Source organism: Lissotriton vulgaris, chromosome 1_1 (assembly GCF_964263255.1).
Source record: "Lissotriton vulgaris chromosome 1_1, aLisVul1.2, whole genome shotgun sequence".
Classification (NCBI taxonomy): Eukaryota; Metazoa; Chordata; class Amphibia; order Caudata; family Salamandridae; genus Lissotriton; species Lissotriton vulgaris.
Window position 1 is genome coordinate 969,368,764 of NC_141685.1, and position 144,179 is coordinate 969,512,942.

The 144,179-nt window shown below is 44.3% G+C and overlaps 1 protein-coding gene, 1 long non-coding RNA gene and 1 pseudogene across 2 annotated transcripts; 1 reads left to right on the forward strand and 2 right to left on the reverse strand.

The window, feature by feature from the left end:
• Nucleotides 1–32,147: 32,147 nt before the first annotated feature.
• LOC147748308 (coagulation factor XI-like) lies at nucleotides 32,148–94,219 on the reverse strand. The gene is made up of 11 exons (XM_086960095.1): nucleotides 94,122–94,219; nucleotides 83,524–83,586; nucleotides 72,652–72,799; nucleotides 65,174–65,283; nucleotides 57,782–57,944; nucleotides 55,692–55,801; nucleotides 53,221–53,389; nucleotides 50,763–50,866; nucleotides 47,048–47,207; nucleotides 36,152–36,264; nucleotides 32,148–32,337 (listed from the first exon to the last, which is right to left on the reverse strand). Exons 2-10 carry the CDS (start codon nucleotides 83,576–83,578, stop codon nucleotides 36,168–36,170), a joined length of 1,116 nt encoding a protein of 371 aa, XP_086816221.1. The 5' UTR covers nucleotides 83,579–83,586; nucleotides 94,122–94,219; the 3' UTR covers nucleotides 32,148–32,337; nucleotides 36,152–36,167.
• Nucleotides 51,720–52,658, reverse strand: LOC147748309 (large ribosomal subunit protein eL19 pseudogene; annotated as a pseudogene).
• A 48,751-nt stretch (nucleotides 94,220–142,970) lies between the features above and the next one.
• LOC147748310 (uncharacterized) lies at nucleotides 142,971–144,012 on the forward strand. Its single transcript, XR_015299715.1, has 3 exons — nucleotides 142,971–143,065; nucleotides 143,159–143,252; nucleotides 143,946–144,012. It is a non-coding gene; the product is annotated as an uncharacterized LOC147748310 (long non-coding RNA).
• The last annotated feature ends 167 nt before the right edge of the window (nucleotides 144,013–144,179 follow it).

The following is a 144,179-nucleotide window of genomic DNA, read 5'->3' on the forward strand; positions in this document are numbered from 1 at the left end:
AAATGGCTGCCGTGCACGACAAAATTGTGGCATTCGAAAAAAGGCAAGATGGCGCAGCCGCTGGAAGAGATGTATCAACATATATCAGCCTCCTCAGCCACCCTCAGGAAACATAGGGGATTAGGATACGTCTCCCGCACCCCCTTATACCTAGTACTTTAATTAACGAAGCACAAAATGGCGAATTCCCGTTTCGCTACCAGTTTGCGGCCCAGTTCGCGGCCCGTGAAGCGCTTCTACCGTGAAAAATCATTTTTTTTTTATTTTCCCCACGGGACCCTTTAATAACCCCAACAACATTCCTAGGGGGTCAAGAGGGGGATACCTTGCCCCCTTTCATTAAATTCCCCCTTAGTTTTTCACCTTTTCTTCTCTCTCGATCCTACCGAGAGACAAGATGGCGGCCGCTCCAGACTGTCACGCAGCAAAAAAAAAAAAAAGCTCACGCACAGCCGCTGGAAGAGATGTATCAACATATATCAGCCTCCTCAGCCACCCTCAGGAAACATAGGGGATTAGGATACGTCTCCCGCACTCACTTATAACTAGTAATTTAATTAACGAAGCACAAAATGGCGAATTCCCGTTTCGCTACCAGGTCGCGGCCGCGCTTCTACCGTGAAAAATCATATTTTTTTTATTTTCCCCACGGGACCCTTTAATAACCCCAACAACATTCCTAGGGGGTCAAGAGGGGGATACCTTGCCCCCTTTCATTAAATTCCCCTTTCGTTTTCCACCTCTTCTTCTCTCTCGATCCTACCGAGAGACAAGATGGCGTCCGCTCCGGACTGTTTAGAATGTTGACAGACACCGGAGAGCCAATCAGCTTTCTGCGCGCAAAGTTCCGATAAGCGAAAAGTAAGCGGACCGGATCGCTGCCCAGAGCGCTGTTACAGATATATATCTTGGTTTGAACGTTAATTTCTCAAAAACTACTGGAGCACATATATTGAGACCTAGCAAAGGCACATCGGGCTAACAGTCCCTACAATTTTGCCAAGTTTCGTGCAAATCCATTCAGCCGTTCGAGCTAAAAGTGAGTCCAACCGCCCTATGGAAAAATGAATGGAAAAAACGCATTTTGGGACCCCCCTTTTTTCTCAGCCCCCCCTTGACGAAACCCCCCTAAATTTTCAGGGGCTGCTCAGAATCAAAATGTGCCATTTTCCTGAAAATTTCAGCCGATTCCGTCCACAAACGCCAAAGTTATTAGACATAGAATTTTCAAAAGTCCCATAGAGAAAAAATTCTAACTATATATACCTACTGGCTATCGCCAGTAGGTAATATATATATATATATATATTACCTACTGGCGGTCACCAGTAGGTAGTTATAGTTAGGACCTATTTTCCATAGGAAATCTGCAACATTCTGTTTGGAATAACTTTAGCACCGGTTGAATCTTCGCGAAATTTTAAAAACCAATGGCCAACTCCAGTCCGCTCCTATCCTGAAAGTCTCAGGATGATTCGTGCAGTGGGGGCCGAGAAAAAAGGGTGTCCCAAAACGTGTTTTCCCCATGCAATTTTCCATAGGGAAATTTAGCAGCCCGAACTGCTGAACGGAATTATACCAAATTTAGCAAAGAGGCAGTCCTTAGTTCAGACTTGTGCCTTTTGCTTAAATGGTGTAAATCCGTTCAGTAGTTCCTGAGAAAATGACATTTAAAAGTACATACATATCTATTGCCGCGGTGGATCTGTGCACCCTAAGCACACCCTGCCGTGCATGAGCTGTATTCTAATTGGTTATCAACACTCCAAATTAGGCCTGTTGGCAGCCATTTTGTGTCTCGGTAGAACCAAGGCACAAGAAACCTATAAAAAAAACGTGCACAACGCGAAAAGGGGGCAGGGTAGAAACACCCTGACCCCCTAGGCCTGCTCAGGGGATCCCACAAGGATCCCCAGGGCCCCCAAATGTTTATTTATTTAAATAAATTGGCAACTAGCCCACCAGGTACCTCCAGTAAGCACCACGGAGCTGCATTGCAGAGTGGTGTAGAAAGGGGCGTGGCCTCAGAACACCTCCCTGCAACGCAGCTCCCTTGCGCATACTGGAGGTCCCTGCTGGGTTAGTTGGCCCCAGGGGACCTCAGGATTGAACAGGAATTAATTAACCATTTTAAAACGTGCCACATGGCGTGTTTGCACACATGTCACCTCAGGCCCCGCCCCTTCCTTTACCATTGTGCAAACGTGCCATGTGGTGCGTTTTAAGTTGAGGAATGAATTCCTCTTCAATTTTGGGCATTCCTGGGGGCCAACTAGCCCACCAGGTACCTCCTGTATGCGGCTGGGAGCTGCGTTGCAGAGAGGTGTTCTGAGGACACGCCCCTTTTTACACCTCTCTGCAACGCAGCTCTGTGGCACTTACTGGAGGTAGCTGGTGGGCTAGTTGCATCCCAGGGACCCTAAGTATTCAAGGGGATTTAATCCCCCTACTTAAAACGTGCCATGGGGCACGTTTGCACAGTGGTGAAGGGAGGGGGTGAGGCCTGAGTTCACATGTGTGCAAACACGCCCTGTGGCGCGTTTTAAGTTGGGGAAAAAATTCCACTTCAAACCTGCGGGACCATGGGGGCCAAGTAACCCACCAGGTGCTTTCAGGAAGAGCCACTGCGCTGCCTTGTAGAGAGGTGGTGCAGACTGTGCCCCTTTTTACATCTCTCTGCTACGCAGCTCTGTGGCGCTTACTGGCTGTACTCCGAATTCCGATTTAGTCACCTGTTATCAGGAGAGACCTCAGTGCTGCATCTTTAAGCCCAGTACTAATCCTGAAAAGTAATTCTCGTACTTACCAGTAACTTGAATTTCCTTCCATAGGCTAACATTGACTGGTTTCACTTGGAAATTCTTCTAAGTGTGGATTTTTGGATTCTTTAAAATATTCACCTAAAATCATCCGAACAACGAATTCCGATTTACTCACCTGTTATCAGGAGAGAACCTAGCGCTGCATCTTTTAGCCCAGCACTGACCCTGAAAAGTAATTCTAACCATACTTACCAGTAACTTGTATTTCCTTCCATAGGAATCCATTGTCTGGTTTTCACCAGAAAAGTTTCTAAGTGTCTATTTTCACAAACTAACTATATTCCTAAAAAATTGCCTGTATGACTTAAACGCATTCTTTCAACTGTTTACAGGAGATGCACCAGTGCTGGATCCAGGATTCACCACTGAGTAAGAAAAAGTAAGGATAACACTACTTACCTGCTAAGTAAATTACCTTCCATGGGGTAACATTGACTGGTTTCACTTGGAAATTCTTTTAAGTGTGGAGTTTTGGAACTTTAAAATATTCCTATAAAATCAGCAGAATTACGAATTCCGATTTACTTACCTGTTATCAGGATAGACCTCAGTGCTGCATCTTTGAGCCCAGTAGTAATCCTGAAAATTAATTCTAACTATACTTACTATTAACTTGAATTTCCTTCCATAGGCTAACATTGATTTGTTTCACTTGGAAATTCTTTTAAGTGTGGAGTTTTGAAACTTTAAAATATTCACCTAAAATCATCCGAACAATGAATTCCGATTTACCCACCTGTAATCAGGAGAGAACCCATTGCTACATCCTTTAGCCCAGCACTGATCCTGTAAAGTAATTCTAATCGTACTTACCAGTAACTTGTATTTCCTTCCATAGGAATCCATTGTCTGGTTTTCAGCAAAAAAGTTTCTATTTTCACAAACTAAAAATATTCCTAAAAAATCGCCTGTTTGACTTAAACACATTCTTTCAACTGTTTACAGGAGATGCACCAGTGCTGGATCCAGGATCCACCATTGACTAAGAAAAAATAATGATAACACCACTTACCTGCTAAGTGAATTTCCTCCTATAGGATAACATTGGTGATTCTTTGTGAAAAAAATTGTCAACTTTTAATATACAATAATATTCCTTAAAAATCACTACTGTAACCAAAACGCTTTTACTCAACTGTTTACAGGAGATGTCCCAGGACTGAATCTAGGATCCAGCCCTGTGGTTAGAAAAGTAATCCATAAAGTAACTAATTGCATTTAACTAGAAATTCACATTGATTTCAATGTTGCATTGTGTTTGAAATTGTGTTACCCATTGCAACAACTGTAACTGCTGTACCTAAAAGTCTATTGCCTATTTGCAAAGTATTTAAACTAAAGTAATTCATTCTGAGAAAGTATATTTTGTAATTTAATGTGTAATGTAATTATAATGTAATTTAAAAAATAAAATATCTAAAAATAAATAGTTTAAAAAAAGTAATAAATCAGTTTCAAAAACAATAAATACAACAATTAATACATTTAAAAATTGTCTTTGAAAAAACCTTTGAAATTCACTAAAAAAACCATAGGTTTCAGACATGTTATAGTTTGGAATTAGCATTTAAAAAAACCTTAGAAATTAATTGAAAAAACCTTAGGTTTCAGGGGTGTTATAGTTAGCTAGACATTTCACTCATACAAAACCATTGAAATTCCTCTGTTATAGTTAGTTGAGCTAACTATAACTCACGCGCCCGTAATCCACTGCTGATGATGTCACATATTACATCATTCATGACATGGTCAGTGACATCACTGAAGACATCACTGATGACATTTCAAATGACATCACTGATAACATCACTGATGATTTCATTCATGTGACAATCTGATACACCTCATCATACACTAGCATAATCTTTCAACACTCATTATGTTATAAAATATGGAGTACCATATCTGAATGCATTGATACACAAATTTAAGTTTCTAAAAACCCACTCAGTGATTCCTACATCTACACACACATCTAAACACTTACCTATAGATTCACTCATACATGATAACAAAGATCAATAGAAAACTATTATACTTACACACCTACATTAACATTACACACCAGCACACATCTTATTCACTTATGCAGTCATCCTACTCACTTATGCAAACAATTTATCATACTTACATTCACTGAGCTACACACTTGTACAAACACCACTTTATTTATTCATAAGTCGTACTCAGTGTGTCATAAAATCACTATTACAAGTATACAGTTTTTGATAATGTCACTCATATAATCACTGAGTTTTATGTATACTTATTTATACACAACAACTGTCACATACACTGCCTTTTCTATTTCTACTTTGTTGGACATGTATCATTGAGAAATATATTTACTCATCACCACACCCATAAAGAGATTCACTCACTCAAACAACTGTTTCCACATATAGTCTTAACCTCATATACCTACTAAATCAAGTATTTACACATCTTTGGACAGTCATACACCTCCCACCCAACCACATACACATTCACTATCCCATACAAATACTTAACTAATTAATTACTAATGTAGATTTTCACATAGCTAGTAACCAACTTATGTAGTAGTTTACACAACAAGAGATAAAGTGAAACAGATATTCACACAGTTTAATCACTATCCCATATATTTAGTGAGACACTTTAAAAAAGTCAATTAGACAGTCAATCATAGTGCTACTAAATCCTCCATCCAGACACTTATACATACACTCAGTCTTTAATGCAGATTGCTATATATATAATACTTACTTAAATATCGAACCAAACCACATTCACTGGATGATGTCATCAGTGATGTCATTTGAGATGTCATCTGTGATGTCATCAGTGATGTCACTGACCATGTCATGAATGATGTAATATGTGACATCATCAGCAGTGGATTGCGGGCACGTGAGTTATAGTTAGTACAACTAACTATAACAGAGGAATTTTAATGGTTTTGTATGAGTCAAATGTCTAGCTAACTATAACACCCCTGAAACCTAAGGTTTTTTCAGTGAATATATATATATACACACACACACATGCACAAACATGTATAACCATTCCTTTGTGGACTATGTGTGAATACCTGCCTTGTGGAGACTAACCTTTCCCAGTGCGCTTAAAATATAACGATAAAACTAAATCGTTTAAAAAAAATCTCAGATGCAGGATCCTGCTTTAAATTTGCAAATACAGTTTTAATTAACCACGCACACAGAACCATCCTTATGGGGACATGAGCGCATGTTACTAACCTTGTGAGGACTTACTCCACAATTGTCGTTAATGATTGAACAGGATCATGAACAAATAGCTAAATGTTCTATTTTAGTGCTGTACCTAAATTACATGATAGTTAAGTCATATATTAATAGCTCCTTGTGTCCTATTGGCACACAGAAAATTGATTTTGATGATAATTAATTCTTTACCAGGAAACCATAGGAGATCAAGTCCATGGAAAGGGAGTCACAGGTTTTTAGCCTATTGCTAAGTGAACACAAATGTTAAGGGATAAGGAAACAATGCATAGTTAAATCATCTGCAGGCAAAAGATCCTGAAATGTGGTGAGATAGAAAAGACAGGTTAAGATTACCAGGTTCTTTTTTATTATCTTCACCGGTAGGCATCACCTTTTTCTAAATGACTGTGTACATGTGATTATAGTGATGTTCAAGACCTGACACTAAGAGTGTGCGATGATAGTCACGGTCAAGGCCCTGGAGAGATAGTGTATGATTATGATGTGCAGGTTCCCACAGAGAAAGCATTTAACTATAGTTATTCTTAAGTTCCCATAAAGATAGTGTGTGAATAGGTTCATGATCACATCCCCACAGGGATAGTCCTTAATGATAGTTATCTTGAATTCACATGAGATTGTGATGCCCAGATTACCACACAGATAGTGAGTTATTATAGTCGTATTAAAAATCTCCTAAAACATATTATCTGATCATAGTCATGCCTGGCTCTCCACTCGTATACTGCTATAGTGTTTGCCTATAGTCAGGTTCAAGTCCCCATAGAGATAGTGGATGAGTTTGTGGTTATAGGCAAGTTCAAATCTCCACTTAGAGAGTATTATGGTAGTCAAGTCCAAGTTCCTGGAGAGATAATGTATTATGATTGTCATGCTCAGATATTTATGTGATTAGTGGTACCCGGGTGCCTGCAGATAGTGTGTGATTATACTCATGCTCAAGTCCCCAAAGAAATATTGTGTGATTATTGTGATACACATGTTCCCACTAACACAGTGATTATAGACAATGAGAAATATTGAAAGTCAAGTTCAAGACCCTGTAGGGATCATCCTTTTGGATACACATGCTGAAGGCCCTATTAGGATAGTGTGTGCTGATATTTGTTTTCAAACCCCCGGAAAGATAATGTGGGATTATATTGATGCCCAAACTTCCCTTTTCATAACGATCCGGTGGCACACTGGTCTTACCCATATCTACAAAGCCATGTAAAGCCACCCTGCGTGACTATTAATGGCCTTGTAGACATGGTGTGAGGCAACGCAGCGTAAGTCACTGCATTGCCTCACACTGCCATGGGGGGCCTGCCATGTGTGGTATGGTGGGTGTCCCAACATAAAACCCGCGGCATTTGACACATTCCCAGATTTACAACATGCTGTAAACCTGGGAATGCGCAAAAGTCTACCCCTCCCCATGAGTGGCTGAAGGGTTGTTTTTGTGATGGATTGTGACCCTTTATCCACAAAACAACTTGATTTGAAATCAGACACCCTTGCACCTGCATTGGCGCATGGCAGCCAGTTGTGCCCCAACACTGTGAAAGAGGAAAGGCATGCGCCGTAGCTCAGAGATTCAGCGCATTACTGCCCTTTTCTTTCGACGTAGGGCAGAGAAGCAGGAAGGCTTGCGGCACTGCCATACACCTAAATATTGTAACAGAGGACCTTAGTGTGTGATTTATGGGATGTTCATGCCCCCACAGAGACAGTATGTGATTATAGTGTTACCAAGTTACCCACAAAGAAAGTGTGCAATTTTAATCATATTCAAACCCCCTCAGTAATAGTGTGTGATTACCGCTATCTTGAGGTCTCCAAAAAGGAAATGTGTGATTATATTTGTGCTCAAATCTCCATAGAGGTAGTGTGTGATTACAGTCATGTTCAAGTCTGCCTATAGATTTTGTGTACTTGCAGAAAAAGAAAAACATGAGAAACGCCATCCCCACACTTTGAAATTCCAAAATGGCTCTCCCATCTTCTCTCTTACAGCGTACACCAATAACCACTAAAATGTAAAAATATTAAGGAAAAACAACAGTTTGATATGTAATCGTGTACAAGATGAACATTTAAGATGAATGAATAAGAAGAGCATATGTTTTCAACACAAATTCAATCCAGCCGCAAAAGTTTCTTCAGCAAGTTTATTCTTTATGTTTTAGTTGGTTTCAAACTTTTATTGTTTACAAAAGCATGTTCCCTCAAGTCGGGTCTTTCGTTCATAGCCAGCATGAAACCAGGAAGGGTAAATAAACTACAACTGAATTTCTACACAAATGCGGCCCTAAAAACTGGAAAACCAACATTGCCTCACAATTGTTACTTAATGCCCGCGGGATGTTCACAATCCGATCTAACCTGCTTAATTGTGTGTGTTTGTAATGCTTTTTCCCTGCAGCAGCCCTTGGTCAACACACTCATCCGCTTCCTCGAAAAGTTCACACAAAGCATTGCACGGCATGTGACGTAACTTCCGGTGCCAAAGAATGTGCTTAGTAACTTTGCAAAAGTGTTAGGAGGCATTCATTTGCAGCGAAGATTGGTTTTCTTTGATGCATGCATATGCAAACGAGTGAATGTAAGCAAGGACAATCGGGTGCAACAGAAAGAAACAATTAACTTTTACAGAGTGTTTTTCTACAACAGAAAGAAACAACTTTTACAGTGTTTTTCTAAGTCTATCGATCCCAAGTGCTAGCATACATATAGTAGTGTAAGTTGATCACAAATGCAAAGAAACATTGAAACATGTAAATGTTGGCAATAGGACGGGGAGGGGGTGCATTTGGATAAAAAAATAGTGATTAGAGATAAAAGTGACCCTAACAAAATTCTGCAGAATGCTCCTGCGGTCCAGGCACTCAGCCCAGGGCATCTCTCCTGGGGCAGGAGGCTTCTGAGGCCCATGAACCAGCAGCCATTTGGTGTTTGGAAAGCACAGACGTATTAAGGTATGGGCAAAGTGGGCCCTGGCCCAGGGCCACAGCATTTCAAGGGGTCCCCTGATAGAGCCAGCTCTGATCTCTGCAGAGTCTCTTGCCCTGATGACCTTAACTAAGTCTTAAACAGATTGTTTTAAATATCGTTTTCCTTTAATTTATTTTTACTGTGGGTGATGTATGGAAGTCTTTTACAGACATTTGGCAGAGAAATGTTTGCTTCTCAAAACCATGCAACATCCATAAAAAGGTTCATTTCAGATCAATATTATTAGGGAGCTGCTGATGAATTTATAAGATTTAAAACACACATCATTGTCCCTGAATATTAGATGTAAACACATTAAGAATCTGGACCTGTGTGCCAGTGCACTCACTGACCTGGCCAAAGAGGGGATGAGAGAGATGAAATTAGATCATACATTAAAAGCTGTTTAGAACAGGGGCCCACAAAATAATATAATGTAATTTAAAAAATAAAATATCTAAAAATAAATAGTTTAAAAAAAGTAATAAATCAGTTTCAAAAAAATAAATACAACAATTAATACATTTAAAAATTGTCTTTGAAAAAACCTTTGAAATTCACTGAAAAAACCATAGGTTTCAGACATGTTATAGTTAGGAATTAGCATTTAAAAAAACCTTAGAAATTAATTGAAAAAACCTTAGGTTTCAGGGGTGTTATAGTTAGCTAGACATTTCACTCATACAAAACCATTGAAATACCTCTGTTATAGTTAGTTGTGCTAACTATAACTCACGCGCCCGTAATCCACTGCTGATGATGTCACATATTACATCATTCATGACATGGTCAGTGACATCACTGAAGACATCACTGATGACATTTCAAATGACATCACTGATGACATCACTGATGATTTCATTCATTTGACAATCTGATACACCTCATCATACACTAGCATAATCTTTCAACACTCATTATATTATAAAATATGGAGTATCATATCTGAATGCATTGATACACAAATTTAAGTTTCTAAAAACCCACTCAGTGATTCCTACATCTACACACACATCTAAACACTTACCTATAGATTCACTCATACATGATAACAAAGATCAATAGAAAACTATTATACTTACACACCTACATTAACATTACACACCAGCACACATCTTATTCACTTATGCAGTCATCCTACTCACTTATGCAAACAATTTATCATACTTACATTCACTGAGCTACACACTTATACAAACACCACTTTATTTATTCATATAGATAGTAAGTCGTACTCAGTGTGTCATAAAATCACTATTACAAGTATACAGTTTTTGATACTGTCACTCATATAATCACTGAGTTTTATGTATACTTATTTATATACAACAACTGTCACATACACTGCCTTTTCTATTTCTATTTTGTTGGACATGTATCATTGAGAAATATATTTACTCATCACCACACCCATAAAGAGATTCACTCACTCAAACAACTGTTTCCACATATAGTCTTAACCTCATATACCTACTAAATCAAGTATTTACACATCTTTGGACAGTCATACACCTCCCACCCAACCACATACACATTCACTATCCCATACAAATACTTAACTAATTAATTACTAATGTAGATTTTCACATAGCTAGTAACCAACTTATGTAGTAGTTTACACAACAAGAGATAAAGTGAAACAGATATTCACACAGTTTAATCACTATCCCATATATTTAGTGAGACACTTTAAAAAAGTCAATTAGACAGTCAATCATAGTGCTACTAAATCCTCCATCCAGACACTTATACATACACTCAGTCTTTAATGCAGATTGCTATATATATAATACTTACTTAAATATCGAACCAAACCACATTCACTGGATGATGTCATCAGTGATGTCATTTGAGATGTCATCTGTGATGTCATCAGTGATGTCACTGACCATGTCATGAATGATGTAATATGTGACATCATCAGCAGTGGATTGCGGGCACGTGAGTTATAGTTAGTACAACTAACTATAACAGAGGAATTTTAATGGTTTTGTATGAGTCAAATGTCTAGCTAACTATAACACCCCTGAAACCTAAGGTTTTTTCAGTGAATATATATATATACACACACACACATGCACAAACATGTATAACCATTCCTTTGTGGACTATGTGTGAATACCTGCCTTGTGGAGACTAACCTTTCCCAGTGCGCTTAAAATATAACGATAAAACTAAATCGTTTAAAAAAAATCTCAGATGCAGGATCCTGCTTTAAATTTGCAAATACAGTTTTAATTAACCACGCACACAGAACCATCCTTATGGGGACATGAGCGCATGTTACTAACCTTGTGAGGACTTACTCCACAATTGTCGTTAATGATTGAATAGGATCATGAACAAATAGCTAAATGTTCTATTTTAGTGCTGTACCTAAATTACATGATAGTTAAGTCATATATTAATAGCTCCTTGTGTCCTATTGGCACACAGAAAATTGATTTTGATGATAATTAATTCTTTACCAGGAAACCATAGGAGATCAAGTCCATGGAAAGGGAGTCACAGGTTTTTAGCCTATTGCTAAGTGAACACAAATGTTAAGGGATAAGGAAACAATGCATAGTTAAATCATCTGCAGGCAAAAGATCCTGAAATGTGGTGAGATAGAAAAGACAGGTTAAGATTACCAGGTTCTTTTTTATTATCTTCACCGGTAGGCATCACCTTTTTCTAAATGACTGTGTACATGTGATTATAGTGATGTTCAAGACCTGACACTAAGAGTGTGCGATGATAGTCACGGTCAAGGCCCTGGAGAGATAGTGTATGATTATGATGCGCAGGTTACCACAGAGAAAGCATTTAACTATAGTTATTCTTAAGTTCCCATAAAGATAGTGTGTGAATAGGTTCATGATCACGTCCCCACAGGGATAGTCCTTAATGATAGTTATCTTGAATTCACATGAGATTGTGATGCCCAGATTACCACACAGATAGTGAGTTATTATAGTCGTATTAAAAATCTCCTAAAACATATTATCTGATCATAGTCATTCCTGGCTCTCCACTCGTATACTGGTATAGTGTTTGCCTATAGTCAGGTTCAAGTCCCCATAGAGATAGTGGATGAGTTTGTGGTTATAGGCAAGTTCAAATCTCCACTTAGAGAGTAGTATGGTAGTCAAGTCCAAGTTCCTGGAGAGATAATGTATTATGATTGTCATGCTCAGATATTTATGTGATTAGTGGTACCCGGGTGCCTGCAGATAGTGTGTGATTATACTCATGCTCAAGTCCCCAAAGAAATATTGTGTGATTATTGTGATACACATGTTCCCACTAACACAGTGATTATAGACAATGAGAAATATTGAAAGTCAAGTTCAAGACCCTGTAGGGATCATCCTTTTGTATACACATGCTGAAGGCCCTATTAGGATAGTGTGTGCTGATATTTGTTTTCAAACCCCCGCAAAGATAATGTGGGATTATATTGATGCCCAAACTTCCCTTTTCATAACGATCCGGTGGCACACTGGTCTTACCCATATCTACAAAGCCATGTAAAGCCACCCTGCGTGACTATTAATGGCCTTGTAGACATGGTGTGAGGCAACGCAGCGTAAGTCACTGCATTGCCTCACACTACCATGGGGGGCCTGCCATGTGTGGTATGGTGGGTGTCCCAACATAAAACCCGCGGCATTTGACACATTCCCAGATTTACAACATGCTGTAAACCTGGGAATGCGCAAAAGTCTACCCCTCCCCATGAGTGGCTTAAGGGTTGTTTTTGTGATGGATTGTGACCCTTTATCCACAAAACAACTTGATTTGAAATCAGACACCCTTGCACCTGCATTGGCGCATGGCAGCCAGTTGTGCCCCAACACTGTGAAAGAGGACAGGCATGCGCCGTAGCTCAGAGATTCAGCGCATTACTGCCCTTTTCTTTCGACGTAGGGCAGAGAAGCAGGAAGGCTTGCGGCACTGCCATACACCTAAATATTGTAACAGAGGACCTTAGTGTGTGATTTATGGGATGTTCATGCCCCCACAGAGACAGTATGTGATTATAGTGTTACCAAGTTATCCACAAAGAAAGTGTGCAATTTTAATCATATTCAAACCCCCTCAGTAATAGTGTGTGATTACCGCTATCTTGAGGTCTCCAAAAAGAAAATGTGTGATTATATTTGTGCTCAAATCTCCATAGAGGTAGTGTGTGATTACAGTCATGTTCAAGTCTGCCTATAGATTTTGTGTGCTTGCAGAAAAAGAAAAACATGAGAAATGTCATACCCAAACTTTGAAAGTCCAAAATGGCTCTCCCATCTTCTCTCTTACAGCGTACACCAATAACCACTAAAATGTAAAAATATTAAGGAAAAACAACAGTTTGATATGTAATCGTGTACAAGATGAACATTTAAGATGAATGAATAAGAAGAGCATATGTTTTCAACACAAATTCAATCCAGCCGCAAAAGTTTCTTCAGCAAGTTTATTCTTTATGTTTTAGTTGGTTTCAAACTTTTATTGTTTACAAAAGCATGTTCCCTCAAGTCGGGTCTTTCGTTCATAGCCAGCATGAAACCAGGAAGGGTAAATAAACTACAACTGAATTTCTACACAAATGCGGCCCTAAAAACAGGAAAACCAACATTGCCTCACAATTGTTACTTAATGCCCGCGGGGTGTTCACAATCCGATCTGACCTGCTTAATTGTGTGTGTTTGTAATGCTTTTTCCCTGCAGCAGCCCTTGGTCAACACACTCATCCGCTTCCTCGAAAAGTTCACACAAAGCATTGCACGGCATGTGACGTAACTTCCGGTGCCAAAGAATGTGCTTAGTAACTTTGCAAAAGTGTTAGGAGGCATTCATTTGCAGCGAAGATTGGTTTTCTTTGATGCATGCATATGCAAACGAGTGAATGTAAGCAAGGACAATCAGGTGCAACAGAAAGAAACAATTAACTTTTACAGAGTGTTTTTCTACAACAGAAAGAAACAACTTTTACAGTGTTTTTCTAAGTCTATCGATCCCAAGTGCTAGCATACATATAGTAGTGTAAGTTGATCACAAATGCAAAGAAACATTGAAACATGTAAATGTTGGCAATAGGACGGGGAGGGGGTGCATTTGGATAAAAAAATAGTGATTAGAGATAAAAGTGACCCTAACAAAATTCTGCAGAATGCTCCTGCGGTCCAGGCACTCAGCCCAGGGCATCTCTCCTGGGGCAGGAGGCTTCTGAGGCCCATGAACCAGCAGCCATTCGGTGTTTGGAAAGCACAGACGTATTAAGGTATGGGCAAAGTGGGCCCTGGCCCAGGGCCACAGCATTTCAAGGGGTCCCCTGATAGAGCCAGCTCTGATCTCTGCAGAGTCTCTTGCCCTGATGACCTTAACTAAGTCTTAAACAGATTGTTTTAAATATCGTTTTCCTTTAATTTATTTTTACTGTGGGTGATGTATGGAAGTCTTTTACAGACATTTGGCAGAGAAATGTTTGCTTCTCAAAACCATGCAACATCCATAAAAAGGTTCATTTCAGATCAATATTATTAGGGAGCTGCTGATAAATTTATAAGATTTAAAACACACATCATTGTCCCTGAATATTAGATGTAAACACATTAAGAATCTGGACCTGTGTGCCAGTGCACTCACTGACCTGGCCAAAGAGGGGATGAGAGAGATGAAATTAGATCATACATTAAAAGCTGTTTAGAACAGGGGCCCACAAAATACGTTTGAGCCAGGGCCCCCAAAAAGAAGCCACAGACAGCTTCACTTTATATAAATAAAGCATAGTCTTCCTGTTCTTAACATAACAAATATTGCCAACGCCTGTAGGTCTCACTTTTGGGACCAATGGCTTTGGCAATACCTATTGGTGTTACGGTACAGCATTGTCAAAAAGCACTTTTTGCTGCTGCTATGCAGCATTACCAAAAGAAAAAAGGCCAGATGATGTGCCCACCAATGACCACCTAAATTTGTAGACACCTACATGCATGCCATGCCTACAAAATGATGCATAATCTCCCATAATTTTGCTGTAATTATGCTACAGCAAATTATGCAAGATATGTTCACCCCTCTTCTACCCCCTTCCCCAAGGTTTACTTTTTATTTGTGAATTGTTTTTCTCTGGGATCAACAGTTGCATATTGTTAATGGACTTCTACCTAATCGTCAGGAATGCTTTAATCTTTTTTAAGGTTTGTGAAGCAATCAGATGCTCATTTTTACATCATCATTAATGATCTCATTGCAAAGTAATCAGATGCTCATTTGCAAGTCATCTTCAAATCACCAGGAACAATCAGGCCTTAAGAGGTCATCAAATACTCATTTTCATGTCATCCTCAAAAGAAAAAATTCAGGTTTCTAAACTCTGCTGATGACTTCAGGCGATTATGACATCTGATGATGGGAAAATGACTTCTAAAGTAGGTGGATGAACATCTGATGACTCTGAAATTGCTTCAAAAGTAGCCCTTTTTGACATGGGCAGGGGACAGGAAATCGGCACTCCAGGGAGCCCACTGCTTCACAGGTGGGGCAAGGGTATCACTCCGGGAAGCCTGCTACTTCAAGGCTGTGTTTGTGGGTCTCAAAGGGGAGAAGCCTTATGACATTGAGGAGGAGCGGTGCATCACCAAAGGAGGAGGGAGCAGACTCTATGTAGCAGAAACATCATGCACTGCATGACTGTCTTCCCCGGCTCTCACCTTGCTTTCAATCCCCCTCTCTCTTCTAATGCTGTCCTCTCAATTCTTTCGGATGTATGACATCACAACGCATGCTTTTACCACGCATGCTTTTACATCGCAAATTTTACAACGCATGCCTTTACAACGCATAGTGTTGAGGGGTGCTGGATAGTGAATAGTTTAATTTACTATTCCAACTCCAGTCCCCGTGGATAGTAGGGAAGGTGTTGGATAGTAAATTAAATCTATTCCCTATCCTAGAGCGCCCCCCAGCGCAATGCGTTGTAATGGTTTGCGTTGCAAAAGTTGCGATGTAAAAGCACTGCAAGGTAAAAGTTGCGTTGTAAAGGATGTTTCCCATTTCTTTCTGTTCATTTTACCATTATTGTTCTCATCTTCTCTTTTGTTTGCTTTCTTTGCTCTCCCTCTGTCCCCTCTTTCCTACCTCTCCATTTCTTCATTAATGCTCTTCCTTTCACTCTCTTTTTCTTCTTTCAATCTCTCGATCATTCTTTCTGTTTCCTGCTCCTTCTTTTGTTTCCTCGCTGTTGCTTTTTTTCACTAATCATTAATTTTTTTATATCATGCTCCTCTTTCTTTCCAGCCTCACTACATGTTTCCCTTTAGTTGTTCCCTATCCTGCCCCTGGTTTGCCCTTCTCTTGCTCTTTCTACATCTCCATATGCCTGCTCTTTTCGCCTGAACCTCAACCTCCAGTCTAGTCTCAGCAGGCAGCACAAGATGCCTGGCTTCTTAAATGCATCAGACAGCTCTATAGGTTTTGAATCTGCTGAAGATTTGATGGAGATTCTCACAGCTCTTAAAAGTTTTGATGTCAATGAGTGATTTCAAGTTTGGTGACAGACTGAGTTTGTAGTGTAGTTCCTATATTCCCAATAGGCTCTGCACATTGGAATAATATATCCTGTAGCTTAGACGTAGGACTGAGGTCTACTAGGTCTCTACCAGTTATATTAGACTTAATTTTGAGTGCCAGCTAGCTCAGAGGTCACTAGAAACTTTCTCGAATAAATAAGAAGGGATTAGTTTCTGACAACCGCATAAAACATGACAACTTTGTTTCCCAAGAATAAGAAATCAAATCTCTAGAGTCGCGGAAACAATAGATAACTAGTTCACTCAGTCAATCGTGCATGCTTAGTTTCACCAGAGGTGCAAGAGAAATAGAGAGACGGGCGTTTTTAATAAAAAAAGGTATTTATTCTTTCTCAAGCATTGAAAATGAACTGCTACAATAATAGAGCTTACTAAGTACAATGCATATAATACGAACAATATTATAAAGTAGTACTGTAAAAGCATGATATGGTTTCTAAGCCATAAAGTACATAAAATGTATAAAATACATAAGAAACATACAGTGATAAAAGGATGACTAAAATACTCAACTGTTGCTTCTAGAATACACCAACCCTGGTGTACCTAACCTTAGTCTGGTAAGAGGGAGGGAGTATAAGAGGAAGAGTTTAAGTCTAGTAGTTCTCTGCCAGCAATCTGATTCCGATAACTCTCTAAGAGGTCTAATCAGCTCCGTACCTTTGTTCTAGAACGAAGGAGGTCTTGTATCTCGTTCTCGGGACTCGATTTCCCAGATACCCGCAAGGGTAGCCTGGAAATACTGGAGCTGGATTTCTCGGCAGGAGAAGAGAGTCTCGCAGTGCGTCTGCTGGAGGGTCGGCTTCCTTCGGCACTTGTTGCTGCACGGCGCCGGGCAAGTACATAGTCGATCTGCTCCAAACCACTGTGTGTTTGTTTAGGCAAGTCAAGGCATATTTATACTTTGAAGGTGCTGAGTTTGACGCATGTTTGGACTTAATAACGTCATTCAAAGGCTCATTTCTTGGAAAACGCCGGGAGTTCCAGGAAGAACTTAATATTCAAGCAGGGGCAAGTCTCGAGCTGCTGAAGGTGTTTTTTTCCAAGAAAACGTTGTTAATTCTTGGAGCTTAGTGGAAGTATCCATGCCGTATTTGGGCTGTATGGTTTAGGCCATATATGGTTATGATTTCTATGCCTATATAAGGAAATGATAAAGTATACCTATATAAGGGCATGAATCGGGTATATGAAGTATATGAACAGCACATTGATAAATTGCCTTAGGCGCCGCATGGTAGATGTGTCGAATTCTTCCGACCTTGTAATGAAAAAAGCGGCACCAGTGCAGCTTTATTTCATGTTTTCTTGCTAGCATCTGGGGCAATTCATCTGTACTTTGCTCATATATTAAATATAAAGGAGCACATTCTTACCTTGTTTTCAAATTAAGCATCAGCACCTCACAGACTCCCCCCCGCCCCCTCCTAAATACCTGGAGACTGTATTCTGCATGGGAAAAAATTACTTGCTATATTGCATAAGGAACCAAGTGAGCAGTGCCAAAAGGGCTTTTTTGCTCAAAGATTTCAACCCTCATGCAACCTTCCTTGGTACCACCTCTCTCTCTGGAGTTTCTGGTGGGTTTTTAGGTCTCCCTTGGCGTTGCAGCGCGAAAGCGCTGTCGCCACCGAGACTTGTTGTGATTGTTTTGCCTCCCAAGTGGTACAGACCGGGGCCCGTGCCGATTCGGGTCTGTTGACACTTCAGAGACAGGCTTGCGCAGACCCGCTTACATATACACGCACACACAGCCCCTGCTATCGCTAGGCTCGCATGCAGTAACGGCACACACACACACAGCCAGCCCCCCCTGCACAGACACACACGCACACAGACATGCGCACGCGTGCACTCACAGCCCCTGCTATCGCTTGGCTCGCATGCAGTAACGGCGCACGCACACACAGCCAGCCCCCCCTGCACACACACACGTCGCGGCCCCCCCCAACTAAGCCCCACTTACCGCATCGGCACCACTCCTGACTTCTGCAGCCACCGCGGGGCTCTCCCTCAGGCATGGGAGCCCCGCGTCACCACTGCTCCTCTGGACAGCCACTCCGTGGGCGCAGGCTTCCCACAAAAGACGGAAGTCCCTCTCCACGACAGGCGTGACGCAACCAAACTTCCGGTTTCAGGATGTGTTGCGAAAGTATCTAGGACCCTAATTAAATATTCCTGATTCAAGCCCTTATGCGGTTATGATAAATCATGTCCTAATGAAGGCATACGAATCTTACCCATATTCAGCCATAGCCCACGCAGCCGAAATACGGCAAGGCTACTTCCTTAGATTCCTAGAGAGCACAACGAGTTCTTTCGACACACCAAACCTTCAGCAACCTGGGAATTCCCCATGTTTTTGTTTTGATTTGTCATTGAACTCCTGCGAGCACTAAAGGAACAATCAGTTCTTAGTGACATCTTTTATTGACGTCTCATGTCCAACCTTACGTCAAACACGGCACCTTCCAGGTATAAATATACCAACACTTGCCTTAAGCAAACACACGGTGGTGTGGAGCAGAGCGGCTATCTACTTATCCGAAGCCCAGCTGATGCGAGAGCCGAAGGAAGCCGCCCCTCCCCTTTGACACACTGGAGAAGCTGCCTTTTCTCACGCCGAGAAATCCAGCTCCGGTATTTTCCAGTCACCCTTGCGGGTTACTGGGAGATCGAGTCCTGAGAAACGAGATACAAGACCTCCTTCATTCTATAACCAAGGTACGGAGCTGATTCAAACCGTAGAGAGAATTCTTGATTCAGATTCTTGTCAAAAAACCCAACTTAACTTAAAACTGCAACTTACTTACTTCTTCCCACGTATTAGGCTTAGGTCAGGTACACCGGGGTAGGCGTATCGTAGAAGCACAAGTTGAGTTCGTTAGTCAATGTTTTTATGTTTGTAAATATTTTATCCGTTTTAAAGTATCATATGGCTAAGAAACCATATCAATGCTTTTACAGTATTATTTTATAATACTCCTTTTACTATACTTACTTTACTTCATGATAAGTATTGCAATTGTGGCAATTCATTTCTCTTGCATGAGAAAGAAGACTGCTCAATAAAATAACCCCTTTTATTGAAAACGCCCTTTTTTTCTATTTCTCTGCACGCTGGTGGAACTAAGCATGCACGAGTGAAATAGCTGTCTATTGTTTTCACACGAGTCTGGGGGAGCAAAGTTGTCATGCTATATGGTTGTCAGAAGGTAATCCCTTCTTGTCTAAATCAGGGAAGTTAACCCCTCCCTATTCATTCGAGAAAGTTTCTAGTGACCTCTGAGCTAGCTTGCAAAAACTAATTAAGTCTAACATAGTCAGTAGAGACCTAGATGACCTCAGTCCTACGTCTACACTGCTGTTTATGTTATTACAATGCGCAGAGCCTATTGGGAATATAGGAACTACACTACATGGCGCCCAACGTTTGGTAAGGCGATAATCTAACGCAAGATACTAGAGTAACTCAGTCGTGCTTTTCACACAGACCCCTTTCTCTCGTAAAAACTCCAATAGACTTCTGGAGTGGGTGAAAGGTCAATATCCGCCGAAACTTAGTAGAATGAGAATCCTATGTATTAGTTTACGGTATAGTCAACGTTGAAGGATACAGTGTTCCAAAATATTGTGCACCTAATCTTTGTTTCCTCAAAACTTGCTCTGCAAGAAACTCTCATTAAACAATGTCAAATCACGGTGACAACAACGAAACCGATGAAACCGCAGTAAATGCGAATCAACCTGGTGTAGACCTTACAGGGTTTAATGAAGACGAACCAGATGCAATACTCATCCCGGTCAATATAAGAAAAACCATAAATATAAAACTTATAGAAAATGGGGTATCACCGAGAGGTGGTACAGTTGTATTTGTGGTAGGGGCACATGAGTATCGGCAGACAGAGGTATTCTATTCCTGGATAACTTTTCCAGCAGCACATACTGCGACACGTGAGTTCCACTACTATAAAGTAGCGGAATCTCCAGGAGGAATACTCTCCTTTCGAGGAAATTAAAATTCCACTAACCTACCAAGAGCACCTGCTCTTATTTAATGGCGCCCTAAAACATCAAAATCACATTACCAGGCTCGGTCCACTAGGTAGACCAGGAGCCAAGTGGCCAGCTACACACCCAGACATTGAAGGAATGTCAGACGAAGAACTTTTAGTTCAACTAAAACAATTAATCAAAATTCATAGACAATTGGTCCAATATGTCATGCGGACTTCAATAGTCCAACCTGCAATTAAAATTCCTCAAAACACCCCCCATCAGGGTAATACAAATAAAATTACACCACAGAACATTCAATCATGTCTTGGAAAAACACCCGCAAAACGGGAACAAATCCCCTTTTGGTTAGCTAAAAAAATCACTCAGATAGAGGCAGTGTTTCCTGATACTACCCCTCATGAAAAACACAGAATTCTGACTATCTGTCTCCCAATGGTGATCGCACCACATGTGGAAGACTGTGACACTTATGGCACGGTTTTTGCTTCTATCTACACAAAAACACATGGTGTTCCGTCAATGGTGGTTATACCAGATGTACGAAGACAGATTCAAAACGCATACGGTCAAGAACCTGCTTTAACTCTGGGTATGAAATTACTAAAAGACTTCAAGCAGGTCTCGCTATATTATTAGCCAACATAAAAGGAGACGCAGCATGTGTGGCAATCCGCCAAAAATTGAAGGAAACAGATGTAACAATCCACCTTTTGAGCTTGCTAAAATAATTGAAAAATGCTATGAAGAATTAGAAAGAGATAGTTTGGGTGGTAAACCAGTAACACCCCAACTAATTGAAAATCCTCAAAAAAGCTTTATTAAAAACAATCTCAATTCTCAAAAGAAGAAATGGGAGGGTAATAAACAAACTACTTCCAGAGAAAAACAATTTCAGTCCAGACGAAGGGCTCCCCAACAGGGAAATAAGTCTCCTGGCGGAGGGGACAGGCCTCCCCAAAGGGAGCCCTCTGAAAAAAGATATAACCTTAGAGATAGGGATAAATTAAGAAAACCTGACAGATATCAAGATATTGATACACGTCCCTCTCGATCTTTTCAGACTTCCACACAGAAATCGGAAAGAAGAGGACGGTCAGAACACAAGGAAGAGCACGTCAAGTCCAAAGACAAAGAACCTGCTCATCAAAGTAAAAAATCACAATTTCCCAGAACGAAGGAAGCAAGTATTAAAATTAAACATGCCGAGAATCCTGAGGACACAACTGAAAAACGGAGAGTGGGCCTAGACAATGCTAGACAGCGCAGCAGAAGTGACCATAGCTCGCAAGATCCTGATGAATCTTCTGGAGACAGTGGACACGAATGAATACATTCAGGTGGAAACTGCAGACACGCAAGTTAGCGTGCCCCATAAACTATATGAAATAACATTACGTATAGAGGGAGATAAAACTAGGAAAATAAAAAGGTCTCTTTTGGGAAAATCTTTCTAAAGGCTATGATATCCTGTTAGCTGAAAAAGACTGGCCACCAGAGTTTGTCAGGGAGTGCCCTCATGGCGAAGAAATAATTATGCCTGCCTTCTCAAATCATATCCCAATTCATAAAAATACACATTTGCAAGAAAATTGGCAATGGCCCAAGCCCCTGCTTTATATAAAAATCAAGTAGGATGGGATGAGGATTCTCCTCACCACAAAATCCAATTAAAAAATCAACCTACTGCACAAAGGCAGTACCCAGTTAAACAAGAAGCTAAAAAGCAAGTCAGGGAGATCTTAGGTCAACTTTAATATCAAGGGGTGATTGAAACATGCACCTCACAAATGAACAATCCTTTGTTTCCTGTCTCCAAACCAGATGACTCATATCGTCTAGTTTTGGACTACAAACATTTAAACTCCTGCTGTAAAACTTTTGCAGTCCAAAACTCTCACAGTGCAGCACTAATGAATAACATCGTGCGCAAAAAATATAAAACGACATTAGATATCTCTAATGGATTCTTCTGTCAAAACATTGCACCTGAAAGCAGGTTTTTGACCGCTTTCTCAATAATGGGGTCGCAAAAACAATGTTGCCGACTCCCACAGGGATTCAAGAATAGCCCAGGATTATTCTCAGCAAGGGTAACAGAATTACTACAAATGTATGATGATGAGGCATTATCCTATGTCGATGACATCTATCTTACAGACGATGACCTGGAGACTCACTTGAAAAGAGTGAACACCATAATACTTGGGTTCGCTTCGGAAGGTTACAAATTCAACTTAAAAAGTCAAGAATAGCCCATCTAACTGTCCTATTTTTAGGATATGAATCATCAAGTGAAGGCAAAAGCCTGGCAGACAATTTCTTAGAGAAATGTGCAGTACTCCAAGCACCTAAAACGCTGAAGAATTTACAATCAATACTAGGTTTCCTGAATTTCGGAAGAACATACATTCTAAATTATGCAGAGAGGGTTAAACCTCTCTACGAATTATTAAAACCTGATTTCAAACCAAATAATTGGACTCAAAAACACACAGAAATTTTGAGATCATTACAGACAGACATGTTAACTAAAACAAAACTGCAAACACGCGCAAACGAACGCAATCTTGCAATACGAGTCATCCCAGGAAGATGCGGATTCACATACCTGACCTCTAATGAGGGAGAAACGGTACCAATAGCTTAAAAAATCACATTTGTACACACAAGCTGAAATGAAATTCAGTTCTACAGAACAAAATCTGACAGCGGTTCAAACTGCTGTAGCAAGAGAAAGAGCCCTAGCCCAAGGCAAGAGAATAGCTGTTTTTACTGCAGAATCAGCCATTGAGGCATTGAGAAGTCCACGCAATCTAAAAACTGTGGTATTAGATCCGAAATGGATACAATGGGAAAATTCTCTTGCTGCAGAAGACGTGAAACACTACTTTGATCCGAAAATGGAAAAACTAGGAAATATTGAATACGAATATGAATGTCCTCTGCCGACCGAAATCCTGCCTCTAGAACAATACACCTGTGTAATCTACACAGACAGATTTGCACAACATTTTGTTGTGGAAAAGCAAATTTACAACAACGCGTGCGTGATTGTTAAAGGTCGTTGGCGCTTAGGTAAATTCATACCACTGGTCACTAAAACAGAATCATTCAGAAACTGTATAGCTCAGCGAGCTGAAATAAGATCCCTAAAGATGGCGCTTGAAAATGCCGATCGCGAATTCCCCACACTAATAGTGTGCGATTCTCATTACTGCGTCCAATCTTACAATAAGAACCTGCAGACTTGGATTCAAAACGGTTACAAAGATGACACAGCTGCCACAATAAAGCATAAAAACTTTGGGAACAAGTAGTTCTTTTGCAGAAAGAACTGCAAAAGACTCACGTGATACATACACTGAGTCATCAACGTGATGGCGTTCACGTTGCAGGGAATTCATTGGCTGAAAGAGCCACAGCGGCGGCTGGTCAACCGGCTTCCGTAGCCACTAATAAGCGTTCAGAAAAACAAATAGATGGAGAAACCATGCTAGCATTAAAAACCTCATTAAAAGGCTACTATGCGGCATTACCTCTCAACTATCCACTCAATAATACATACATAATTGATGCGAACTCCGTTCCGTTTGCTCGAATCCCTGGAGTGGGGGATAGAGTAATTCCAAACACGAACCGGAGAATCTTCTTGATACAAGAAGCACACATGGGACTGGGTCTGAGGCACAAAGAGATCCTGAAATCTCTGATAGAATTACAATCACAATACTGGTGGCTGGGAATGAGCGTAGAAATTTACAATTTTGCAATAAATTGTGAGGACTACAACAGAGATCGCAGTTGTGAACCGGACCAGGCACCAGCCCAGACACCACTATTAGACAGCATCAGGCTATCTATGCGCAGACGTCCGACCGGACAATTGCGGTCCCATAATTATTAAGACTAGATTCACTAAAGATGTGACCCCAGCGCTCGGCTGACGCCAGAACTGTTATAAAAGATTTGCGAATTGCGAGTCTTTATCGGCACATACGCAATTGGCATGCTACATTCTGATCAGGGTCCTGCGTTTAGCTCTCGAGCTTACAAAGAGGCCATGAGCAGCATGGGCATTGCATTGCGATACTCTTCTCCCTTCCATCCTGAGGGAAATGCGGTTGTGGAAAGAAAAAACCGTGACATAAAGCAATCTATAACGGCGAGGGTATTAGGTTCGGGTGATGGGTGGGTCAAACATCTAACAAGTGTCCAACGTAGTCCTAACAATCTGCCAAGAAATTCTCTAAAGGGTTTCACTCCATATAAACTATTGTTCGGCACTAGAATGAGAACCCAGAATTTAGATTGTCACACTTCAGTGGTAGAAGAAAAAACCTTTGATATCAAAGATGGTTTGGCTGTTTTACAGGACCTGAATGAATCTTAGCCCATGTTGTCTCATAATGGGCTTGTTTTGCCCTCCAAATTTCATTCTTATAACCCTGTTTTAGTTCTTTCGTTTTAAGAGATATAATACAAAACAATAGCTTATTTTTATTCCTGTACAGTGATCTGATTGCTTTATTAAGCCTTCTTTTTGAATATAGTAATTGTGAGGAATACCACCCTGGTTTTTTAGGGTTCAAAGATAAACCCCTGCTCGAATTATCCCTAGCAAATTTAGCCAGCAGTTCGTCACATAAATGTGACCATAAGTCAACCATGGTTTTCCCTTCACCATAAGCAGACTCCACTTCTTGTATTAAACAGGCAAGAGCTTCCAAAATGCTTATCTCCGTTCGTTCATTCCATATTAACCTTTTAAGGTTAAAAGCTGAGGCAGCTGTTTTCAAGATTCTAGTTTCTGGCAGGTAGTCAAGAGCTAAATCAAAGTAAACCACTTGAGGATTGTGGTCACTTTCAATCCTCGGTACTATCTGATAGCTTCTTACTAAATTATATAATTTTTCAGACATTATTGTATAATCTATTACAGAAAGACTACCTGCTTTATTAAAGGGCGGTATATTTTCCGAATCATGCATCATTTTTAGAGTGTATTTTTTAAACTCGCAGTCTGTCCATTGAGCTAAACTTTTTGAATCAGTTATCCTTTTTTTTGAAGCAACAAAATGCATATCAAAATCACCTGAAATAATAAATACTGAGTCTAAATGATCGAAATATAATGTTTTTACCATTCCCCATAACTGAGTAATTTTGTGGATCTAACCTTCTTTTTACAACTTAAATAAACGTTTAAAAAAATGATAGAATGACCAGCTATTAATGTAATACACTGCAGCCATTTTACTTGGAGATCAATTTCAAAATGTTCTACCTTAAGGTTCAAAGAAACATAAATAGATAGACCCCCACAAGGGCGACCCTAATAGGCTTCACGTTTTGCAACATTACAATATTCAAAATAACCAATTAAAGGTTCACTACACATGCTCCAGGTTTCTTGAAATATTAATATATTAAAAACCTTCAAAAAATCTATTACATTTGGGTCCTCAATTAGTGATTTTAGACCATTGGTATCCAAGAACAAAGTCGCAGAGATTTTGAGACTTCATCAGACAAAGGTCGGCATCAGCCCTTTTTCCCGGGATTTGCATTTGTTAATATTCCTGGGAGCCAACTCCAATCGTCTAAAAATTCTAGGGCTTTCTTTAGCGCCTCACATGTTCGAGAACTGGACTGACTACTACTAATCTTAATACCATAAGATAAATTTAATTCCGTAGATGGACCTGACGCCCCTTTTAATACTCTAACCTGTACTGGCGTAACTATTTTTTATCATCCTTTTTTTGAATCAGTGTGTCGGGTGACTTATTTGGGATCAGCAACATTGGATATCGCGGTCCTTGAGGTCTCCAAACTTTAATACCCCACTTCTCAAATGTTATGCCGTTTGCTATTATTTTATCAACAATTTAATTATTTAGCCAAGTTGTAATTGTTTACTCCCTATCAAGGTTATCCCCTTCTTTCCTAAATTCCATAGCTTCTAGATCCTCGGTTACCACATCTTTAAGGTCTGTAATGGCATGTAACAATTTTAAGATGTTACCGCGATTTAAAATATCATGGGAACTTCTTGTTATATATTGAGGACAGAAAGCTACTCTCCTCTTATCCAACCACAAGTTAGGGGTCTCTATATCCTCTTTATCTATAACACTTGTAGGGCATCTATCCTCAATACAGGACACCAGAACAATATCTGTCAAGGAATTAGCTTCTTTAACTTTCTTTATTATTTGCTCTTGCGTTCCCGAATGGACCGCCTGTTGTGCCCTACTACAACCTTGCTGATGAGCGGAGATCTGGTCTCCTTGTTCAACCGCTACATCATTAACAGATTTCAAGCTTAATTCATACCCCTGAACATTTTTACTACTACCTGAGTGATTAGTACAATCTACCAATTTCTGGACGAAACTTAATTGATCGTCATGAGTACTCTCCCTTTCATTTATATGATGTTCCAACTCGTTTTTCCTTAATATATTTGAAAATTCCACTATAGGTCCTGTTCTCACTTTAGATTCATTCTGCCCCTCCTTATTGATGACACAATCCTGTATTTGTATTCCCTTTACATCTAATCCCGAATTTTTATTAGGACCAAAAATCTGAAAATATGGTTTTGTTTTTATTTCAGATTCTTCAGAATTTTTAAGGTCTTCACAGACATGCTTACTAGGTGATTGGGAGTCATGTATTTTCTTATTATGTCTCTTCCTTAACCTTTTTTTTGCCCTTTTTGAAAGAATCATTGGTTTCAGAGGAACACTTATATTCTGCGTTTGATAAGGGCATGACTTTTTCCGAATACTTGACTTTTGCATTAACTTCTTCAGGCTGCTGGACTTTTTAATTGTCACTGGATGTGCACTAATTACGTCTCCTGTTACCAAGCAATCTTTATGTATATCTTAATCTATGTTAATTAAAGTTTCCTCATTAGATTGCATTTTACTTTCATCATTTTCAGGATGTGTCTGATCACCATTAACTGAACTGCATATACTGTTTCTCCTGTATACATCTTCATGTTGAAAAATTGACTTCTCTTGCATCAATACCCCTGACCTAGTAGTGCTGCCAAGGATGTTCTTATTTCCAGATTGATCAATAGCTTCTTCATTACCTTGCCCTTTTCTGCCCGACAAATGTTTTACTTCATGCACCATTGAGCTTATTATTGATGGTAAGTCAGAAATGTTATTAATCAGTTGAGCACATGTACATGTTATAAACGGGCTCTCTTTATCTGTTTGCACCTTCATTATCAGGCTAGATAATTGCAGGAGTTTTGTGTCAATACCCATTATATAAGATGCTAGTGTGTTTAAAATATCTACCTGAACATCTAATTTGTCAGAATGAAAATTGAGCGCATTCGTGATTGAATCCATGGTATATAAAAGACAATGCCATAGGCCCCGCTCAGGACTAGCCACACTTGTTTCTAAATCGCCTGGGCTAGCCTGGGCCTTCCCCTCAAGTTTAGGTAATGAAGATATATCGGCTGGGTTAAACTGGCCATTTAAGTCTAAGCTGCATTGCTCATTTGTATTATTAATCTTCTCAGTGCAGCCAACACCTGGAACTAACAATGATCTATTAGTAGTTCTGCTATTCTCAATAGTTATACTTGGCTGATCCAGGTTAAATAGACTTACATTATCAAGATTAATAAAACGGTTATTTGGGCTGGAAAGCAAGTCCTCTACAAACAATATTGGTCCAATAAAACCATCTTTGTGAGCCGGATTTCCAACTCCAACTCCAACATCTATCATAATCACATCCTTATCTTCATTCAGTGTCCTACAAGAAGACAAATCACACACTACATCCGCCCCTTTACTACACCCATCTGAATATTTATAACATGTCTCCTGACTAGTAATCTGAAGATCATTGACCAACTGTAGCTCTACCTTACCGGCAGTATAGGCGCCAGAATGAATTTGTGCTTCTGCCTGTTGCCGCTCTACAACAAATGATGGCTGGGACGTAGATACCAGCACCTTCTCCACTAAATCACCTTCATCAGTATCCCACCCATCCTGACTGGCCTGGCTGTCTGCAACAGCATTCAATCTCTCAGACAGATTTGAACTAATTGATTCATCAGAATAATTACTCTTTTCTCCGTTTTTACACAATGATGATGGTACTGGTGAGGATAATGCACTGTCATTAACATTCCCACTAAGATCTTTCCTTTCAGTGATATTGCTTATATTATTGACAGACTGTTTTTGATGGTTCTTAAAGAAGTAGCTCTTTATAAATGGTTGCGCCACATATGGAGACTTCATACCGTTTTTGTTAAAGGATGCAGATGAAGCCATCTCTTCTATTGGCTGACACAAATTCCCCTCTATATTCACACTGCCGCTGCTATTTTCCATATTCTCTCCATTTCCCATGTTTTCTCCAGATGAGGCGGTGCGATTGCAGATTCTTCAGTCATTTGACTTTGCTTAGGCTTTGGTAGGCCCCCGCGCTGTCTACCAGACCTCATCCTTATTCCTATTCACACTAATAATTGACCTTATCTAATCAGGCAGCCTTTTCTTCTGATATTTTTCGTTTTGCTCTCTCCGTACAACAGTTGCCACAGCACAACACAGACACAGGTACAGGTACAGGCACAGTCAAATCTGCCTCCCACCTTCCTTACCTAAAACTCTACAAAATGGCAAGCGTTGGCAGGATATCAGAAGTTGCACATTCAAGGACCAATGCAACCAATGTAACTCAGAACACCCTCCTTTTGCTTCTTTTGCTTCTTATTACTTATTATGCTCTTAATATTTTAATATTATATTTATCTCTCTCCTTCACCACACTGCTCCGTTTTGACTCACTTCCATTAAAGGCAATGATAACGGCAATGATAATGGCGACGGTGATGGTAATGGCGGTGGCTTGTCAACTCAGCTCAAGCAGGGGGCCAATAATCACTATGGAGGCAGCAATAACAATGGCTCACTTAGCTACATTCCATCCACAAAACATAAACCCAATCGGAGGTGCAAGCTGGATCAACTGCAGCTGCTTAGAGAGCACAGACGCACGGTGGCTCGGGGAAAGACAGGCTGCAGTGCCTGTATCCACCCCCGACTCCTTCGCTCACCTGCCTCTTGCCAGGGCCGGCTCTAGGCTCATGGTGGCCCTGGGCAAGGAGCGTAGGTAGGGGGCCCGGAAGAGGTAGTCCGGGCGGGGCGGAGCGCGCAGGCCAGTAAAGAGGGGAGGGAGTCAGGGTGTTTAGTAGTGGAACAGAGCCGGAGGCCGCCAAATCCCTGCCAGGGGCCACCACGCAAATTTGTATCCATCCTCAGTTGATTAATATATTAAGGATATATATTGGACTGGTGGCCCCTGGAGTTTGGTGGCCCTGTGAAGGTGCACAGCTTGCACATGCCTAGAGCCGGCCCTGCACTTGCCCTCTACCTAACTCTCTGCTCCTTGCATCCACGGGTCTCTGCCTCTCGAAGCTCCCCGCTCTGCTCAAAAACAGGAATGTCCCTGGCAACAGTTATGGCCCAGGTCCGAACTCGACCTTAAACTCACTGCGGCTCTTTGCTCTCGTATGCTCCCGCAGACTTACAAAAGCGCAAAGCCCTGATTGAAGCTACAGTCACGCCCACCATTACGGCCCGGCACCAGCCAGCCTGCCAGCTCGCCTGTAGCTCGTAGCGCTCTTGTTGCACTCGTTGCTCGCAGCTTCTCTCACCCGGCACCAGACGCGAGACGCGTCTCTTGCGGCTCTTACGGCTCGCCGGCTCAGTGGCTCCACGCCTTCAGCGGCTTCAGCGATTTCAGCGGTTTCAGCGACTCAACCGCGGCTCAACAGTTCACAGGTGCTCACAAGTGCTCAGGTGTGAGTAAATATAAGTGTGTGTACCGCTTCAGCGTCCAACACAGGGATAGTAAGCGTTATGCAAATGCTCTCTTACAAATCATCTTCGACGGAAGATGTCAGAGTGCACACCCAGCGCTCACCGGAACTGCACAAACAGGCAGGGCGCATTCCACAGCCCTTCTGATTTATGGTCCATCTGCTGCGAAAACTGTTGAAAACTCTCAGCCCACACGTGATTCTGACCTGTGACCTTCAGCATTACATATCACCAAGTACTTAGCAGAGGTCAGGCCAGCAGCACCGGCGAGATGAGGGCTGCAGGGGGGCTCCGCCATTACTCACGTTGCAGCTCTCCGCCTTTTATCAGAGTGAGATGCGGCGCACAGCCGGGGTTGAAGGCACTAGGTCTGACAAGGCAGAGAGAGAGAGAGGCGATGTCTCCATCACGGCTCGCTGCTTATCATTTGTGCAGAGCCATGGCTGCTGCTCTGCTGTGTGTGGCACCAAGAGCAACGCAGCATCGGAGGCCGGCCTTGGGTATGGGCGAGCTAGGCCCAGCCCAGGGCGCCAATATTCCGGGGGGTGCAGCAGGAAGCTGCTTGACTCGAAGTCATGCAAACAGCAGCTCGCCCATCCAACGTGGTCTCAATCAGGTCCTTAAAGACTTTGTAATCGACCCTTAATGTTCCTCACCAAACTCCCTTACCTTCCTCCCATTTTCCTCACACCTCCTGCCATCACACCTCAACGACCCCTGCTCCCACAACATACACCACAGTGTCTTTCTGCCCATGGAGACCAAGCTCGGTTCAATTTAAAGTCTATATGCAAACTTCCAAGCGTGAAAAGCAATATTTGAATGTTATGCTGCTGGCAGCCACCGTAATGTCAGTTCTAGTGGAAATGTCCTTTACACTCTGCTCCTCAGTGGCTGGTAACTACTTCCTCCTCATCAGGAATTCTGATTTGATTAACGAACCAAGCCAAAAAAGAACCCTCCCCAGATTTATCCAGGCGTTCCAGCGGAGAGTGAGGGGAGTTCTGTCATCTGATCTAATCCGGATGTGCCTCGGTGGCCTGCAGTGCAAACCCTTCTATTCTGGCTACGGAAGTGTCTGAGAATAGTCACAGGTTGAATGGTACAAGAACAAGCATTTGCAATACAATAGGTCTCGCATTTGCAAGAGTTTAACCTATTGGCATTGTAATTGACAATGCCTTTTATTTACGTTTTAATAAACAACACATAAATAAAAGCCATTGCCATTTACAATGCCAATGGCTCAAACTCTAACAACTGCGAGACCTATTGCATTGCAAATGCGTGTCCTTCTTGCCTGCGTTTGCTACTGTGTCCATACGTCTTCAGTACACCTCGATCTCTACGCTGCAAAAAAAAAATCCGAGAGTTTACACACACACACACATAGGGGGCTGTTGCCTGAGGGGGTGGGGGCGGGGGTGTGTCAGGTTCCAACTCTAGATGGCGGAATATGCCCAGTATGTGAATCTAAACAACGTCCATGCTGCAAAACATTTGTATCTAGTGCACTCTACTGATACAATAGTACCTAGAAGCAATCAGGTTCTGCAACTCATGCTTTACAGACAAACTAAACATACACAAGAAGCAACGAAAAAAATAAAAGTCCAGGCAATTCAAAGCTTTGCATTTTACTGGGTTTATATTTTTTTATGTAAAAAGTATTGATTTCTACAGAAAAAAGGATTCAACTATCGACATCCAGGAGACCTCAAAATATCAGATGTGGAGTGCGATCACGTTATTGGCTGGAACAATCAGCAGCCTTTTCTCCTGACCCCAGCAGGAGCTCTCAGGGACGGGGTTCATCAACCTGTCAAATGAAGATTAGAACAAGTCAGCTTTGTAAATTGAAGAAGAAGACGTGTGTGATTCTCGAAAGAACGTCGGCTCAGAAACCTTGTCCCCATTTTACTAAGTCAGATAAGATGGGTTATTCACCTAAAAAATGTGGATTTTAAAGCTCTGTGCCCGCCAAATATGCACAACGTCTTAAAACATAGTTTCCTTACGAAGGCCAGATCCAAGTCCAGTTTTCAGAAGATCTGCATAGCATGCATCTACATATACGAAATATTAACTTATCTAAGTTCAGATACACAACCAGTGGAAACTCTGAAAACCTGGCACTAGTTAGGTCTATGGTGTCTAGTATTATCCAGGACTCGGTAGAAAGACCTGGCCAGGCTGATGCAGACAACTACTAGACTAGGCTGGTGCTAAGACTGCTGGTCCAACAAACTCAATACTGGCTTCGAGCGAAAATCACACACTGGACAATTGGCAACCATTATTTACCAATCGGCACTGATCGGCTGCTTGGAGATGAATGGGGAGCAGATAAAGAGGGAAAGCTTGCACTGTCCTTTCACTTTAAATATGGAAATGAATTACGTTTGACTCAGTATGCAGGAGGACCCTCTTGGAAATCTAGATCATTGAAGAAGTTGTGCGGGGAGGTCTGTGGTTAAAAATGATTTTATTTTATATGTTATAATTGTAATGTTTCAAATTTAAGAAGACTATTGATCTTGATGTAAGGCCCTATGCACTCCAAAGTAATTATCTGGTCCCAGATAACATTTTGCATGAAAACAATTTTGATTGATTTGATTGACCGGGGAGTTAGTTGCCTACAACAATTCCTTTAGAGAAATATTGTTTTTAAATTATATTAAATTGCATGCATGTGGTGGACATAATATAGAAAAAATGTATTGTTCACATATGTAAACAATTCGACATTTGTTCAAAAAACACTTTCACACTTTTCATTCATAAAGACAAATTATAGCTCACATTTTATATAAAAACTCAATTTTCAAACCAGAAGCTACAGCCATAAATCATAATAAAAATAATTGTAAGTGTTAAGTGAAACTAAATATGAGTGAAATGAGACCTTTGTCAGGCATGTCCAGTGACCCTTGGTTAGGCATCATCGACACCACCACACACAGGGGGGTGGAAGTGGTGTCACTCATCCCCCCCCCCCATGTACCACAAAGACAAACACTGAGAAATGTGTTGAATTTTAAACTGATAGATTTTACAATCCTGGTTTAAGATGCTCGACTCCTTATTTCTTATTATATTGTTAAGTACTGTGTCAGTCTTCACATTTCAAAGTGGCAGAAAAGAGTCAGAGAAGGTAAAGGCCAGGTGGAAACAGAGCTCTTCTTCGAAACGGGCAGTGGAATCAACTGTGATTTTCAAAACTAACACTTAAATTGGGGCAAACCTCTCTGCAATATGTCCCGCCCATACCGCAAAAGAAACAGCTGAGTCAATGATATTGTTAATGTCTATTGCCACAACCCTAGACATCCTGCTAGGTCTTATTGTGATAATCTGTGGCCCACATGTTCTGAACTCACATCCTTACCTACAAGACACCTAGAAACAGATACACATCCTGGTATGGGTAATCTCCTCCTGTCACTCAATGGTGACATGTTCCCTTTTCAACCCACTCTTCCACATTTTGAGGAATAGATCTTTGGGCCCCTGAGGCTTGCCTTCCTGCTGGAAGTGTGCCAGGCCTCCTCGGACTCCTTACTTCATACACCTGCTATTTAGCCTCAAGAAGTCTCACTTGGACCACTGTGGGGCCTTGAGGAGAGGGACAAGTGGCTCTCGGATGTGTTTGTTGTCAGTCCATGGATGTTACCCCCAAGTCATCTGTTCTGAGCGTACATCCATCTATGTAAAACACCCAGCAGCTGGTACACATCTCTTAATGGGTTATCTTATCTGGTCACTCAAGGTTGAACTTTCCCCATCACAATCTGCTCTTTCAAAAGTTGTGGGAATTGCTGGTTGGACTGCTATGGGTGGTATACATGCTAGCAGTCTAATAGGCCTCCTGGAGTGTCTGTCTTCAGAGGCTGAATCTTTAGCCTCGTGCAGTCTCACTTTGATTGTTGAGAGTCGCGGTGACTTGGGGAGGGGACAAGTGGCTCACTGTTAGGTTTCCATGGCTGGTAGACTGCTTCAATATTGCACTCACTGGCAAGTATAAGGTTAGATAATTGATGCCCACTATCCAACACAACTACACCAGAAAACATTTGGGACATATTTTCTCAGGAGTCATATTTCTCTTCTCCTCATGCTCTTGTATTACTCAGCTCCTCCTTGGTCTACCTACGGGGAAGGGGCTTTTATGGAGGCCTCGAGATCTCCATTCTTCAGCCTGCAGCTTCCGACTGTGATGTTTGTATTTTGTCTTCTCGTTGTGTTTTGAAACCTTTTTTTATTCTAGCCACAGAGTTTAATGTTCTGCTCACACCCAATGACTACTTTATGTTAAAGTACCTGGAAAGGGAGATGCAGTTCATTCTCTAGAGTTAGTATTTAATTTTTTTCAACTAACCCTGAAGAGGAAAGGCCTTTGGTAAAACGTGCAATAGCAGCTTCCAAAGTGCCAGTTGTTCCCCCAGAGGAGAGTTTGGTGGAAGGACCTTGGATGCAAATGATTTGACTTAAATTAAAGAGAACACTTTGCAGTATCATGTTAGCCTGAGAGAATTCAGTAATGTGGCGTCTTAATGATTAATGTATATTCCTGACCCATCTCTTGGTGCTTTTGGGTGTATTCCTAGAAGTTTTTATTCAAAGAGAATTACTAAGCGTCCAATAGAGGAGGTCTCCAATTGCACTTGAATGACCCTTAATGAACCATGTCATATCCTTCTTATTGGTTCAAAGTGTTTTCAAATACGTTAAATATATCTGTCTTCTACTGAGTGAAATCTTATTCAAATGTTACATAAAGTGAATTCTGCCTCCATTGGTACTATGGTCCGTTTACAAAGTGGGTTTATTTTAGGCTTTTCTTTCATTAGTAGACTAAATTAAAAGTATTCCTCTCGAACTGTTGACTGAAATTTACAGTTTATATGCACTTATTTATCTCAATTTGATTACAAAATAGCCTCTAGACCTCAATTCCTCCCTCTGCGTTGCCCTCTTTTGATGTTCAGTTTTTTCCTTCTTCGTCTCTCATTTAAACTAGGTTTTATTTGCTCACAGCCAAGGTCCACATCTGGTTGCCTGGGTCACAGGTCCGCTCTCAGGGAAAGAGAATCCATCATCCAGCTGTGCCTTGGGTCTCCACACATTTCATTAAGATCTTCATTTAAGGAAAACAACGCAAACCCACCTTACCACCAGTTACCCAATTGTCTAACTGTTTGGCTCCCACTGTCCTCACCTGTTGTCGTCCACCCTGTCTCCACTCTCTCATTAATTATTATTTCCTCTTGCCCCTCACTGCCGCCTGTTGCTTTTCCTAATCTGTCTCTCCCTTCCTACTGTACTCAAAATTAATTCCACATGATATACTGACATTTGTTCTATCAACTATTTAATTCACTTTCTTCCCTACAATGTGTTAACTTTTGAGATATTTGTAAATAGATTGCAGTCTCTGTAGGTATTTATTGTGTCGCCCTCTAGTACCCAATCTACAAGTAGATTGGTATTATTAACAATAAAAAAATAAAGAAATCGCATAAATCTCATGACAGCTAACCCTGCTACCCTTTGGGCCAGAACCATAGCAAGTGAGTTTACATCCTGATGGCACAGGTGTGTCTTGTCATACCATGTCATGTCTGGTTTACCTGTAATGGAATCCTCCTATGGTATTCTCGAAAATCCAGACACCACGTCTTTTGTGATTGTTATCTGAGAAGGCTGCGGGAGCGCGATCACACTCTTCGTGTAACAGTCCTTCCTGCGGTGAAAAAAAACACGTTGGTTAGATTTACAATTTACTCAATAATGTCCATTTTGGAGCAGGGGTATAACAGGCTCTAAACTTCTTTGATATAATTATGTATTACACTGGATTGTCACTAGGTTTTAGCAGATAATTTGCCATATTTGTACATACATACAGGATACTCTGGTAGTAACAGAGCGCGTTATAAAACAGCTAAAATAAAAATAAATAAAAATTATTTGACTACTACGTTGCTCTATGTGCACACAACGCAAAATAATTACAACTGCTAAAACAAGACCAAACATTTTTCGTACTCAATTTATTGAGTGAAATGAGGCCTTGGTGGCGTTATTTACGGGTGTTATTGCTAAAACTGGCGCAGAGTATTTGCGTTCATTTTAGGACTTGCACCGATTTAGGAAAAAGACTTTTGAGCTTCAAATTAAAGTCATAAAAGACACAACTAATAAGCAAAACCCACAAATGCCCAAAAATAAATGTTGAGAAACTGATATTGAAAAATGTACTGCTGCAAACTATCTTTTTGTGAACTGATAAAAAATAAGCATAATTCTCACATTTTTGATCAGACCTCCAGGAAATTATTTTAAAGAGAAATGCCAGTTGAATATAGCTACTTTGATCAGATTTTTCTCCGTGAAGCTTTGTTTTTCTCTTATCCAGCAGGAAGTGCAATTTCTTTCTTTCTTTTTAATGTGTTGCTGGTATAATGGATTACAAGGGGAAGACAATTAGAAATTCTGACAAATTTTCAAGGTGAAATGTTATTGAAAGGGGATAATTATGTGGTATTTTCCCTTTGAAAGGCTGCTTGGGTTCAATTTGCATGCTATGTTTCATGACAGGAACTGATTTTTGCCTGATTCTTTTTTGCCTGGTCCTATTTTTAGGTCTGGCATTAGCCAAGACCTTTTGATGTTTCTTAAATATGTGTACAATACCTACATATTGGGGCTTTTAGCCACCAATCTTCATTCCATTGGTCAGTTGCTTTTGCTTCTGCCCAATACAGAATTTAGCATAGAGCAGTGGGTCAGTCTACTTAAACCACATTTTCTCTTTACTTGTAGTGACTGCATTTTATTCTTACAACGAGCACACCTGCACACAAGCTAGTCCCCTTCAGGGCCAGTGATTTTGTTTTTACCTTATAATTTCTTTAATTTTGCCTTTGTATTTAGAACGTGATGTGATCGCAGGATGCTTCTGGTACACTTTCCAGTTTTATCAGATCCCATCTCCTGCCAATGATGTTGTAAATTTCTTTTGGAGTGGTTTGTGTTTTTGACTGCTGCTGTTTCACAGCATACCAGAATGTGTCCATTTGACACTGTTATTGTATATTGGAACCTCTTTTTTTGTTTATTTCCTTCCTTTCCTTCTTTTTCTTCCTTCTCTTGACTTATTGCCTTCTTTCCTTTTCTTTCCCCCTCTAGACATGTAATTCTTACTTTCTTTATTTATTCTTTACTGCTTTCTTTCCTTCTCATTCTTGACTTCTTTCATACCTTCTTTCCCTCTCTCCTCTTTCCTTTGCTCTTTCCTACTTTTCCCCTTCTCTTTCCCACGTACCTTGTTTTGCCTTTCATTCTTGCCTTCTTTTGCTCTCACCTTCTTTCCCTTCTCTTTTCTTTGCTGTCTTTCCTTCACTCTTTACTTTTCTCTTGCTTTTCCTTTTACCCCTTTCTTTTTTCCTTCTCTCCCATTCCTCCTCTCTTTTCCTCTTGCCATCCTTCTTTCCCTTTATTCTTACCTATTATTTTTTGCCTTCTTTCTTGCCCTTTCCTTCTTTTACTTTCCTAAATACCCTTTCCTTCTTTTTTCTCTATATCTTTACTTCCTTCTCTTTCCTCCTGTCTTTCCTTCATGCTTAACTTCTTTATTGCCCTGTTTTTCTTCTCTTGCCTTGCCTTCTCTCTTACTTGCCTTCTCTCATCTTTACTCCTTTCCATCTTTTTTCTATTATCTCCTGTTCTTACCTTCCATTTCCTTTTCTCTATCATTTCATATTTTCTTGTTTTTTTCCTTCTTTCTTTCTTGCCTTCCTTCTTGCACATTTGTTGCCTTCCCTCTTGCCATCTTTCTTTCCTGCCCTCTTACTCCTTCTTGCCACCCGTGCTGCTTTCTTTTTAGCCATCATACTTTCTCCTTACCCTTTCTCTTCCCCTCTCACCCTCTTTCCCTCTTTTTCCTTCTTCCTTTCTTGCCATCTTGTCCTCATTCTCTTAACTTCTTGCCCTCCCTCTTGCCTTTTTCCCTCTTTCGTTACCTGGGTCTTTCTTGATATCTTTCTTCAGCCAATACCAGACTAATTAACTCATTAAGTAGTTCCCTTCAGCGACAGATAGTACTATGATAATTTGTGTTTTTGAGACCCAAAACTTTTTTTGCCTGTCACAATTTTTTTATTTTTTACATTGACAAGAGCTGTGCATATTCCAAAACAAAGTGTTGCTAAACCCATAACAAAACAAGAATTGCCAGAAGGGTGATGTCCAATGTCTGACCTATTGGCTTTGCCAATGCTTGTTAGACAATGGTCATTCATCTGAAGTAAATACTAATTGCTTTTGTATAGTTTAGTGGAAGTGCTATTTTTCCCTGCTCTGTAGGCGGTAATAGACACAATATTGTCCACCATCATATTTAGGGAGTCCACTTTTATGCTGTTTCTGGTTTTTACATATAACTAAAGACAGACAAATATTGTATCTTCCTTTGTGAGTCTCTCCATTCTTTCTGTATGGAGGGGCAGGCCACCTCCATTTCCAGAAGCAATAAAAACCTGGCATTTCTCTTCAATATAAACACAAGGTAATAACTATGATGAATTCAAACTAATAAGTATGCCCAGCTGTGACTCCTCTAACACTCTCGAAACATTTCACGCATATGCGGCGTAACGTAACCAACCTCTCCCACTCTCTACATCCAAAATCGCACTAACCACACACCTCTAAAATGGGTGCCCAGAAACCTTCCAGTATGCTGTGTACATGCGCAACGCAGAGGATTAAAAAAAATATGGATTCCAAAAGAAGTTCAGTTAGCTGTGCGCATGTGCTATTAGAACAATTCTCGTATTTTCAGATGAGTGTATTTTTTGTTGTACATGGCATTAATACCCTACACAACTTGTGAACAGTCATTTATCTGTCAAGTTCATGTGGAAATTTACTAGATGCAACTTCGTTCTTATACCAAACACAAAACAAACATGAAAAATACCTCGATTATGAGGACAATTCAATATAGATAAATATTGCTGGAGTCGTCAACCCAAAATATATATATATATATATATTTATATATATATATTTTACCTACTGGCGGTCACCAGTAGGTAGTTATAGTTAGGATTTTTTTCAATGTTAAATCTCAAAATTCTATTTGGAATAACTTTGGCTTCGGTTGACGAATCTGCCTGAAAATTTTCTCAAAATGGCCCCGCGGCGCCCCGGTCCTTCCCTCAAGGTTTGGGGGGGATTCATCAAGCGGGGGCCGAGATAAAAGGGGGGTCCCAAAACACGTTTTCTCCATGTTAATTTCCATAGGGCGGTCGATTTCACTTTTAGCCCGAACGGCTGAATGGATTTACACCAAACTTGGCAAAATTGTAGGGACTGGTAGCCTGATGTGCCTTTGCTATGTCTCAAGATATGTGCTCCAGTGGATTTTGAGTAATTTAGGTTCCAAAAAATATATATATCTATAGGCGCGCTCCAGTGCGCGCACCGGGGAGCGCACCAGGCGCGACACGCGACTTGCGCGCAGAAAGCTGATTGGCTCTCGGGTGTCTGTAAACATTCTAAACAGTCTGGAGCAGCCGCCATCTTGTGTCTCGGTAAAATCGAGACGCAAGAGATGGAAAAAACAAAGGGGGGAATTGACCAAAAGGGGGCAGGGTAGACCCCCTCCTAACCCCCTAGGTTTAATGTGGGGGCTAAAATAGGGTCCTGCGGGGCATTTTAAAAAAATATTTTTTTTCGATTTGTGCAGGGGGAGCGCCCGGTACGCGCACCCGGAAGCGCACCGGGGAGCGTAGCACGGGGAAAATCCAGGACCATATTTATGAAGGCCTTGCGCTGCCAGTTTTGCGCCGCCTGTGCGTCACTTTTTGTGACGCACCAGCGGTGTAAAAAAATGCGCCTCGTTGCGCTATATTTAAAAAGTGACGCATCTAGGTAGATGCGTCACTTTTTAAATATAGTGCAACGAGGCACATTTTTTTACACCGCTGGTGCGATGCGTCACTTTTCTATGCGCACTCATTACGACATTCCAGATGTGTCATATTTAATGTATGACGAATCATGTCGCAAGGAGTTACAGATACGTCAGTATTTCTGACATATCTGTAAACAGAAAAGTGACGCATTGCTGGAGTGCGTCACGAACGAAAGTAGCTATCTGGGTGCGCTTTCAGGTGAGCTCACCGGTTAACTTACCGGAAAGCTTACCGGAGAGCTTACCGGAGCGCGCACCCAGAGCGCAAAAGAAAAAAATTATATAAAAAAAAAAAAAATGAATACTTACACAAAACAGCAAATTGTAAAAAAAAAAGTTAGAAACTCGATATAGAAAGGAATTAGCATTTAAAAAACATTTGAAATTCACTCAAAAAACCATAGGTTTCACACCAGTTATAGTTACCTGGAAATTTTACTGACATAAAACCATTGAAATTCCCACGTTATAGTTAGTTGGACTCACTATAACTTGCGCGTGTAATGCACTGCTGATGACATCACATATTACATCACTCATGACATGGTGAGTGACATCACTCATGACATCACTGATGACACCATCCTTGTGACAGAGAGACTGACCTACTTTCACTGTAAAGTAACCCTTAAAACACATTTTGAAAAATAAAAAATAACATTTAAAAAAAAGTGGACATACCTATACCAGATACAACAACCAATTCAGTAATTCCACCATTTATATACACATCCACTCACTCACCAACACTTCTATATAGTCACTCATACATATACTAACTCATCATATGTAGTGAGACATCTATACATCCGTTAACACACCGACAGTCTTCCAAAAGTTGCTCACACACATACTCACACATGCAAATAAACTATTGAACATCCATTTATTTGCATATACAGCTATACATACACTACCCGCTTACTTCTAAGGAAACTTACACATACTTACTCTCTTAAACAATCACTTATAGAAACACATACTTATTAAAACAAGAACTCTTTCAATCTCTCACTCACATTTACTCAATTATATACATTAAAACATATGTAGTTACTGATAAAGACACTAGTGAGACAGTCATTCACTTACTAACACATACATATACACACTCATTCACCCTTACAATCCTACACATATGCTGTCTTCAAAACACATACAAACAGTGAGTCAGTCATTGATGCATCTTTGTGCTAAGTAACACCCCCACCAAATCAAACAGACAATTATAAAGATACTAAAAAAAACATCTAATAACCCATATACACACACATGTAGCTACTCACCAACCCATGCAGCCACTTATACACAAAGTGAAACACTGATACATATATTTAAATATTTAAACATTACTCGCTAATATATGTATTCACTAAGATACACTTAATAAGGCAGTTATCCAATCATTTTTTTTTTAAAAAACATCCATTAAGACAATAATTTAAACAAATATTCTTCCATCGACCTAAACATATACATATATAAAACATATTTATTTATCTGAAAGACACACATTCACTGGATGGTGTCATCAGTGATGTCATGAGTGATGTCACTGACCATGTCATGAGTGATGTAATATGTGATGTCATCAGCAGTGCATTACACGTGCAAGTTATAGTGAGTCCAATTAACTATAACGTGGGAATTTCAATGGTTTTATGTCAGTAAAATTTCCAGGTAACTATAACTGGTGTGAAACCTATGGTTTGGATCATAAGAAAACAGTTATTCAGGGCAAACATCTGGAGCAATCATAACCAGTTATGCTTTTTTAAATTATTACTGGTTTGTTTACGTGCTTTATTTTTTCTGAATTTGTTTATTTTGTATTGTTCAATACAAATTATTTATACATGTACTTGATATCCAGCATTCGATTTTTAATATAAATACATAAAGTTATTTTTTTTAAATGTATTATGATCTACTTCCTTATCACACAATTTAACTGGTCATAAAAAATATAGTTCAAATTCCATTCGTTTACGTTTTTGATTCAGGATTTGCTTCGGTTTTAGCTGGGGAGGTGTGTTTCCTGCTTTCCAACCAGCTGTAAACCACCCCTTAGTCATGGAAAACTCCAAATAAACTTCAGGCTAACTTGAATGGGCAAAGGCGGTGCTGGAGGCACAGCAAGCTCATGCACACACAGCACCCTGCTTTCCTCCTCTCACTCCTATCATCCTCAGTGCATTGAACAGGTTGAAGGAGCAGCTTGCACCAAACTTAGCTTTGAGAACTGTTTGCAGAAGGAAACGTCACTTTACTACTGTGATACTTCACACTGGTAACACATTTATCCTATTATTACACAGCACTCATTTCAGTGATTGGCAACGTGCTGGGCTGCTTCAACACTGTAGTGCATGAAATGGCAGAATAGAAACAGTGAAAGAAATTCACTCTAGGCAGGAGTTCCAGTGACATAATCCGTTGCAGCAGGCCCCCGCAGTGATAGATCTACACTGTACACAGGTGCACTGACAGACATATGCCGTGGGCTGTCTGTACCAGTGACAGCGATACTCTGTAGGCTGGAGAGTTAAAGTGATACACTGTGCACTGGTGTATCCGCAGTGACAGACATGCACTGAGGAATGCAGCTCGAAAGTGGTTGATAGATTGGAAATAGGTGCAGTGACAGGCATATGCCGTGGGCTGTCAGAACCAGTGACAGCGATACTCTGTAGGCTGGTGCGCTGAAAGTGATGCAGTGTGCACTGGTGCATCAGTAGTGACAAAAGTGCACTGCGAAGTGAAGCACGAAAGTGAGAGATACATTGGAAACAGGTGCAGTGACCGAGATACACTGTAGGCTGGAGCACATCAACGACAGGTGCACTGTAGACAGGAGCTCAGCAGAGCCAGGGATTCACTGTAGGCACAGGTCAGAGTAGAAACAGAGATACTCTGCAGACTGTAACCTCAGCAATGACAGAGATTGGGTGTAATCAGGAGCACAGACATAACAGAGATTCACTGTAAACAGGTGCAGTGGCAGAGATGCACTGCAGGGAGGAGCTCACTACTAAGATACATTATAAGCAGGCGCAACCGCAGTGAGATCTTGTAGACTGGAGCTCAGCAGTGACAGACACACTGTAGACGCCTCAGTCCCAGCAGTGGAAGAGGTGCACCGTAGACCGGTGCTCAGTAGTAAAACAGATACATTGCATCTATGTGCAGTGACAGAGATACACTGCAAAAATAACAGTTGATGGACAGAATGCAGAACAATGTCATACATTCACCCCAGTACAGAGATCTGGGCCTAAATCCATCGTTTGTTTGCTCATCATGCCATTCCAGTTTGAACCCAGCCATATGCAAATCAGTCTTGACCCTGTCCCCCCGATAGGAACAATCCAGCCCAAACTTCCAAGCCAGGTCCTCCCTGGACTGGAAACAAGCATCCTAGGACCGGTTTCGGGCTTTTAGCCCTCATCAGCCAGGATAGCTTGATTCCAGGGACACAGAGACCACAGGACTCACGTCTGAGCATACCCGTCCCACTCGGGGTGACAAATGCAGATATGGCCATATGCAAATCAGTCTGACCCTGTGTCTCATGGGAACAGTCCAGCCCAAACTGCCAACTGCCGGTCCCAGGATGCTTGTTTCCGGTCCAGGGAAGTCATGGCTTGGCAGTTGGGGCTGGACTGTTCCCATGAGGCACAGGGTCAGACTGATTTGCATATGGCCAGGTCTGAACTGGGGTGGTGGAGTGAGCTAAAGAATGATGATGGATTAAACCCAGATCAGTTGACTGGGGGGGTTGATTTGCTCAAGCGCTCCGTCCATCATCCCCTTTGGCATCGCTTTGTTCGCCCTAAGTTGGCAGGGTATGCCCAGACGTGGGTCCCTAGCTCACTTTGCCAATGGATTCAAGATAGCCTGGCTGATGAGCGTTATGAACCCGACAGCAGTCCCAGGATGTTTGTTTCTGGTCCAGGGAAGACATGGCTTGGCAGTTCGGGCTGCACTGTTCCCATGAGGCACATGGTCAGACTGATTTTGCATATGGCCATGTCTGAACTGGGGTGGTGGAGTGAGCTAAAGAATGATGATGGATTAAACCCAGATCAGTTGACTGTGGGTGAGTGTTTGATTTGCTCAAGCGCTCCGTTCATCATCCCCTTTGGTATCGCTGTGATACACTGTATGCAGGAGCTCAGTGGTGACAGACATACATTCTACACACATGCAGTGGCAATGATACACTGTAGACAGGAGCTCTATGGTGACAGACATACATTGTACACACATGCAATGACAATGATAGACTGTAGGCAGTAGCTCAGTGGTGACAGGTGCACTGTAGAGAGGATCATAGCGGTGACACAGATTTACTGTAGACACATGTCTGTCCAAGCGGTGACAGCAGTACACAGTACACAGATGAAGAGATAGGGATACATTGTAGACTGGGGCACAAAATGTAAGCAAGACACACTGGAGACAGGCACAGAGATCCTCCTTGGGCAGTAGTGCAGCAGTGGCAAAGCTTCAGCATATACACAAGTTCTAGCAGTGGCAGCGACCACCCGTGCACAGGTGCTCAGCAGTGAGATATTCAATGCACAGGTGCTCAGCAGTGATAGAACACCCATGCCCAGGTGCTCAGCAGTGACAGAGACCACCCGTGCACAGGTGATCAGCAGTGAGAGATCACCCGTGCACAGGTGCTCATTAGTGAGACCACCCATGCACAGGTGCGCAGCAGTGACAGAGACCACTTGTGCACATGTTTTCAGCAGTGACAGAGACCACCCGTGCACAGGTGCTCAGCAGTGAGAGATCACCCGTGCACAGGTGCTCAGCAGTGACAGATCACCCGTGCACAGCAGTGACAGAGATCACCCGTGCACAGGTGCTCAGCAGTGACAGAGATCACCCATGCACAGGTGCTCAGCAGTGAGATATTTCATGCACAGGTACTCAGCAGTGACAGACCACTTGTGCACATGTTTTCAGCAGTGACAGAGACCACCCGTGCACAGGTGCTCAGCAGTGAGAGATCACCCGTGCACAGGTGCTCAGCAGTGACAGATCACCCGTGTACAGCAGTGACAGAGATCACCCGTGCACAGGTGCTCTGCAGTGACAGAGATCACCCATGCACAGGTGCTCAGCAGTGAGATATTTCATGCACAGGTACTCAGCAGTGACAGAGACCACCCATGCTCAGCAGTGACAGATATTCCATGCACAGGTGCTGAGCAGTGCGATATTCCATGCACAGGTGCTCAGCAGTGACAGAAACCACCCATGCATAGGTGCTCTGCAATGAGAGAGACCACCCGTGCACAGGTGCTCTGCAGTGATAGAGCCCAACCGTGTACAGCTGCTCAGCAGTGATAGAGACCACCCGTGCACAGGTGCTCAGCAGTGATCGAGACCACCCATGCACAGGTGCTCAGCAGTGAGATATTCCATGAACAAGTACTCTTCCAACTTCTCAGGGAGCGCAGCAGCCGAACAGAGCAAGATCGACTAGTAGGATCCCATCTTGTCCAAAGAGAAAGAAGAACGCTGTATTCACACTCCAATTGACATAACAGAGACAATTAACATGAGACACTTAAAATGGAGGAGACCTCTGAACAAGAAATCAATTTAAGGTGGATGGAATGTCATTTTCTCAATTGCGGCAACAGATTTCTATCCCAAGCACTTCCTGTCTCAAAGGCTATTGGAGGAAGTGGCGTTCAGTGTCCTGCACTTTTCTCCCAGTACACCAGGATGTTCAATATCTCCCAAGGGTTTAAGTAGGTAGGCCAACTCACTTGTAAATAAATGTAATCAAGCCATTGGCTGCCATGAATAGCATCATTGAGGAATCCATGGCCCAGCAATGACATTATGTATAGAGACAGAGGCTACAGGGGAAAACAGAAACTTTGTATCTGCTAACATAACATCCTGGTGAGACCCTCAGACTTCTGAATGGCACGAGGCCTTTAAAGTTCAGAAGAACCTTCCTGTCACACTTGCTTATAGGTATCTGACTGTTGCATCTCTAACATTAATATGAAGCAAGGAGTTGGTTGAAGAGAAGTTTATTGAATTTCCAGTGCAAGGGTAAATCCCACGAATTTGGAAGCACTCTGGTGAAGCTGTTGTCCGATCGAGTCATCAAGCAGGAATCCCTACGGGACAACAGCTGCACCATGGAGACAGAACATAACATCGCTAGGCATTCCAATTCCAAGCAATAGTTAAAGGGATACAACACTGACCCACCACATGTACACATCTCCTGGTCCCTGTAACACATTACTGTTTGTAAGTGCACAGAACCAGTTAACTGCGATCTGAGCACTATTTGAAACACTACCAATAGCACAATACATCAGAACCATCTAATGCTGATAATCTGAGTACCAATACATTGCAATTAAAAAAACATTAGCCACCTAGAGCTCCTTGATGCTCATCTCAAGAAGCAATACAAATATTCATGTATTATTTCATTCTAGTTCTTGTTACATAAAAGTGTGATATGACATTTATTCAAACTTGACTTAAAGAAAGAATTTACCGTTGGGCTACGTTAGAGAAGTCGCCATCCACAAAGGTGAAAAACTGGCATAAAGGATCTTCTTTGCACAACTGTTGACATTGTTGGTCCGAGTCAACCTTGACCACCCCACGGTCATTTCCTAGAAAGTCCAATCCTTTAAAAATGTGGTCACTGCATCCTGCAAGAGAAGAGATGACAGCTGATGAAAGGACTGCACACTTCCACTCCTAGAGAACCATTAAAATGGAGTCTGATGGATTCTTGTTTACTGTGCTGTCAGCTCCTCTAAGAGTTTCCTTTACAAGCTGAATTGAGATGACCCCCTCTGTTTCCCCCAGTGATGCTTGGGGGACCCTTTACAAGAGCAGTGAATTGTACCAATGTACACATACTTTAAAGAAAGATTCAACACTGGACATTTCGGGTCTGACTGGGTAATCAAAAATCAATCTCTCTTCTACATCAGTATACACCGGTCAGTCATACGAATTACAGAACCTGACAGCACTTAGACAAACAGTGTTACATGTTTGTTTTTCTATTCAGCATTTAAGTTTACAGCAAATTAGAAATTTGGATTTAACACGTGGTATGAAGAAGGCAACCTGTACATGTGTTTGCTATTAGAGACATGTTCTAGTAGTGCAACTGGCAGGCTGTGATCGTGGGCCATGGGGCAAGCATGGGCTACTGGGTCTCAACCTTGTGGGTTGTGATTGTATGCCTCTGTGGACCGGCAGTCCTGCCAACTATGGCTCTGCAAGCAGGCCAAGTAAAACCCCTTCAGATGTGGACTTCCAGTGAGGTCACAGACTTCTCAGGGCGATATTGTGGGCTGCTCAAGCTCTGAACTCAAACACACATTATTATAATAAATGATGGTCCAACCAACTGCTTATGGACGCCAATTCACTAAAATTGTAGGGGTAGCGGAAATGACATCACACACCTTTGACATAAATACCACATCAAAGTAAGCAATCTCATATGACCTTTGATCCTTAATCTACAGAGGATGTGAAGTCACTTGACCTTAACAAGGATGAGATAACAATTGGCATAGCTGAAGTTTCAAAATAAAAGATTTATACCACAGCGCAAATATCTATTTTAGATACACCTATATTAGTGTCCTGATCTTTGAAAGTGGTATGGCGTAGTACAATACTGAACTAAATTGTAGCATTTGAGCCAAAAAAGTGGATCAGATCTCTTCTAGGAGAACTGGAGGGGGAGGATGGTATCCCCCCCCCAAGAAAATGTTGAAAAAAACCTGAATCAAATTGTACATTTTTTTTCCAAGTTCACATAAATTTGCTGACACCATGGATTATGAAAGGGCACTGATGGGCCTGGGCCCATCAGCATGGTCACTTGCAAACTTTTAGCCTACTTACCTCCAATTATTGCCTTGTTGACCTTAGGACTGTGCACTTTCCCACTTCAAGCCAGTGCTAAAGCGCTTGTGCTCACTCCCCTAACCATAGTTTGATTGGCATGTATCAAATTGGCATATTTAATTTACTCATAAATCCCTTGTAGCGTTGATTACCATCCACCTAGGGCCTGTAAATTAAATGCAACTGTGGGCCTGCAGTACTTACTGTGCCTCCCACTTATTTAGCATCTTAATACATCTTCCAAGCCTGTCATTGCAGCCTGAATGCAGGGTCACATTGCCATGTTGACTTGGTATTTAAACATAATTGACAAGACTTAAAGTCCCCTTTATGACACGCGTCGCACAGAAAGTAGGGCCTAGGTAGTTCACACAGCAGGGTTTTATATAAACAAAAGTTTGCACATGTAATTTTACGTTTTACATGTCCTGGTAGTGAAAAACACCTAACATTTATTTTTCACTACTGGGAGACCTACCCCCTCCCATAGGTTAATATTGGGGATTCCTAATTACATTTAATAGGCTGTAATTCCTACCCAAGGAGAGGTAAACATGTCATGTTTGGTACCTACGACATTTTAATGATAAACCCTCTTAAATGACTCCGTTTATCCGAGCAAAAACGTAATATATTAACCCATACTAAATGTATCCACCACCCCCGGAGTGAGGATGAAAGTGGAGGTATCCTTTTCAACGACAAAACAATTGTCTGCAATTCCAAAAACCCAGTAGGCCATGTCCCCAAAGTATTATCTTAATTTCAAAGTGATAATTGTATGTTTTGTTTTTAGTATTCGTATCAGGCAGGAAGAGGGTTAGATCTCCTAGATAGGTCACACACAACAGAGAGCAAAAAGTCCCTACTATTAGTGATCATTAGTGTTTCACTTTTTCTGAAAAATTCGCTTGGAGCCGATTTTCACCAAATGCCTTTCTCTCTCAGCAGCAGCTCCTCTGCTAAAGTAACGGAGCATTGCCCCACTGCTCTGTGAGCAGGTCAAAAAGTAAAAATAAAATGATAATAACAATGAGTTATCACTTTATTTGTCTGTTGCTAAGCTGGTTAGGGGTGGAGCGGGCTGGACTGGGCTGTTAGAGGAGCAGGGAGGAGGACTGGTGAGCAGTCTCATAAGTGCACATGAATGTTTTGGCTGGATGTTTTGGGCCGGCCAGACATGCACACTTTGCATGTTCTCCACCGAGACCATGCACAGGCTCCCAGTCCCTCTCTGAGTGCCGAACCACAGCACTCAGACCAATCACAATGCTGCTGTAACAGCATGTGATTAGCTAGGGGAGCCTGGGAGCATGTGTGCTTCAAGCTCCTGCAGTCGACTGAAGAACCGAAGAGGACCGAGAGGTGGCAACTGGCCTACAGGTAAGAGATTTTATATATATATATATATATATATATATATATATATATATATATATATATATATATATATATATATATAAATCCCTCCCCCCACCCTGCGCAAACTTGCCCCCCACCGCGGTTAAGCAGCAGCCGCCACTGCCCTCTTTTCTGGAGGGTATAATTGTAACCAGAAATTGATGGGCTAATTTATAAAGGTAAACTTTCACTTTTGTGTAAGTTTACGATTGTTTGCTATTCATAAAGGGATTTATGAGAAATATCTCTACAAGTGCGGAGTCTCTGCACATGAAAAGACTTATCTACTCATGTGCGGAGACCCTGCACTCGTAAAGAGACTTCTCATAAATCCCCTTTTGGATAGCAAATACTCGTAAACTTACGCAAAAGTGTACTTTTACCATTGTGAATCAGGACCAAAGAGACCGTTATGTATCAAACAAAGGATCAAAATGTTAACTTGTTTGTCTGGTGTTTTTTTAGGATACCAGATCACAATATTTTTATCCTTTATTTGGCAATACATAAACTATGAGGTGGATCCATTTGAGAGTCATGGATTGAAGACAGTCAAAAGTTAGCTAGAATCCATGTACATAAACCATGCAATGCATGGGCTCAACGAAAATTAGTAGTCAGAAATACACAAAATTGTTGAAAGAAAGAAAGGCAGATTATCAACACTACACATAAGGACCATATTTGGCTAAAAACGGTTCTACTAAAACTGTAGCTTCCTGATTTATAGTGTTATCCTTGAGGTGCATCTACAGACAAATAAACATTGCACTGAGAAACCAGGATCTATCATCAATTAACCTGGCAGATTGTCTTGCCATACAATTTGATGTTTCAACCTCAGGGCACTTACTCACAGACACCCCAAATGTGAAGCCTGTTTTAAAATCCACCCTAAACATAAGCCATGCAGGAGAATATATTTAACTTACTTCTTTTAATCCCAACGCTTCTTAACGAGAAGCCTGAAACGACGTTGTTTAACCGAATGAATGAAGGAGGCATCATGGCAGAGCTCTTCAGAAAGCAAAAAAACCTATTGAAAAACAGATTAACAACTAATCAGAAATTAAATATTGAAATCTGCCCTATCATGGGCTACAGGCATAATGTGCATTTTTTCACAGTTTAACCATCTTAGCCATCTGAAAAGACTAAGTTGCTGCTCCTTTGATGAATCTAGACAACCCACAGAAGAAACTGCAGGGCATTTAAAAGGGAAGAGGACATTGTCAAAGCCTCCACGGGATGTTCTGGGGGACAAAAAATCCACTCCAATCCTACATTAAATTGTGACTGCTCTGACTAGATCCTCATGTTGCTTCCTCTTCTCTCAGGTTTCTGTCTCCAATACCAACTCCTCTCTCAACTCTCAGTTTAACAAATAGTTTCAGAGCCTTCTGAAGTCTGGGGACCTAGAAGAGGCTGCCCCGTGGGCAAAAGTCTTCCTTTGCTCCTATTAGACAGGTTTCAGTCACCTAGGACACAAAAGTAGCTCCTATGTGCCTGTACTTTTGTGGTTGCCAGAAATAATCATGTTTTTAATATGTCATTTATGACCCATGTTTTGATGGCCCCAAAGAAGGCCCAGAATAGACTGCAAGCCCATGGACAGTGCACAAGCAAATAGTAGACACTTAAGCTGCTTGCCTTCAAACCAATTATGAACATGGTCTATATGGGCAGTTCACAGCTGCAGGAATGAAGAGAAATAAGAATGTTAACAATAAAGTTTGTTAATGCATATCTGAAGTTGATGCTTCAACAATGAAACTGCAAAGTGAGTGGTATTTTGCCTTGCATAGCTTCAGTCTTTCTAAGTCCATGCAGGTTGTCTGTGAGCCATGTCAGGCTGGGTGTGATAACAGATTGTTCCAGTGGGAGGAGTTCTATTGGTGAAAGTTGAGAATCATTAGTATTGGATGTTTTATGGCACTGATTGACGCTCACTATTTACACACTGGAATGACTGACTACTTTCTATTCTCGCCCTTCTCTGAGAGTGTCTTTATGATCTCTTCCTTCTTTTCTTGCAGGTGTTCTTCGCGTCTCTTGCGAGCCTCCTTAGTCTTTGACCTGCGAACATCAGCCTGGCAATACAGGAGCTGCATGCAGTCTTTGTCTGCCTTCAGTTTGTGAATGTGCTACATTAGATGCAATTGTTCTTGAACAAATTACACTTGACGTTCAGGTAAAGGCTGTGGTACATGTGTCGGTCAGACTTCTGGGACTCACGGTACCCTCAGGGAAGACAGCTCAGGATTCTTACTCATCATTCATGAGAGCTTCTTCTGGCATACGTACATTGGCAGTACTCTCTCTTACTAACGCCCATGTGCCTTCTCTTAAGGGCGAATGAGCATGGTCCTTCTGCAGCGGGCACAGGAATGAACAAGTGCAGGCTTGTGGATAATCAGACCATATTCACCAGCTTTCTGATTTGCTGGTTAGATTGCATTGGCAATCTTATTTGTTTCACTAGGATTCAGCCATACTTTTTCTTGCCACAGTGCAATATGCTGGAGGCAAGCTTCTTCTGAAGCCCAAGAATTCTCAAGGCAGCAGCCTGGCCAAAGACCGAAAATTGAGAATCGGCTGAGGTAGCATCTATGTTTGTGGTGGTATGTCTGTGAACGTGCCTTGTATATCTGGCGAACGTGTAAAGAAACCTACATACAAGTCTACAGAGTCTATGTACAGCTGCAGCCTGTGCTACCTGCAACAGAACTCAGCTTGGATTCCAGACAGCCAGATCGACCATGTATCCCATTCAGCATCCCACTGGGAGCTGGAGGCTTCGGAGGCCGGCTTTTGAAGGCCACAGCCATTGCAGGCACTTGTGTGACTTTCTACAGCTCTGAGGTGAAATGAAGCAAATTGAGCAAGAAAGATAGAAAGAATGCATTAAAAGAGGGAGGTAATGGGGAGGAAGGCGCAGGCTTTGAACATATTTTCCTGGGCTGCTTTTGATTTTGTATTTCCGCCTTGACTCCAGAGAGGAGTTTTGATTGACTATGACCAAATTAGAACATGTTCTTAAAAGAGTAACAGACTTTTGTATTTGGATTGCTTTGAGACATTTTCTATCACCCAAAAAATATCCCACGAATAAGAAGAGGGAAACATCAAGCTCAGGCAAATCTCAAAAGAATTGGTTTCTAAGGGACAGGATCACCAATACTATGAAAAGATGAAGAATAATGCCCAGGGGTAATTAAGGATGAAAAGCTTAGAAACGTGCCGTGCTGAAACGTAGCTTACATTGTTAGAAGATTTACAGGTTTCATCTAAATCTATACACAAGGTCAATAGTTAAAGCATTACTACATAGTGGTGATCACCACTGTATATTAAACATATAGACAGACAGACAGAGAAATAATGTTTTACCTTCTGTTGTCAGCAGTCCATTCTTCTGTGTGAAATGTGAAGTACTGGCAGTGAGGATGGTTGCTGCAGATGAGCTGGCAGTTCTCAGCATCAGGAGCCAGAACCTGCTCAAGGTCATTGCCAGGAAAATTAACATCGGGAATGAGAAATTCAGGACATGTGGAATCACCTGAGTAGGGAGAGAAGGAGAAGAGAAGAATGAATTTTAATCAAACACTACCTTCCATTTCACCAAGACAAAACTGTCAACCACCCACTCTGCTGCTTCTGTAAGTGACAATTTGTTGGAAGTGGAGAGCATGACATGCCCTTAACCCAGAGGCCTGTAGTGTAAGGCTTGAGGTTTTGACTCACTGAAAAGGACCCTTGACTGACTCCAGTGAGCGCTGGTTGAGGAGGCAGGAAACCACAATCAGAAACAAATCTGCAGTCAGTCCCAAATATAATCTAAACTAAATTCTGGATATACTTAGACAATATACAAACCAACCAAATCCCTGAGATGAACATCCATTCGCACTAATTAAAATTAATTTAAACAGAATTTATTTTTACTAGTTTTGCAGTTTTATTGAACTGAAACGTGAGGTGAATTGGCAGGGTGGTAGAAGGTTTGTGAGTTCTGGTCCGTTTCCACCTCAGCATCAGGTGACTTAAGGCAAGTAGAAGACATGAAAGCTAGCAGAGGGTGACAGGAGGGAAGGTAGATTGAGACGAGAGGGCAGGCAAGGCGACATGTGGGGAGGTGGAATGAGACATGAGAGAAGACAGAGGAAGGCATCAGAGAAAGAGGAATGAAACATAAGTAGGCAGAGGAAAGCAACACTATGGCAGAGGAAACATGAGGGTAGGCAGAGGGAGATATGGGAGATATGAAGGAAGCTGTGAGGAGAGGTGAGGGCAGGCACAGTAAGACACGGGGAAAGGATATATGAATGAAGGCAGAAGGAGGAAAGAAGCACAGCAGAGGCAGGAATGTGAGACGGCTGATGGCAGCATAGGATGACGACAAGAGGGCAAGCAGTGCAAGACATGATGAAGAGATGGCAGAGGAAGACCAGGAGATCAAATCAGCATGAGTAGTGCTAGCAAGCAGAGGAACGGAGTGATGGCAGAGACAGTGAGAGCTGTAGAGAGAAGGGAGATAATGTAAGAGCAAGCAGAGGGACAGACTTTGAGTCAACAGCACAACTGAGGGCAAACAAAGACTGGGGAAGCAGGCACAGAAACAAAGAGGAGTTTTAGAAAAGGGCCAGCGGGTTAGGCAGAAGTAGAAACAGTAATGGTCAATACAGGGGGGAAGACAGTGGGGGCAGACAGAGGAAGAAGTGCTTAAAAAGCAAGTGGTGGTTGAAAGCAGAGAGATCAGGTAGATGAATGAATATGGTACTATTAGTCTATGTTTGAAGTCATTAATGTAATTCTTAAATCTCCTACTGGAGATGCCTCCAAGCCAAGACACATCTCATCCAGGTCATCCTATTGGAGTTTTTTTCCACCACCCATCTATCTGTAGGTGGCCTACTCCTACAGGCACAAATCCTGTCTGTTCCATGATACCCACAATACATACACCTACCTCCTTTCTTACAACACTCTTTCCATCTGCCTTACTGTAGCTGCTTTTTGGTCCTATTTGTCCTTCTCAGACAACAAACTTTAAAACCCAACCAAATGGCCATCCATCCTCCTCCCTCAACCTCTTGTTCCTGCCAGCATCCGTTAAAGAAACCACTCTTTTCTATGGTCACCGCACCCTGTTGTCCTGTACTGCGAGACCTCCACTGCTATTCCTCAAGAGGTAGATTTTGCAGCCAGGAACCAGAGAGGCTGTAAAATAGTACTGAAGTGGGTTCTAAAGTGAGGTCAATGAAGTAATTGACAAAGAGTGTTTGTGTGCACATGAAATGAGTCACAATTGCTGTGGTTGTGCGACTGACCTTACTAGGGATCCAGTAGGATGGCCATAAATGGAACTACATCCATGGCCAGTGCTCACCTCACTTACAAGTGGGCCTGGCAGTAGAATTACACATTGCTTTCAAAGTTTTTAATGACCCCTTAGCTGGAATTGAAGTCAACATTGTGCTTGGGATCTGTTGGCCAGAAAACAAGAGCACAGGCGTGATTGGTGGACTGTCTGGTCCGAAAAGAGAAGAACCTTTTAAGTTGTGTCTTGTGACTGTGGGGTTGGAGAAGTATGCAATGGTGCCATCAAGAGAGGACTGATTTGTCATTATGAGGACATGGGATATCAGATAGAGCTTTAAATGTCTGAATTTACTGTTTAGTGTATCTTGTAGTTTCAAACATGATGTGGCAGAGGATGAGAAAAAGAAATTCAATTCATACCATGAAGCAAATGTATTGTGTGACCATAAACATCACACTGGCTAACCCAGGAATATTTCTTGCATTGATTTCTACACATTCATTTCACAGAAGCAACCAGACTATTGTCCAATACTTACAAGTGCTGTCATCGCAGTTCCTTGGGCTGAACCCAGACACAACATTGCCAAGGATATTAATGACTGGTGGAGATGGCAGCTTCGTAGCGAATTTCTGGAAGCACAACTTACTGGAATTGAAAGGCAGAGCATTCTCATTAAAGTTACTGCTTTATTGATATCACAGAGCTTTTTCATAAATATACATAATGATATTGATACCAGAACTCTCATTATATACACAGCCTTGCTGATACCACAGTGGTTTTGAATTAAATATGTGTCCTTCTTAGTAGGCTGTACTATACTGCAGTGCATATCATAAGCATGAAACACTGCTCTCGCTTTAATAAAAACAAATGAGCTTTCCCCAGGTAAAGCTATATTTGCTAAGCTCAATGACCCAAGCTTCCTTCACAGCCATTCAATCCATGCGCGCTCTTCATCTTTTTGAAACTAACTCCTACAGAGGGAGGGACACAGAGAAGGTATCAGAGTAGCAGTGTTTATCACTAAGGGCCCTTCGTCACCAGAGAAGCAGCTCATATGCTCATAGAGGAGTGGTAGGATCCTGGAGTAGGTGGCATGACCATGGGCAACTGTCTTGGTCATGACTTTGCGATTCTGATTTGGTCCATCTTTAGAAAAGACTCAGAACAAAATCCACTGCTTATGTGATTTAGGGTCGGAGGTGTGTGTGCAAAATCATACAACTTAATAAAATTGCTACATTTTGTGGAAATTACACAAATGGAGTAAAATTCCATTTCACTGGTTACATGCATGAAATTTTCAAATGAGGACATACACCGATGAAAGAATACATGATAGACAATGTCAGGAAAATGGTGTGAGCAAACAATTTCACTTGGTGAGACATTTTCTAATCAATCCAGTCCGTCATAAAGAAACAATTTCACCACATTGCATAACGCAAACATTTACAAATTTCCCAAGCTTGATTTTTAGATCAGATAAATATGGCAGTAGTCTTGTGTAGTTTGTTTCCAAACAAACTAACTGCACAAGACTCCTAATGACCATTGTCATTACTGCACAAATTAGATGTTGATTTTGCTCAGGGATCATTTTCAACAGGGATCATTTGATTTGAATTCTATCAAGAATGTGTGCCCATTATCATACCCTTTTGTATGTTTTGTCTCAACTTGTAATAATAGGAGAACAAATTATAAATACCCGTCCTTTACCTTTTATCCTGATGAAGGCTTCCTATTGATCTATGCACATGAGCCAAAATGCTATTTCCGCCTAATACATAAAAACGTGCGTATTATATTATACCAGACATTTATAATGAAATAGAACATTTTGAAATAGCCTTCATCTATAAGATTATAAAATTCTCATGACCAATTGATGATCTATCTTTGTTGATTAAGGGTCTACTGTGGAGTTTGTTCTACATGGTAAACATGACAAAATACCTAGTCCTGCAAACCCTTGGTTCACCTGCCTCACTTTGCAGCAGCCAGACCTGTGGTTTTCTGTCGACAAAGCATCTGTAGGGCTGTCAGTGGAAGGCATTATATTGCAAATCCTATTTTCGGTGGGTAATGTAATCTTTTTTTTCTGTCTGTCACAACCAGGAAAAACATGTAGCCCAAAAAGTTGGTTCGTTCCCCAGCACAGATCCACTGTAATGCTAGGTGGATCGGATATGTACTGGACCCTACCTATCGCTTGGTAGCATAATAGAATTTAGAGTTCAGAATTCTACAACCAAAGACTTCCATGTGCAGGAATGAATAAAAGCAGGTATATTTGGTTGAAAAGAAAACCACAATCTACAACATTAGTGATCTACAGACAACATGTATTAGAATGCCCTGTCAACTAAGAGCTGTTTCCCTCTATAGGTCGATGATTTGTGATGGGTAACTAAAGCTCTCCAAATGTTTATGGGTATACATTTGTGATTGTATATATGGTTTGGTATTGTGGAGCCCCTTTCTCTATTTGGTACCACTGTACCTGTGGCAAATCTTCTGAAGTTCATATGTGAACAGGTGTCAGACTGAACTATAGCCTGTCAAATGTTTCTGCAAAACATATTGTTCCACAATAATACCATGCCACTGTGTACCTACCGCAGCTCGGGAGCTGGATTATACTGCTCTGTAACATAGGTGAAGAACTGACAGTCAGGGGAGTTGGTGCATGAATCCTGGCACTCAGTGGGATTTTCTCGGATGAGAGCCCTTATATCGCTGCCAAAGAAGTCAACGTCTTTGTAGGTTTTCGTGAAACAACCTTAAAGTAAGCAGAACAAAGTATATCATACAAAGAGGTCACCTTATGTTTAATATGACTTAAAAAGTAGATTACAATGGAACTGGCACATAGAATATTTTCAATTTAATATAGATTCTTGTAGTCAGTTCCTTAACAAAGGTATACCCAATAAAATAACCTGACTCTCTTAGAGCAAGCAATGCCAGGGTAACGCAAGTGACCAAATACATCCTTTGACCCATAGACAATGATAGGAGTACCAGATATCATGGTACCATCAATTATATCTCTGCAACATAAAAATTGACTTTTATGAAGCACACGTCATAAAAAAGTTGAAGCAGCCCTAGTCCTACATCAGCAGGTTCTTGTGATCCAATATGGCTACCCTGAAGTATGACACTCCACACCCAGCTCATCATTGGTCTGAGGAAACAGGTCCATGTTACCATTTAAGGAAAATTATGCTTTCTCTACAATCCAGAAAGATTTTTAAGATCTACAGAACCATTTCCAACTCAGTAATTCTCAACATGTCGTTGGACCTGGTACCAAATTTCCCATTTCCAACTCAAAAATGCAACAAACAAAGCTATGCAAGTGCTTGGTATTCACCAAAAATAGTGACTTCATTTATTCTATGTAGGCACATTGTATGCAGTGCGAATATCATGCATAACGTAGGTTAGGACATTTGTGGAATTTCTCTTCCTTCAATAAAGGGTTTCAGATCCATACACAAATTTATTTCAAACGCTACTAGGAATTCTTTTCTGCAATCCCTATGGCATACGTGATTGGATCTACTGGATTTCAAGATATGTGAAGGAAATACATTACACTTGCTTGTGCACACCCACAAACATATGGTTTGGTGAATGTGACTATATTCTGAATGCATCTCTATGGGATCACTGACAGAATATCAGAAACAGAAATATCATGTGGACTTAATGTTTCAAAAATATCAAGGACCAAAATATAGAGCAGGGACAGGCAAAAAGTTAAGTATACATTTACTGTTCTTAACCCCAAATCCATGTACCTTGAAGATAAATTTATCGTCCAGGGACATATATTTAAGACTTACCTTCACAATATTGGCATACTCTATAATCTTGACATGATCTTTTGGTCAATGATTTTTCTGTTTCTGATATTCTGTCTAAATACCTTTCTTAGTTCACTCCTCTAAACGTCATCGAAGTTCAGAACTAAGTATGTAGAGTAAGAATGAGCTTGTACACTATAAAGTAGTTATTAAACGTACGCAAAAGCATTCACCATGTTTCATTGCTACAGAATACTGCATAAAGTATGTGTATGCTATTAATGACCTTTCCAGTTGCAAGTCTGTCAGAAGAAAAATGGGGATCTAGCCAACAAGTAATAATGATTACATTTACATATAGTTTTTGCAGACATTTATATATAAATGTATTTTTATGGGTTCCTAAGGCACAAATATCGGTACTGCCCGAAGGTCCTTCTGTGAAAGGGTGTTAGACCTGTCAGCTTTAATGTGGTCTTCTCCCAAACTTTTTGCTTGCTTGCCTCTAATTTTCTGGATTTTTGCTTGTGTTAGTCTTAGGTCTCGGTGCACTCTGCCACTGATATATCAGTGCTTAAGTGCTTGTGCTCACTCCCCTAAACATGGTTTCATTGACATATACCAGTTTGTCATGTTTAATTTACTAGTAAGGCCTTGTGGAGTGATATCCTCTAAATAAGAGCATTGTAATGTTGGGTGCTCCACTGAAGACAATGGAGTGCTCCATGCTTTTACGGGCCGTTAAAGGCCCGCAAAGCAACATTCCAATGTTGTTTTCAAAGGCCTCTCGGAGTACGAGGGAATTTATTTATTTTTCAATTCTGTTCATTAATCATATAACAGACAGCGAAGATCAAATAAAGACACAGTTGAGGAAATACGAACCATCCAGACTACTTAGATCTGGCCAACAAAAACTGATAGCAATACCCAAGTTCAAACGAGCGAACTGGGGGGGAAGAAGTTTCTTCGTCCACGCAGCAAGGACATGGAATCAACTACCATTAGATATAAAAAACAGCCCATCTTTGGACTTGTTCAGAAAGCAAATTAAAACATGGTTGTTCACTGCACAAACCTAAGACCAGTTCAGGACTACGGACATGTCATAGCGCCAAGACGCCTCCGGGCATTTGTGCGCTTTAGAAATAGAAAAATCAAATCAAATCAATGTCCCCTACAAAGAGAATCACCAAGCAAGGCTATTATCCACTTTACATAATAGGACATTGTATACAATGAGATCGATCCATTCACATATTTCACTGAAATAGTCCCATAGAGCTGCAGTAGTGTAGAAAGGGAGAGATCGTATGATCCCCCCCCCATCCCCAGTTATCTTAGGAGAATGCACATGTCGGCCAGGGGTTACGAACATTATAAAGAGGCCCAGGATATTGTAGACAATATAAAAGAGTCCACTTATTGAGAGATCAGTGTAAACGTTAGTATCTGGCCATGTGGGACAATTCAATATAAACGTATAGGTCTCTGGACGCGGGGCCTTTTAAACTATCAAGGCAGCAGGGAACTATCAGCAATGTTATGTATATATGGATGGAGATATATATATATATATATATATATATATAAATAAATAACTTAGAGAAGAAAAGAAAAATAAAGAAAAAAGAGACATTAAAAAAGAAAGGAGTAAGGAGGGGGTGCGCTGAGTGGGTTCAATTTCCATGGGAGTGTCAAAGTCATCCGGTGAGTCCAGTTTCTGGCCCCTAGCGTATTGTTCAAGGGAATCTTCAAACTGTAAAGCACGTAGGCGGGGTGGAACCAGTCTGGAGTGTCTAGGCATAGTAAAATAGTGCCAAATACGAGTGAATTTGGCATCTGTGTGGTTAATGTGGGCAGTGAGGAATTCAAGGGCTTGAAAGTTCCACAAATAGAGGAACCAAGTGACAATGGGGGGAGGGTGTGGCTTCTTCCAATATAAAGCAACGGACTACCTAGCCGCCCCCCAGCAAATGTAAAATCAAGCACCAGTCCATGTGTGTCATTGCAGTCAGTGGTAAAGGCTTAATGCCCAATAGGGTAACTAATGGCGTAGAGGGGATAGGAAACCTCACTACCTCCTTGATGTGACTGAGGACCTCCTTCCAGAACATTGTGAGGTTCGGGCACGACCACCATATGTGGATAAATTCCCCTCTGTCACCCGGACACCTCCAGCAGGTCGATTAAAACGTGGAACCATTTGATGTAAGCGGGTCATGGTGTAATACCATCTCGTCATCAGCTTATACGCTGACTCCCGCTGCAGCGTACTCGGATATACCTTTGGGATATCCCGCCATAGTCGGTCCAAACCCTCAGGCGGTATGTCCTCTGCCAGATCAGACGCACATGGTGTATGATAGCCATGAAGTATGGGTTTCCGGGAACGCTGCAAGACGGAATATGTTTGAGAGATCAAACCCTTTGTGCCCTCAAATTCGTGTACCAGGGATTCGAAAGCAGTGAGCTATTTAGTGGCCACTTGGAGGAAAGTCTGAGAGTAAAGTCAATGACGCAGCTGATAGTATTGTAGCTGTGCCCTGTCCGTTAGATGAAAAGCCTGTTTGCATTGATCAAATGCAAGGAAATTGCCGCCCTGAAAAAGGTCCTCAATGACTCAACATTCAACATCGGTCCATGCGAGGAATGCCTGTGGTTGCATGGCAGGAGGAAACACAGGATTATCATCTATAGGCGTTTTGACAGAGGGTAAGGTAGTCAGACCTTGGGGTATTGCTAGCTTATCCCAGATCTCTAGGATTGTCTTTGTGTGGGTAGCTATGTATGCACTGCGAGGGCGAGCCCCGCATGGAAGCCAGGCCAAGTACCATCGGGGGCTACAGGACACCGTACGGTCTAAATGGAATCAGTGTTTTTCACTCTCGCTAACCACCCATTCCGATATATATCGGAGATGGCAAGCCCAATAGTATTCTAAAAGATTAGGGCACGCCAGTTCTCCCCAGTCCAACTGTAGCATTGAAATCCTGTTAGAGAAGCGTGGTCGGGAGTTCCCCCATATAAATTTGGTGAAATCTTGTTGCAGAGCCAGGATATCAGACTGTGGTATAGCAGTAGGAAGGGACTAAAAGATATAGGATTTTGGGAAGCAAAGACATTTTGATGGTTTTAATGCGAACAAGACCCTTCCATCTACGTAATTCCTCCTGGATGGCATGTCTATATCTGGGCCAGTTGATCGAAGTCCATGTCGAAAGCGAAGGAGTAAGATCTAGCCCCAGGTACCTAATAGATTTGTCGGTCCATTGTATCGGAATCAGGGCCCTCAGGCCCTGGATCTCCTCAGTCAAAAGGGTATGGTTAAGGGCATGGGACTTGGGGAGATTAACCCGGTATCCCGTAGCCCGAGGGAATTTAAACCCCTCGAACTCCGAGAGGCCTTTGCTTTATTTGTTTGAACATTCTGCCCTTTGTTCTAATAGCCTTATAGCCCTTCGTAGCTGGGCTATACCGGCTCTTAAAGTCCTGCTCCCTTGTTAAAGTCTCTCGCCTTTGGCTCGAGCCCTTAACGCTTGAGCGGGCCTTTAATAGCCGGTATAGCCCACTACAGTGTGCTATAAGGCTATATTAAATACTACCATTGGGCATGCAGAACTTATTGTGCCACCCACTTAAATAGCTCTTTAAACAGTTCTCACCTGCAGCCATTGCAGCCTGAATGCAGTGCCACACTGCCATGTTGACTTAAGATTTTTAAACCCCTTGCCAAGTCTTAAAGTCGCCTTTTATTACATGTGTCAGCCCTAAGGTAAGCCCTGGGTAGCACAGGGTAGCACAGCACCGTTTAGCTACACAGCTAAGGTGCTGTGTAGCTAAAAGGTTAGATATGTACTTTTAAATTTTACATGTCCAGGTAGTGTAAAACTTCCACATTTGTTTCTTAACTACTGTGAGGCCTATCCCTCCCATAAGATAATATAGGGGATTCCTTATTACATTTAGTAAGCTGTAACTCCTAATTGAGAGGTAGATATGTCACGTTTGGTACACATGGAATTGAAATGATAAACCCTCTTTAATGGTAAAGTCGGACCTCATTACTATTTTGAAAAATACCACATTTAGAAAGTTGACATTTTCCTGCACTTAGACCTTTGTTCCTGCAGCCTGTCTTAAATCACATGATTATGTGTAGATGACAAACTTTGTGAATTCCTCACATCCAGTCACAATAGTGGTATTAACTGAGAATCAATGGGCCATCACTGACAGGATTGGAAGGAAGTGCAGAGCCGAGCACAGCCCACTTGCACTTGAATAGCCTGTGTCCGGTCTCCTCATATTAAGCTGAACAACCCTGTATTGCCACTGCAACAGCCAGGGTAGTGGAGCCAGGAAATTCCATGCCCTTCAAAGAACCTTTCCAGAAGCTTCTCCCGCCTTCTAGAAGCAGGGCACGAGGGCATAAACTACTGGACCTGCGGAGGGGCTCAGAGGACTGCCTGCTTTGGTGACCTGCTGTGCACTCTGCCAGACTGCCGTTGCTTGGAGCCTGCTTTGAACCCTCGGAGGCCATCCCTGCATCTTCACCCAGGATTGCCAGAAGTGCCTCCAAGGGCAAGTTTGCTGACCTCCTGTTCAGAGCCACAGGAACATAACTGGCTCCCACCATCTTACGCACACCTGGACCTGCCTGAATGAGCCCTGAACTCCCAAGAGGTCTCCCTTCACTCATGGGCCCTTGGTTGTGGTGCTAAATGTGCCAAAAGGGCATTTTCCAAAATGGAGGACAGACAAAATGTGGCCAAAATGTTCTATGAGAAACATGAGGACACCGGGACCAACCTGGTCGCCTATCCGCCCTACATGCATTGCCGGTCAGATAGACTTTGCTGCTTCTCCCGCTACCTCCTTGTCAGCAGCAGCAAATCCTTTTCAGTGGGTCCTTCCCCAAAGGGGGATCGACCTCATGGAACAAACGGTCTTCAGCTACAGCCTCCTGCTTCATCCTGCTGGAGATTTTCAACTTCCATTTTGACAGCTAAACCTGAAGGTAAAATTCTCTGCGACTTCACTCTATGGCCATCTGACAAAGACCCCCCTTTTTTGGCACTCCTGCAGCCTTGCTGAAATTGTACCTTCTCAGACACTTTCCTTTCCAAAGTCCGAATGTGGGCGCTGACTGTGCACAACCTACTTCTTGTATTCAAACTGCACTCCATCGCAGTTGGCCTGACCTTTAGATTTTGACCAGGTCTTGCATGACTAGATATCTGTGTTTGGCTCTTTGATGTTTTAGGCGTTAGATTGCACTTAAATCATAAAAAAATGGTAAAGTTGGCCCTACTGATTGAATTTGTCATTTTGGACTCGAATACTTAATTAGAATTGTTTTGGGATTTTTCATGTGTTGGGTTTTCACTTTATTACTGTTTGTGTGTGCTGCATAAATAGTTTACACATTTCCTCTACAATAAGCTGTACTGCTTTTGTGCAAAACTACCCAGGATTAGGAACATGTCAATGTAGGGATTTTTTGTGGTTCACCCTGCAAGGGATTGTGGCTGTTGCTTGACCAGGACTCTCATCCTAGCCAATCGACAACCCAATTTTTCACAAAGGGTTGTCAAAGGCAAACAAGAATGAAATCCAAGCTTCTGTGTTGAGATGGTTGGACAACAGCTGTGCCTTTGGTGGTGTAAAAACAATAAAGAAGTTGGGGATCTCTCTGATGTATCGAGGTGTAATTTATAATTTTGAAAGTTAACCAAATGTAAAAAATTGCTGACCCCACTTACTCCGATCGACAAATTTGTGTTGCTTTACAAGGTATGTTCGAATCATCAAGGATGAAGAATAAAATAAAGAACCAAGAATTAAGGAATATAACTCAGTCTAGAAGTTTCAGTTTTTTAACATATTGATGCAAATAGTAAAATGTATACTGAAACACAAAAAAGAAAAAGAATGAAACAACTGAATATAAAGTATTGTTAAACATCTATCTAAGATCACGTGTTTAGAAAATATGTTTGCTATGCACAATAAACAACAAAGTTATCAAATATATAAAAATTGTACAAACAGTTTTCAGACTATAACCTCATAAGGATGAGAAGTGATTGCACAATGCACACGCTTCTCAGGTGTGCATTGTTCATCTAATATTCAAATAAAACAGATTGGACCGATGATTCCAAGTGGAAGCGTTCATTTATACAATACGTACTATGGTTGTTTGGGTCAACTGTGGATAAACGAAACCCAGACACAGTATTTGCCAAAGTGGCTCTCCTTAATGGAAGACCATTGTTCGTGAATTTCAGAAAACAGGTAAAGCTGCAAAGAAAGAAATGAAAAATGAAATATTAATGGAATTGTAGCCCTAAAATCGAGACCTTTGTTAATATGTGCACTTGACAGTCAATTTATGTTTACTACACTACAACCCCTGACATTCTTAAACTCAATCATATTGGCAGTACAAACATTAAAAAAAAAAAAAAATTGCATGGTTTATAGTTTTCAACCGTCTAACTATAGTGTGAAGATAAATTCAATCGACGGTGTTTGCCTATGTGAGCTGCGTAAGTATCTCCATGAACGAGTGCAGGAAGTGAATGTGGGTGTAGTTTGTATTTCGTCACGGAGTACTCTGTGCATAAGTGGTCATTCATGTGTCTGGGTGAGGTGTTAAAGCGTACATGTGACAGTTGTTTAAATGGTGTGTTAGGGTTTTCATGTGACAAAGTGGGTCTCTGTGTAATTGTTTTTGTTCAGAACACCTCAGTCAGAAAGAAATCCCCCTTGGGTAACTTAACTCACTTCAACATATACATTCATACATAAAATCACATCACCAGAACATAACACCAGTACCATCAAAGGCCAAGTGTAGGAAAAATACAAATATTTTATTAAAATCTAATTGAACATATGATCATACATAAAGCAATAATTTCCAAAGGACAATTTAAAAAAATTAAAAAAACACTATTTAGCAATTAAAAATCACACAAATTAATAACACACTGGGGGAACCTGCAAGAAAAATTATTTCTAATCATCTGTACAGGCAAATACATCTGACCAAATTCATTCTTATGACATTTGATTTGATGAGGAGCAGTTATGTCAAGAACTGTGCAATAGATATATATTTGGACTTAATATCATCAAATGTGTGGAGCCCGTGTGATTCAAACACTTCACCCACAGTGGTAGTCCCAGCTCCAAGACACATTGATATTCTTGCATGCCTCTATAAATCTGGGCTACCACCGAAGAGGATCAGGAGCACGCCCATCCTTTTCAGATAACTAGCACAACAGTCATGTGCCGTAGCCTGCGGAAACGAAGCTTCAGGCATCTGCAGGCTCCAACAGAGACTTGGACCACAATTCAGCTGAGGTACACAGTCACCGGTGATTTATCTCCTACTGCTCATCTAGCTACATATTAGAGCTGTGAAACTATGTAATACTAATTTCTATTAAACCCTGGTGCCCGTCAGTCAGAAGGAGTCTTAGTTTGTTCAAGTAACCCCCTCTACAGCCATGTTTACAGTGATAAGTTCTGATCCTGGGAATGGGGGGTGGTTGGGCAGGGCTACCCGTCATGCGGTAAACCCAACTTTTGAAGCTCTCTTTGTTCGACCCGGTGTCTCAAAGACCAAGAGGGAGGCGGCAGACTGCTCGGGGGTGGAGGCACCGCTTAAGATTGCCGCCCTGGGACCATGGCATGCAACTGACCATGTTCTTTCAAGATAGCACCATAAGGAAGCTGCTGCTGTGCCGCAAAGCAGGCCCACTGCTGTTACCCAATGGGAATCACTAGACTGCACCCTTGAATGCGGTCTGACCCTCTTGACATGGGTCTGCATGGGCCGCTTGCTCTCTACCTTTCCTAGGACTAGTCGATTGTCCCAAGAAGCAGAGGATGACCCACCCACCCACCGGATCGATTGTCATCCAGTGTGTGGTGACAGCACCTGGTGTCAGTGTTGTGTGTCCTGTGTCCTGTGGGGGGATGTCGCATTCCCCACACTGAAAGTATCACGGGCTGTCTGGACAACGGAAAGATGGTGTGAATGGCATGGAGCTGAATTAAAAGGACAGATAGTGGGCCCCTGAGCAGCAAAGTGGAGCTTCCCTGTGTACAATATGGAGAATGCATCCAGGCGATCACAAGCAAAATAACCAATATGGCTATCCTCTGAAAAATTCTCAGGAAGGCCCCAGTGCTTTCTTTGCTCAGACCTAACTGAGTGCCATGAACGCCACCATGACATCATCAAACCTGGCCAGCTGGGGGACTGCAGGGGTAATAGCACAGCACTGTCATGGCCAGGTTGCCCTGCAGAGAGGACCTGAATTCGGAGCCTCACTCTGTGCACCTTCCACCCCAGAGGGCTTCACAGCATAGAGGGCACCAAGGGCATAGCCTGAGCAGGACCTACAGCCCAAGCAACGAGCGGCAAGACACAATGTTACTCCATTTGTGAGAGGAAACAGACAGGGCATTACTGACTACTAGACGGAGGGGGCTCCCTCCGTGTTCAGTACCCCTGAGACTTATCCAACATCAGCAACCACATGGAGACCTCAAAAGCAGTGGCTCTTCAGGAGTACAGCCCCATTCACCTCCGTCTCCATGCTTTCCCCCTTTTGGCCTTCATCAGAAACTTTCCTTCCGCAAGACAGGAGTAGCGCACAGACGCTGAGCCGGATACGCAGGGCTATAGCCTGCCTCTCTGTGCCTTGCCCCAGCTCTAGACAGACCCCACACATATATACACATCATACTGGCAGATGCATCAAAGTTATGTTTTGCAAGTCCTTAATAGCGAATTTTAAGGAATCACTATTAAAGACTCGCAAAACGGGATGCATTTAGGAATCGCAATGTTATTAGCGATTCCTACAGATTCCTTATTAGCGATTCGCTAATAGCGAATCGCTAATAAGGAATGGCTTTCCCATTCATTCCTATGGGCCTAAAGGCCCATAGGAATGAATGGAAAAGCCATTCCTTAATAGCGATTAGCTATTACAGAATCGCTAATGTTACGCTATTTCAAGGGTGCCAGGGTGTCCAAAGGACACCCTGTTGCACCCCTGAAATTGACCTGTGCTCAAATGTTATACACACACATGCCCTAAGGGCATGTGTGTGCGCAACATGTAACTTTGAAAAATGCACAAAAGTGCATTTTTCAAAGTTTTAGCAAATTACCACGAAGTTCAACTTCATGGTAATTTGCTCCCCCTATTAGCGAAATCGCTATTTTTTGGGGTTTCATGCATTGCATTTAAGGAATCTCATTTTGGGATTCCTTAAATGCAAGAGCAATTTAAGGAATCGCTATTTAGAGATTCCTTAAATTGCGATTTCTGCATTTGGGATGATGCATCCAAAATGCAAAAATACCGCGAGCAAACGGCCAGATTCTGAGAATCTGCCCGTTTGCTCCCGGTATTTTCTTTGATGCATCTGCCAAATAGTCCTTACACAATGATCTAGTACCATTGCATCATCACTCCCAGGCTCATGTGGTGCACTAATAAGACCAAGGAAGAACATCCCCTCCACAGGGACCCCCCGACAGGGGACACCAGTTTGCCCCCTCCCGATACATGCAGCAGATGTAGATGTAACTTCGCCAAAGGGGTCAAACTGGATGCTAATCAAAGGCAATAACTCTATCAGAGAGGCGCTGGAGGCCAAGATTGATTCAGTAGCGATAGATCTCGGTTTACTCAGAGATTACAGAAAATTAGCAGACCGAATGCACACAGTGGAGACTCCTGTTGCCAACCTAGCCCTGGTCATTCATCTACATTGCACGATATGTCTGATCTGATCTGAACATTGGCGGCCATAATTGAAGACCAAGAGGGCAGGGCCCAGTGTAATAATATAACAGTAGGTCTTCCTAAATGTATAAAAGGTGACTCAATGATTTCCTTTCTTGAGTATTCGCTACAAGAGGTGGTAGCCCAGGAAGGCCTGTTCAAAATGTATGCCCTGTATTGAACATACAGGGTAGCGTACCGATTTCCCCAGTGCCAGGCGTGCTACCTCGGTCCATGGTGGCCTGGCTTCATCATTATTGTGACAGGCAATCTACTGCAACAGGCTTGCATTGCGGGCCCCGTCCAAGTGGAAAATACAAAAGTAAATTTTTCTCTGAACATCACAGTAGCTGCCAGGGCTTCCTATGATTTCCTTTATACCAATCAAGGAGAGGCTGCGAGATCTAGATATTCCATATGCTTTGTTCCTGCAAAACTCAGCGTACAACAGAATGAAAAGTCTTTTTTTTTTCACCCACACTGCAGCACAGGAATAGCTTCACAAGCAGGTGCCCCAATGCAGTCCAGACCATCGGAAAGGTATCCCCATACTGTGGAGATTCAGATGGTCTTCCTCCAGGAGAAAGAAAGCTGAGGGTTCAGTGTAACAGGCTTGGGCAGGAAGAGGCCTGGCTCTTGCAACGTCTACACTGATGGGGCACAGCGAGAGAGACCAGGGAAGTACAGTCCCTTCGGACGAGGACTCTGGATCTGGTGTGGACAGTATCACTAGCTACTGCGCCCAGCCGCCTGAGATCACACCTAAATCGGTGGATGACATTTGACAGTACAATATCCCCGGCTGGTCAGCTGGGGAGGAGTAAGCTGCGCTCAGGAGGTCTCCTGGAAAGACCCCTCCTGATATCTGTGACACACCAACTGAATTGCCTCCTGCATGGCTTGAGTCCTGGGGACGGGTAGGGAAGGACTCAAACTTTAGATCCCAGGACTAAGAGGGTTTACTCCCCCTCCCTAATCTCAATTGACAGTCCCATCAGATCTCACTAGAGAAGCGTTAATGCTATGGTTTATTATTGTTTGGATGAAGTGTCATGGCCCGACTGCCCAGGGAGGCATATTGGGTGGGGGGTGGGGGGGGGGGGGGGGGGGTTGTTGAAGTTTCTCCATTCATCATATAATTGGGTGTTTGCTTTATTCCTACACACGCATGTCCTACTGGAGGGAGGTATGGAGTAGGCTGCATGTTGAGATGCAAGTCGCTCAGATTCGGACTGTAACCCGATGTCTAGCACTACCCCCTCTATTGGGGTGCTCCCAAGAAATTCCTCTTCCAAGAGGCACAAGGGCCAGACAGCCAGACATATCTTAAAGGATGGAGGGTCCAAATTGCTTTCCTCCAGGAGACTTGCCTAACAAAAGAGGATAGCCTGGCGCTGCAGAAGTGCTGGAGGGGGAAAATCTTTGCTCCTATGTATTCATTACTCACTAGAGGGGTGCTGGCTTAGATGCTTTCCGGGACCCTGTTCTTCTCACGGATAGAGAAGACTGACCCAGAAGGCACTGCTTAATTTGAGATGTGCTTTGCGGTGCTCAGCACCGGCACTTCTTTCACAAGTCCAGGGCTACGATTCCTGACCCTGCAGGTGATGGGCTCAATATTACTTGCATTTTGTTTTTGCACTCATCTGTCGGGTGTAGGTAAAGAAGTAAAACGCATGACTTAGGGAACAGACAGCACGGTTACAGGATAGAGGCTGAGGCAATGCTGGAGTTGAAAATTGGGTACACCGTAGGTAGATGTGGGCTCTGGCCGCCTTGGCAACATTTTCAGCACCAGCACTCTTTTTTACAAAAAAAGCACTGCCAGAAGGTAGATGTGCTATTTGCAGTCAAGTTAACTGGAAAAGACATAGCCCTAGTGAACATTTATGCTCCTAATGTGGGCCAGCCATCTTTCTCCAGCGCCCCTCCTCACCTGTATGCACCACTACCCTATATTACTCAGAGGAGATCTCAACTGTGTGGCTGATGTAATTTTAGACCCCATCCCACACTACCTACATCCCCTCCCCGATCCATAAGACTACAAATTGTTTTGAGACTGGATCAACAACTGGGGATTTGATGATACCTGGTGAATCTTATAGTCAGAGGGCAGAGTTTATTCTTTTTACTTGAGTAATCATGAAGTATTGGAAGTCCTAGATGTTTTCTTACGTTCTACTGACATAGACGAGAACCAAAGAAGCTGAATATCTTGCAAAAACTCACTCTGACCATAACTCGCTATTGTGGACTCTTGACTGGAAGATATCCAGACCTAGCATTCCGGCCTCGAAACTCAACACTACAACATTTGCACAGAGGGACATGCTCTGCAATTACTTTAGGGAGAACATTGGTGAGGCTTCTTCTTTACTAACAGAATTGGAGGCATTTAAATTAAATAGCATGCGATCACTGCATATCAGCGGTGGTGGGGACTTGGGCCTAGCTTCATGCCAAGATTGCACACCAGGAGCACCTTTTAACATAGTTCGAGCTAAATGAGGGAACACATGCATCTCAAGAAAGACTGATCAGAAAGGGAGAAGTTCATCATGTTAGAGAATTGACAACAGGCATACGAGTACCGAGCATACATAACATAACAAGAGCGAATGCGGAACGTGACAAGACTGGTTGAATGATAACGCGGCTCACTAACTTAGAAAAAAGGGTTCTCAAGTACTGCAAATGCACAGCACAGAGGATAAACTTCTGTATAGTCAGGTTACCAATCAATGAGGCCTTTGCGGTCTATTACTCTAATCTCTATGGTGGTTGGAGGTGGCCCTCATACAGCCCCTACATGAGCAAAACTTTCAGGGCTCAACTAGGTAATGCGCAGCAGGCAAGGTCACATCCCCTACAATCTATGCACCATGAGGCCACAGACCCTGTTGGCAAAGCCACAGTGACAAGGCCACTGGGCTCGTAGGCAAGTTCCCGCACTGTGGCTTGTCTCTGCCCACCTTTTCCTTCATTTTGAGCTGTTGATTCCACACTATTTACAGGTCCCTCTGGTCAGAACCACCGCTATGCAAGGAAGAAGAGGCACACCCTCACTAGCCCGGTGCCTCCCCTATGTGTCAGACTGTCCAATGCCAGGACGAACACCCCTTACACAGTGCCATGGACACCAGAACCCTGATCAGACTGGCTGCATGTGATGCTGTCTATCTACCTGGGTCTTCAGCACTTCGGATCCCAAATTTCCCTGCTGCTGCTTGAAACCAGAATGGCAGCTGCGAGGATTCATTGCCATATCTTTGGGTGTCTAAAGTTAGCCACGGGTATCAGTGATCGATAGGGGTCAACTCTTCTCTTGGGGGAGGGGGGTGGGGGGTTCGGGGAGCTGCAGTGCCTTGAAATCATTTAGTTTTACTGGGGAAGGAATGGATCTCAGATCTACATCTTCTCCATTCACTCGTTGGCTACCTGCCTCTTACAAAGCCCACTTAAAACCACCAATTAACAACTATAGGGTCTGTGGTGCACAATAACTGCAGGTATCATTGAGTATTCTTTGGTGTACTGGTCCACACAGACATCCAACTTGTTGATGACATCAACTAACGTCTCCCTGTACAGGATAAATAGGATGCACACATTGGAGGTGCTAATATAATTTGTAACCGTAATTCCCCGCCTTTCTGCACCTTGCTGAAAATTGGTTGCAAATAGCTGCACCCTGGAATTAGTTTGGTTTGGGGACTTCCATACTAAACCTGCACTTAAGGGCCTGCTTACATAAGTTTTCAGTTCTGCTGTCATGTTAGAGGCCAGTAATATGTCTTTCTTATTCAACAGCCAATATACCCATAAATACACATTACAAAACGTTACCTACCTTGGAATGTCAGGATGCCTTAAAATAAAGGTGAAAAATGTGCATCGAAAATGGGCAGTGCAGTAAATCTGGCAGCATTCCGCATCTGGAGTCAAGATTCTCTCAATGTCACTTCCAGGAAAGTCCACATTCTCTAAGAGAGTAGGATCTAAAACAGAGACAGAAATTTATATTATGAAAGAATACAAGACCCTATATGAAAATGTGTCAATAGATGTTAAGGATAAACAGGAAAACCAGACAATAGCACATTTTCCTTTGTAACCTCAGTCGGCATATTAACTCACCCTCTGAAAGCACAGAAGACTTAAAAGCAGACAATATGGAACATACTGAAAAAGTATTACAAAGTAGTGCAGAATGGTCCAATCTAGGTACAAGGGGTGGAACAAACACCCCTGCCACCCCCTTGGTGCGGGGGACCAGTCTTCAGTATGTGAGGGGGGCACCCTCAGCTCATCTGTAGACAGCTGTGTGTCTAGCTCTGAAGCAGCTGCAGTGTGCAGCCTGCTCTGAGCCCCCTGCACGGACCCAGGGCTGGAGAAAAACAAAGCAACAACTCTTCAGTCAGAGCCCGCTAGGACCCTGACAAGGGTGGGGGGACCTCAGAGATATTTCATTACAAGACCATTCATCTTTTTTAATGCAGTCACAAGCAGCCGCACTACATCATAAACAAAACAATTCTATAATGCAGTGAACACATGGTATAGAAGGCATGAGTAGCAAACATACTGCCTCTTTTAAATGTGGCTCGCAAGCAGATTAGTTGCTCACATTTTACTCTTCGTTTTTTATGACTTGCTTTTCATAATATAAAGCTTTTCTTGTCTTATAGACGTGTAGACTGTTCTTCTTTATGGCCTGTTCACTGTATTGCCTATCTAGCTATTTTATTTTCCCAACTTGAATCTTCAAGTTTACACCCTAGATATCCCCCCCATCCTTCCCCCACCCCTCGTTTTCCAATCTATGGTTATCCAGTTTCTCGCCCTTCCCCTCCCCTTCCTCACTGAAGTTTGTTTTCTCTCCTCGGTGCCGTATGTTTACGAAACGCCCTCTCACTTCTTCACTGTTTGTCTGCTTTACAGTCTTTAACCAAATTTGTTCCCTTAATCCTTTGTGCATCACTTTATTTTAATCTCTATACGCACTCCCTCCGTCTTCGCGAGCGCGTCTTCACAACAAAGGAATGCACCTTAGCAACAGTGGCGTCAAGTGCCCTGCTTGCCTACGGTCTTTCCTTTAATAGAATTCTCCGACAGCGGCTGGGCTCGAGAGATAGTGTCAGTTACATCGCTCTCCTCAGCTGCTGCCTGAGATCATTTTGGCCCCTCTTTATTATGATTGCGCTCTGCAAATAAAACAACAGATATATACTTTTAAAAAAAATTAAAAGGGAAAATTAGGAGAAAAACAGTTTACAAACCTATACAGTTGCCCAAACAAGGGGAAAGTCACATTATAAACCTATACAGTTGCCCAAACAAGGATTACAAACCAATACTTTTGCCAAAGCATACCAATATTATGTCTGACCTGGACTCTGACGATGCCACTGCTAGTTCCCCTAATCATGCTAATGAATTTTTTTAATCTTCCTCCAAAGAGAAATGAGGTCTTGCATGCTGGACACTCTTAAAGAGGTGATGTCCTCAAAGAGACCCCTTGCCCTCGATCACGACGATCTCGTGATCCTCAATGTCTAACTCAGGGCAAGAGGACCAAAAAGTCTAAACATTCTGAGCCTCTTTCTACAAGCACTATGGGAGGTCCTAGCACTTCAACTGGTTTGGGAGGTCTTAGCACCTCAAACTTGATGGGAGGCCCTCGTGCCTCAAATGTTACTGGTGTACCTCGCGGCACAACTTGGATGGGTGTCCCTGGTGGCACAAATTTGATGGGTGTCCCTAGTAGCACAAACTACAATAGTGCTCAGAACGACGCAGACACGGACTCCGAGGAGGAGGAAACTTTCCAAAACCCCTAAAATGAGTTCGTCCTGGATTTGGATGATGAAGAAATTGATTTTGTACGGATCACTGAAAAGCAATACGTTCTTTCTATTGATGAAAATATGTTTTGCAGAGAAAATAAAGAAGCCAGAGATGGTAGATTGTGTTGCGTGGACCAGCGTCAGGGGATAAATAAAGAGAGGATGTGTGAAGGGATAAAGGTAATGTTAGACATTCTAGGAGAGAGTGAAAGAAATACCTTAAAATAGGACCCGGCAGAACCTAGAGGATCAGACTCTTTCCCATCCTCTCCGAACCCACAGATATCAACTGCAGAGTACCCCAGGGATCATCGCTCAACCCCATGCTCTTCAAATTTTATATGGCCCCCCTTGCCACCATCGTCAAACAGCATGGGCTCAGCATAGTATCATACGCTGACAACACCCAGCTCATCCTCTCCCTCTTGAAGAACCCTGAAGACTCCAAGCTCTGCTTCCAGGAAGGAATGAAGGCTGTCGCAGCCTGGATGAAAAATAGCTGCCTGAAGCTCAACTCGAAGAAGACTGAGGTCCTCGTCCCTGGATCCATCACCTCTGCCTAGGACAACACCTGGCGGTCCTCTGCCCTCTAGAGTCCTCCCACCCCAACAGACCACGCACAGAACCTCTGCATCATCCTTGACTCCTCCCTCACCATGACCAACCAGATCAACTCCGTTGCCTCCACCTGTTTCAATTGCCTCTGCGGCCTCCGCAAGACCTTCAAAGGGATCTTCCCGAATGCTGAAAGACCATCACCCAGGCACTCGTAACTAGCAGTCTGGACTACGGCAACACCCTCAATGCCGGAATCACAGAGCCCTCCTACACAAGCACCAAACCATCCAGAACACCACAGCCTGACTTGTCCTCGGGACCACACAGCACAAACATATGATCCAACACCTACAAGACATCCACTGGCTTCCCCTCGAGAAGAGAGTAACCATCAAACTGCTCACCCACACCTACAAATCCCTCCACAACATTGGATCCAAATACCTCAACGAGAGAGTCACCTTCCATGAACCCAAAAGGAAGGTCCGCTCCGCCGATCTTGCCCTGGCAGAGACCCCCCACATTTGCAGGAACAGAGCAGGCGGAAGAGCCTTCTCCTATGTCGCAGCCAAGGCCTGGAACAAGCTCCCAGTGAACATCAGACACTCCTGGACATCTTCAGGAAGAACCTCAAGACCTGGCTCTGCGACAGAACCGGAGCTGCAACCCCCCCACCCCACCCATCCCCCACCCCCATGGCCTTGAGACCCTCATGGGTGAGTAACGCGCTTTATAAAACCCCTGATTCATAGATCGAAAGATGAGGCGAAGATGGATGAAGTAAGGCCTCAGGGAGCAATAGTATGGGACCCTGGAAGGCAAAAAGGGTGAAGGAAATAACCCCAGAGATGTGATAAAAAATGTTGAAAGAGAAAGAAAGATCTATAAATGTAGGGTAAAAAGATCCCAAATAGGAAAAAGGTTGGAAGAGACCGGGAGTCCACAAAGAGTAAAAAAGTAAAAGAGAGCCAGTGAAAGACAGAGGTTGAAGGCTTCTGAAAAGTATTAAGACTTTGCAAAAGAGAAATAATGCAGAAGGAGAAATCCACTGAAATAGGGGAAAAGGAGACACAGCAAGAAAATTAGATAAAAGAAACAACAGAGGGAGAGGAGAACCGTATTCCCTTTACATGAGTTGTTGTTCAGTGTTCAGTGCATGTGTGATGTGCTGGATTGTGAGCACAGAGTTTGAAGCTCTAGTTAAGTGTAAATAGCTCACACTGGTCTGATCAGCCACTGCTGTATCCAACAGTTCTACCTTCTCGGACTGCTCATCCGATTCGAGGTTCATTCATTAATGCTCATGGGCCAGTACTGCATATTCCATAATTAAAACCCAGGTCTGTCAGGAATTAAACTGGGGTGTGTGGGGGCATCAAGTAAGAGTCTATCTGACTCTTTTTCACCCTTCAAAAATGACTGACCCGTTCTCCTAATTCCCATCTCAGGAATAGTGACTCAATTAAGATATGTACATTGGTAAATCTGGCATCCTTGCTGTGGTTTCCCTGACTTTTTGCTTTCAGACCTCCTGTTTTTGCGGACTTTCAGCACTATACCACTGCTGGCCAAAGCTAAAGCGAATGTGCTTTCTGCTTCAAATATGGTGTCATTGGCTTATTCACTTTTTGCATATTTCGTTTACTAAAACGTTCCTGGTAAACTGTAATAAGTGTGCCCAGGGCCTGTAACTCAAATACTACTAGTGGGTCTGCAGCCCAGATCGTGCCACCCATTTAAGTAGCCCATTAAACATGTCACAGGCCTGCCTTTGCAGAGCCTGTGTGTGCAGCTTTAAACTGCCAAGTGGACCTGGCAAGTTAACCTTTTTGCCAGGCACAAACCTTTTTTAATACATGCAGGTCACCCATAAGGAAGGGCCTGGGCAGACCAAGGGCAGGGTGCAGTGTATTTACAAAGTAGAACATGTACTTTTAGGTTTTACATTTCCTGGTAGTAAAAAACTCGTACCTTTGTTTTTTATTATTGTATTATTGTAAGGCCTATTTCTCCCAAAGAATAACATTGGGACTAACTTATTACTTATAGAAGTGTCATTTTTCAATTGGTTAAAAAATTACAACTTATGGTAAAGTCAGATTTTTCAATTGTTATTAAAAAAATGCCACTTTTAGAAAGTTGGCATTTTCTTACTTTAACCATTTGGTACCTTCTGTCTGTCCCTGACTAAATGTCTGGGGTTAGTGACCTCTGGGCATTGAGCATTCCCTCTAGCCAGCCACACACACAGAGAGCTTAGGTGTCACTATGAGCCATCATGGGCAGAATGGGAGGTAGGAGTGTTCACTTTCACCTGACTAGGCTGTGTTCTGTCCCAACACAAAAGGTGCATTCCCCTCTGTGGTGACTCTGGAGCCAGAGCAGGCACTCTGTGCTCTTCAAAGGCATCTTTTTGACGTCCCTCCCACTTCAAAAGGAACAACTAAGTATAAGTACTTGACCTCTGACACCACCACTTCAGCACACTTCAGGACTGGATACTTTACCAGGAAGTACTGCAGTGCTGTTCAAAGGACTGCTACTCTGCTGGACCCTTGCTCTGATGTACGGACCTGCTGCATGCTGCCCTCCTTGCCTGGGAGGGAGAAAGACTGGACCTGCATCTCTCCAACCCAGAACTATAGTATCTCCAAGGGCTTGCCTCCTGTTTTGCAGTCTCAAGGGCATGAAAGACTTCGAACTCACATGCTACAGCACTTGGACTCTGCCATCTGAGAGTCTTGCCCTGTCAAGTGGTGTCGATCTGGTCCTGACACTTGGACATGGGTGTAAAGTGCTGCAACAAAAAAACACGCATAGACTGTGGTGCGCTGCTTGGAACCAGCACATTTCCATCAATGCAGTGACACACCGAGGACAATGCATCGCCGACTGCTCGGGCATCACTTCCTGTCCTGATGCATCTTTGACTTTGCTCAGCACAGCACCAATACATTGCCTCTTTGCTTCTTGCAACTTAGCTTCTTCAACAACGGAACTAAGGTTCTTTGTTGTGGGCCAAAGCTGGTCCCTGTATCCGACCCAGGCTACATCATGGTCAGCTTGAATGCTTGGAAATGATCTGGTGTGGTATGACCAGACAGCCTCGGCCTACACGTTATGCCTTTAAGCACTACTTTTCAGTTTATTGTTTAAAAATTCATAACTCACTGTCTTACTGTTTGAAGCTTTGCACAAATACTCTTAAGGCAAGCTTGCCTGCTCTGTGCCAAGCTACCAGAGGGTGAGCACAGGCTTATTTATGGTGTGTATCTGACCTATGGCTCCTGCTTGGACAGGGTGCATACCTCTGCCAAAAATAAACTCAATTTCTAACATGCAGAATATCCAAGTATAACTAACTTTCATAGTGCCATGCTCAGAATACCAAATACAGTGTGGGGCTTGCCATTAATATTTGATAATGGTCAAAGTGTGGTAAAATTATCGGTGTATATAATGGTGGTACATTTAGCAGGTTAATAAATGTTATAGTTTTGATATTCACAATTACAGCTTTTACCATTTGTATGGAATGCATGAACTGTGCTTCGTTCCTGGTGCCCCATTAAGTATGCCTGTCTTGTAGCACTTAGTGGATTGTCTACTGTAGATAGTCAGACATTAAACGTTATCCCCATTTGGGCTGTTAATTCCTTTAGACAGGAAGCTCGAGTCAAAGACTTAAGTTCTAATCAGATTTCATTTGTTAAATCTCATAATGTGCTCACATGTACTCCTGATAAATCTGCTAAACATGATGTCACTTCCTGTGAGGTCAAGATGCCACTTGCTGTGATGTCTTGCACAGTGATGTCACTTGCCTTCTGCCTAACCTGGTTAGTCTACCCACTTCATTTTTAGGTCTTGTTGAGCCAGCGCATGCGCTGCTCTGCGAGACATTTCGTTAGTGGCTTTTCAAATTGCTAACACAATCTTTTCCTGGCCTCAAGCTTGCGGCCACGCGCGCAGCCGCCATGTGGCTTTCATGCCTCATTAAGCCTTGCTCTCCCAAGCGCCTCGCTCTGCCCCTCCGCCACCACAGAGCGCGTCCCTGGCATCACTTTTGGTTTCACGCCGCGCAGCCGCGTTACTTTCACGGCCGCGTGGCCAATTCTTGTTCTCCTCCTGTGCAGTTAAGACACTAATGAACTAAACCAGGAATTTCAGTAGCAACCTGAGTTCTTTCTATTAGTTTTACCTAAGCCAGATGAGATAGTATTTGTTGGACTTGGCCCTTAAGGCAGGTTCACCCCTAATCTTTTTGCTGTAGATCTGTGATCTGTATGGATGATTTTCTGGTCTGTGCGCACTTTTTCCCTGTGTCCCAGAGTAAAGTGCGTGCATGTAGTTAGGCTGGCCTGCTCTCCCATAGGGATGCATGGGGAATGTCTGTGTCCCTAGTAGTTCCTGATGCGTGGGGAGTGCATGCTCGAATTTGGTATGTGCGAGCTCGTGAGAATGAATGCTTCGCAATGGTGTATGTGGCATGTGTGTGTCATGTGTAGAAATGCCACTTCTAGGACTTGGCATATTAATGTAAAATATGCCTGCCGTGTGATTGGCTGGAGCTGGCTGGTGAGCCTGGCTCCAGGAAGGCTGGATGGGTCTGCCCGGTGGTGAGTGTGAGATTAGCATGTTGATGGCTTGGGAGGAGTGCACCTGGTCCCTGATGGGCCTGGACTTTCCCCACACAATGCTGGCTCCACCCCCTGTAGTGCGACTGATGACCCTAGCCCTGCCAGTGAATGAAATGGGTGGTTGAGCCATCAAGGGTGCTTCAAAACCAGCTGCGACTGGTTTTCCCCCACCCTGCACCTACAGACAAAGGGATTTTACAGTATAAGAAGGGGCTGTGTCCCCATACAATCGGGTTCTGCTTGTGGATCCTTGCCAGAGGGCGCTGCTGCTGCTGCTTGGGCCAGAAGGACCGCCACTTGGCTTTTCTCCCTGCCTGGAGACCCAGTGTGCTGGCTCTGGCCCTGCCTTGCCCCCCCTGCCTGCATCCAGTCCATGCTGGAGCTTGACTTTTTCCAGAGCACCTGGAAGCGCTTTCATTTGACTTATAGCGCTAGGAGCAGTTTTTTTTCCTTTTAGCGCTGAGCGTGCTTCTCTTGGCGCTTGAGAGCGCTGTGCTTTGTCCCTGAGCACTGGGGAGCCCTCTTTTGTGCAGCCGGTGCACACTCGGCATCTGCCCGTGTTTGGTTTGCCGATTTTCGGCAGAGCGAGTGCCTACCTCGCTTTATATTTAATTTGGAAGCCGGTGCCCACCCGGCATTGCCCCGTTCTTGGATATTGTAAGTATCACGAGGGAGCCCACTCCTCGGATACTGTGAGCCCGCCTGCCTGTCTAAAACGGGCCGCCGCGCTGCCCGCGACGACCCGGAAGTGCTAGGACCGTCAGCCAATCGCTGCGCGGACCGGGCGAGGCGAACCGGAAGTCCCGCCCCCGGAGCCGAGCAGCGAGGAGAAGAGCAGCCGGCCGTCCTCGAGGCTCCCGAGAGAAGGGAGAGCCCCGGCCCAGGAGAGCACGGTCAGGAGAAGCCGTGAGTGGGGCCGGGAAGACGGGAGAAGGGAGGAGGGCGTCGGGGCACATTGCCGGTGCCCGCCCCTCCCGTGTGCTGACCGGGCCTGAGAGAGGCCCAGCTGTGTAAGAGCCCCGAGGCTCTTGGGGCATTGGTTGATTCCCGAGTCCCCCGTGAGGGACTCCAACGATCCTGGGGCATTTCTGGTTGCGAGCCTTGCGAGGCTCAGACGGACTGTTGATTTACGAGCCTGAGAGGCTATGGGGCACATTGTTTTAAGAACCCACGAGGCTCCAGGGCCCCGCATTTGTTCTTTGAGCCCGAGGGGCTCCAGCCACCGTTATTTTACGGGCCCGAGAGGCTCCACCTGCCAAATTGATTTAGAGCCCGAGGCTCTGGGGGCATTTCATTTGTTTAGAGCGCTGAAGCTCTTAGGTGCCAGTCACCTGTGTTCTTGAGCCCACGTGGCTCCAACGTTTGCCCAGCTGTGTTTCACAACTGTCCAGCACTTAGTGGACAGTTGCTACGTTTAGGCTTGTGGTTTGTGCTGCCTGCGCAGAACTCTGACATTGAGACTCAGGGCATTCAGCCCCTTGCGAGGCCAGTTGGCCTGAGGGACAATTCTAGTGGTGTGCTATGTGCACCCTGCGCATTGTAATTTACTGATGTATGTGATTCTTGTGCGAATGTTCTAACCTGCACCTCTGAATGTGTTTAATGCCTCATGTGCAATTGTTTATGTCCCATTACCTTTGCTAAAAGTGACCTGCTTAGGTGATTGTTTAGGTTTCCTTCCCTTTGCTAAAAGTGGCCTGCTTAGGTGATGGTATTCCTTCCTTAGGTCCTGATGATAAGGTCCTAGTTCCCTGCGTGATTTTCCTACAGTGTTTAGGGTTGCGTAGGAGGTATTTACTCTTTACCAGTGATTACTGGTTGTATGCTACATGTACTATTTTTGTGCAAATCATTATATGTTTATGTGCTAAGTGTATACCTACAAGTATTATTTCTAACAAGTGCCTACCCCTGACAGTGGTCCATGTGGCCCTGTCCTGTACATAATCCCTTGTAAATTCTGCCCGTGCCTGTTGGCACATTGTAAAGTTTGTGTGTTTTCTAATGTGTTTTTACTATAATACAAAGGCTATTTTTTTATATAACCTTGTGTGGAGTTTCCTTTGTGGTGGGCCTTGGGTGTTGTTGCTGGGGTGCGTGTGCAAATACTTAACTCATACCGCCTCCAAGTTTAGCCATGCTGCTCGCGCCACGTTACCTAGAGGGTGAGCAGGGGTTATCTTGGCGTGTAACTCCCTTGCCATGACTTAGGAGTGGTGGTCTCTGACTGACTTTGGCGTGAGCCCTGGTCAGCCAGGGACCCCGTTTCTAACAGTATTTACGTCAGCAGTGCCCTAATGCCAGTTTTATCACCTGTAAGGATATGACGATACTGGATGAAGTCTGCGTTAAGATTATCTGGCGCCATCCAATCGGGTGTTGATTTTTTGCTTCTCATCTGCAAAATGTGACGCACTATGCTTTTTCTCTCAGATGTTGTTAGTCTTTCAGCTCCACTTGCTCGTTTGTTACGGACCCCCTTATTTTTTCACCCCTAAAAACAGGAAAAATGCGATCTGCACCATGGGTCACGGGAGGGGGGTGGAGGCGTAATTGGCACACCGCCCTCAACACCAGGCACCCTCTCGGAACCTGTGACTCCCACGTACCGACCCCTCCCGTGACCCATAGTGCAGATCGCATTTTTCCTACAAGTGCAGTAACCAGAATTTGGTAAGCCTCCTAAACCAGGAGTTAAGGGGATTGATCTTTGCTCTTCCCTTTATGCACTTTTTCACCTTTTAACCTTTTTTTTTACTTTCACGCCCCTAGGTAAGGGTGAGCCTTAGAGTGCTCAAACCGCCAGGGTTTAGCACATTTCATAGTCCTGATGAATGCCTGGTAAACTCACACCGTTTTATAGGCAGAAACATGTTAACTGACGTTTTCACTGATTGGAATTAACCAAACAGTTAATTTTGGATAAATTCCCAAAGCATAAAACATTTTTATCTGTGTCCTACTGATCTATAAATAAACTTTTTTTGATACACTAACAGACACTTTTAACAGTATTATATTTTACTGCACGCCTTACACAAAAAAAACGCTCTGCAGTAGTTCTGGCGTCGCAGCACACTAAAGAGGCACTCGGCCTCTTTAGTGGGGCCCGATGATGAAGCATGTCACCGACCAGGTCGGTGAGTGAGGGCTTTCTTAACTGACCTAAGTCAGGCCAGTTTTATCATAATTTTTTCATTCTTGCTCCAGATTGTGGTTAGTGATAAACCACAGACCTCTCTTTCTTTGTTTGACTACCATAACCGGGGATTAAGAGGGTGTCTTGAATCTCCCTACCTCTCTTCTTGTTATCATATAAAAAAAAAAACATGTCATCACATGACTTCTGTTTCTGATCATACCATTCTGTAGGCGAGACATAAGCCACAAAGCATGCCAGCACCTTCACAATCACGTGGTTGCCATTGTCACCACTTGCATCATTAAATGAAGAAATTGATTTTTTCTTAACATAAAAGCGTAATATAAAACAAGCATTGGAATAGCCAATAGGTCTCACTTTTGAGACCTTATAAGTATTTATGTATGCATCTCTATATCCTTGGTGCAACAACATTAACTGTTGCATGGTTCAACACTTATAAGGTCCAAAAGCGAGACCTATTGGCTATGCCAATGCTTGTTAGGACTTTCACCCTGTCTGTAAATGTCTCTTACCTTGACCTGATGTTGCACACACAAGAAAGGCTTGAAGAAGGATGAAATATTTCATGATTGTATCTGTAAAAAATAATTATGGACTTGATTAGTAACAAAATGAAAAGGAAGGAAGGAAAAACATCTGGTTAATGAGTTTTACATCTTTCCACTGGTTCATCACTCTACACAGTTTATTATTTGTTTAAGTCACCCAATTGACACTTCTATCAGGCAAAGGAAATGAAGTAATAAGGGGTGTGTGTTCAAATTAGAGTCCAAAGCCACAAAAATTGGAAAGTGCCTTTGGTGTCCCTTTTGGGCCTGAAATGGCCTTATTATCATTGTTTTACACTTCCAAAACCCTGCAGAAAACTCACTGATCATTGAAAATACAAAAATGTTCGAATGTGCTGCACTCACTGTGTGTGTGTATAAATAAACTTCTAACTAATTTTTCCATGTTGAGCAACCACCAAGTAATGGCCCCAAGATACCTCCTGGCATAGACATCTGAAGGCCAAGCACTCAGGCCTTTGGATTCAATGATAAGAGGCAGATGACACATGGATGCTCCACCACCCATCCAACTTTTCACTGAATGTCTTTGAGGCTAAAGATCTGGTTTTGGTTTTTTCCATTATTCTGGGCAGAAGGGAATAACAAACCTACCATCTATTTCTGTCAGTTGTTTGCATGGAACTAGCAGTGCAAATGCACTCTGCAAGCAGGTCAATCCTCGAAAACGAGCGAACCCCATTTGAAAAGTGGTATTATTCAGAAGTTACAAATATTACATAGGGCATGGATTAGAGCGATACCATCATCCTGTAGACAAGTCAGTTCTACTTAGTCCCAGGTAAATGCTCCATGCCAGTTAAAGGACAAGCAGTCTCCAAAGCGCCTGTCTCTTCTACACATTTGTCACCCCGAGTGGGATGGGTATGCTCAGACGTGAGTCCCATGCACTCCACACCACTGGTTTCAAGCAAGCCGGGCTGAAGACGGCTGGAATGCCAGAAACCGGTCCTCGGAAGCTTGTTTACGGTCCAGGAAAGGCATGGCTTGGCAGTTGGGGCTGGACTGTTCCCATGAGGCACAGGGTCAGACTGATTTGCATATGGCCATGTCTAAACTGGGGTGGTGTGGAGTGCAAAAAAACGATGGATTCGGGCCCAGATCTCTGTACTGGGGTGAATGTATGACATTGTTCTGCATTCTGTCCATCAACTGGTTTTTGAATAGGAGAATATGCAGGCATCACTATACTCTATGAGTGCAGGTATGTTTTTGTTGGCTCTGGTAAGGTCGCTTAATTCAAACCAGCATTGTCAAAGCCAATAGGTCTTGACTTCTGGGTACACAGGCTTTGCCAGTGGTTTTTGCTTATGTGGTGTTGCATCACAGGTGGGAGGGTGGCATACCTTACCTAGAAAGGTGCATCTCCATTAAGGCGCTTGCCCTTTTTTTCTTTACTGCTACAAGATGGCAGATACCATTAAATGTGGTAAAGAAAACGTTTTTAACTTTAGTTGTGCAAACACCTTTTACAATATGAGACAGATCGACAGCAAAAGGCAAAGCCCAGGCCCTCGAAAAAAAAAACATAAAAAAGATACACAGGCCCTTGTGGCTTGGCTTGTGGGATGACAAATAAAAAAATGCAGGGTGGTGAAAGCAAACGAGAGCTGGGGGGGATAAGGGAGCAACATGAGAGCACTGGAGGTTGGGGGGGGGGAGTAGCACAGACAAACACTAACACTCTTAGTTTTGAAAACTTTTAAAATGTTGGCTACTTTACACAATATAGTCTTTTCACTCCCTTAGTACCCCCTACCAATCTGCATTCCTCTACTTCTACTGCCCCGGAAGCCCCTTTCATGTGCCCTGCTTGTCATATAATGTATTTTAACATTATGTGCCAGAGTGATTGTTGGAAAACCTGAAGCCCCCCCTCGATCTTACTGACCAAGCTATGCACCTGGGAACACATTGACCCACGGCAGGCACTGCCCTCTAGTGTAGCGCCAAAGACTCTACCTTGGCTAGCCGCCCTACCCTGATGGGATATAGGCGGCAAACCCGCGGACCAGGACAAGAGGGGTGGGGCAAAGAGAATGGCCTCCGAGCACTCGTGGTTTACCAGGTTAAACGTGAAGGTCTCAGGGTAACCCATACTAGTAAAAAATTATAATAAGTCCTTTTTACTTTTCCATACTCCTGCTGCTTCACTCACTCCTGCTCCGACTCAAACTGAGAACCTCCCCCGGGCTAGGCAGGGAGGGTGACATGTTCTGCATGGACCCTACAGCTCGGAAACCTGGGGGGCCCTCACGACCCCGACACCCACCTGGAGTTTTACAGAGCAGGATCAGATGTGGCCTTTCTGCCTTGTGCAGTTATTGGCTGGTACCCAACCACGAGGCCTCGCCTGGCACCCACACACCCGCATGAGGTCTCTGTTGCTCACCCCACCCAGTGGTAGAAGTGGGCAGGATCGGAAGGGCATGGCCTGCCCCTTCTTTTAAAAATTAATGCAGTCTGTTCCCCTACTTCTTTGTTTTAAAAAGCATCCCGGGACAGCAAGAAGTCCTTCTTAAAAACAATAACTTTTTCATTCAGCCTGTAAGGTGCACATCGAGGAAGGTCTCTGCAGTGCCATGACCTCCTCCCCCTTCCTACCTGTATCTAGGGGCCTGCAAAGCAACACTGAAAAGGGCCATCAGTCCTAGGTTAGAGCGAAAACTTCTACCTCTGATGGCCCTGCCGCTGCCATGATTCACACTTCATTTAGTGAGGACGCTGCCGGCCTGCCCCCACTGTGACCAATACAATGGTCACATCAGGATGCTTTGGTGGCCCCGCCCATGACCTCCCCGCCCTTTATTTTCGGGCTCACACAGACTGACAGACATCACCTGGAAAATAAGAAAATAGCTTCAGTGAGGAATTTGTGCCTTGCTGTAAATCTGCTCTCCACCCAGCCAGAACTGGAATATAGGAGGACAGCGGCTTCTGTTGAAGAGGCCCTCCACTGGTCGATGTACCCACAGCTGACCCAGCCCTACCAGCCTCTCCTGGAAATGATTCTGTGTGCCTGCCCAGAGGTCCCAAGCCCCTCCTTTACTGCTCTGCTCTTTTCTCTGCACTGGGGCCTGCAAGAGAAGCCTGGATTGCCTCACAACTCCACCCTCTCAAATAAACATCAAGTAAGTTGAGAAAAAGAAAAAATAACAAGTGCATTTTTTTTAAATAACTGGAAATTGTCAAATGTCTTATCAGCTGTTTTTCCCATGTTATTTTATTAATGTGCACCACTGCTTTGTCTGATGCAACGTAGAGGTCAGACAGACAAGGACTGACAAAATGCTCTAAATACGACAAAGAATCAGCTTCCAAGCACGTAAGCTGTGCTATTGCAAAGCCAGCGTTGCAGCACCACCATGTGATTTGTTGGTAAATTGCAACATCAGTTCAACTTGACTCGTGTACATGTAAATATTAGTTGTAAATCGCTTTCTACCACCTCTGCCGTTTCTAAGCATTATGTATCCAATCTAGAGATACTCAAATTAACCGACCTGGGGAGGATTCATTTGTTTTTACTGCGCGATCCATACACATGAGACGTCAATGCCGAGTAATAATTCACCGAGGTATGTTGGCACCTTAGAAATACTGTCCATTGTGTCTGGTAGCTGTTTCAGTGTGCATTGTGTTGGTTACAAGGTTGAATCCATGTGTGGCACACCCTACCACAAGGCTTGCACAGATACGGAAGAGCGCATTCACTCAGGTAGAGAGGGGCACAGGGGTGGAGCTTTATTGAGCACCAGGCCGAATGCCAAATCATGTGTAATTAACCTGCTGGACAATTGTGTAGAGGCTTTGACAACATTTTACAGTGAACGATGCACTGACGATCAGTTACAAATCCAAAGTTGCACTGATAAAGCAGCTAAACATAACATTTTTCTACCAGTGGTAGGGTCCAAATATTGGTACAAAAATTCCCGGCAAAACTACATGCCACTTGTGCAGATCACGAGGCATGGTCCATAGTGTTTTGCACCTGTGCCTCTGCAACCAGTAAAGTGACTGCGCTGTACCTGCTCAGTTCATGATGAAGCCTGCAGCCAGTGCTTAACTTGAGTTTAGCGGAGACTCAGCAGGGTGGTATGAGTTAAACACTCGCCGCTGAGATCTGCGGGCCATTAGTCAGAACCCTAGTGTCTAGTTTTTACAATGTGCAGGTTTACTTGGTTTGCCTGGGTACTGGCTAAGCTAAGGTCCAAAAAACACAGCTACCCACATTGTAAAAAACAAGGTGCTGTGTTCATGTTATGATTGGGGCGCTTCCCTGTTGTGTGGCAGGTGAAAAGGTACTGGGGGGGGGGGGGGGGGGGGGGGGGGGGGGAGTATGATGCATCCAGCACCATCTGTAATTAGTAGATTTACATAGCACAGCTTATCACCCGTGAGGGTATCCAGGGTAAGTCCATGGAGATGGGGAGATTAAGCAATTTGCCCAGAATCACTGGATGTTGTGCTGATGCTGAGACTCTAACCTTAATCCCCAGCTCCAGAGTCAGTAGCTCTGGCTGCTTCGCCGCATCTGCACTTTTTTTTTTTAAAGTGCATTAAACCTGGCTGCATCATAGCACTTTTTAAAATTCGTTTTAGCCGCACTGTAAATCATCTCTTCGACTGTGCAGCATGGCTCCAAAACCTTGCCAAAGCCAATAGCGCTCATAGGAGCGACCTTTTGGCTTTGCCAATGCTTGTTCTGATCTCTGCCTCTGGGGCTGCACTAGATTTTGTTTCAGTCATGAACGAACTGAATACTGTGAATTAAAAATATTAAATCAGACACAGTACATCTGTTACAGTAACAATCACTGACAACGGACAGTCCATGTAAATAACCTAAATAGCAGAGGTCATATGGCCATTGTCACCAAAGTTGTGATATGCCACAAGACCCACATTTGACATTGCTTAAGTGAGAGCTGGCTTTGCACACTGGCAACTGCGTGCACCTTAAAGCGCCACCACAGGCATTACTTGGCGCTATTCCACAGAGGACTGCATGTTTAAAGTGTTGTAGATTGCACCAGATATCTGAAGGAACCGACCCCCAGCATTGCGAAACTCTTTCAGCCATGGGTTCCTGTTCAAGACCAGAGCTGACAGCGACATGTTTATAAAAATCGTGTTAACACTGCAGTGAGTAGCAAATTCTCTAATACAACTGGTTCTTTGTAATTACTCTTGAACTACAGTCGCTCTGTTCCAGAAATTGTCTAATGGGATTAGAGTTGATCCTTTCTGATACCCGGACCGTTCCAGTCATTCACACTGATATAGTCAACTTGCTTTAAACAAGCATTGGCATAGTCAATCGTCTCGCCTTTGGCACTCTGGGGAAGATTTATGTTAACTGGCGCATCCCCAGGGATGCGCCAGTTAACATGCGCCACAGTGCGCCACAGCTCCGCCACATTTATAATGCGGCGCACTATGGTGCAAAAACGCCACAGAAGAGTGACGCATCTGTGCCGGAAATGTGGCGCATTGCTGGAGTTGCGTCGCAAGCGCGACGCAGCTCCAGCAAGGCTCGGGGGTACACCATGTGCACAATGCTGCGTCAAGACCTACGCCTGCTTCAAGCAGGCGCAAGATTTTGACGCAGCATTGCCCTGAAAGTGACTGAGTGAAATCTCATAGATTTCACTCAGCCACTTTCAGGAGGCGTTCCTGCGCAGGAACGCCTCCTTATGGCACAGTGCTTTACAACGTGACGCATCTCCTAGATGCGTCACGTTGTAAATAGGGTCCATCGTTTGCGCCGCAGTTGTGTCAAATAAAGTGACTCAATTGCGGCGCAAAGAGGCGCAACGGCCTCATAAATCTGCCCCCTTGTGTTTAGCCATGCAGCACATTAGCCATTAAAGACATCAAAGTTTGTGGTGAACCATCTATGATATACTGGCCCTGTTACTACCAGGCATTAATTAAAATCCTTTGATTGTGTTGGGATTCTGACGCATATGCACATTTGAGCAGGGTTGGAATTATGAGATGTGGCAATGAACTCTCTCCTAACCTTCGACTGTAATTAATAACGTTGGTCACTACATTCACAACTAAAGAAACGAGGCAAACTATATCTGATGAAAACGCAAACCGGAAATGGCCCCACAAACAAACACAAGTCATGAAATAAATTCAAAGTAAGTTCTAACAAGCATTTGCAATGCAACAGGTCTCGCATTAGTTAGAGTTAGAGATTTTTGCATTGTTTATATTTTGCTGGGTTTGTTGGTTGTTTTGTGTACTGAATGTGTTAGCTAACTACAGTTTTGTATGTTGCATAAATATATCCAGCACAAATGTTGTGTTTTTATAATGTTTTTATTAGACATACATTTTTGCTGCAATCAAGTAAATATTAGTTACTTTGCATGTATGCTAAGCGACAAATATTTTCGAAATAGCTTTTAGGTGACTAACACCTTTTTCGTGCAATCTTTTGTGCACTTAGTAGGCAGTGATGCATTTTGCATTTTTTATTGCACGCGCTAGTTTATCTCTCCCTTATATTTTTGTTTTATAGTCTCCACCAAGGCGAACTTTAAAACAGTTGCCACATAAATACTATAAATAATCCATCAGCATTAACACATTAATATATATACATTGCTTTGCTGTGAAAAAGTGTGTCTGGTTTAGCGCATAATTAGGAATTAAAGTAAACCATAAAAATAGTACGGATAAAAAAATCAAAGTGTCGAAATTTGCACTTCCATGGGGGCGGGGGGAGGGGGCTCTAATCATAAACCAACTGATTATACAAAATGTGGGGAGCAGTACAAAATGTATCTCAGCGAAGGTACCAGAATTCCTTGAGATGAGACTGGATGTGAATTCATCCAGTTGTCTGACTCCTGGAGGAATGTATTACTCATTAGTACACTGGGGGGACTTCTACCATACCTCAAGCATAAACCCCACTCTACCCTCTACTGACAAGGCAGACACCCAGATGGACACTGACTTCAAGCACAGCACATGGCCAGGCCATGAAGCTTCACTCAAGGGGTAGACAGCAGGATGAGCAGAGACCATCCTGACAGGTCCAGCATCCCAAGGTCACCGAACTGTTCTAGTTCTGCCTCAAAAACACAAAGTGCTCTAAAGGAGCTGTTAGATGACACAGAAGTAAAGTACTACTGGATTATTAATTATAACGCATGTTTACAATACACAGAGTATCACTTTGGAATACCCTTCCCATTTCTGTCTTCTTTTAGCAACCTCTTTCAGAGGCTTTCAAGACCAACCAAGTGTTGTGATGCACAGAGTGCACAATACAACTTCCCCACTAACTTTTCTATAAGCAAGTGATGATGTGGGAAGTAATAAAGTCAATGTAAATTAAAATCTACCACAAAGGCCCTCACTACGAGTGGTCTCTTAATTCCGATGGGGGGCGGGGCTGGTGACAGTTACTGGCCCACATGGAATTCTGAGATATTTGGAAACAACGCACGTCTCTCAACTTTCACTTGGAGATTTCCATGTGAAAGTCTGCCCCAGAATGAGGAGTTGCTGAGGGAATCATACCTTGAGTTACCGATTCCGTGATAATTCCTCATTTCTGAATGGACTCTCAAAGTCCAACTCCAAATGGGCAAGATTTTCACCACATCTAGGAATTACCGGCTCCAGGGAAATTGGGAAACTCCATGGGTGGAGAAAATTCACCATGAGGGCCAAAGTGGGCAAAACCATAATTCAGCAACTTGGGTTTTTCATCTTTCTCTCCTTCAGTACACGTTTTGGAAGCCATAAAACCATGCAGTTAACCACGAGCTTGACCTGCCAATTGTATGAGCACACAAATCAAATATTCTATGAAAAGAAGATGGCTGCAGAGACAAGTTGGAGACTGGCTGGTGAGAGGTTACAGAGCTGCAAGGGCCGACGGACAGAAACATCCATCCGGTGCTCAGTCCATCCGGTGCTCAGTGACAGCTCACCATCTGAGCGACACATGTCAAGAGTGGGATCTGAGGCTGCAGCAAATTACACCTGAGCCTATTACTTTCAGATCCAGAAAAGAAAAAAAACTGGGGCACGCTGGTGGTGAACCTGGCCGCTCTGATCTCCATTGTAACAGAAAAGCAAAATGACATGCTGAAATGAAAATCATTAATGATGGATGGCAGAGGTGCCTGAGTTGATAGTGCTTTTGAATTATGAGGGGAGCATCGTAGGACCAAAAAAAACATTAGAAAACCCCTGCCTTCCACAGGTCTCTCCCTCACCTCCTACCCAGACACAATAGGGCCGGTTCCTAATTGTTCACCGTGTTTTCAAACGCTGGCTTCACCGAGCATGTTTTTTGGGAGTGAAAAACACAAAATATGTCTAGGTTTCGGTTTTAGAAGGCAGCTCTGAAGCTCCCTTTGACAGCACTGGAGAACATATTTTCTCTATTGGCACAAGTAAATTTTTACCAGAATCGAAAAAAAAAATAGTTTATTGTGGTAGCCTGGGGATACGAACATGTTCTATTTACGATATTCAGTTGAAAATACTGTTTGTTCTATTCCCATTCACCGCACACCATGCCAGAGTTGAAAGGCCACAACAGGATAGAAATTGTAAAAAAAAACAAAAAACGAGTGGTGCGCTGTCACAGCGAGCCATGTGGTTTCAATTATTGCGCCTGTGTCTGGGCACGATAATTGAAACCGGATGGCAGGGGTGCGCGTAATAGACACCAATAGGCCATGGGCGGAGCAATGCGCCCGCCTTTGGCCAATTGCGTGCTGTCTTTGATAAAAAGACGCACGCAAAGGCCAATAACAAGGGCCAAAAGGAAAAGCAAATGCAGAGGCGTGTGGAATTTCTAGGTCCGTTTTCAAACCCCCTACATGAGGTCTCTTGATGCGCAAGCAGTGCTGCACACTGCAACCCTAGGTGCATGACCTAAAAAGGCAAAATATTATTTGTACCATGGCCAATAACGGGATTAGCATGTTTTAGTTGTGCGCAGATTACAACAAAGGCGTCGCTCTGTGACGTAAAGAAAGCATGAAAGGGGTTTCCTGGTAGATGATGTCACAGTACATCTCAAACAGCCACGGCCCGGCCCGTGGAGGGAGATAAGGTAGGGCAGGAAGGCGGGGAGGGGCAGGGCGGGGGTGCAAAAAATCGGAATATGGAGAATTGGAGGTAAGTAAACAATTTAAATAATAAAAACGAATTTCGTAGCGCGCACTGCATCGCATTTTGCGATGCAGGGCGCGCTCTGAAATTCATTTTATTTATTCAATTGTTTACTTACCTCCAATTATCCATATTCCGGGTTATAGCACCCCCCACCTTCCTTCCGAATCCCCACCGTAACTCCCTCCACGGGCCGCGGCTGAATTCTCAAAAGACAGGCTGGGCATCATCAAGCCAAAGTCATTGTAAGATGGAACTATTGAGGTCAAGTCTAGGAGTTTTAAATCCGGTTCTTTCTCGCCCCTTTCTGTGAATACTGCAAGTAAACTGGCATGGCCCCAGGGCTCGCTGTGGAAACGGTGAAGAGGGCAATGTGTCATGATGCTCCTGACAGTAGTGAGTAAAGCTTATTAAGCCAACAGGAAATGATACCGTTTTGCCTATTGCAAGACACCAGCCTATAAAAAGAAAGGAAGGTGTGGTAATGTGTTTTGTTGTGTTTGCCGATGACCAGAGCACATTACTGGAAAGGCCTTTAGATAAGGAGAAACTACCTGGTGAAAGGATTGAACACATTTTCGAAACATTTAAGTAGTAGAGACAAATAGCTGGTTCATTGGGTCTGTCAACAATACAGAAATAAGTTGATTTGCTGCACAGTAACACTGAACCTCTCCATGACACTTTAAACCTCTCCATAGATGCAGAGCTTTGACATGGGTCAGCCTTTTTATTTACAGCCTTAATAAGAGATGCGTGGGAGGGGAAAGTGTCAAGGAAAAAAACCCTGCCCCGTCACCTCATCCGCGGTAAGCATTCACCGCAGGCTCTCACTGACAGGAGGAACCTGTCCTCCAAAGAAAGGGGTGAAGCAGGGGATTGGACGCGACCACGGAGCAGCGGACAATAGAGGGGGAATTGTCGGGTCCGGCCGCCGGCCTTCAGCACGAGCGAGCTGGGCCCGCCATGGGAGGGGCGCTCGGAGCTGTGGGCATGAAGGCATGTGCTCATGGGCCCGGTCCCTGCTCAGCCAGGTGCTGACCGGTGAACACAAACGGGACCCCCTAGTGCCTGGTTTAACTCACAACCATTAGCAAGGGGCAGCATTTCTTTCCGCCCAGGGCGCTATCTTGGCAAAGGCCGGCTCTGCCTGCAGGTTACATTGGCCTGGCGGGGGCCACTGAAGGCAGTAAGGCTCTGTGGCCGGTTGACCGATGTCCTAAAAAGGCACCGCCCCATCGCCAATGCCGGCCTTCCCACCCCATCGCTGTGCGTAGGTAACACAATAATAACGTCACCAATTACCACAAGTTACAATGAAACGTTCACTTAAATGTTCAATTATATCACAAGATACTATGAAGAAGAAAAAATCTTCTCACCTTGTGCAGTCTCTGCCGGGAGCTGCTGTCTCTGTTCGGGTGGCTGAGTCACTCTCGTGGACCAAGAGCGCGCTATTTAAGGTGCCGGGGAGGGGCGGGGCCAGCTAAGGTGGAGGAGTGACTGACAGGAGGTGAATGACATCAGAGACAGAGGGGGTAGTGAAGGTGATTGCGTAAAATCAGGGAGGAACGGGGCTTTAAGTGGGATGAAAAAATGGTTTGTCTCTCAAAGGGGCGCGATTGATGTAATTAAGGATGTGGCTTAAAAGCTCAGAAACTGAAAATCTGTGCTTAACATAGTGTACCGCCAAACTGGTATTTTGCAACTTTTGTCATTCCATCCAGATACATTACACTTCCAACACCAAGCCAGTACTAATGGCTTTGTCAATGGTTGTTAGTTGCCTAAGATTAATAACTACAGCTTCGTTGTATAGCTAATTGAAAATGCTTAATTCTGAATGAGACTGTGAAAGGAGTATACCGAGTCTCTCTGAAGTTACATCAAAGGCAGCGAAGGGTGAAACTGCTGCAGAGTTAAGATTTTTTTTGCATCCGGATGCTGAGGGCACAAATGTAAAGCCCGACAGGGGGCCCTCTCAGAACCTACTTTTTAAAACTGGCGGTGCTGGGCACCGGCAAAACCTGGCCCACTTACAATACTGGGGAGGAAGATAAGTAAAGGGCGGGGCGTAAATCGAAGATAATTTAAATTGGACACACAATGGATTGCAGATGAAACTGCTGGGGCAGCCCACAAAGGGCAATTGTATGGAGCGGTGTGCGGATTTATACAGGCACGTTTGCCTAAAAGGGTTAAAGCTGACTATTAATATATCTCTATACATAGACAATCATGAATTTAAATTGGTACATAAAAGAGCGCTGCCTGCAGTGAAGGGGAGTTGAACCATGTAATGCGGCACAGGCCCCATCCGGGCAGAGGGGGTGGGGGGGGGGGGGGCGAGGAGTGAAGGGGATAGCCTAGGTAGTGCAATGAAATCAGAGACTATTGTGAAACACGAAGAGGAGTGAAGAGTGAACATGTACCATGTTCCCGGGCGCGATGCGAAGGGAAAGGAGAAGCATCCAACTTGAGACAAGGAGAGACCATGGGCAAGGGAAGGGAGAGCAGCAGGGGAGGAAAGACCACGCACACCCTGATTGGACGAAGCGAGTCCTGGGAGCCAATCAAAACTGCACATGTCCCTGAACAGGCAGAGCCCAGATAGGTACAAAAGGGGGGTGGTGTTGGACGGAGCATCTGAACCAAACACTCACACCCAGTAACAGATCTGGGTTTAATCCATCACCGTTCTTTAGCCCACTCTGCCACCCCAGTTCAGACATGGCCATATGCAAATCAGTCGGACCCTGTGCCTCATGGGAACAGTCCAGCCCGAGGGGGCGTGGCTTGGGCGCCGATGGCGATGGTCGCCTGAGAGCTCGGCTCCGGGACTAAGCCCGAAATTATCCTGAACATCGGAGGCTGAGGGGCGCCCCAGACCCCGCATTCGGTTGAGCGAGGCGACGACACCCTGCCGGGGGCCTTGGTGGAGTTTGGACGGGGGTGGCTTCGAAGAAATGCCGAAGTTTGCGGAGTTGCGGAGTGCGACCCAACATGGCGCCCGGACCCCTTTGTCCCCTTGATCGAAACTACGGAGTTGAAGAGGTCTCGCGGGTGTCGACTGGCACCCGGCTTCACCATCCTCAGTTGTTTTAGACATTGGACATTGGCAGGCTCGGACCTTCTACAACGGGTTCATACTCGATTAGACGACTGGGCGGGTGCCCACGCACTAGAGGGCACCGGGCGCGGGTGCCCTCTGTTCCAGGCGGTGGTCTACTCCGCGACTAGATACGATTTCCTGGCCAGCCCAACTACATGGGTGGCGCGACACTCTGGCGCCACAGATCAACCGAGGGAGTTGGTGGCCCTCGCCCCGGAGCTATAGTGGGTGAACGGGCCTGCCCGACTCGGCGACGGTTGTCTCCGCCCCCTTATCGGTGCCCTCGGACGCGGTGGCGTGAGCCGAAGCGGCGGAGTCTTCACAGGCTCTGGAGACGGAGATCGCCCATACCCGACTTGAGAACGAACTCCCGGGAAGGTCGTGCTGGACACCTGTACACGGAGACGCCTACTCCGGGACCCTCACGGAGAGCCCCTGGCAGCATGGGGAAACCTAAAGGAGCCAAGGGATCCAGCCAGACCGCCTCAGACTCTGAAGCCCAGGACAAGGAAGAGCATGGAGACCCTAAAAGACCTGGTGGCGCACCACTCCAGCAACAATTCGACCGTGTACTGGAAGCGATAGAGGCAACTCGGTCGGCCCTCCAACAGGACATTGCCCAGGTGGCGACGGGCCTGGGCCTCCTTAGGGCAGACCATGGTAAACTCTCGGACCGGGTCAAGGAGGTGGAGGGCACGGTGAAGACTTTAGAACCGGCGCAGAGGACCCTGGCTGCGACGATAAAGGATGCCATGTCCCGAATTGAGACCCTCGAACGGAGGGCGGAGGATGCGGAAGGCCGCAACAGGAGGAATAACATTCGGGTGGTGGGCCTGCCGGAAAAAATCGAGGATGGCGATATGGTGCGATACTTGGAGACCTGGCTCCGAGACACGGTGGTCCCAGAGGGCCTGTCCTCATTTTACACTCTAGAACGGGCCCACAGAGTCCCAGCACGGCCCCCACAGCAGGGACGAGCCCCAAGGCCGGTGGTGGCACGGTTGCTACATTTCCGGGACAGAGATCTGATCCTAAATGCCGCCAGGCACAATGGTCCGTTCCAGGTTGCAAACAGTCAGGTGAATATCTTCCCTGACTACACCTACGAGACGCAGCGCAAGCGGTTCTCCTTCCTGGCGGTTAAGCGTGAACTCAGGAGTGAGGGCATCCAATATTCACTCCTATTTCCCGCAAGGCTCCGCGTCATTGTCGACGACAAAACCCAGTTCTTCGACACCCCAGAGGAGGTCTGTGACTGGCTCGAACTGTACCGGACAGGGAAAGATGGTTATAGCGCCTCGACCCATCAGGCGGAGGAGCCGGAACAAAGGAGGCGATCTAAGAGGGTCAGGAACCGCCGCGGCCGCACGGGAGGGCCCTCGACTGCGGAGACATCATCGGAGCGGAGGGGAGTGTTGGAAGTTCTGTCGGAACTGTCGGGAGCAAGAGGCGAAGTCATCGAGGAGGAGGAAGAAAACCCGGGTGCTCAGGGGGCACCATCGGACTCGGAAGATTCAGTGGCAGACAGTACCCATACACCGGTGATCACACCGAAATCGTCGGAGGACCTTTTGGACGGACAAGGGTAACGGGATATGCTGCCTTGTTTTGGGTGGGGGCCCGGCAGGGGGGAGGCGGTTGCCGTTCTTTATTGCTGACAACGACGGAGGGAGGGTTGGGGGGCTGCTGCTCTTGCCCCGGAAGGGTTTGACACCGGAGGGGGCTTACTATAGTCCTGGTAGCCTGGGCGACGAGGGCCCACTGCCTCCGCTCAGCCCGCTCCTGGCCCATAAGGCCTTCCTACGGTGGCGACCGTAGGACTAGTGGGGATTTTGGGGTTGATCTCCGTAGAGGTTTGGATGGGATCTAGATGGTGCAGTTTGGGTCCTGTTCTGGGGTGGTTGGGGGGGGGGTTTTGTTGGTTTTTGGGTGGTTTGGTTCTGGTTGGGGAAAATGGCCGCCGTCAGCGCTGGGAGGATTGATGCTTTTTCTTTGTGGAGACCTGAACGGGGAGACTGTGCAAGAACACTTTGGGACAATGGCTGATGTTGCTAACTTGAAATGTATTACTTGGAACGTGAGGGGGCTTCACACTATGTCCAGGCGTCACAAGGTCCATGCTTATTTAGTGCGTAGGGGAGTGCAAATGGCGCTGCTGCAGGAAACGCATCTGAACAAGGCGGAAGGGGCGGCGCTTCAGCGTAGGTGGCGAGGGCAGGTCTTTTCCACGGCGTACTCTGCTTATGCCAGGGGGGCGCTAATATGGATTAGGGCAGGAGTCCCCTTCCAGGTCACGAGGACAGTGTTGGACCCAGAGGGGCGTTTCGTGGCCATCTCAGGCACGCTAGGGGGGAGGGACCTGAGCGTTTGCTGTGTGTATGCTCCTAATGTGGACCAGACTGCCTTCCTTTCCAGGTTATCGGGCTCGCTGGCCCACTTTTTCGCCGGGCCCCTCCTGCTGGGGGGAGACTTTAACTCCGTAGTGGATGTAGACATAGACCGCTCGCATCCCCCGCTCCCCGATTCCCCGGTCCGGCGGACGGCTAAGGGTCGTCAGGATTGGCAGACCCGCTGGGGTTTGACGGACATTTGGAGGGCGCATCACCCCGCGTCTAGAGATTATTCATACTTTTCGAACCTTCATGAGCTGCATGTCAGACTAGATGGCTTTCTTGGTTCGTCCGAATTAGTTTCGGCAGCGGTCCGATCGGAGTACCTATCGCGGACCATCTCGGACCACAACCCCCTCCTACTGGACATTCGCTGGTTCCCTGGGACGCCGGCAGTACCCACCTGGAAGATGCGCCCCGAGATCCTCGAGGACAGTGTCTTCAAGGCGGACCTAGGGGAGAGAATCACGGATTATTTTGCGTCCAACGGCGGCTCCGCGAGTACTAGGGCGTTCGAATGGGACGCTTTCAAGGTAGTGGTGAGGGGCTACTGTATCTCTAAGAAGGTGGGCATGCGGCGTGTTATCCTGGCTGACTTAGACACAGCGGACCGAGCACTCCGCGAGCTCGAAATTAGCCGCCCCGGACACCCAGAATTGCAAACACAAACGGTAGAGGCGAGGGAGAAGGTAGCGGTGGAGGTCGAACGGCTCCGCTGTTTCGATTATAAGGCCTATACGGTCCGGTCTATTGCGGAGGGCGACAGGTCGAGCGCGTTACTGGCGTGGTTGGCCAACCCTACGCGCCAGTCCCAAACGACGACAAAAATGCGTGGGGCGGATGGGACCGAGGTGTGCACCCAACCGGAGATTCTTAGTTGCTTCCGGCATTACTACGAAAGTTTATACCGCAGTCGCTCCGCACGTGACCCGGACCGGCTTGATAACTATCTTAGCCCACTGGAACTCCGCACAGTAGGACAGGAAGTGGCGGAAACCCTGGGTTCTGACATCGACTTGGGGGAGATCCGCGGGGCCATCAAACGGATGGCGAGGAACAAGACCCCGGGCCTAGATGGCCTCCCGGTGGAGTTCTATGCAGCTTACGCTGACCTCTTGGCCCCTCGATTACTGGTGGTCTACAGGGAGGCGAAGAGGTTGGGTCGTCTCCCTGGCTCGATGTGTGAGGCGTTGGTGGTTCCTCTCCTCAAACCAGGCCGAGACTCGTCTGACCCGGGGTCCTACCGTCCCCTTTCAATGCTGACGGTGGACTACAAAATATTGAGCAGCATCTTGGCCTCGAGGCTGCTGGGACATATGAGTTCCCTAGTGCATGAAGACCAAGCCGGTTTCATCCCGCGGCGGAATACGACTATGAACATCCGAAGGTTGTTCCGCTTGCTTGGGGAACCATTCGTGGATGCCCCGTCCCCGGTAGTCTTGTCGGTGGACCTGGAGAAGGCCTTTGACAGCCTGGAGTGGGACTACCTATGCACGGTATTACGGAAATTCGGCCTCGGGGAGGGATTTGTCAAATGGACAGCAGTCCTCTACGCTTCCGCTTCGGCCAGGGTTAGATCGGGCCCTTTGATTTCATCGCGATATCCGGTGGAGCGTGGCACGCGGCAGGGGTGCTCCTTATCCCCGCTTCTTTTTGCACTAGCGGTAGAGCCACTAGCGATGCATCTTCGCTCGGGAGCCCACTATACGGGCTTATGGACAGCGGCGGGCCCGCATTACGTCTCGCTCTATGCGGACGACCTGTTGCTCTTCCTGGAGGATCCGGTCGACGCGTTGCGGGGAGCGGAATTAGCGCTAACGGAGTTCGGAGCGGTCTCAGGCCTCCAAGTGAATTGGTCTAAGACCTGCCTATTCCCGATGCGTAGGGGTACCCCCACTCCTGCGCTAAGTAAGGAGATCAGATGGGAGCCCGACTGCTTTAAATACCTTGGGGTATTTGTGTACCACGACCAACCCGACCTCCTAGATGGAAACATTGCCCGTTGCATGCGAGCACTCCGAGGTAGCATGGACTTTTGGGCCACGCTGCCGCTCTCCGTGGCGGGACGCATCGCCCTGCTCAAAATGGTGGCGCTCCCCCGACTATTGTATTACTTTCGGACTTTGCCGATCTGGGTCCCACCGGCCACGTTTCGTCGCTTGCGTTCTATGGTGGTCGGGTTCCTTTGGGGAACGGGCCGGCGGCGGGTGGCCCTCAATACCCTGATGAGGCCGAGGGACGAGGGGGGGCTCGCTGTGCCGGACTTCGAGAAGTATTACCTAGCGGCGCAGCTCCAGACCTACACCCAGGAGATAGCCAGGGAGTTCAGAGGCCCGGAGGACGGTAGAGGGACGGGTATGGCCAGGCACGTCCTCTCCTTTATCGCGCTGCGACAGCGCTTAGTCCTACGGGACCTGTCGATGGAGGAGCGGACTATCCGACTCTGTTGGAATCGGGCTCATAACAGAGGTCGCCTACGGACGCCATATGCGCCTGAAATACCATTGGGGATGCTGACGGCCCTCCCCCACGGAGGAGATTGGTCACGACTGGCAGACTGGGAGGATTCCGGTTTACAGCTCGTCGGGGACCTGTACGAGGACGGAGCGCTCCTGTCCTTTCAGGATCTCATTGACCGCTTTGGGATCCCCCGGGGCGACTTTCTGCTGCACTCGGCCATTGTGCGAGCGATCCAGGCGCACTGGCAAAACGGGCTAGAGGAACCTCAATTGTCTCAGGTGTGCCAGTACGTAATGATGTCGGCGGGCACGGTGAAGGCGGTCACTTGCCTCTACGGCAGGTTGATTGCCGAGGGGTTGGTTCCTCTCGCCACACTGAAGTCCCGCTGGGAAGAGGACATTGGTAGGGAGATCCCGGAGACGACCTGGTCCCGGCTGGTGAGGCGTGCCTGGAAGGGTACACGTGGCGCCCGTTTCCAACTGGTCCACTATTATGTTCTCCATAGAGCGTACCTGACCCCAGTAAAGATCAGGCGTTATTTTGCCACGGCTTCAGCGGAATGCCCTAGGTGCCCGGCTCAGGAGGCGGACCTCCTACACATGCTATGGGCCTGTCCAGGACTGACGTCCTACTGGCAGGAGGTGGCGACGACTTTGGAAGAGGTGACGGGGAGGCACTTGTCATTCGATGTGGCGGTAGGGCTCTTGCACTGGTTCCCCCATACCCCCCGGAATAAAATCACCAGTAAATTTATCGACCTGGGGCTCCTACTTGCTAAGCGAGAGGTGACCAGGAACTGGAAGGCACGAGCTGGTCCTACGGGCAGCAGATGGCACAGTGAGCTTTTGAAATGGGCGTCGGGTGAGAGCGCGCTGCGATATCAGTTGGCTTGGAGGCAGGGCAATGAGAAGGCGCAGGAGGCCGCGTTAGAATGGGAAACGCTGGTGCAGGCCCTCAGAGATTATTGTACCCCCAGCGACTCCGGAAGTGAAGAAGCAACTCGACCCGAGTCCCGTTAAACATTAGCATTGACAGCACTATTACCTTCCCCGTGGGTCAAGCAGTGGATTCTAGGTTGATGAGCTCCCTGGCGCTGATGGTGGGGGGGAGGGGGAGGGGGGGTTTCACAGTAATTGGGAATTTTGAGGGGGGGGTTTCTTTTTGAGGTTTTGGGTTTGTTTAGAAAAGCAGATGACGGACAGTGTGTTATCCGGACCAGCTCCAGCATCCTACTGACCCCAGCTGCATTTGCCGCCCAACCCCAGGGATATGGGCGGATTGGCTGTATAGCAACGTTATGGAAGGGGGTCGGTGGGCTATACCTTGTATAAGTTGTTTATAATACGATACTGGTCGCTACTGTATTGTTTTACTGATTCCTGCAATAAAAATATATTTAAAAAAAAAAATAAAAAAAAAAAAAAATGGGAACAGTCCAGCCCGAACTGCCAAGCCATGCCTTTCCTGGACCGGAAACAAGCTTCCGAGGACCGGTTTCTGGCATTTCAGCCGTCTTCAGCCTGCTTGCTTGAATCCAGTGGCAAAGACCCTTTGCCTCACCCACAACATTTTACATGGCCAGGCCCCCCAAATACTTCAGGGCCTCTGTACCCCCTATGTTCCTACCCGGGCCCTACGCTCTGCTGACCTCCATCTGGCTCGTACCGTTAGGGTACGCATGTGCAGAGCGGGCGGCCGATCATTTAGGTACCTTGCACCGGCCCTATGTAACTCTATTTCCATTGAGGCACGGGCCATTCAAAACCACTGGCACTTCCGGAAATATATAAAAACCTGGCTGTTCGCCTCCATTTAGGGGACCGTCTCCTAGGTTGTCATACAATGTTTACTCCCCGTGCCGTGCCTCTCTGTCTGGTTGTCCGCAAGCGCTGGGACTCCCCGTTGCTGGGGCATCCATGCGCTATACAAGCCTACTTAACATAACATAACATAACAAAGTGATCAAGGGACTCCCATCTGAGCATACCCTGCCAATTTATGGCAAACAAAGCGGTACAAAAGGGGGGTGGTGATGGACGGAGCATCTGAACCAATCAAACACTCACACCCAGTTAACAGATCTGGGTTTAATCCATCACCGTTCTTTAGCCCACTCTGCCACCCCAGTTCAGACATGGCCATATGCAAATCAGTCTGACCCTGTGCCTCATGGGAACAGTCAAGCCCGAACTGCCAAGCCATGCCTTCCCTGGACCAGAAACAAGCTTCCGAGGACCGGTTTCTGGCATTTCAGCCGTCTTCAGCCCGGCTTGCTTGAATCCAGAGGCAAAGTGAGCAAGGGACTCACGTCTGAGCATACCCTGCCAACTTATGCCAAACAAAGCGGTACAAAAGGGGGGTGGTGATGGACGGAGCATCTGAACCAATCAAACACTCACACCCAGTCAACAGATCTGAGTTTAATCCATCACCGTTTTTATCCCAATCCAACCCTGGAGGTGGTGCTGATGCTGAGATAGTGCAGTGCGGATGCTGAGTTGGTACTGTGGTAGTGCTCAGATAATGCTGAGTGATGCTGAGGTGGTACTGAGTGATGCTGAAGTGGTGCTGAGTCATGATGAGGTGGTGTTGAGTCATGCTGAGATGGTGGTGCTGCATTAGTGCTCAGGTGGGGCTGAGCTGGTGGGACAGCAGAGCAGCTCGCCTCGCCAGTCTGTGGCTCTCGAGTGTGAATAGCCACATTGATAGAGCTGTCTAACTGAGCAGCAGCAATAATTAATTTGCTTTGCATGTGGGCTTTATAAAGGCAACAGCTGCTGCACGTAACAACTTAAGAGTATTAGCAGGGCAATCACCTGTGCTGTCTGAAGCAATCATTTAACTTTGCCCATTTCGTCTCCTCGAGTAGGAGAAACCTAAACGGATCTAGTACCCGATAAAACTAGGTAATCCCAGGAAGAAATTATTGTCGGATGACATGTTGCATCCAACTGTCCATTGATTTGACTTTGGACAATTGAGTCGCATCATTAGCGACTGAATAAATGAATGAATCAATCAATGAGTAGTTTGTGGTGTCAATTAATAAAAATTGTTACAAAAATTCAAATAAAATCTCACATACTTCGTTACAATTAATACATACCTAGCGAGTTTTGATATGTCATATCTGTTAAAACGAACAAAGAGGATTTTTACAAAAACAGATAAAATCGATAGAGTACTGGAATGAATCCAATAAATCAATTCAATACTGAACGGTCCTTCCCCTTATGTGCAAAAAGTCTTACAGTGGAGGGTTTGAGTCACCGAGTTATAAAGCGCATTCGTAATTATCTTCAGAATGTTTAACCCATATTTTGAAAATAAAAAGTTTCGATGTTCTTTTTAGTGCATGAATTCGTCGCGGTTTTTACCCGTACCCAAGTTCCTCTGTAGAGACTGAATATGTACTGTCGGTATCCCCCAGTCTTGCAGTTTCCGCCACAACAGACTCCGATTGACTCAGTCAAAAGCAGCAGGGTAATCCATGAAACATGCACAGAGGGTAGACAAGTTTTTCTGCCCGGACTGATCTATTAAGTAGGCGACAGCTAAAATGTTGATCGTTGTAGATGCTCCTGGCCTAAAGTCGGTTTGGTATGCAGATAGAATTTCATTTTCATTAGCCCAATCCTGTAGGTCTTGCAAGGAGGCTGGTGTATCCTTTTGCCTCGATATCCAGCAGGGCAACAAGCCTGTAATTGGAAGGGTTCCCAGTGTCTGCCTTTTTGTGGATAAGTTGCAACAAGACTCCTGGACTGTTGAGTTTATTATACAGTACTGATAAAGTGGCGTGAGTACGGTTCCCCAGAAGTCACAATCTTCTTTGAAAAGATGACCTGGTAGGCCATTGGGGTCGGGAGCCCCATCTTTTCTGATATTTTTTAAGATTGTCATCACCCGATCCCCCAGGGGATAATACTTCAGATGTTTCTTCAATGGTTGTCAATTTCCCTGTCCCAAGTTTTCCAAGTGTGTCTTCCGGAGGCGTGTCAGTCCAGCCCGTGATGATGGGGGGCTTCTGCGTGCCCAGTGATGGAGGGTTAGAGGCTCCACAGTATAGTGAAGTTACATGGTTTATCCATTTGTTGCTGGCGACCACATTGCGTCGATCATGGCCGTGCCCTGAGAGCCTGTTAATATACAGCCAGAATTCCGCCTGTTTGCTTGGAGTCCGCAAAGTGAAAACATGCAACCATTCAGAGTCTTGTTGTTTCCTTTTGTGATCCCAGACATTTTTTCTGTGTGTTTTCCTTGCTAGAAGTAGGATTTGATGTGTTTCGTTTTTTCCTTCTCGCTTGTGGCTGTGTAAGGCAGTTCTAAGTAGCCTCTTTCTTTGCTCCGCCTTTTTACACCGAAGTTGGAGTTGACAACAGGACCTTTCTCTAAATGTTGGGGGGTGCCTACTTTGTTTACCTATTAAGAGATGATATACCTTGGTCGACAGTTTGATCCAGTTCTCAGGGATATTGACACTTGTGAATTCATCAGCTATTATCGGCCAATTACTTTTCCACCTGCTTAGGACTGATGTGTGTATTTTGTTCCACTTTAGTCTCCTCTGTAAAACATGGATTTCTTCCCCGTTTGTATTGCCCGCAAGAGCATTAGCGACTGAAGTGATGGCTCCCTGAAGGCATTCCCGCCAAAACGTGCATAGTGTCTACATACCGCCAACTCTTGTGCCTACATATTGGACATCATTGTATTAAAATTTGAAGAACTAATGTAATGTGAACAGAATTAGATGTCCATAAGATTAGCACACCAACTAGGATGTAATAATTGACAATTATGTCACAATAAATGAAATATTTTTGTATTTGACTACTGTACTGGGCAACATAATTGAAAATTATGTTTTTAATAAAGTGAACCTTTCTAATCATCTTTACACAAAAATGATTAAAAACAATTTTGTATCAATAATACAGTAGGTATCCAAATCATTTAATGAATTACAATCTAATTGTTTGTTATTTATTTGTATATTGTAAGCCTGCAGATATATTGGTGTTGCTTGTTTCTTGCTCAAGTCTGTTTCTAAATTAAGGGGCTGAGCTGGTGCACAGGTGATGCTGAGTGAGGCTGAGGTGGTGCTGCACTGATAAAGAGGTGGTTCTGCATTGGTGCTGAGTTGCGGTTGAGCTGGTGTTGCGCTGGTGCAAAGGTAGGGCTGCACTGGTGCTGAGGTGGGTCTGGGCTGGTGGTTGTGCACTGATGCAGAATGGTGCTGTGCTGATGCTGAGCTGGTGCTATGCTAATGTTGAGGTGGTGCTGCATTCAGGTGGTGTTGCACTGGTGCTGTGCTGGTACTGAGGTGGTGCTACACTGGTGGCGGTGTACTGTTGAGGAGGCAGTGCTGTGCTGATGCTGAGATAGTGCTGTCATGATGCTGAGGTGGTGCTGGACTGATGCTGAGATTTTGTTGCACTGGTGCTTAGTGATGCTGAGTAGGTGTTGAGGTGATGGTGTGCTTGTGTGGAGGTAGTGTTCAGGTGGTACTGAGTGATACTGAGGTTGTGCTGAATGGTGCTTTGGTGGTGCTCAGGTGGTGCTGGGTGATGCTAAATTGGTGCTGCACTGGTGCTGGGGTGGTGCTGGAAGATGCTGAGATGTTGCAGAGGTGATGATCAGATGCTAATGAATGATACTCAGTGGGTGCTGTGTGATGGTGAGGTGGTGCTGAGTGATGCTGTGATGCTGAGTCATGATGAGGTGGTGGTGCTGCACTGGTGCTCAGGTGATGCTGAGTTGGTGCTGTGCTGAGGTGATACTGTGCTGATACTGAGGTGGTGCTGCGCTAATGTTGAAGTGGGGCTGCATTGGAGCTGAATTGCTGCTGAGGAGGTGCTGTGCTGATGCTGAGGCGGTGCTGTGCTGATGTTGAGGTGGGGGTGCTCTGGTGCTGAAGTGGTTCTGTGCTGATATTGCACTCATGGTGGTACACTGATAAGGAGGTGGTGCGATGCTGAAATGGTGCTGTGTTGTGGCGGTGCTGTTGTGGTGCTCAGGTGGTGCTTTTCTGATGGGAGGTGGTGCTGAGTGATGCTAAATTGGTGCTGCACTGGTGGTGGTGCACTGATGCAGAGGTGGTGCTGAGCTGATGCTGAGATGGTGCTGATGCTGAGATGGTGCTGCACTGATGTTGAGGTTGTGCTGAGGTGGTGCTGTGCAGATGATGAGGTAGTTTTGCACTGGTGATGGTGCTCTGATGAGGAGGTGTAGTGATGCTGAGATGATCCCGTGCTGAGGTGGTGCTGGGGTGATGCTCAGATAGTGCTGTGCTGATGGCGGGGTGGTGCTGTGTGATGCTAAGGTGGAGTGTGTGTTGTAGTGGTGCCAAGTGATGCTGTGGTGGTCCTGAAGCATGCTGAGGTGGTGGTGCTGAAGCATGCTGAGGTGGTGGTGCTGTGCTGGTGCGCAGGTGGTGCTGAGCTGGTGCTCAGGTGGTGCTGAGCTGGTTCTGTGCTGAGGTGATGCTATGCTGATGCTGAGGTGATGCTGCTCTGATGCTGAAGTGGTGCAGTGTTGGTGCTGAATTGCTTCTGAGGTGGGGATGCACTGGCGGTAGTTCACTGGTGTGGAGGTGGTGCTGCGTTGATGCTGGGATGTTGCTCAGGTGGTGCTGTGCTGATGCAGAGGTGGTGCTTCTCTGATGCTGAAGTGGTGCAGTGTTGGTGCTGAGTTACTGCTGAGGTGGGGCTGCACCGGTAGTGATTTACTGGTGTGGAGGTGGTGCTGTGCTAATGCCGAGATGGTGCTCAGGTGGTGCTGTGCAGATGCTGAGGTGGTGCTGCACTGATGCAGAGGTTGTGCTGAGTGACACTGAGGTGATGCTAAGGTGGCAGTGTGCTTGTGCAGAGGGGGTTCTGAGTGATGCTGGGGTGGTGTTGAGGTAGTGCTGAGTGATACTGAGCTGGTGCTGAGTGATGCTGCGCTGCACTGCTGCTGAAGTGATGCTGTACAGGTGCTGCACTAATGCTGAAGTTGTGACCAGCGAGTATTTTGAGTTCTGTGAAGTAGAATAGTCGTGTACACCTAAGAAACTGAAAGCGGGTGATGGGGACAGCGTCTTTTCGGATCTGTTGGGAGATGGATGGCAGACAATTGCCTAAAGCTGAATTCAGGTAAAACTGAAGTAATGCTGTTTGCGAATGATCTTAACTTCTGAACTCCTAACTGGTGGCCTGCCTCCATGGGGTCACTCCCCCCACCCTCTAAAAAGGTGAACAATTTGGGAATAATACTACATGAGAAATTCTCCTTTGGGGCCCAAGTAAATGCAGTAACTTCAACAACAGCACGTATCCTGAGAACTGTTAAGAAAGTATTGCGGCTTCTACCTTTGGGGAACCGGCAAACAGTGGTTACAGCATTGGTATTGTCGAGTCTATACAACACAAATATTCAACAAAAACTCCTATATGAACTCCAGCTGCTACAAAATCCAGCGGCAAGATTACTTACAGGCACATCCAATTTCTCCCCAATTTCCAGAGGGATACAAAAAATTGCACCGGGTCCCGGTGAGGAACCAGGTGCATTTTAAATCTCTTTGCATGGTCTTTAAAGCACTTCAGGGCCTGGGACCAGATCTTTTAATATGCCAGTTTCAAGGTATAAACGGACAAGAACTCTTAGATCACTGGGAGCCAAATTGGTCGTAGTCCCACCAATAATAAAAAAAGCTCAGTGGGGTAGCAGAAGCTTCTCTTCATGCGCAGAAAAAGCCTGGAATGACTTGCCATTCCATCTGAGAAATGGTACCAATCTTCTTTCTTTCAGGAAAGGGTTGAAGACCTGGCTTTCTGATAAATAAACCATTTTTTTGTCTAGCTCTGCATTAAGGAGAAGTTACTAGCGCCAGGACACCTCCTGGTAATTGCGCGCTCTAAAAGTTTCCATAACATAACATAACCCATATCTCTTGACTGGGTGTGAATGTATGATTTATTCAGCATTCCGTCCATCATTTGTTTGCGTAGCACTTTTCACCCTAAGTGGGATGGGTTTGCCTAGAAGTCGGTCCCTTGCTCACTGTGCCACTGAATTCAAGCTAGCCTGACTAATGAAGGGTAATACCCAGAAACCGGTCCCAGGATGCTTGTATCCGGTCCAGGGAGGACCTGGCTTGGCAGTTCGGTCTGGACTGTTCCCATGAGGCACAGGGGCAAGACGGATTTGCATATGTCTGGGTCTAAACTGGGGTGGCATGGTCAGCAAAAGAACAATGGATTTAACCCAGATCTCTTGACTGGGTGTGAATGTATGATTTATTCAGCATTCCATCCATCATTTGTTTGCGTAGCACTTTTCACCCTATGTGGGATGGGTTTGCCTAGAAGTCGGTCCCTTGCTCACTGTGCCACTGAATTCAAGCTAGCCTGACTAATGAAGGGTAATACCCAGAAACCGGTCCCAGGATGCTTGTTTCCGGTCCAGGGAGGACCTGGCTTGGCAGTTCGGTCTGGACTGTTCCCATGAGGCACAGGGGCAAGACTGATTTGCATATGTCTGGGTCTAAACTGGGGTGGCATGGTGACCAAAAGAACAATGGATTTAACCCAGATCTCTTGACTGGGGGTGATTTTATGATTTATTCAGCATTCCGTACATCATTTGCAAAAGTATCATAGCCCCTGAGCAGTCAGAAACATGTCTATACAGGTGTCTATACAAGTTTGACGACATTTACTCAAAGGACCGGTTCAAATGTCAGGCTGTTAGGAATGGGACTGAGTCAGTTATCTCAGGCTCATACTTGTACAACTATTAAAGGAAAACACAGCAGATAAGTCCAGTATCTCGGTAATGCTGGGGAGAGTTGGTCATACACCGGTTTTTGGACATTTGCACAACCTACTATTGGACAGATTCGAGCCTAGATTTACAGGCCTCTGAGGGCCACTTCACGGCTGGGACATTTTATGTTTATGTATGCAGGTACAGCTTTTTATGGAAAAGAAACATGGTAGGTGTAATTACAGAATTATCACTTTTTACTAGATAAAATGTACTCATGGGGCAGGCTGATCTTCTAGGTGTCCGCTCTGATTCCTGAGCTTTTAAAGCAAGCACAAGGAGATGATGGACAGAGCACTGAAACTTTTCAGACACTCACCCCCAGTCACAGATCTGGGTTGAATCCATCACCGTTCTTTAGCTCACTTCGCCACACTAGTTCAGACTCAGCCATATGCAAATCAGTCTTGACCCTGTGTTAAAGGACCAATTTCATGTGTGATCTGCATGGGCCAGTGGCCATGTAGGGTGGGAGCTCTGCCCAAGGCAGGTGTGTGCTGCCAGGAGTGGTGGGAAAGTGCAGCAGGTAAAGCGACCGCTCTCTAAATGTGATACTGATGTGAGGGAGGGGAGTCATATCTCAACTCTTTTAACAACTGTGCATTGATGCTGGGAGCGCTTCTGACCCTGTCCCTATGTATGTGGGAGCTGATCAAGTAGTCCTTACATTGCATGCTGGTACTTGTTGTTCTGCATTTATGATAGAACAACTACAAGTAGCAGAATGCAGAGAAAAAGGACAAAATAAGCTTCCCACATATGGCTTGTTGTGACTGCAGGGTCTATCAGACTTCAGAGCTGCTCGGCCGACAGTGTAATCAACACTATTTACTTCTTATATTTTAATGAATGATTGGTTTACTCTTTCTACATATTTGGCTGTGGAACTCCCTCCCTCCTGAACTCTTAGGGTAGCCCTCGCTTGCTCTGTTTCGCAAGGCCCTAAAACTTGTGTCTTTTTCGAAGTGTATCAGTAAAGCCTACGCTGGCGGATTATAGGTTAGATGACCTGCTTTGGTGCCTTGATGCCCTTGAGCTAAGTTGCGCGATAAAAGACTCCTTTCATTCATTCATTTAACCCCACATTTCTTTTCTTTCATGACTCTACTTCATTTTAGTTTGACAGTTCTTGAAATGGAAAAATAGAAGTGCAGGTACTTTGTACCAGAGTACCTTCTTGTTTCTGAGAAGTGCTGGTACTCCCCAATTAGAAGTATTACATTTCTCATGAGAAATGTAGGTACTCTCCCTCTCAAAATAAGAAGTGCCAGTACTCAGTATCGGACAGTACCGACCCAATTAAAGCACTGGGTAGAGACAGTTTTAGGTGTAGCTAGAGGGAGTTATCAACGCCAAACATCGTGACTTGGGGAAAGACCGATTCAGCTACTGTCTTATTTGGTCAGCCATTACTTGTTTAAAGTTATGTTTTAATTTTACAGTTTGCCAGATGAATCAATGCCACCAATAACACAGTACATGAAGCGTCCACTGGACAGTGAATCTCATCTCACTGCTAATATTAAGCAACAAGACCAGGCTGGTTTCCCATTGACCCCTTACGCCCATAGGCCTCGATTAGGAGTCTCCGGACCCGGACATTGTGAGGGACACTATTTACAGCTGCTATTTTAGATTTTTAGTCAGAAACGATCTCAGTGTGGAATCTGAGGCCGCCCGAACTGCTCAATGAATGTACTCCCAAAAACGGACTCGCTCATGAGGGTGAATTTCCCAGAGCTGGGCACGGGTTCTGGTCCCTACCTCATCCAGCACCCGCTCCCCAACCCCAGGGCCCGGGGAACAAGTCATGGATACTCCTGGTGAGGCTTCACCGATAATTTGTACAATAGTTTGACAACAACCAGTCTTTGAGTACTTTTTTGGGAAAATACAGCTTTGTTTGATTTGTAGTACCCCTTGAATGGGTGGGGGGGAGGGGGGGCAGACGGCTCTCGTTTGCCTCTATTACTTTTTAGTTTACAGTTCAGAGAGTTCCGAATTTCTCTTTTCTACGCCTATGTACAGGAAAAATATGGCGTTTTGCTAAAAATTGAACAGAAGGTCCAAATTAAGCAGAAAAAAACCCACAATAGATAAAGGGGCTCACAATGTCGGTTGTGTCAGAATTGCAGTTTAAGGATATTTTTTAGCACAACTCTGGCAGTGTGGGGATGTCATGTTTCTTGGTGCTCTCATTTCTTCTTATTCAAGGTATACAAGGGGAGCATCTGAAGCTCCTAAGATCACACCAGGCCTCTGGCGGGTGAGCCGAGGTGTGATCTCACCAGAAAACAACCTTTACAGCGCAGTCATTACATCCCATACCTTTACAACACAGTCATTACATCGCATGCTATTACAACGCAGCCATTACATCGCATTTCACTCCAGCGCATGTCATTACAACGGATGTCACTACAACGCAGGTATTACATCGCAAGTCATTACAATGCATAGCATTACAACGCATAGTACCCTTACACTATCCGACACCTACCCTCCTGTTGCACTCCCTGGAGTTAGAATAGTCATTTTTACCCCTACTCTATCCAACACTTAACCGACGGTTGCACTCACTGGAGTCAGAAGTAATTTTTACCCTTACACTATCCAAAACTTACCCTACTGTTGCACTCACTGGATTTAGAATAGTAAATATTACCCATACACTATCCAACCCTTACCTTAAATGCGATGTAATGGTATGCGTTGTAATGGTATAATGCGATGTAATGGAAAGCGTTGTAAATGTAGTTTCTAAAAATGTGATGTAATGGCATGTGATGTAAAAGAATGCGTTGTAAAGGATGTTGCGATTTAATGGTATGCGTTGTAATAGTATGCATTGTAATGGTATAATGCGATGTAATGGAATGTAATGGAATGCGTTGTAAAGGTGGTTTCTAAAAAGCGATGTAATGGCATGCTATGGAAAAGAATGCATTGTAAAGGATATTGCGATGTAAAAACGGTGTTTTAAAGGCATGCGTTGTAAACGTCATACAGTAGTGGAGAAGTGTGGCTTAAGTGGTTGGAGCGGCAGACCCTGATGCAGAGATCTGGCCCGGACCAGGGTTCAATTCCCCGCCTCGGCGGGTCTTGGGCTCAAATTTCCCTGGACCTGACAATTCTCGCCTCGGTGCCTATTCCAATCATGGAGTCCCACTCTGTAACTCTGGGCAATAGCTTGCTTAATCTCCACAATGGCCCCTCGCAGCAGGATGCCTGGCTTTCACCTTGGGGATGCCCAGTAATGGGTTATCTCGCAGGGGAATACCAGGACGGGTTCCCTAAGCAAGCGCTGGGACGCTTTCGGGCAGCCATGCGCTCTACAAATCAAATTTCATTTCATTCATTTCATTTCATCTCACCACTTGTGATTTCCCGCCTGTCGCAATCTCCACAGTAAAGAAAGGAGGGGGGGAAACCAAGATTTCCCCCAGGGCACTGCATGCATGCAATGTGTATTGTCCTCAACAGTAAGCCAGAGGTGGTAGGCTGCACCCTATATGGCCAGGTACAGCTGAGTCCCCCTCCTCCTTTAACTCCCACCCTTGTGGTGGTGGCCACATTTCCCGGTGCCCAAGCTGCTCACCGCCCATCTTCCCCCAAGGCAAAAAACTTCATAAATTCCAATTTTTGGATTAAGGTTTGTAAACCCCGGCCGTATTTATTACATAACAATTATCAAACAATATATTTATATTATATACGCAATATTCAGAAAGTCTGTTCTGTTACATTGATAGGTACAGTATGTCATTTGGCTATTCTTAACATGTTTCTAATACATAGCCATTCCTATCCTAAGCTAATCATTTAATAACATAACATTATCTTTCTGCGTATCACTGTTTGAGCCTATGGCAAGGTCAATGACTGGCCCCAGATCCTGATCAAGCTATGTCCCAAACTCCTACCGGAGTGACCTTGCAAAGGGGGCTCTGTTCACCGGAAGGATACCTCACATCCCAGCAGCCCCTACGCCCTGAAGACTATCTCCATAAGGGGCCCGTGCAGTTATGCACAGATTACTTGCGCCCTTGTGCGCGTGAGGGGAGGCCAACCAGCCTACTGGAAGCTTAACTCCTCTCTCCCTACACCCTTCAAGCCTACCGGCTGTAACTGCTCCTAGAGTTCGATGAGAGACCATCTGTCCTCCCCATCAGGCGTCCCCACTTTACAATGGCGACGCCCGCTAAGGACCGTAAAACTAGGTTCACCAATCATGACCTTACTGCTGACCAAGGAATAGCATCTCTAATTACGACAAATTTAACTCCTAAAATGAAAACCTGTTAATGACAAAATATTATCGAACATAAGAAAAACATATAGCAAAGTATTCTTCAACAACTTTTGCTTTAGGGGATCGTGGGTGAGTGAATTTGTTGGGACTTCTGAATGAGGTTGTGGCGTGTGATCAGCTGCGGAGCGGCGAGGAACAAGAATGTCCCTGCCGCTCCACAGCCTTTTAAATCCCCCTCGGCGGCAGAAGCCAGTTCCGACCAGCTTTGCCAGCATTAGGACGACGCGATACCCGGAAGCAATTCCTTCCGCATCCGGGTCGTGCGCCGTCCACCAATTAGGGAAGGGCAAAGGAGGCGAGAGACGCTGCGTCACTGCTGGGAGTGGGGCAGCTCTGCCTCCCTGCCGGCTGCGGGGGACGGGCACGACCGCCATAAGCGCCGTGTGTCTGAGTCCGTCCCCGCGTTCGGCAGTCTCATGAATGGTTAGCCTGGCTTTCCTATGAAATGTCCACTCCTGGGCACCCCCCAAGGTGAAGACAGGCATCCAAGTGCTTCTGGGGCCGTTGTGGAGATTAAGCAAGCCATTGCCCAGAGTCACAGAGTGGGACCCATGATTAGACTAGGCACAGAGGCGAGAATTATCAGGCCCGGGGAGAATGAGTCCAAGAGCCGCCGAGACAGGAATTGAACCCTGGTCCCGGGCCCGACTTCTGCACCAGGGTCTGCCGCTCTAACCATTGAGTCACGCTTCTCCACAAGATGGCCAATAAGATGGCCAAGTGTGGGACCATCATGGAGCAGTTAATTAATAAAATAAAAAGCACACAAAGGTGCTTTACAGAGAAAAGAGCAGCTCTGGAGCAAATTGGAGCAGCCAGCCCCCTGAAAAACAAAAGATACATAAAAAACCAGGGGGTGGAGGGTGAGTAACTAATTGCAGCTACACTGTGACAGGGAGCAACACAGGGAAAGGAGGGGTGGAGAAGTAACAGGGAAACTCCGGAGAGGGACAGCTTTTGCAAGAAAAGAAATAAGCAAAGTGGGACGAGGAACCTAATAAGACATAAATAAACAGACTTAATGATGTTTAAAGAAAAGGTGACAGCTGCCATGCAGACCCCAACAGAGTGCTATCTGCCTCCCACCACCAACCCCCAGAACTGATGCAGCTCACAAGAACGAAGCACCAGATAAACACGGGCTTAACTTGTGTGACACGCGTACATTCGGGGTACCATTCAGACACTAGGACCAGAGACGGACCGGACACTTCCATGCAGGCAACTGACAAAGTGCTTAGGTGGTACCGTTGTTCCGCAGCTGCCTCTCCCCCAGGGTCTGAGCCACGAAGGCTTGTCAAGGAACACCATCCTGCAAGAACTGAGAGCCCAGCGGCAACACAATCCTAGAGTCTTCAAGACAACAAGCCAAGCCATTTTCAGGACTTGCAACCATGTGCCTTGAAGTTGAAAGTTTGTGTTTTGACGCTATCCTGCTGCTGAACTCCCAAACAAACAGCTCCATCATCTGAGCAGCAGCTTGCTGACTGCCATGCCCTGAAGATGATCCACTCCCAAACAAGGCATCTTGGGGGAGGGACATCCAAGCTAATGGAGCAGCATTTGGATCCCTGGGTCCAAATATGAGGCAGCACCAATAAAGCACTAACACGCAGGAGGAAAGCCACGCTGTCCCCAAGGAGGCATCGGAAAACAAGGGTGAGGGTGAGGGGGTGGGGAAGGTTAACCCTTCTAATGAAGACAGGAAACACCTGCAGCAGGCTCTGCTTGTGTTTGCTAGGGGAAAGGTGGGGCTGCAAGAGGCCCATGTATTCTAATAAAAAAGTTGCATTTATTAAAAAAAAAAAAAACACTAACATCACTTGTTTATTAAAAGGGAGATCAGGAGGAAGGTAGTCAACACAGACATGGGAGGGGACGGAAGCAATGCCGGCACCGACAATGGGGGGCACTCGGCCTCGGGAGCAAAGCTTGGAACACAGGTACTAAAGTAAGATCAGAGGCAAAAGAGAAAGTTGTGCACTGACACTATATATGGCCGATGGTGAAATAATCCATTTAAAAGGGTCAGTCTGCAGGGCGGAACAAAACAGCCAAAAGGCTGGACAAAGTAAAGCATTAACCTATCACACCAAAGGAATTTTTAAAGGCTACCCAAGGAACGAATGTAAGTGATGGACATGGTGAAAGCCCAGAGAAGGAGATACAGCAAGTCGAGAGACAGCTGTTGTATTTGCCTAGGGGTTGTTTTAGAACTTTCTTCTTAGAACCAATGACATCACAAAATGTGATGCTATGTAACATTGAATGTGTTAGGTGCATTTGACTTTATGGACTTAGAAGACTGAGGTCTGGTTCGTTGATGCTGAGTAGATATGACCTTATAAATAAATACTACATTTTTATCTTTACTCTGAAGATTCATCTTTATTACACTGGTGACGAGGATGGGATCAATAAAGGTTGGCCTGAGTACAAAGTTCTTGAAGAAGATCTCAAAGTGTATTGGACTGTCAGGGATAAACTTTCATTTACTTGTGGACACCTCATGAGAGGTGAAAGAGTGATTCCACCGGTTAGATTTAGAAACACGATTGTTAATACTGCCCATGAAGGCTATCTTGGTCGGAGTCTCACTAAAGCTCGAGTGAGAGAGAGATACTGGTGGCCTGGGATGGATCGTGAGATTGAGAATGTGGTAAGAGATTGTGCGACTTGTGCTGAGAGCGATAAATCCCGGAATATCAATCATGCACCGTTGTCTCCAGTTGATGTACCAGATTTGGTTTGTTCTAAACTTGGATTAGATATCATGGGCCCCTTTGATTTACTACCTTCTCATGAACATTATGTAATCCTTTTGGTGGATTATACGTCAAAGTGGGTTGTTACCAAATGTGCTGCCTTTGTAAATACCAGGATTGTTTTAGATTTTCTCAAACAAGTCTTTGCTTCAGAAGGGGTACTCAAATTTTTGGTTTCGGATAATGGTGTACAATTTGCTTAACACGAGATGAGTGATTTTCTTAAGGACAACAATATCATCCATCAAAAAACTGCAATGTATTCACCACAAGCCAATGGTTTAACTGAGAGGATGCACAATATTGTTAAAGATAGAGCACAGCGCGCTATTAACAAAAGGTTCTCCTTTAGGAGTATCTTGAGAGACACATGTTGGGCACACCGCACTACACCCAATGTAAGATCTCATTTTGAAGCATTGAGAGGTAGAAAGGCTGTTTCAAAACTTAATCCCAGTTGGTTGCCTGAGTGTTCTGGTTCAAATATTATCTCAAGAAGAGAGATGTTCCAGGATATTTGAGTATCAACGTAAGTACAAAGAAGGATATGATTCTAAGATGCACGTAAAAACAAAAAAATTTAATGTTGGAGATAAAATGTTGGTAAAGAACCCGAAACATACCAAAAAAGGTATGAGTTCCTTTATTGGTCCATTTACTATTGTATCTATAAAGAAGAATGTTGTAAAAGTTGATACGGGGGGGGGGCATGGCCAAGTAAGATGGCGGAGTAGTCGTGATTCTGCTCAGCTCCTCATACCCCCGATCGATGAATGGCCTTACCAGATGACTAGGGAAGTCCTCTCTAGCTTCCTCAGTGTCCGGTACCTCCCGGACGCTGCCTGGGCAGAGGGCGCGGCTTGAAGAGCAGGGAATCTCATGTACCCGGTGATTGTGCGCCGTGCCAGAGAAGATCGCGAGCCCCGGGTGCCATTTCATGGTTGCCGGTGCCGGGAGCCCCATGTGTGCTTTGAAGCGCTGGACTGCATCGAGGGCCCCCGGACTGACATCGCGGGGGCCCCTAGCTGTGGAGTAATGGAGGAGGGCGGCAGCTGCACTCTGGGGCGCCGCCGACATGAACCTACACAGCCGGAGGCTCCCGACCCGATAATGGCGCCGCGTTCTGAATGATAAAGTGTGGCGGCTCTGGCGAGGATTGACAGCAGCGGGGGGCGTCTCCTGGGCTGGGGGACTGAGGCGGTTGTGGTCCCGTGCCCCTCTCTTCTTTGAGCGGCGCGGAGTGGTGCTTTTCCCCGTGCTCTGGCAGTGTCTCATCTCCATGCCTGACCCTAAGATGGCGGAATTTCTGCTCCCGATGTTGGCAGCGTCTGTAGTGCGAGAGCAGCGGAATTAAGGACACAACTGCACCAGAGTGGTGAGGAGCCAGGGTAGGAAAGAGTGCCACAGGAATTTGCACCCAGTTGGTTTGGCTGCAGCAGTGCCCAGGCGTCAGAAGAGGTTCTAGTGCGGCTCGTCCTCTCTGGGGGCCCCCCTGTGCTGTACCTGCTTGGAGACCTCCAGGGCGGTGTTCCACTCCTCGGACATTTAGAGTTCCCCCCCCAAGGGACGAGTTGAGGATAGCCTTGGGCTCTATTCTGACTGGGAGATCACCGGGCACCATGCAGGTCGACAGAGGGGACCCTATGCCTCCTAAGAAGCACTCCAACAAAGTCTCCCAATACTTCAAGGCCTCAGAGAAGTCAGCATCCTTGGGGGACGCCACCCTCTCACCCAACATGTCACTTACGCGTGAAGACCTGGTGGCTACCCTTCAGAGATTTTAAAGAGGAGCTCTGTCGAGAGTTCAAACAGGACCTGAGCACCTCTGTTGACCAACTGAAGGCCGATCTCACTGAAAAGCTCACCACTCTCCGGCAAGATGTGGACGCAGTGGGGTCTTGGGTCCTGGAGGTGGAGGGGCAGGCACAGGATATGTCACCGACTCAGGCCGTGATGCAGGATCACGCTCAGCTCCAACAGGCTTTACTCAAGGCAGAGGATTGGAAAACAGGACCCGGAGGGAAAATATCCGGATCCGGAATTTGGAGGAGGGGGCAGATGGGTCAGACTTTGAGGCCTTTGTGTCTGGTCTCTTCGCGGAGATTATCGCACCTCAGCAGCTGAAAATCAAAATAGACCAAGTTCATCGTGTGGGAGCCCTTCAGGGGGGGAGTCGCAGGCGCCCTCGAGATGTCCTGGTCAAGCTACATTCCTTCAAGGTGAAGGAGACCATCCTTTCGGCGTCCTGGAAACTGAAGGAGGTGTCCTTCCAGGGCCATGGGTGTTCTCTTTATCAAGACTTGGCTTCGGCGACCCTGGCACGCCGTCAGGCGTTGCGTCCTATCACGGCGAAACTGCAGGAAGACAAGATTCGCTATAGATGGTCTTTCCCCTTTGGGTTCATCTTAGAACACGGCAACAAAACCCACCACATCTCCGAGCTGGTGGAGGGGCTACGGGTGCTGGGTCTTCCACTTCCAGATGAGTCTCCTGACAAGGGGTCCAAGGCGGCTGTCGGGATCATCATGGGGTGGCCCCAATCCTTGGCACACCGTCACAAGGAACCGTTGACGCTCCTTTCCCTGTTTCTGATCTCGGGAGTTGATTGCTGTGTGGTTACTGAGCCTTCCAGACGGACTCTGATATTGATGGCCTGTTGACTGGCTGGGTCATTGGAGGGAGTCCCGGAGGGATCGGGTCGCACTGATCTTGCCCAGTGGGGCCTTCTCCTTTCTGAATCTGGATCTGCCTCGCCATTGGAGCTCCCGCGTGGTTGTTGTTGCCGGAGCCACGGGAGGACTTTCGGCATCTAATGTTTGACCAAAGGGGCCACCTGGACTCCTCTCGTCATCGGGGGTGTTTCTTTTCTGCTGCCTGCTTAACTTGTGGCTCTGAAGATCCTTCACGGCGCAATGGACAATGGTGCTGCCGTGCCTGGGCCCGGCAGTGGGAGAGGCCACGGGAGAGTTACTGATCGCAGTACCGACATACTTTGGACACTGAGGTTTTTATTTTCTTGGTTGTTTGCCATTCTATTGTTCCCTAGTTTTCTTGACATATTAATCGGGGGTGCGGGCCTTGTACGTGAAACCCATTATTCCTCCCTATGAGTTTGAGGGGGGGTTTAGGCCGGGGGTCCTCGGGTCCTACAGTGGTGGGGTCGGGGGTGGAGGGGAGGGTTTTGGAGAGGGGGAGGGTATCCGGTGGTGACTGGGGGGTGGTTTTGTGCATCTTGCGTTCTCTTTTTTGTGAGACATGCTTCTAACCCTTTAGTGTTACGAGGGGTGGCGGTGGACTGGGGTGTGGGGTTGGTCATGTGCCCTGTATGGGGGTTTGGGCAGAGAGGTGGAGATCTCTACAGCAATCCGGGGAGGGAGGAGGGGGCTCTTATTCCTCGATGGTTAACATTGCTTCCTGAATGTCAAGGGGCTGAACTCCCCACAGAAAAGGCAAAAAATTGGGAAATATTTGAATGATCACAAATTTGATGTGGTAGCATTGCAAGAAACTCATCTTCAGAGGGCTGAGGTTTCTAGGTTGCGTCACAGGAATTACCCGATGATTTATACCTCAGCCGCCACCACAAAACATAATGGGGTGGCCCTGCTTTTCCATGTCTCAGTGAATTTCCAACTTGAGTCCTCCAAATCAGATTGGAGGGGATGCTGTTGTTAGTCAAGGGCCGCTTGAGGAGCAAGCTCTGCACTTTTGTCTCATTATATGCGCCCAACACGGGGCAATCTGCATTCCTTTCCCATGCTCTTGACCAAATAAGAGGTTTTGCGGAAGGTCCTATTGTGCTTTTGGGGGATTTTAATATCACGTGGCAGAGGTCTTTGGATAGCTCCGATTCCACCAGGGCTGCTACTAATACCTTCTCGAGTAGAATACGACAGAAGATTTCTGATTTGGGGCTACTTGATGCCTGGCGGTGGCTCCATCCCACCAGCAAAGATTACACTAATTTTTCCCATGTCCATAGGACATATTCCAGAATTGATTATATTTTCGTTAGTCAATACCTGCTGGGCGCTCTTCAGGCGGCCCAGATTCTTCCGATTTCAGTGTCTGACCATAGTTTGATCACTCTGGGCCTGCAATGGAGTGGGACCGCTCCAAGAACACCTCGGTGGTATTTCCCCCTGGCTCTGACCAGGGATCCTGTGACCCGGGAGGACCTTAGAGCAGCCATTGCTGACTTTTTCCTTCATAATGATCTGCAGGACACAACCCCCTAAAACACCTGGGATGCCTTCAAAGCCGTGATTCGGGGGAAGTGCATCCAACTTAATTCAAACTTAAACAAACAACGTACGAGGGAAAGGGAGGCTCTGGATGGAGAATTGGCAGTAGCGGAACAGGCTTATAAAGCCAACCCAACCCGTTTTCTCCAGAGGCAACTTACTGCTCTCAGGGGTAAATTGAGGGCCATATACTCTAATCTGGTGGAGTTCACCCTGTTAAAAATTCGTCAGTCTTCTTTCACACAGGGCAATAAGGTGGGCCCGCATCTAGCACACCAGCTTAGGGTACAAAGGGAAAGGGGCTTCATCGGGGGGATTTTGGACCGACAGGGTCACCTCACATATTCTGACACTGCAAAGCAAACATATTCAGGGAGTTTTATAGTGAGCTCTATCAGGGCAGCATTCTGGACAAGGAACAGCAACAACGATTCTTAGATAACAGATTTAGATTCCCCCATCACATCGGAGGAGGTCAGGGAGGCCATCTCAAAGTTCAAATTGCATAAAGCCTCGGTCCTGACGGCCTTATGGCTTACTTCTATAGATGTTTTTCGACAGAGCTCATTCCTCATCTTACGACTCCTTTTCAGGCCATTGCCTCCGACGGGTTGGTTTCTAAATCGATGGCGGAAGCTGTGATTACGGTGATCCCCAAAGCGGGTAAGGATCCACAACTCTACGGCTCCTATAGACCCATCGCACTTCTCAATTTGGACACCAAACTCTATTCCACGATTTTGGCAGCACGTCTGGAATCTTTTATGCCGGCGCCTATAAAAGGCAGGCAAACGCAAGATAACATCAGGCATACGGTTCACTTGATCGAGAAGGCTGCGAGGTTCCGGATCCCCGCGGTGCTGGTGGGCCTCGACACGGAAAAGGCCTTTGATCGGGTGGACTTGGCTTTCCTTTTTCTAACCCTGTGGAAATTCAGGTTCTGGGATACTTTTATTAACATGGTGAAGGCCAATTATCACCATCCCACCTCTTGCGTGATGGTTAACGGCTGCTCCTCCTCCCCTTTTTCTCTGAGTAGAGGCACCCGTCAGGGGTGCCCCCTCTCACCCCTTTTGTTTGCCCTCAGTATTGTGCCTCTGGCGATTAGGTTTCGAACCAATGGTGAGATCCGGGGCATCCCTTTTGGCGGGGACGTGCATAAGGCCTTCTTGTTCGCCAATGACATTCTCCTCACGCTTGTAGATCCGGCGCAATTGTTGCCAGCGGTGCAAAGAGAACTACGAAGCTTTGAGCAAATAGCTGGCTTCAAGATAAATTACACAAAATCACTCATACTTAATCTTACCCTCTCCTCTGCTGAGATGTCCCGTTTGAAACTCTTGACGCCTTTCCAATGGGCTAAGCACTCTTTGCTTTACCTGGGAGTACGCCTCATGGCTAAATTGAGCGATCTATTCAAAATGAATTATCTACCCCTACTGTCTCAACTCCTGCAAGATTTTAAACGGTGGTCTCCCCTCTATATTTCTTGGCTGGGGCGAATCAACGCGATAAAAATGACCTACCTAAATTCTTATATTTGTTTCAGGCGCTCCCTATTGAATTTGTAGGGTACTCTGCTCCTGAATCTCCGCACTCTGGTCACCAAATTCATTTGGCATGGGGTAGGGCGCACCTCCCCCAGCATGTACTCTGACGCCCGCGTGTCCAAGGTGGTTTAGCCCTACCTGACTTCACCTTATATTATCAGTTGGCCAAGTTGCGGGTAGTAACCGAGTGGTCAGCCAGGGAATTCAATAAGCATTGGCTTCAAATGGACCGCTCCGTGGTGGGGAGGTATATATGGGATTATTGTGGAAACCCAGAAAGAACCGCCCACCCAATGCATATCTCAGCACTCCCACTCGTATGACTCTGTCCACGAAGGACAAGGTTAACAAGAGGGTGGGCGGACTTCTTTCCCTTCCCCATACACGCCCATTCATTTCAACCCAGATTTCCCCCCGGCATTGCACGAGGGGCCCTTTGATTGCTGGAGGAGGGGAGACTGCCTTAAAATCGCTGACCTGTTCTGCTATGGAGAGGTCTTGATGTTCGCCGAATGCAGGAAGGAATTTGCGCTTCCACAGAGTGAACAATACCACTACTTGCAACTCAAACACTGGGTCTTAACACCTTCCATTCGAGAGGCGGCCACTAGAGAGCTTACGGACATGGAGAAGTTTGTGGCCCTTAGGGCGGGTTCTATGAAGGGTGCCATTTCGGCTATCTATGATATGTTGCTCTGCACGGCATGCCCCCCACGAGCACAATATGTGACATTTTGGGAGCAGGTTTTGGGGAGGGATGTTACAGATGGGGAATGGGCACATCTCTGGAGGGATCATTTTAAGCATAAGGTCCCTGGTCCTTCGAGAAGCCCATTATAAACCCTTACAAGATTGGTATATATACACCCTACTAAGCTTCAACACATCTTTCCTGACACTTCAGATCTTTGTTGGCGGGGGTGTGGGCTCCAAGGGGATTTCAGGCATATTTGGTGGGATTGTCCTAAGATTCGGCCTTTTTGGGACAAGATCCTCTCTCATATCAAAGACATATTGGGCTACCCGATTCAAACCTCCATTGACTGTACCCTCTTTGGTCTCCAAGATCACCTCCTGGCCAGGCAAACTAAGGCTGAAAAAGCGATTTTGTGAACATGTCTGGGAGCAGCCAAACTCACTTTAGCAGCTGCATGGAAGAAGACGGAGGCCCCAGCAACTTCGTTGTGGCATGCTCGATTATGGAGGATCATATCCTTGGAGCGCCTAGCGGACATTTTCCAGAATGACTATTAAGACTTTGTGATTCGTTGGGGTCCCCTGGTGACCTTTTTGTCTCGTGGTCTGCTCTCAGCGGTCTGTCCATCGACGGTATGGGCCATGCACCTCTTCCAACTATAAACGCTCCCTCCTTGATACTTTGGCCCTAGGGGGTTCCTTCATTTTACTAAGGATTGGCCAGAATCTCACCACCAGTTGATACGCCACTGGTGTATTCTGCTTTTGCTGTATTATCTTCATTCTGTTTTTGTTATCATTTAGTCATACTGGATGGGGGGAGGGAGGACTTGTTTGATTTGGGGTAGGGGTGTTGTATGTTCTTGAAACAGGCATCATCCATTTTTTGCGGGACTGTGGCTGGCAGGGGGATCGTGTGAAGCTGACCCCATCATAGCTATAGGTTTTGCAACCCTGAGACCTACACGCCCCATTGTGGGTGCTGTCTTGTGTATGTGAAATGGTTTGATGCTTCATAAAAAGACAAATTTGAGAAAAAAAAGTTGATACAGGGTGCATATGGAGTATGTTGAGGTTAGTGAAATGCATGAAGCACCCAAATTGTGATAAGAACAAAAATTGTGCAAGATAGTATACCACTTGGGACTGAAAGCACAGGCTGTCCAAAAAGATTCTCTGGTAGATTTAGGAACATGCCAGTAAAATTTAAAGCCTATGATTTAAATTGATCATTATGTTTACTCTTGCTTGTTTTAATTATTAGGTTCTATTTTGTTTATTTTTTTTTATTAGTAAGGGGGATGTGTTGTATTTGCCTAGTGGTTGTTTTAGAACTTTCTTCTTAGAACCAATGACATCACAAAATGTGATGCTATGTAACATAGAATGTGTTAGGTGCATTTGGCTTTCTGGACTTAGAACGCCGAGGTCTGGTTCGTTGATGCTGAGTAGATATGACCTTATAAGTAAATACTACATTTTTACCTTTACTCTGAAGATTCATCTTTATTACAACAGCGCCTGCGCTGACTAGGCTCGACTTAAAAATCTACGGGAATTATCTCAATAAAAGTAAAATTTTCTAGTGAGTTCTTGCCAGAGAACCAATTACAGAAGCTATTCTTAACCTGTGGTCCACTGTCGTTGGGGCTTTGCCTGCTGATGCGGTCTCTTTAGAAAATTAAATAGGCTTAGCAAAAAATCAAGTATATACACATGAAAAAGCAAAATGCAAAATTGGAAATTTTAAAATGGTGTATAAGTGTATACGAGTTTGAAATTGGAGGCTAAAAATCAAAACTAGTGTCCTTAGCTATGTTCATGGATGTCTCAATTGAAGAACTAGTATGCGCAGAGTGGATGTATTAGCAGCAAGGGGTGTAAAGCACCGGCCCCGGCCTCCCTTACCTGAAGAGGGTCACTCTCAGTTTATCAATACGTTGTGTGTGAGCTTGCTGCTGCCTTGCCTACCCCAGAGACATTTTAAGGCATGGGCAAAGTGGGCTCTGGGCCAGGGCCCCAGTCTTTCAGGGGCCCCCTGATAGACCCAGCTTGGATCTGCAGAGGTTTGCCCTGATGACCTTGAATAATTCTTAATCTGATTTTTTTAAATACCGTTTTTCATTTATTTATTTTTAATATGGATGATGTCTGAGATTCTACTATGCAGTGGCGGCCGGTAAGTTTTGGAGGGAGGAGGCAGGCGGGACACACGCACACGTACACATAGACAAAAACAATCACAGCCAGGCATTCACAAACGCACATACACACACCAACACACACATTCACAACACTCTATACCAAACAGTCATACATACACGCATGCACGCACCAAACATTTAAAATAAAGAGGACCTCACATATGAGAGAAATAGGAGGGTGTCACAGAGAATATTTTCGGTAATATTAGTGAGCTGCCACTGTGTTACAAGATTAAAACACGCATCACTTTCTCTGATTATTAGATTCAAACACATTTAGAATTCGGACGAGTGTGTCTGTGCACTGTTAGTGACCTGGCCAAAGAGGGCATGAAAGAGCTCATACTTTAAATAAATTCAAAGCTGCTTCAAACAGGGGCACCCAAAATACATTTGGCCCAGGTCCCCCAAAATCCATACAATGTCCCTGGTCTATCCAGGTCAAAGGGTAACTTGTTACATTCTCTTCCAGGTAGAGACTGAGTGTGTGCACGTGAGAGGCCCTGTGGAGAGTGGGGGGCGTTCTCTCATGGAGATGTTACCCTCCGTGCCTGCATGGGCCAGCAGGTCGGTATTGCACTGTCCCAGTTTAATGAGCTGGCTTTGACATAGAGCAACTGCGGCACGATTCTGCATATTTCCTAATTCTTCCTTGTTCAAGCTGCTTCCTGTTTTTTAGTCGAACGTGACACCAGTGTGTACATTGGAGTTACGCCACTGGTGAGTGAGTGGGCGTCGTTGCGAAACACCCGCTGTCCTGTAGTGGAGCTCTCCTGCCATAGTGGGGCACCCCTGGAGCTTGGGGGTCCGCGCACTGCGGGTGCTGCTGGGGCCTGTGTTACGTCACTGCAGACGACCAATCCCTCGAGCTGCACCTGGATAGGATACAAGGCAGAGCGAGAGCCAGCAGGAACCGAGGAAGACAGAGAGCGACCGGAAACACGTGGACGAGGAAGGGCGGGGGAGCTGATCAGGGAGACGACACTATTGCCACATCAATCGTGCATTCATTTATAAAGGCAATTTAAGGAAGCGAAGACCCTACCCAGCACCATTTATAATTGCATCACCATATGGGGCAGGGTTATCAATTATGTTACAGGTGCGGTGGCACCTGGACCCAGGGCTTGAAGCACAAACATGGCGCCATTTTACAACCCACTCAGGGGATAGGTGGCCCATTTCCCTTCTTTGTAGTAGGAGGACCCATGGCAATCTAGGAACGCCACAGATAACACTTAATTCAGTTTTACTGTACTGCATCGCGTCATTACTTTTAGGCTCGGCGTGCTTTGCTCGAGGCCTCAAGCAGAAGCGAATCACAACGTGAAAATCTATGGCTATCGGGGTGTCTGTTAACAATAATAATAATAATTTTTATTGGATGTCTTTTGATTCCTGCTAAGTGCTAACACCTGCGAGTCACCAGATGTTTTTCATGTCTGACCCTTACTTTAAGTGTTTAGTTCACACGTTTTGTCTTTGGCTGCAAGATGGCCAAAACTGACTAACCAAAGGTGAACAGTGTTCAACAAAGAGGACCAATGTGAAAGACAACTATGGTACTACAGCCCAATGGTCAGAAGGCGCTTAGTAACTCCCTCATCATAAATGTGTGCAGCAAGAAGAGCTGGAATGAAATAACTTATTCTGAGAATATTTATATATTGCTTCTTTAGGTGAGCAAGAAGCATCAAAGGGCTTTAAGTAGTTAATGCTGGTTTTGGTCCAACCTAAATTCACTCAGGTTATCAGCATAATTGGCTTCAATGCGTTATGTTATTAGTAGTGCTTCATATAGTGCCTACCTCTCACCAGTTAGCTGTTTCAGTGCGCTTACAAGGTGGCACACGTTTCAGGGATCAGCTGATGTGGGCATGTGGAGAGCAGAGGCCTGTGATCCATTGGAATAGCAAGGTAATTAGTGTTCTTCTGAACTTCCAGAGGCTGGGATCATACAGAAGTATGGGGGTCTGTAAAGTATGAACCCCTCAATCTGCTGAGACTCCAGAGCCACGGCATTGGCTCACAAATGCAGAATGGAGCCAAAGAGATCCAAGCATGTGACATAGCACGTGGGCACATATCTCGTCGCCAGGACGTTATCTTAGCATATACAAAGGTTTTGCTTTCCACAGCAGCCTCAGTTTGCGTAACATACTGTCATTGCTGGGGCATGGATTTCTCAATGATGCTAGTCATGCCAACCAATGATTTTATTACATTAATCAGAAGTGAGTTGGTCTGCCTGCTTCAACCCCAGGGTGGTATTGAACACCCTGGTGGACAGAGAGAACAGTGCAGGACACTGAGCACCACTCCTTCCAATAAGACCCAGTATCTGAAGTGCTTGCTGGGGGGGGGGTGAGGGGGGGGACTGGACTTCTAAGAATATGTTACTTAGTAAGAAAATTGCCTTATATCAAGCTTAAACAGAAGGAAGACATGCTTTGAGCAAGGAATCAATTTAAGTGCTTCTGTTGTTTTGTCATTTGGAGTACGAATGCGCTGACCTTCCACTTTGGAGAAGATCAAGTCAGAGGAGTCCATTGTGCTCTGCTTGGCTTCTGTACTCACTGCGGAGTTGGAAGAGCTCTTGTCTATAGTGCACATCTAGCACTTCTGAGCTCCTCTGTCACTGCAGCTGCATCCTGGTATCTACCGCTGCTGAACTCCTTCAGCAGTATATTTCTGTCATTGCTGGGACATGTGCCTACTAGAGGTGGGTGGATCTCGTAGAGTTTTACTCTGTGGATTTCTATGGAGTTACCTAAAAACTCTGAAAGATTCTACGGCCTTTCACAAGCGGTGGAATTCCGTTGCGCTGCTCACTATGACCTTTTGCGTCAGGAGCTCGTCCTGCACTGTAAAATCTGCGTGTTTGGCACATGCGGTAAACCAGAGGGCGCTATTTCTTTCTGCCAGTTGAGTAGAATTTCCACTCAGCCGCAGCTTTCGCAATGCATACAGCAACGTTCTCAATGCGAGCGGTTGCTACCTTCTGCAACTGCCTGCGTTGAGAAATCTCACGGGAGGTGGTCTAGCACTCGTTTCTTCTTGTTTGCGCTCAATAACTTAAAGTTGGCCAACCGTGTGCGAGAAAAACTCTGCCACATGGCAGAGGTTTTGGAGCGCGGAGTGGGCAAAACTCTGCAAAGTCTGCCGGTCTGAGCAGAGTTTACCACCCACCCCTGGTGCCTGCAGTGAATCTCTGTTATGGCTGCACTCTTGTCTAGATTGAATCACTCTCACCACCAAGCTCCTGTCTATATTGAATCACTGTTACCACTGAGCTCTTGTCTACAGTGCACTTCTATCACTGCTGAGCTCCAGTCTGTAATGTGTCACTGCCATTGCACCTATAAATAATAAATCACTTCTCCCTAACATCCCTATCTGCAACATGTCTGTGTCACCACAGATCTCCTGGCATAATATTTCTGTCAGTGCACCTGTGTGCAGTGTACCTGCACTGGTGAGCTCCCTCAGCAGTGTATTTCTGTCATTGCTTTTAAACAGGTTTATAATGAATCTCTGTTATGATTGAGCTCTTGTCTACAGTGAATTTCTGTCACTGCTGAGCTTCTGTCAACAGTGCATCTCTGTCCATGCAGCTATGTCCTTTGTATCTAAGTCACGTTTGAACTCTGTTTCATAGCATATGTCTGTTACTGCACCTGTGTACAGTGCATCAATTTCAGAGCACCAGTCTACAGCCGTACACTGCCAGCATATGTCTGTCACTGCACCAGTGCACAGTGCATCACTTTCAGAGTACCAGTCCACAGTGGCACACCGCCAGCATTTGTCTGTCACTGCACCAGTGCACAATGCATCATTTTCAGAGTACCAGTCAACAGTGGCACACTGCCGGCATATGGCTGTCACTGCACCAGTGCACAGTGCATCACTTTCAGAGCACCAGTCTACAGCCGCACACCACCAGCATATGTCTGTCACTGCACCAGTGCACAATGCATCATTTTCAGAGTACCAGTCAACAGTGGCACACTGCCGGCATATGGCTGTCACTGCACTTGTGTAAAGTGCATCACTTTCAGAGCACCGGTCTACAGGTGCACACCGCCAGCATATGTTTGTACAGTGTAGCTCTGTGACGACTGAATAACCTGCCTACAATGAATTCCCATCATAATTGTCCATAAAATAATTATATTACATTGTAATAAACAAAACACACATTTGTTAGACGTGTCAAAATGTGTCTTGGAATCGGTTTAATGAAATCACAACTCATTACAAGGCAAATTTAATCTATTCTACGCTCAATAAACTCCACTTTGTGATCAGGAAATAGGCTTCATAAGAAGAAAACTCAGGCTTTACAATGTGAAGTGTAGTAGTTATGACATCAAGTCTCTTTTGGGGTTTGTCTTAATTTTATTAACTATATGTTTTGCAGAAATATAGGTTCCAGTATTACATCTGGCTTTCAGCAGTGCAAGTTGACGATGTGAGTGGAGCCAATATAGTAAGCGAGTGGAGCCACTTGAGTAAGTGGGTGGAGCTGGGGAAAGTAGGAGTGGCCTACAAGAATTTGGGCACCTGGATTTAATAGTTTACAAATTAACCTCATCACTGCAGCGCGAATTCAGCCGCAGTGCTGAACATTCTGATTCTGAAATGTGTGAAAAAATTGATTTTTTTCTGCTGAAATTGAGGTTTGCAAGGGACTCTGGGTAAGTGAACATTGGGGGATCCACGCAAGCCATACCTCCTTGGAAGCCCCCGGGTGTCTACTTTTCAGAAATGTGTGGGTTTGGTAGGTTTCTGTAGATGGTCATCGAGCACGGGGCCAAAAACCCAGGTGACCCCACTTGCAAAAGCAGGTCGTTTTGAGACAGACAATTTTGATGTCACCTCACTACGTTTTGGACCCTTACTTGTTGCGGGTACTTGCGCCTCTGACACTAGTGAGGCACCATTTTTATTGGGAGACCTGGGGGATCACTGGGTGATAGGAAATTTTTGTGCGCCTGGTGATGCCACACTTTCCCACACGAAAATGTGTGGAAAAATTGATTTTTTCAGCTAAAATTGAGGTTTGCAAGGGATTCTGGGTAAGGGAACATTGTTGGATCAACACAATCCATACCTCCTTGTAAGCCCCTTGGTGTTTACTTTCCAGAAATGTGTGGGTTTGGTAGGTTTTCCTAGGTGCCGGCAGAGCTACTGTTCATAAACTACAGCAAGGCACTTTGCCTTAAAAGGGTCATTTTTCACTGTGAAATTGAGGTATGACCACGTTGCGTTTTGCACCGTTGCCTGTCAAGGGCTTTAGGCCGAACCACACAAGTGAGGTACCATTTTTCTCAGAAGACAGTGGGGAACGCAGGGTGGGTAGACATTTCTGAATTCACACAGATTCCAGAACTTGCCACCACAGAAATGTGGGTAAAATGTGTTTTTTTTGTCCGTTTTGTAGGTTTACAAGGGATTATGGGTAACAGAACCTGGTGGGAGGCAGTCAAGTCACCTCATCCTAGATTTCTCTGGGTGTTTACTTTTAAAAAATGTATAGGTTTGCTAGGTTTCCCTAGGTGCCGGCAGAGCTAGGGTTAAAAAACTACAGCTAGGCACTTTGCCAAAAAGGGTCATTTTTCACTGCGAAATTGAGGTGTGACCATGTTGCGTTTTGTGCCGTTTCCTGTTGCAGTCACTAGGCCGACCCACACGAGTAGGGTACCATTTTTCTCGGAAGACTTCGGGAAACGCAGGGTTGAAGGAAATTTGTGGATACACGCAGATTCCATAACTTTCTACCACAGAAATGTGGAGAAAAGGTGTTTCTTTGGACAATTTTGTAGGTTTGCAAGGGTTTCTGGGTAACAGAACCTGGTGGGAGGCAGTAAAGTCACCCCATCCTGGATTCCCCTGGGTGTCTAGTTTAAAAAATGTATAGGTTTTCTAGGTTTTCCTAGGTGCCGGCAGAGCTAGGGTTCAAAAACTACAGCTGGGCACTTTGCCAAAAAAGGGTCATTTTTCACTGCGAAATTGAGGTGTGACCACGTTGCGTTTTGCAGCGTTTCGTGTCGCAGGCACTAGGCCGACCCACAGGAATGGGGTACCATTTGTCTCGGAAGACTTCGGGAAACGCAGGGTGGAAGGAAATTTGTGGATACATGCAGATTCAAGAACTTTCTACCACAGAAATGTGGAGAAAAGGCGTTTTTATGGACAATTGTTTAGGTTTGCAAGGGTTTCTGGGTAACAAAATCTGGTGGGAGGCAGTCAAGTCACCCCATCCTGGATTTCCCTAGTTTATAAAAATGTATAGGTTTGCTAGGCTTCCCTAGGTGCTGGCAAAGCTAGGGTTCAAAAACTACAGCTAGGCACTTTGCCAAAAAAAGGTTATTTTTTTCACTGCAAAATTGAGGTGTGTTCGTGTTGCATTTTGTGCCATGTCCTATCGCAGACACTTGGCCGACCCACACAAGTTGGGTACCATTTTTCTCAGAAGGGCTTTGGGGAATGCGAGGTGAAAGGAAATTTGTGGATACACGCAAATTCCAGAACTTTCCACCACAAAAATGTGGAGAAAATTTGTTTTTTTTACAATGTTTTAGGTCTCAAGGGTTTCTGGGTAAAAGAACCTGGGAGGAGGCAGTCAAGTTACCGAATCCTGGATTCCCCTGGGGGTCTACATTTCAAAAATGCATAGGTTTCCTAGGTTTCCCCAGGTGCCGGCAGAACTAGGGTTCAATAACATGGTTGGTAGCACTGTTTCCTTCAGTGACTCCACCATTACAAGTCAAAACAAAAATGACGACATAAATACTTTATTAGGTCTCAGAAAAAAACTCAAACGAATAGAACAACATGGACATTTCATGCTACAGTATTTAAAAGCGGGTGTCATTCCACAAGGACTTAGGGTATGCAATATACCAGGTTTGTTTGTACATATCAAAGAGTTTTTGGAACGCTGGGCATTGATATCTAACCGCTGTTCCAGGGATTACATGATGCTAATTGTCGAAACATCTAAGGGCATCCTACTAGAACTAGCCAAAGAAATAGCAGACCTGGAAGAAAAAATCAAAAGCTCAGGTATAATTGAAGATGTAAAGAAAAAACTTGAGGAAATAGAAAAAGATGTGAACTCTTATTCAGACTATCTGATCAAAAGAAAAACAGATAAATTACAAAAGGATATTCACTTCTTTAGGAAAGAGACTACCTATCCGTATCTAGCTGATCAATACTTTGCCAACTCGGAGGGACCAGCAGATAACTGGGGAAATAAACAGCCAAGATATGGCAAAAGAGTAAACACGTTTTCAGAATCATCAGGGTCTGATGGAGATGGGGCATATTATGAAGATTCGTATCAACAAGGTAGACCGAACACCAGATATCAAAATAGACCTCCTTTTTTAGGCAATCGCCGTATGAGACGGGGCAATTGGAGGCCACAATATCAACCTCGATTTCAGAGTGCCCCGATGCCAGATTACAGCCAATTCCCAGCACATCAACCTATGGTATACAACCAGTATCTGGAAACAAGAAACAACCGGTACTGGAGAAACTAGATCAACTCCCCATTTTCAATCTGAGTGCCAAGAATCTTACCACGTCGGCCATTGCTGTTTTGTCCAAAGGACTAACATTTGCACCACATTCTGGTCTAAATAAGTTTGATTTATTCAGAGACTTACAGTCCTTTTTTCGCAAAATCAGACTTAAAATGTTCTTCTTGGGACAAGAAGAATCATCTGAGGTGCTAAATCGGTCAGGATTACGACCTAAATCCGCCTTTACCCCTAACATAGACCAATTACCTCCTCAAGTTGCCATCTTTGAACGAATCATTTATGACAAATTCATGAACATTACCAGCCACACTCCCAAAACACCATTCAATTTAACTGTGGCAGAACACAAAGCCCTTAACAATATCAAAGAAGATAAGGACATCACAGTTAAAGCATGTGACAAGGGAGGAGGCATCGTAGTTTATGACACTTCTGGTTATGTAGCTAAAATGAAAGAAATGTTGAGTGATACCCGCTTTTATGCGCAGATATCTAGAGATACCACTACCCAAACCAAGAACAAAATCAAAAAAATCACAGATAAAGCCCTCAAAGATGAAGAAATATGTAAAAAGGAATGGGAATTCCTAAATGTTACGAATCCCAAACTAGCTAGCATTTATGGAATCCCAAAGATCCACAAGAATAGTCTTGACCCACCTTTGCGACCTATAGTGACTACCATAGGCTCAGTCACCGAGCCATTGGCAAAATACGTTGATGCCATCCTGTGCCCTCACATATCCCGTATTCCGGGGTATGTACAGGACACAAGGCATATCATCAATCTAGTGGAAGATACACAATTCTGTAACACCTCGCAACTGTTAGTGACTATGGATATAGAAGCGCTATACAGTAATATCCCCATTATGGGAGCGTTAGAAGCAACCCATTGGTTCATACAAAAATACACCATTCCATGTCCGACAGTGTTTGTCCTAGAATGTCTCAAGATTGTTCTTAAAGACATCATTTTTTAATTTAATGGCAATCTGTACAAGCAACAGCAAAGAGTTAGCATGGGAGCTTCATGCGCTCCGACTATTGCCAACATTTACATGTCTCTCTTTGAAAATCAATTCATCTTTAATGAAATTGCACCATTCTACGAATCTGTGACCGCTTGGTCGCGATACATAGATGATGTATTTTTCATTTGGGCAGATAATGAGGACAACCTGGATCAATTCCTTCAGTGGATAAATCTATGTGACAAGAATATCAAGTTCACTCATCACACAGATAGATCACAGGTTGAATATCTGGATGTCCTCATAAAACATCAGAATGGACTTCTCGCGGTGGACTTATACGTTAAGCCCACCGCGAGAAATACATTACTGCATTACGACAGTTTCCATCCCACGATACAGAAGAACAGTGTTCCGTTTGGTGAATTCCTCCGGTTACGACGTAATTGTACCAATCTATCTGACTATGACAATAAATCTATAACTATGAAGTCTAAATTTCTGTCCAGAGGATATCCAAACAAAATAGTTCGAGATTCATATAAGCGGGCCCGCTTTTATGATCGACAACTATTATTGGCACCAAGCCAAGAGAAAATCAATCCCAGCTTAGTGTTTATCACTAAACATTCAGTACTGAATGAACGCATTCGACAAACTGTCTGTGCCCACTGGCCTATATTAAATGTGAACATACCAAAGGAAAACCAGCTAGCAAAACCTATGTTCGCTTATAAGAGAAACAAGTCTTTAAAAGACCACATAGTGCGTTCCCGCATGGCACAGGGCACTCCCAGTAGACAACAATCTATAATGAATACAGTTCCAGTTACTGGTACCTTTAAATGTTCTAGTTGTAAATCTTGTGCAACAGCACTAGAAGGCCCAACTTTGACCTTCAATAAGCAACTAATCAAACCAATAGACCTAAACAACTGTAAGACTTCCAATGTGATCTATCTAATTATCTGTCCCTGTTCCAAAGGCTATGTGGGACAAACTAGTCGAGCGTTGCATGTAAGACTTACAGAACATAGATCGGCAATTAGGACAAAAAAACTCACAGCTCCCATGGTTTCCCACTATCTAACACAGGATCATGAACCAGATCAAATGTCATGGTATATCCTTGAAAGAATACATTCTAAAATAGGCATAGACACAGATAAAATAAGAAAACTTAGAGAAGTCTATTGGATTTTTATGTTGGGAACTGCTGTGACAGGTTTGAACGCTGAGATACCTTGGGAACAGGCTATTTTGTAATGGAAACTGAAAAGGCACATGAAAAAATTATGTTCTTTACCTGTGTATATAAACCTTGTTCATGTCATCAATGATGATTCTCATCCATAATGCATATAGACTATATAGGACTTATGGTAATCCCCTTTTCCCCATCCCATAGGATTTCCAAGCAATGCAGACATCATAGGGACCCTCTATGCCCCCCCCTTCAATCTTTGAGTCAATTCCAATGCCAAGTTACACAATGTATTTTCAATGTTAGTTCCTCAATACATATAGGACACCCCAGTTTTTATGCATTCATTCTCAAAACACACTAGATCACACGTAGCACATATGTCACATTTATAGCCTATCGAAACTGACCAGTAACTATTTTTCCTCTCAAAGACGGAGTACTGTATTTTCACATCAACTATTCCCCAATTAAAGATGGCGGCCAGCTCAGTCAAGTTGCCACACATACCAGACCTCTCAAGCCATGAGCATACTCGTATCCATTAGCACACCTCATCGGGTTGTTCTAACACACAGAATATGCTTTTTGCATATTATTCATATAAATCGGCATGTCGTCATCTTTTTGTCCAATCGCCATACAAGACTTATAAAACAATATCAGTCCCGTGTTAATATCTATTACACGTAGAAACATATAATCCCTTGGTTTCCGGTAGTTAATCAGCCTAGACCAGTTATTTAAAACAGAACAGCCACCAAGCTAAGATGGCGTTTCAGTTAGTCCCCTTCGCTCAGGCGTTTCCACAGGCCCCAACACTCGGCCTGTCCGTCCTCTCGCGAGTGTTGTAACCATCCACATCAGCGCTACACTTTAAAAGCACGGTACCTAGTTACCATTTCAATAGGTGGACCCTGCTGACGGACGATCGGGCTATGGACGGATCCTCATTATTTTAGGTAAGCGCTCCCCCTCGTGCAAGCACTCGGACTTGCAGCCGCGCTCTCTAGCCTTCTGCCGGTAGCGTTTTTTCATATCTTTAGCGCTCTTGGCACAGAGATACCCATACCCTCAGACTTAGTCAGCAATTATTTTGCATTTTTAAGTAAGCGCTTCCCCTCGCGCATGAACCCTAATTAGCAGCTGTGGTCTCTGGCCCCCTGCGCGCAGCGTTGTTAACACAATTAGGGCTTCGGCACATAGATGACTATACCATCAGCCACAGGCACTAAATCTTTTTTCAAACATACGCAGGAACCATTGATTCCTGTTTTCCAGGATATCCTACAACATGAGATGTAATATTAACACTGACTGTATACAAGAGCATACATACATTAGTATGCAGCGCTATTGACACCACGAAACACACCCAGACCACAGCTCTGACTCACTGCACATTTAGATATAAGTTAGTGTAGTATCCTTTACCAGCCAGCATACTCATTACAGCTTATATACTATAATCTTTCACAGATGGAGTCCTCCCTGGATCCATGAGGGTGAACACGTTACCTGCATTAAACTAGTGTCTTCCGATCAATGTTACCATATACCTTCATATAGGTAAGAATCCTGACTTGCACATGCCATTCCTTAATAATCCACCACAAATAGTTGGTACACAGTTCATTAGTATTTGTTGTTTCCTGGCTTTACAGTTAATATATTGGAGCGAACACCGCGCAAACCAACCGATATAATCAGTGAAGACAGAAGCCCCGTCCGTCCATGCATCTATAGACCTTCGTCAGGTACACATCCTCAACATTATTACATTCAGCATTAAGTAGTGCTCCAAGACCTACATTAACCTCCATATTCAAACTGTTGTTTTTGTCAGATAGAACACTTTCAAGACAACCACATACCAGCAAGTGGATTGATTCTTTTATCAAACAACAGTACATTCTCATCCGCTTGGGCTTTATTCGCCAGCAGGTATACACATGAGTGTCTTTCTTTCTTGTCTTTAAATGCAGGACCTATATAAAAGAAAGTTTTCTTATGTGCGATTATCAGTAGTGTCCTGATTTTAAGTGCGTGAAATGTCTCTGACCATTCCATATTATCCATTTCCACTATTATTGCTACCGATAAGTTGGGTTTCCCACTTTCCTGTATTTTTCAACCTTAGTTCTTCCCTTTAGAGCCCACCAGCTCCCCTCCTTTCCCCTTCACACACCATCTTCCAGCCACCATGTACAAATTAGTCCAATATGCATTAGAAGATGTAATCATCAAAGAACTGAAATCATCAGTTCAATGTTTCGATATTATGAGTCAGCAACATGTATAAATAAGATGTATATAAGTGTATATAGAGTCCACAATGTCTATAAATTAAATGTTAGCAGAATGTATATAATGCACGATGCACTTAGAGTTTTAAGGATGTAATTTTTTGGATAAGTTTTGACGTTAAGTATATAATAGATATGTTCATCTCTATTTTTAATATGTGTGTATACTCAGGGAATTCTAGGTTTGGCATAGCCGCCACTACAGGGTGTTACTGGAGAGATCCTTTCGAAGTGGATAAAAAACAAATATTGAAATGTAATTATAAATTATGTGAGGTATGAAAACGCTATATCAGACTAATGACATGTAATCTTTATTTTTCAATTTAAGATACTGGTGCATGAATACAGACTTCCTGAAGAAGGCTCACGCCGAAACGCGTTGAAAAGGAATGCACTTCTGTATTTTTTAATAATCAATCAAATTGTCTAGTTTTACACCATTTGCACATATTTTGTCTTTTTTATCTATAACAATTTGCACGTATAATGAACTAAAAAAACAATTGCTAAGAAAAAAAGATGTTACAAAAATAAAATATCATAAGAAATCAACACTAGAGTGTTTTCAGTCATTAGTTATTCAGTTTTCGTCCCCCTTCCTTAACAGGCACATAACCCGGTGCACTTTTGCTCAGACTTTACCCCCCCATGTTGTTTCCTTGCCAGGGTTCATTCGATTAGGCAGGGGCCCCCTATTTTCCTAAGATAGTATACTCGAGGCCAGTCCTTGAGGGGTCTTTCTTTCATTATAACCTACAGATCCTAAAGGACTGTTAAAAAATCATTTAATTAAATTGAGTGGATCTTTCCATGTTCACCTAGGTGTGGTCGGTATCTAAGCTTAGGTTCCCATTTTAAATCCCCTTCTTGTAGTGCACCTTTTGTACAGTTTCACTTAAAAACTGTGTTACTGTCTTAATCATCATGGCCAAACTACCTACGTTTGGTTTTTCAGATGAACAATTCGCCAACATGGTTGGTAGCACTGTTTCCTTCAGTGACTCCACCATTACAAGTCAAAACAAAAATGACGACATAAATACTTTATTAGGTCTCAGAAAAAAACTCAAACAAATAGAACAACATGGACATTTCATGCTACAGTATTTAAAAGCGGGTGTCATTCCACAAGGACTTAGGGTACGCAATATACCAGGTTTGTTTGTACATATCAAAGAGTTTTTGGAACGCTGGGCATTGATATCTAACCGCTGTTCCAGGGATTACATGATGCTAATTGTCGAAACATCTAAGGGCATCCTACTAGAACTAGCCAAAGAAATAGCAGACCTGGAAGAAAAAATCAAAAGCTCAGGTATAATTGAAGATGTAAAGAAAAAACTTGAGGAAATAGAAAAAGATGTGAACTCTTATTCAGACTATCTGATCAAAAGAAAAACAGATAAATTACAAAAGGATATTCACTTCTTTAGGAAAGAGACTACCTATCCGTATCTAGCTGATCAATACTTTGCCAACTCGGAGGGACCAGCAGATAACTGGGGAAATAAACAGCCAAGATATGGCAAAAGAGTAAACACGTTTTCAGAATCATCAGGGTCTGATGGAGATGGGGCATATTATGAAGATTCGTATCAACAAGGTAGACCGAACACCAGATATCAAAATAGACCTCCTTTTTTAGGCAATCGCCGTATGAGACGGGGCAATTGGAGGCCACAATATCAACCTCGATTTCAGAGTGCCCCGATGCCAGATTACAGCCAATTCCCAGCACATCAACCTATGGTATACAACCAGTATCTGGAAACAAGAAACAACCGGTACTGGAGAAACTAGATCAACTCCCCATTTTCAATCCTGAGTGCCAAGAATCTTACCACGTCGGCCATTGCTGTTTTGTCCAAAGGACTAACATTTGCACCACATTCTGGTCTAAATAAGTTTGATTTATTCAGAGACTTACAGTCCTTTTTTCGCAAAATCAGACTTAAAATGTTCTTCTTGGGACAAGAAGAATCATCTGAGGTGCTAAATCGGTCAGGATTACGACCTAAATCCGCCTTTACCCCTAACATAGACCAATTACCTCCTCAAGTTGCCATCTTTGAACGAATCATTTATGACAAATTCATGAACATTACCAGCCACACTCCCAAAACACCATTCAATTTAACTGTGGCAGAACACAAAGCCCTTAACAATATCAAAGAAGATAAGGACATCACAGTTAAAGCATGTGACAAGGGAGGAGGCATCGTAGTTTATGACACTTCTGGTTATGTAGCTAAAATGAAAGAAATGTTGAGTGATACCCGCTTTTATGCGCAGATATCTAGAGATACCACTACCCAAACCAAGAACAAAATAAAAAAAATCACAGATAAAGCCCTCAAAGATGAAGAAATATGTAAAAAGGAATGGGAATTCCTAAATGTTACGAATCCCAAACTAGCTAGCATTTATGGAATCCCAAAGATCCACAAGAATAGTCTTGACCCACCTTTGCGACCTATAGTGACTACCATAGGCTCAGTCACCGAGCCATTGGCAAAATACGTTGATGCCATCCTGTGCCCTCACATATCCCGTATTCCGGGGTATGTACAGGACACAAGGCATATCATCAATCTAGTGGAAGATACACAATTCTGTAACACCTCGCAACTGTTAGTGACTATGGATATAGAAGCGCTATACAGTAATATCCCCATTATGGGAGCGTTAGAAGCAACCCATTGGTTCATACAAAAATACACCGTTCCATGTCCGACAGTGTTTGTCCTAGAATGTCTCAAGATTGTTCTTAAAGACAACATTTTTTAATTTAATGGCAATCTGTACAAGCAACAGCAAGGAGTTAGCATGGGAGCTTCATGCGCTCCGACTATTGCCAACATTTACATGTCTCTCTTTGAAAATCAATTCATCTTTAATGAAATTGCACCATTCTACGAATCTGTGACCGCTTGGTCGCGATACATAGATGATGTATTTTTCATTTGGGCAGATAATGAGGACAACCTGGATCAATTCCTTCAGTGGATAAATCTATGTGACAAGAATATCAAGTTCACTCATCACACAGATAGATCACAGGTTGAATATCTGGATGTCCTCATAAAACATCAGAATGGACTTCTCGCGGTGGACTTATACGTTAAGCCCACCGCGAGAAATACATTACTGCATTACGACAGTTTCCATCCCACGATACAGAAGAACAGTGTTCCGTTTGGTGAATTCCTCCGGTTACGACGTAATTGTACCAATCTATCTGACTATGACAATAAATCTATAACTATGAAGTCTAAATTTCTGTCCAGAGGATATCCAAACAAAATAGTTCGAGATTCATATAAGCGGGCCCGCTTTTATGATCGACAACTATTATTGGCACCAAGCCAAGAGAAAATCAATCCCAGCTTAGTGTTTATCACTAAACATTCAGTACTGAATGAACGCATTCGACAAACTGTCTGTGCCCACTGGCCTATATTAAATGTGAACATACCAAAGGAAAACCAGCTAGCAAAACCTATGTTCGCTTATAAGAGAAACAAGTCTTTAAAAGACCACATAGTGCGTTCCCGCATGGCACAGGGCACTCCCAGTAGACAACAATCTATAATGAATACAGTTCCAGTTACTGGTACCTTTAAATGTTCTAGTTGTAAATCTTGTGCAACAGCACTAGAAGGCCCAACTTTGACCTTCAATAAGCAACTAATCAAACCAATAGACCTAAACAACTGTAAGACTTCCAATGTGATCTATCTAATTATCTGTCCCTGTTCCAAAGGCTATGTGGGACAAACTAGTCGAGCGTTGCATGTAAGACTTACAGAACATAGATCGGCAATTAGGACAAAAAAACTCACAGCTCCCATGGTTTCCCACTATCTAACACAGGATCATGAACCAGATCAAATGTCATGGTATATCCTTGAAAGAATACATTCTAAAATAGGCATAGACACAGATAAAATAAGAAAACTTAGAGAAGTCTATTGGATTTTTATGTTGGGAACTGCTGTGACAGGTTTGAACGCTGAGATACCTTGGGAACAGGCTATTTTGTAATGGAAACTGAAAAGGCACATGAAAAAAATATGTTCTTTACCTGTGTATATAAACCTTGTTCATGTCATCAATGATGATTCTCATCCATAATGCATATAGACTATATAGGACTTATGGTAATCCCCTTTTCCCCATCCCATAGGATTTCCAAGCAATGCAGACATCATAGGGACCCTCTATGGCCCCCCTTCAATCTTTGAGTCAATTCCAATGCCAAGTTACACAATGTATTTTCAATGTTAGTTTCTCAATACATATAGGACACCCCAGTTTTTATACATTCATTCTCAAAACACACTAGATCACACGTAGCACATATGTCACATTTATAGCCTATCGAAACTGACCAGTAACTCTTTTTCCTCTCAAAGACGGAGTACTGTATTTTCACATCAACTATTCCCCAATTAAAGATGGCGGCCAGCTCAGTCAAGTTGCCACACATACCAGAACTCTCAAGCCATGAGCATACTCGTATCCATTAGCACACCTCATCGGGTTGTTCTAACACACAGAATATGCTTTTTGCATATTATTCATATAAATCGGCATGTCGTCATCTTTTTGTCCAATCGCCATACAAGACTTATAAAACAATATCAGTCCCGTGTTAATATCTATTACACGTAGAAACATATAATCCCTTGGTTTCCGGTAGTTAATCAGCCTAGACCAGTTATTTAAAACAGAACAGCCACCAAGCTAAGATGGCGTTTCAGTTAGTCCCCTTCGCTCAGGCGTTTCCACAGGCCCCAACACTCGGCCTGTCCGTCCTCTCGCGAGTGTTGTAACCATCCACATCAGCGCTACACTTTAAAAGCACGGTACCTAGTTACCATTTCAATAGGTGGACCCTGCCGACGGACGATCGGGCTATGGACGGATCCTCATTATTTTAGGTAAGCGCTCCCCCTCGTGCAAGCACTCGGACTTGCAGCCGCGCTCTCTAGCCTTCTGCCGGTAGCGTTTTTTCATATCTTTAGCGCTCTTGGCACAGAGATACCCATACCCTCAGACTTAGTCAGCAATTATTTTGCATTTTTAAGTAAGTGCTTCCCCTCGCGCATGCACCCTAATTAGCAGCTGTGGTCTCTGGCCCCTTGCGCGCAGCGTTGTTAACACAATTAGCGCCCTCGGCACATAGATGACTATACCATCAGCCACAGGCACTAAATCTTTTTTCAAACATACGCAGGAACCATTGATTCCTGTTTTCCAGGATATCCTACAACATGAGATGTAATATTAACCCTGACCGTATACAAGAGCATACATACATTAGTATGCAGCGCTACTGACACCACGAAACACACCCAGACCACAGCTCTGACTCACTGCACATTTAGATATAAGTTAGTGTAGTATCCTTTACCAGCCAGCATACTCATTACAGCTTATATACTATAATCTTTCACAGATGGAGTCCTCCCTGGATCCATGAGGGTGAACACGTTACCTGCATTAAACTAGTGTCTTCCGATCAATGTTACCATATACCTTCATATAGGTAAGAATCCTGACTTGCACATGCCATTCCTTAATAATCCACCACAAATAGTTGGTACACAGTTCATTAGTATTTGTTGTTTCCTGGCTTTACAGTTAATATATTGGAGCGAACACCGCGCAAACCAACCGATATAATCAGTGAAGACAGAAGCCCCGTCCGTCCATGCATCTATAGACCTCCGTCAGGTACACATCCTCAACATTATTACATTCAGCATTAAGTAGTGCTCCAAGACCTACATTAACCTCCATATTCAAACTGTTGTTTTTGTCAGATAGAACACTTTCAAGACAACCACATACCAGCAAGTGGATTGATTCTTTTATCAAACAACAGTACATTCTCATCCGCTTGGGCTTTATTCGCCAGCAGGTATACACATGAGTGCCTTTCTTTCTTGTCTTTAAATGCAGGACCTATATAAAAGAAAGTTTTCTTATGTGCGATTATCAGTAGTGTCCTGATTTTAAGTACGTGAAATGTCTCTGACCATTCCATATTATCCATTTCCACTATTATTGCTACCGATAAGTTGGGTTTCCCACTTTCCTGTATTTTTCAACCTTAGTTCTTCCCTTTAGGGCCCACCAGCTCCCCTCCTTTCCCCTTCACACACCATCTTCCAGCCACCATGTACAAATTAGTCCAATATGCATTAGAAGATGTAATCATCAAAGAACTGAAATCATCAGTTCAATGTTTCGATATTATGAGTCAGCAACATGTATAAATAAGATGTATATAAGTGTATATAGAGTCCACAATGTCTATAAATTAAATGTTAGCAGAATGTATATAATGCACGATGCACTTAGAGTTTTAAGGATGTAATTTTTTGGATAAGTTTTGACGTTAAGTATATAATAGATATGTTCATCTCTATTTTTAATATGTGTGTATACTCAGGGAATTCTAGGTTTGGCATAGCCGCCACTACAGGGTGTTACTGGAGAGATCCTTTCGAAGTGGATAAAAAACAAATATTGAAATGTAATTATAAATTATGTGAGGTATGAAAACGCTATATCAGACTAATGACATGTAATCTTTATTTTTCAATTTAAGATACTGGTGCATGAATACAGACTTCCTGAAGAAGGCTCACGCCGAAACGCGTTGAAAAGGAATGCACTTCTGTATTCTTTAATAATCAATCAAATTGTCTAGTTTTACACCATTTGCACATATTTTGTCTTTTTTATCTATAACAATTTGCACGTATAATGAACTAAAAAAACAATTGCTAAGAAAAAAAGATGTTACAAAAATAAAATATCATAAGAAATCAACACTAGAGTG

Excerpts from the sequence above, each read along its gene's own strand:
- LOC147748308 (XM_086960095.1), bottom strand. The coding sequence starts at position 83,578 with ATGAAATATTTCATCCTTCTTCAAGCCTTTCTTGTGTGTGCAACATCA. Across the intron at positions 65,284-72,651 it reads AGGCATCCTGACATTCCAAG|CTTTACCTGTTTTCTGAAAT; the intron begins GTAGGTAACGTT and ends CTTTCTTTGCAG. Across the intron at positions 57,945-65,173 it reads AGTTGACCCAAACAACCATA|GTTGTTTCACGAAAACCTAC; the intron begins GTACGTATTGTA and ends GCTTACTTTAAG.